The sequence below is a fragment of the Neomonachus schauinslandi genome, chromosome 8 (genome assembly GCF_002201575.2).
Source record: "Neomonachus schauinslandi chromosome 8, ASM220157v2, whole genome shotgun sequence".
Taxonomy (NCBI): Eukaryota; Metazoa; Chordata; class Mammalia; order Carnivora; family Phocidae; genus Neomonachus; species Neomonachus schauinslandi.
The window spans coordinates 36,386,928-36,518,854 of NC_058410.1; the positions used below are offsets into that span (position 1 = coordinate 36,386,928).

The 131,927-nt window shown below is 37.9% G+C and overlaps 1 protein-coding gene and 1 pseudogene across 1 annotated transcript; one reads left to right on the forward strand and one right to left on the reverse strand.

Annotated features, from left to right (window-relative positions):
- Positions 1 to 31,867: 31,867 nt before the first annotated feature.
- Positions 31,868 to 118,402, reverse strand: RSPO3 (R-spondin 3). Its single transcript, XM_021693499.1, has 5 exons — positions 118,085 to 118,402; positions 85,854 to 86,045; positions 84,159 to 84,305; positions 78,731 to 78,928; positions 31,868 to 33,104 (listed from the first exon to the last, which is right to left on the reverse strand). Exons 1-5 carry the CDS (start codon positions 118,179 to 118,181, stop codon positions 32,911 to 32,913), a joined length of 828 nt encoding a protein of 275 aa, XP_021549174.1. The 5' UTR covers positions 118,182 to 118,402; the 3' UTR covers positions 31,868 to 32,910.
- Positions 82,028 to 82,144, forward strand: LOC123325654 (annotated as a pseudogene).
- Positions 118,403 to 131,927: the final 13,525 nt, after the last annotated feature.

Below are 131,927 nucleotides of genomic sequence, written 5' to 3' on the forward strand. Positions count from 1 at the left end.
TTCTCCCTCTGACCCTCCTCCCTCTCATGCTCTCTCTCTCTCATTCTCTCTCTGTCAAATAATAAATAAAATCTTAAAAAAAAAAAATAATTGCAACATTTATATTCTGTGTTGCCCATTTATATATAATGGTTAAGATGATCAGTTCTGGAAACAGAAAGATCGTATATACATCTCTTTTCTGTGATACAATCACTGTTTATCTCTCTAATTGAATATTTCCTCAATGGTAAAATGAAAATGGGTGTGGAGTTTACTTTATAAGATTGTATTAAAATTAAATATTATATCATTATATGATTAATATATGTAAAGTGCATAACTATGATATTATATATAACCCTATAATATCTATCATCTATGTATCTGTATATGTAATATAGCACTTGGAAAATAGTGAACATTCAATACATGTTAGATCAAAAAAATGAAGAGAATTATCCCTAAAGTAGCATTCAAATACTAACAAATAAACTTAAAAACAAAAAAACAGGAAGCTAAACATATCCCAGTTTAATACCATTGAGTCTGTGACTCACATTGTTAGTGGAAATAAGTTAGGGCTTTTTAAATTTAGGCAGAGTACAATTCTATTAATAAATAACATTTGTTTTGTGGTTCAGTTTTTAAAATAATCTAAATTTTGAAAGTTCTGATTTAATTATGTAAGCATTAAAAATATATCTTTCAATTTTGAGCAGGATAATATTATGGTGAAGATAGCTGTAAAGAACAATCTATTCTGCACTGATGGGCAAGAGATCTGACATGGGGTCAAGAGTGGAGCCAGAAAGATCAGATAGAAGTTTATTTTAATCTAAAGATATATGATGGCAAGAGACCTGAGAGATAGAATTGAAAAAAATTAGGAAACTTTCCAGAGAATAACATACATCTTGGTGAAAATCAACAGTTTCCAGGGTTTCAAAGTAAGTCTTTAAAAACAAAGTCCTTCACACATCTATAAATTCTCAGAATTTTTAAAGGGGAAATTAGTTTCTACTTCTATTTGAAAAATAAATATTTTTTCCATTTTTGAGCACATCATTATTTGTTAAAAAATACACTTTAAAATTTTAGATGAGAACTTTCTCTTCTGGTTAAGATGAACTAATAGAGGTCAGATTTTACCCACATCCATTACCTTAAACAACTTTAAAAAGAGACACATAAGAAATGAAAGTTTTCAGATACTGGATAGCAAACAGCACAGAGTTGTGACCCCTGGGAGAAGAGAAGTAAATAGTATGAGCCCTATGATTTACTAGTAGCTTAGAGAGAGTTTTCATGCTGCAGTCAAGTTATAGGAACCCAAACAGAACCCAGGAGTTGCTAAGTTGGAGAGTAAAAAAATCAAAGATTAGGGAGGCTGAGTTGGCTAAAATTTGCTGGTGAGATCACTGGAGAGGAAACAACTGCACAGAAAAAGTTCCTGAGATTTTTAGAGGGATCTCATGTGTCTTTAGCTGAAAAGTTATCTACATATAGTAAGTAAAAGGTTTTGAAAACTACCTGAGGATCACATAAAGCACCACCGTGAAGGAGTAGAAGAATAATTCCTAGAAATCACGCAGGTTTGGGAATGGTTCATGCTCCTACCTGAAAATGTGTGAAGATCACATAATAAAAAGCTCATCTGATAGAATTCTCAAAAGAGTATTACCTTCATGGGACTACATTAGCCCCAGACTGAGGGCTGCTCTGGACACTGTTCTGATGAGCTCCTATTCACCGTGTTGGTGAAGGAGGGGTGAATAGTATAAGATTGTCAGACACATGGCACCTGACAATGGACAGAAGAGACTGGCAGCAGTTTATGGGCCACATATACTCACAGCTTAAGAGTGGACACCAAATTCTATGCAGGGCTACATGGGGTTGCCCTTGGGAGCAAATAACCCCAATGCAGCTATGGGAGGCAGGCTTTGTAGTTATAAGAGGTGTCCCATGGTTCTTATGGGATGTTGTGATTGGCTTGTGTGAATAATTTTGTGGCCTGGCAATGAGATGAGACATGTTAATTCAAGGACCAAGTACAGTGCAGCTGCTCCAGCTGATAGGGGAACTAGCCAGATGGACAGCCTTTCCCAATGGGTAAAGTGTATATCTGATGAGAGCAGGGGAACACATAGCTAGGCCTGTGGGGACCTATGAGGCTCAAAGGTAATGAGGCAGTATTTGAAATTTTAGTTTTTACACTACAGCCACACTATAAGAAAGTTAAAAAAAAAACCTCAGAATGATCTAACTGATTATAAGTAACTCTCCTGTGGTGTAACTTACCTATAGGTTACATGTTACAACATGCCAGAGCAAAACTTAACACAGTTTAAAGGCATATAACAAAATAGAGCAACTGATACTATAAAATCCACAATCAAAATCAAAATTAAAAGTTTTCTGCAAATGAGTAAAAAACTGTGACCCATAGCTATTAGAAAAATCAATCAATAGAAATTGATCCAGAAATAACAGAGATGTTGAAATTAGCAATGACATATAAATATCTCCTATAAATATGACCTACATGTTCAAGAAGGTAGAGCAAAACATGAAATGATGAGGAGAGAATCTTCTTTTAAATAGAAGCTATAAAAATGGCTGACATGGAACTTCTAGAGAGGAAAAATACAATATCAGAAAAGAATAGTGCACTGTGTGGAATTAAGAACAGTCTAGATACAGTAGAAGAAAAGATCAGTGAACTTGAAGACATGGCAATAGAAACTATCCATAATGAAGTACAGGGGGAAAAATAGATTGAAAAAACAAAGAATCAATGTCCAGTAGGACAATATCTAGCATTCTAATATATGTGTAATTGAAATCCCAGAGGAAAGGGATGGGGTGGGTGAGGGTGTCAGAAAAACATTTGAAGACATAATGGGTAAACATTTTCCAAATTTGATGAAAACTATAAACCCACTGATCTATAAAAATTACTCAGAAAACCATGTCAAATCACATCATAATCAAATTATAGAAAATCAGAAAAAACGAGAAAATCTAACAGCAGCCAGAGAAGAAGTCACATTACAATGGAACATATCTAAGAATAACAGCAGAAACAATGGAAGCCAGAAAACAGTGGAGGGAGTACCATCTTCAAAGCACTGAAAGACAACATGGTCAAACTAGAATTCTTTCGCTAGTGAAAATATGTTTAAAATTCAAAAGCAAAATAGAGGCACCTGAGTGACTCAGTTGGTTATGTGTCTGCCTTCAGTTCAGGTCATGACCTTGGGGTCCTGGGATGGAGGCTCACATCGAGCTCCCTGCTCAGCATGGAGTCTGCTTCCCCTCTTCCTCTGCCCCTCCTCCACCAATTGTGCCCCCCCAAATAAATAAATAAAAATCTTAAAAAAAAAAAAAAGCAAAATAAAACTTTATTTCAGACTAATAAAAGTTGAAAGAATTCATGCCACCAGATATGTACCACAAGAAATGTTAAACAAAACAAAACAAAACTCTTTGGGCAGATGGAAAGTAATATCAGAATTCAATTTGGATATAAGTTAAAGGATGAAAAGCACCTGAAATAATAAATCGAAGATGAATATTTTATTCTTAACTCATTTCTTAATCTTCTTAATATGTAATGACTGTTTAAAGCAAAAATAGTAACAATGTGCTAAGCAGTTTAAAGCATTCATAGAATAAAATGTATGACAAAATAGCACAAAGGATAAGGGGGAAATGGAAGTAGACAATTTTATGGTTCGTATACACGAGTTAAAAAAAAGTTACCTGAAGGTGGACTATAATGTTGATGTATATTGTAAAGCCTAAAGTCATCCCTAAACAATTAAATAAAAAGGAGGAGGTAATAAGTTAGTAGTAGGAATAAATTAGAATAAAAAATAATACACAATCCAAAACAAGGCAGGAAAAACGGATCAAACTGCAGATGGGAAACTAAGAAAACAATTAGAGAGATAATAGATTTAAATCCATTAGTATCAATAATTGTATTTAATGTGAATGGCCTAATATACCAGTTAAAATGCAGAGATAGACTGGATTTTTTTTTTAAAAGAAAGACCCAACTATATGCTGTCTACAAGACATGGAATTTAAATTAAAAAGAGCAGATAGGGGGCGCCTGGGTGGCTCAGATGGTTAAGCATCTGCCTTCAGCTCAGGTCATGATCTCCAGGTCCTGGAATCGAGCCCCCACATCCAGCTCCCAGCTCAGCGGGGACTCTGCTTCTCCTCCTTCTGCCTCTCCACCTCCTTATGCTCTCTCCATCTCTCTCTCAAATAAATAAATAAAATCTTAAAAAAAGAAAAGAGCAAATAAGTTAAAAGTAAAAGCGTGGCAAAAGATAGACCATGCATGGAAAAATAAATACCATGCAAAGGCTAATCAAAAGAATGGTGGAGGACTTTCACTTCTGGCCGTGGTGAAGAAACAGGGATGGAGTTTACCTACACATAAGGAAGTGTATAAGTAATATGAAACAATAATTTCAAAACACTGCACATACAGTTACAAGGAGAGTGATTTCTGACAGATGGGAAACAAATGAGGTGAGTACTAAGATATCCTTACTACAGTGCTTTGAGAGAGTTTCCAGGTCAAGAGGAGGGAGGAAATTGTCAAATTCCTTGAAAGACATTAATTACTGAAGCTCATTCATGAACAAATAAATAATCTAACTACTCCTATATCTGTTAAAGAGATTGAAATTGTAGTTATAAAACTTCCCACAAAGAAAACTCCAGGCTCAGATTGCTTACCTAGTGAACTCTAACAAAAATCTAAGGGAAAAACAATATTAATTCCATGCACACTGTTCCAAAAATTAATGAGTAAGGAATACTTCCCAACTTGTTCTATGAAGCTACTGTTAAACCGATTCCAAAACCAGGCAAAGGCATTCCCAGAAACATAACAAAACAAACAAATAAGAAAAATTACTGATCAATATTCCTCATAAGTATCTTTAGAAAAGTTCCAAACAAAATTTTAGCAAATTGAGCCCCCAAATATATTAAATGGATAATTCATCATAACCAAATGGGCTTTATCCCAGGAACATAAGGCTGGTTTAACAGAAAATATATCAATGTGTTCCCTGTATTAGAAGCTAAAAAGGAAAAGTCATATTGAAAACTTATCTCAACAAACACAGAGAAAAAACACTTAACAAAATTCTACATCTATTCCTCATAAAATACTCAGCAAAGAAAGAACACAAGAATACTCCCTCACCTTGAAAAAGGAAATCTATAAAAACCCACCGTTAACATAATACTTAATGGTAAAAGAACAAATGTTTGCCCTCTAACTACGTCAGGAACAAGACATAGATGTCTGATCTTCCTAAATGCGTCATTGGAGGAGGAATGGCTTCATTGTGATGGTGTTGCATATCTGGAGTGAAATTTCCTGTGTATAACTGTGTGTACATGTACAAGAGCCTCTGTGGTTATTGCTCAGTGACAGGATGAATAGAAAGGTCATAGACTGCATGATGCCTTCCCAGCAGCCAAGAGAATGCAACTTTTCCATGCTTCTTTTTATATAATAACTTTTGGCCAATTGAACAATTTGTAACAAGTGACTATAGTTTGGATCCCAAATTCCACCCAGCATTCATTCAAACTCCACCTAGTATTAATTCAAAACCATTTTGTTTTAAGAGAAAATAACATTTTTAGGGGGGTTAGAGAACACTGACAAGAACACTGGTCTGGAATCAAAGATTCTGGTTGTGATCCTGGTTCTGCTGTTTAATCAAGTACCATATCCCTTCTTGGCCTCCATTTCTCATCCAGTAGGTAACGAGCTGGACCGAAAGTCCCCCTAATTCTCTCTAGCTTGCAATTTAATGAATGTTTAGAATAGTATCTCTCAAACTTTAGCATGCTTCAAAGTCCCACAGGAAGTTTGTTAAGACACAGATTTCTGATTCCTGCATCCAGAGATTCTGACTCAGCAGATGGGGTGCAGCCAGATAATTCGCATTTCTGACAAGTTCCAAGGTCTAGCTGCTGCCGCGGTCCCTCAGGCTACACTCGGAGTAGCCCGGGCCAACAATCCAGAGATTACACTAGTTGTAGTTCTGTCTCAAGATACAAGATGATGTATTCTTGGAATAAATTAGCCATAAATACTCCAGTGAGGCTGTATGTTATTTAAATAGCCCGTCATAAAAAATACTTATGTTGCTGTCAAAAGCTAGTATTGATTGTTTTATGGTACCGTCAGTTTTTGGTTGGTTAATGAAGCACATGATTGGTTTATGTGTGGGCATTAGCAGATTTAATCCCTCTTATTGAATATCTTTTACATACACAGTGTTTTGATTTGCATTTTGGTTTGTATTTTGAACATGGGTTTAGGGTCTTCTGCCTTCAGGAGCTTGTAATCAAGTGGAAGAGACGGGCATAAACACAAACAATTCTTCAATAAAGCATCAAGTAAACATGTTAAAATTATTTTTTTTTAAAATACACGATATGCCCCTTAAAAACAAAGGTGTATGTGGGAGAGATTAATTCTCATTGGAGGTTACAGAGAAGATGGAAGAGATAACATGTGATGACCTGGAGATTAGACTCTGGTAATGGACAGGAAATGCCACACTAAGGGGATGCGAGGGTCTATTTTAAATACTCTTCTATATTCAAAGACAACTAGCCTACTGGGAACTTTCTTTTGAGGTACTATATACATTTTTCAAGTGAATTACTTTTAAGTACACTTAGAATAATCAAGAAATCATTGTTCTCTAAAGAATATGCTAAGAGAAAGAATGTCACTTTTAATCCACTGCTTTCCATTAACAACAGTATCTTCTCAATTTTTATGCTCGTGAAGAATGGATGAGCAAACATATCAGAAATCAGACATTGGTCAAATCAAATTTGAAATAGAATGAATTCGGAAAAGAAATTTTGGCGAAACCCGTAATGTAACATGTATTTTCTGATTGGATGACAATACATAAATATGAGTTACACTGATAAACTATATATGCATAATATAGGTGTAATTATATAAGTTGCAGATATAAAATAATTAAAATATTTAGAAATTAAAGTGCTAGAGGCACAAAGGTTTAACCTGATCCATGGGCTGCACCTCTGGATTTTATTCTTTTATTCTAGTTTCCTACTGCATTATGATATTAGAGTTGACATAATATTCATAATGATTGCTACTATTTATTGAATGACTATTCTGTGCTATCCACACAATATACATTTTCTTGGATAATCCCAATAATCCTAGAAAATAAGTAGTGCTAAGTTCACATTAAATGTGGCTTAAACAAGTCATCTATCTTGCAAATGGTATGGTAGATTTCTACTTGACTCCAGAGCTTGTGTGAACACCACCTATTTTGCCTTGAACTATTATTCTATTTTGACCTGAGGACAAAAAGAAAATCCTGCTAATATAATTACATAATTGTCAGTGCTGTTACTATTCATGTCTCCACTCCTACCTCTGTGTATGTCTCTTGATTAACAAATAGAACAGGACAGTCATCCTGACTGGGGCTGTGTACTATTAATGAATCATATATACCCCAATATATTTACAGATGGAAGGTACTTCAGAAACATAAAGGACAATGAAAATTATTAGAACTTAGGATCTTGGGCGCCTGGGTGGCTCAGTTGGTTAAGCGTCTGCCTTCGGCTCAGGTCATGATTCCGGAGTCCTGGGATCGAGTCCCGTGTCGGGCTCCCGGCTCAGCGGGGAGCCTGCTTCTCCCTCTGACCTCTCCCTCGCTTGCTCTCTAATAGACAAATAAATAAAATCTTTCAAAAAAAAAAAAAAAAGAACTTAGGATCTTAAAAACATGGCTGTAGGGTCTGAACAAGAAAGTCACTAGGCAGTTAAGACAATATGTACAATGGGATGCGTAAGAACATGCAGACAATCTTTGCGGCCAAGTAATTGTAGCATGTTTAGCTAGTTCTAAACAAAGTGTGTGGCTCTAACCACAAGTCTGTCCTCTTATTTCTTTCCTTTTCCATGATTATCCAACCCTCAGATTCACTAGTTACCTCAGAGACATTTTCTGCTCTTCAAGTTAGCTTCCCATGGCACTTCCTTCTGGAAAGTGTCCAAGGTTTGAATCCCTGCTGGCTTCTCAGACATTTATGCGTTACTGACCTGTCTCTGCTTGAATGGTATGGCGGATGAAGGATAGCCTCAGATTCCTTGACACTCCTTTTATCAGGAGACAGGGTCTATTTGTCCTCTTCTTGAATCGGGACTGGCATGAGGCTATTTTGACTAATAGAGACTATGTGAAAGAGACTATGGAAATTCTATACCTTGTTTTTTGAGGGTAGCAGCTTCTGCTTTGGGCTCCTAAAGCCCCAAGACACAAAATAAGAAGTCAGACTACCCTGCTGGAGAGACCACATGGAAAGCCTGAGAATACATGAAGAGACAGAGAGAGAGATCGATCTCGTTGAGCCCATCCTTCTAGTTGACTGTGGCAAGGTACCATGTATAAGAGGGAAGCTTACCTTAGATCTTCCCACCCAGCGCAGCCACCAGCTGAAAATTGGTGAGTCAGCCCTGTAAACAAAACCCTCGCCCAGGTAAGTATGCCCAAATTCCTGACTCACAAAATAATGACATATAATAAAATGGTTATTGTTTTAAGCCATTAAGTTGGGAGTCATTTTTACACAGCCGTAGATCATGAAAATAAGTGGATATTCTGAATCTTGGACTTAACTTCCCTTATGGGATAGTTCACGTCAGTTTCTCTCTTCTCTCTATCTCTGAAGATAGATAGTTCCCTTCAAATCACACCAACAAAGCCATTCCTGCAATAGTTAAAGACGTGTCCGCCTGAATTCTGGTTCCCCGAATCCTTTAGTTGGCACATCCCATTCTTCTTGAGTCTTGATTATTTATATGTACATCCTCTCCTGCCTTGGTTTGTCTATCAGTCTGTCTTTATAAAGTGTGCATGCCTTATTTTTATGTATGGATATCTCTCTGTGATTGTGTTACAATATGAGTTTTTATATCAATATTACATTGCCTCTGTGGGATGTGTGTGTGTTTCTCTCTGTTGATACCTTTCTGCCCGAGCCTTAATCTTTATGTATGGGTCAGTTTTTACATGTTTAATTACCTTTCCATTTTTCCTTCTCAGTCTCTCTCTTTCTACTTATTTCTCTCACTCTCTCCCAGGACAGGCAGCAGAGTGAAGTGGATTAGAGTATCGACACTGGAGTCAGATTGCTGGGACCTAGACCTCAGCTCTTCCACATACTGTGTGATGACCTTGGGACAAACTTAACATCTCAGTGTTGCAGCCTTCCCATCTGAAATATGAAGATTATAATGGTCCCCAACTCATAGAACTGTAGGTGGATACATAAATACGCACACACGTATATCTCTATGTGGATGTGTGTACAGTTGACCCTTGACTAACACAGGAGTTAGGGGCACCCCCCATGGAGTTGATAATCCACAGAAGTTTTGACTCCCCCAAAACCTAACTCCTAATAGCTTACTGTTGGCTGGAAGCCTTACTAATAACATAAATGGTTGACTAACACATATTCTGTATGTTATATGTATTGTATACTATACACTATCCAATAAGGTAAGCTAGAGAAAAGAAAATGTTATTAAGAAAATCATAAGGAAAATACACTTATAGTACTATATTGTAAAAAAAATTGCTTATAAGTGGGCCCACACAGTTTAAACTCATCTGAAATATGATAATAATAATAGTCCCCAATTCGTAGGGTGGTGGGTGGATAAACACATACCTCCAGACACATGTGTATCTAAATGTACATGTGTATATGTATATGTGCATATATGTGTGTGTATTCAGATGATACTTGGCCCAAAATCAACACTAAGCATTAGACATGATTGCAAATTTGATTTTCACTGTGTCTCCTTGTCTCCATTCTGTGTCCCCTGCTCTTTTCCTCCTTTTCTTCACCTTTCTCTAGAAAGTAACTGAAATGGACATTTTATAATTTTTTGGAGTAAATCCATAGAATTCTACATTCCCATTAATAATTTAAAAAATGAATAGATTCTGATTCATTTCTCTCTCTTAAAAAATTCCACCTTTGGTCAACTGTACTTCAATAATAAATAAAAATCCCACAATTAGATATAAGAATCTTTAAACTTGTAGGAACACTCGCTCATTTTTTTTTCTCTCTCTCCTTTGGTACAAAGATTGACTATATAAAAAGATTCTTCATCCAGGCTTAGTTTTGGGAGGATTTCAACACTGTATTTTTGTGGTGATGTCTGACAGATGACATTCCTTTGAGGGACAGTTCTGTGCCTTTTCTGATAAACCATGTCCAAGTTTATCATTTTCTCTTCTATTCAGGACAGCATATTGTTTTAGGCCAGGTTTCTCAGAAGCATACCAACCCCCAGACACATGAGTTGTAAAGGAAGTGCTCATGGGAGACACCAGGAAGGGAGTAGGGCTAGCAGGACAGGGAAGCAAAGGAAGCCAGGGAGGAGCCTTAGCTTGCTTCCCAGAGAATGTCAAGTCCTCTGAAAGGTAAAGTTCACCTCAGAATTTGTCCCGATTGGAGGGGAAAGAGCCGGGCATTCATATTTTTGTGTCAGTAAGTAATTGGCCAAGGGCTGCGGGGATGGGAGGTGCAGAGGTTCACAGGCACCTTCAGCTCCTTGGCTCGAAGTCTGTGGGCAAAACAGCTCCAGCAGCCCTCAGGCAGGTTTACAAAAGTGTCTCAGGCACAGGAAACTGGCAGAGGGCCACTCAGGAATGGTCAAGGGCATCCAAGGAGGTCTATATGGAACACTAAGTGTCTCCAGCCCTACACATATCAAAATGCAAAAACGAGAGTGCCAAGTTTTATTAGGAATAAAATTTGGATCAGTTCAGCTTTACTCTTAAATTTCAGTTACTCGTAGGTATTGGTGCTTTAACACTTAGCAGGTGGCGTCCTCCACATCTGGTTGCCATACCGTTGAGTCACGACAACACAGCTTATATCTAACTAGATTAGACACTAATTCCATTCTTTCTTAAGAATAGTAACTACAATCTATCTGTGCCTTAATTCAAACTTATTTTCCTTCCATTGTAATTGTACGTAAAAGCTGGCACAAGTAATAATGATACAAGAAAGAGAAGAGGAGTCATTCCAAGGTTAACCTACATCACAGGTTCATTAACATTTTCAGGTCAAGAGGACTTCTAAATGAGATGGCAAGAGCTAACTTCCGACTGTGTTGAGCTATCTGACATGACTCAGGCCACCAAGAAACGATAGGAGTCAAGAGAGGGGCCCTCTCTTTCCAGTTCCCTGACTTCCGAGGTGCCACATGGGCCATTAAACCCACCCCCAGGCTTTTCAAAGCCTCTTCCTGACTCATTCTAAGGCACAGAAAAAGCTGAGCAGTGAGGTAGTGAAGTTTTTATTTGGCAGCCCGAGTCTCTGTCTTCTGATCCTCTTTTTGGCCCCTCTGGGACACCTGTAAATCTATTGCCTTTGTGGTTATGCTCCTACCAAAAGAGAAGGAAACTGAATTTTAACTATGTTTAACCTCTATGGTTTTATGGGTGAAATTGTTAAATAGATACTTTCTCAACTGTTGTAGTCAGTGTTGACCTAGACCATGTCATGCATCATATTCATGTTTTAGTCAATATGAAAGTTATTAACCCAGCTAGAGATAACTCCTCTTGCCCATGTTTGTGGAATATAATACCAGTGCTCTCTGAGAGCTGTCTCTTTTCCTTTCTTTTTTTCTTTTCTTTTCTTTTTTCTTTCCTTTCCTTTCCTTTCTTTTCTCGTCTTTCTTCCTTTCTCTTCTTTCTTTTTTCTCCTCTTTCTCTCCCTCTTTCCCTTCCTTCCTATCCATCCATCATCTATCCAAGAAAGAGACCAGGAAGAGAGAGAGAGAAGAGAGATCATGTCAAGGTTAAGAAGTAAAGCAGGCTGAAAGTATTTTATAGAACAAATTAGAGGAGTCAATTCTCTATAGAAATCAACTGATTGTGAAATTTGAGCATGTAGATATAAAAGAAAAAGATTACTCTGAAAATAGTAATGAGGGCTTTTAAATAAGACATAAATCCCAACGTAGGTGGCCTGCTAAAAACTATCACAGTCATATAAGAGGATTCCAGATTGAAGCAGTACAGATACTGTATATCCTCATTTACACCGACTGAGGGGGTCTCATAAACTCCTTAGTAAGAAAGGAATTAAAAGCCAATTTTAGAACTCCACTATACTAGGATATCAGAACCCCACATACACATGTATTTAGTTGTAATAAAGTATATGAGTGTGTGAGTGTGTGTGTGTGTGTGTATATGTATATATATATGAACTGCAAAAGATTTTTATGGGAAGAGATATGGCTAGCCATGGCTAGGACACAGCATCGTAAGAACCTTAATTTTATTCTTAACAGATACCCATACCCACAAATAAAACAAAAACGAAAACCATGCACTGAAATAAAAACCAAAGAACACCTTATTACTATGTGGTGTTGGCTTCAAACTCCTTTGGAGAGCTCCGGTGGTTGGGCTAGCCTTGACCATACATTGATTCTTTCGATTTGACTAATTGGGCCTAAGTAGCCTAGGATCAAACTCTTGTGGAAGACTTACTTGCTTTCTTTGCCTCTGCTTCAAAGTTTAAATCTGAATTCAGAATGTCAGCACTCTTTGAGTCAAGGAAAGTACACCGTCTAGCAACAAACAGTGGAAGAAAGCAGAGAAAACCAAGAAAGTGTTTGGCCCAGGCATAGGGCAGAACTGGTCGGATTCCCTTCCTCTGTGTTTTTTGGGTTGGCTGTGAGAGGAACTCAAGGGAGCTCCGTTGGCTCTTCTTACACAGCTGGGTGGAAGAACTAGCCAGGGTTATGCAATATCCATCAGATAAAAGCCCAGCTCAGTTATATGAGGCCAGAAATATAATGCGTCTGCAAACTGTTTTCTTTCCATAAAACCAAAAAATTGGGTTTCTTCTCTTAGTCAAGAACATCCTTTGTTCCTACAGAGAAATGAAAAATTCCTTAGATAAATGTTACTCTCACATTATTCCCAAGGAAATATTAAAATTCTAAAATATACACAGAAACCTTTATTCTCTTTTTGCTTCTCATTCTGCTATTGGAATGGATGTTCAGGACTTCTAAGGCTTTAGTATGTCAGCTCCAAGTCTAGCAGACCACTGTTGAGTTTATTTGCTCAGTAGCTTTCCTCCTTCCTCATGTACAGCGCCTATGCATTCCTGTTTTCATCCACCTGGCTCACTTGGGGACTGATGGTGATTGGTCCATGGATGGAAATATTCCCGAAACTGGGCAAATCAGATCCCTTTCCAGGAATTGAATCTCTTTCTATCTCTTCTCTGGTCAGGAATGGTTAGGCGTGATTGGATAGCTGGGAGGCATTCCACAGATTCACCATAATGAGAAATCCAAGAAAATAAAGCTGACTTCCCCACCCCCCTGAAATAGAAGTGCGAAGTATGGAGAAAGTCCTGAGAATATCACTATAAATAGAAGATCCTTTCAGTGCCTGGTTTATCCCTTTCAGAGGCTAGTTCAACACCTGTTCTTCCGAAGTCTTGGTTGTTTGGTATTTTTCTAAGTTCTGAGCATGAAAGGAATATTTTTCCAATAAAACTTCTCCTTTTGCTTAGCCTAGGTCAATGTGGGTTTCTGTCACATATATCTGATACATCAAGATTTTCATTTGTTCTATTTTTTTTTTTTTTGCATAAAAAACTGCTATACCAGTTCTAACCGGAGCTCCAATTTCAGATTCTATACTAGGAACTCTAGTTGATGAGGCCAGCACACATAAAGGACCCCTTTTGTCTAGACTGGGTTAGCCTGAGTAGCCTAGAACAAAACTGACCCAAAGTTGCAGACTTTGCCTACTTCACTCAAATTCGTTTCCTGGCTTTTACCACATGACAGAGACTGTTGGTCGCCTACTCCAGTTTCCATTTTCCTTTTCTTCTTTATAATGGAAACTCTGAATTTTAGTTGGAAATAAGCTGCCTGCAAAAAAAAAGTCTTCATTTTCTAATTCTCCTTGCAGCTAGGCATAGCATGCAGTCGAGGTGAATGAGAAGTCAGGAGAAGGTTTTTTTGGTTTGTTTGTTCGTTTTTGCTTTTACAGATCCTGAAAACTCTTCTTAAGGGGCCACTGACATATGCTCTTGGCCCCTTTCTTTTTCAGGTCTCCTTCCTTTCAGCTCGTTGTTAAATAGTTCAGCTGGAACTTGAGCAGTTCCCGTGGACCATGCGGTAGAAGGCACGAGTGGAGGTTCATGGAACCTAGGTTTTTGGCATCACGGAGCCCCTACCAGCCCTGGAACACATATCTTCAGGCTTTTTTTTTTTTTTTTCTTTTTACATGCCACAGAAATAAACGATCTTGTTTTAAGTCACTATTATTTTTTTATACGCAGCCAAACTAATTCTAAGTGATGAGCCATTCCAGTTGGAGAAAATTCCAGTGAGATCACATCTACTAGCAAGAAGGTCCCCTAAAGAGAAGGGACCTCAGTGACCAGACTGTTGCAGATGCATCTTTATTGCACCCACTAGGACTGTGGCCCAATATAGTGCTCTGAGTCCTGAACAAAATTAGACTAGGGTTCTTCTTCACTGTAAGTAGAATTTAAGGTAGGCTGATGAAAGATGTTTGAGTTTTCCCTAAAACCAACATATTTATGTTTATGTGTGGTAAAGAGTACCAACTACTCAATTTCATAAATGGGTCTAGTCATTCTCAAAAAACATTAATTTCTTAATAATGTTCAGGGTCATGTTCTAAAATTGCCATCTGAATACTATCACCACCCTGCTAAATGTCCTTCAATGACTGACAGCTCTGATCATATTTAGCAAAGATTGTATCCATTTGTTTCCTTACTTGCTTGGGGTTTTTGTTTGTTTTATTCTTCCTGTACTAACTACAAGCTCTGTGAAGGCTGAAACCACGCCTATTTTATTGTCAGCTGAGCCCAGCACTGTGCAGCCTGCAGTAGATGGTTAATGAAGATTAACGGAGATGGAAGAAGGAAGCAAAAGTTTATGAAATTGAGAAATCCTTGAGGTAACATTTTCCTATAACGGCACCTGGACTGAACTGATGATTCAACATAGTCAAGATTCAGGTGTGTCAAAAATATTAAATCAGACAGCACTTTTGAGAAAATCTTTTAAGTGTCCTTTTTGTAGGAAGTGGGCGTCACGATAGGTTACCTTCAACAGACAGAATTTTAAGAGACCCCCAATGACCCATACATAACCTTGTATAACCTGCACCCTATGAGTGGGTGAAACTGTGACTATAATGGAATTTCACTCTTATGATTAGGTGACTGACCAGTTGACTGATAAATCTCAAAATGGACATTATCCTCAGTGAGCTTGACCTAATGGAATGAACTCTTGAAAGAGATAAAAAAAAACATCAGCATATTCACTCCAACTGGCCCGGAAGAAAGCAAAATCGGTGTTGTGGACTGACTATGGGAGCTACATGGCAAAGAACTGCAGGTCGCCCCTGGTCACCCACCAACAGGCGGAAAAACAGTGGGCACCTCAGTCTTACACCTGTAAAGAGCAGACTTCTTCCAACAATCTGGATAAGCTTGGAAGAGAACGCTGAGCTCCGAATGATAACGGCATCATGGCTAGCACCTTGAATGCAAGTTCATGAGGTTCTGAGCAGAGGATCCAGCTAAGCCACGCGCAGACTCCTGGCCATGGAGAATGCGAGATAATAAGTTTGTTGCCCCTAAGGTTGTGGCAATATTGCCATACAGCAATGGAAAATCGGTACAAACCCTTTCACATATATTATTTTATTCTTAGAGCAATACACAGATTTATGTTTCTCTCAGTGTCTGCAAATAGTGAAACTGATTTCAGAGAGTTTAAACACCCTGCCAGCATTTATCCACCGAGGAAGTGCATAGAATAGGGAGTTTGAAGAAGGCCGTAATGGAAATGGAATGGAAGTATCTGTCCCGTGTGTTCAAGTGATAGAGCTGACCGGGAAATGATAGGTGTAAACCCCGCCACAAGGGGGCGTGTTTGCTCCTAGCCGACTGACGGCGTTGATTGAATCTCTTCATTCCAATCAAAGTATAATAACCTAAGCTAAATCTTTTTAACTTTTAATTGCTTAGAGATCAACTATCAGAGCTCTGTCGGTGCTTTTAGGCTGACAGATTTGTATTTATTTGTACTTTTGTCTTTTTACTCCTATTCTCATTTTCCCATTATTTTATTGGAAGTGGTTTTTTTGTTTTGTTTTGTTTTCTTTTGAAATCTCTCCCAGTCCTGTACAGCATGAGATTTAACAGGCAGAAAGGAAGCAGACAAGGAAGGAAAAAGGAAGAAAGGAAGGAAGGAGGGGCACCTGGGTAGCTCAGTCAGTTGAGCGTCTCTGGTGGTCAGACCAGCCCTGCATTGGGCTCCCTGCTCAGGCGTGGAGTCTGCTTGTCCCTCTCCCCCTTCCTCTGCTCCTCCCCCTACTCTCTCTCTCTCAAATAATGAATAAATAAAATCTTAAAAAAAAAGGAAGGAAGGAAAGGAAAGGAGGAAGGAAGAAAAAGAGAGAGTGAAGATGAGGTGGGAAGACAGAATGAAAGAAAGTATAGATGAGAGGAAGAAAGAGTAAGATAAGCAGGAAGAAAAAGAGAAAGTACAGAGTTATGCCTTGCAACTGGGGAAACTCTGACTCAGAGAGCTTAAATGACTTGCCTAAAGTCAGTTTCCAAGATAGAACGCCAAGTTCCCAAGTCTCCTGGCTTTAAAATTTATGCATTGTTTTTCTCAGGCTGACATAAATATTTGATTCTCTTCATCCTAGGACTTTGCTATTTTTAAAGCAGTGTGTATACTTTCCTTGGGCAAATCATGAGTCAAGTACCTATTCCACCTACTCTCAATGAAAGAGTCACTAGCACCCCCTCTGTTACCAATTAGGCTTTGTAGTAGGTTTGGCTCTTTTTGCTTTGCTAATAGGAGGCCGATTAAGATAAAACACGATGGATTTGGATGAGTTTTAATCCACATATGCTCCGGAAATCACATTGTAACTTCAGGATAAAACCAATGCCAAGAAAAAAATACAATTTTAGAAAGGAGAAAAGAAGAACAAATTAGAAGGTAATAGAAGAGAGGTGGAAGGTTATAAAACAAAGTAAAGAAAAATAGGTTCTTTTTTTCACAGTAAATCTTAAAATCCATTTGTATTTATACTGTATTTTTCTAAGTCCTAAACAGTTCCTGCCTGTGACTCATTTATTATGGATGCAGTTTGATTTGTACTATGCTGTAGACCATACGGGCTATCAGAGTATCTAGAACACACTGATCCATCCAACTTGTCATTATTTTATTGTACATTTAGAGATGGGATTGCTTGGTTCATATTATATTTTCTCCAGGGATCAAGATTTTTTTTTCTTCAAAGCTTTGATATACAATAACACTTACAGTTCATTGAGGAGAAAGGTTTCGCTTGGAGAGAGAATAAATGCTAAGACCTTACCCATAGTAAGTAAGTAAGTAAGACCTTACCCATAGTGCTCCCCACTGCAATCAGTTGCCATGCAGTTCCTTCAGTTGCTCTCATCAAAAAATACTGGAGTCATCCTTAACTCCTTTGTTTCCTCCACACCCCACTTACAGCCTATAACCTAGGAACAAATCTAGTAGCTCCGTTTTCAAAATAATTCCGGGATCTGACCTTCTACACTAGCTCTGCTGCTACCACTCTATTCTAAGACACCATCTTTTCTTAGCTGCTTCCTTTCTTCCTTTTCCCCTAACATTCATTCCCAGCCTAGAAGCCAGGTTGATTCTGTTGAAATATTAGTCAGATCAGGATACTTCTCGGCTCCCCATTTATCTCAGAGCAAAATCCCCAAACTCAAGTGTCACTTCCCTAAAATCTTCTCAGTCCGTTCTATTTAAATTTGCCAACTGCCACCCCATTCCCCTCCAGAGTGAAACTTCAAGTCTAGCTCTAACTATACTTACATTCCTTACTTACATTTGTTCGTGTTGTACGAAGAGACAGTAAGTGGAGAATGTTCTTGTGTGATGGTCTCTCTTTTCTTACTAAAGTACAGTTCATTTGCTGAGTGTGATGGAGAAAATCAGACTGAATGTTTGAAAATATTATTGTGGGGCATGAGAGAAGAAGTGGATCAAAAGTTTTACTGTGTAGTGTTAATAGCTCAACTGGTGGGGCAGACCTTCAGTTGGCAGTGGCCTCAGGCCTTGTGGTTGTGGCATTTGTTCTCAGGAGTGCTTGGCAGTCAGATATGAAACTGGAAAAGGAGTAACTGGTTGATCCAGGGCCAGAGTTTTACTAATTAGATGCAGAAGAAGAGTAAAGGGCAACGACACTGAGAGTAATGGCAAGAGAGTTTCTTAAGTAATAAACCCCAAGCTTTAGGTGGACCAGCATTGATAGTGATCATTTAATGCCTACTCTTAGCAAGGAGAAATGTGGTGTGTTTTATATAACTTATTACTTAATCCTCAGGTCAATTATGTGACATGACTATGGCTACTGTCATTTATAAAGGAGAAAAATGAAGCTGAGCTGAATAAGTGAATGAAATCAGAAGGAGGATGAGAAATTAAGATAAATTAAAGGACCAAGGATGATAGTCCTTAGTGAGATTGAAGAATATTGCCTGTAGACCAACATGTTGAGGGAGCAGAAAATTTAGGACATTGTGGACAGAGAGTGGCAATCCAGAAATTATAAATCCAAAGCTGGGAAAGTTTTGAATGTGGTATGGTCCAGGGTGTCCATATAGAGGGACATAGACAATGAGGTTGGAGTGCTGGAGATATTACCTTCACAGAAAAGACAGTCATCCAAGATGCAGTAGAAAGAGGGGTGAAAAGTTGAGCTGATGACTGGTCTGGTTCAGGATTCTGCTGGATGTCCTGAGTTTCAATGAGAAGTTAAACTTTAAAAGCAACAACAGGAAATTTCATTCTTCTGGCTCTTCTTCCTCCATGCACACCTCCCCCCACCCTGATCTCCCATCACCCACCAAAATTTGTTCCTTTCCCTCTTTAATCTGTGTTGCTTCAAGTCTGAATTGAATTTCCTCCACTCCTCCCTTTCATCTCTCCCAACCCCATACCTAGAACCCAACACATTGCCAAACTCTTTGTAAATTGAGCCCTCCATTTCCTTGCTCTAGCTGAAGTTTGAATGATTCTTTCAAGACAGGGGTGGACAGGAGAGAGGAGCTGGTGATTAATTAGGCAAACCTGAATCCTCTCCCCTCCTGTGAAAAATCCCACCTCATTGTGCTGGGATTTCCTGGCCTCACATTTCCCAAGAAAGCTCAGGGTTGAACTTGAACAGGCAGTGGCTTGAGGATGCAAGTAAATTGTGACTTTTCAAGATTCCAAACTAACTGTTAAAAGGGATTTTATTATGGGCCTCTGAGAAAATGCCCAGACACTCAGATTAGCTCCTTCCCAGGATCTGAGCCTAAGGTGAAAATAGCATCCCTGATGGACAGCAAGCTGTCCACGGCACCTCAGCCTCACTACCTCCTTTAAGCACCTCATCAGATGCTCAGCTTCTATTCAGCTTGTGATCAAGTGAAACTTTTAGGGCTTGATTTTTTTCCCCCTATGCCAATAGCCATTAATTCCTTTGTTCCTGTGTAGTTCCTGGAACTTTAATGTGGACTGATGCTTTCTTTTCTTATTGATTCTATCATTTAGGTCCCAGTCTATCATTCTAGACTATTTGGCTCTTTTCCATTTTTAATTTTCTCATCCAAAGTATCAGTTATTTCTCTCAGTACTGTCTTTTTTTTTTTTTAAGATTTTATTTATTCATTTGATGCAGAGAGAGAGAGACAGAGAGAGAGAGGGGGAGAGAGGGCATAAGCAGGGGGGAAGGGCAGAAGGACAAACAGACTCCCTGCTGAGTATAAAGCCCCGTGGGGCTGGATCACAGGACCTGGAGATAATGACCTGAGCCCAAGACAAATGCTTAACCTTCTGAGTCACCCAGGCACCCCATCACTGTTATTTTTTTCAAATTTAGGTAAGCATGCTTTCTTTAGCTTCATCTAAGCTACTGAGATGAAGTAACAGTAAAGAATAAAGGACAAAAACTTTGGTGCACCATTATAGAACCTGCAGGTTGACACAGGTAATTTGATCACTATTCCTTACACAGAGTTGCTCAGCCAGATATGGAGCCATCTAACTGTAGCTGCTTTTGTAAATCTTATTCATAAAAATATTCAGAGAAACCCTGTCAAATCCTTTGTTAAATTCAAGATGTGGTCTATGAAATTTCCCTAATTTATTACTTTAAAAACTCTTAAAAAAAAAAACAAAAACCCTCCCAAACCAACCAACCAACCAAATGAATAAACATGACAGGAAAGTGCAATTTTTAAGGCAGAGCTTGATGTCTGAGACCTGTGGAGATTCCAGGTGGCCTATATAGTTTCCTTTGACTGTAAAGTCTGGTCTTGCGACTAGATCAAAGCTTAATATTAGCTTTAGAATTTTGTCAGATATAAACGCACAGCTTTAGCGTAGTCTTCAGAATCTACCTTCGTTTCCCAGGGTAAGCCCTGTTATTTAGGCAAAAAAAAAAAAAAATTGTTTTGAAAATAAGGGAATTAAAAAAAATGAGCAGTTTTGAGATGGTGATAAAAGGTAATTCATTGTTTTAAAAAACGTACAATAAATATGAGAAAATTGCTTGATTTTCTGATCCTTGTATACCTGATCTTATGATTTAGGACTTGAAAGCAAGCATTTCTCTCTTTTTTATTTAGGAGGAACTGTGAAGATAGGACATTTTTACTAGTTATCTGAGCTTCTATTGGGCAGAAAACTAAAATTCTATATTTATCATTGGATCTATACTATAAGCATTACGTTAAGTTTCTGTTTGTAGACATTAAATAAGTTAACGGAGACATTTTAGCCCTATTTTTGCTGAATATGCTAAGAACAAGATGCTTCCTGTCAGCAACTAAACACATTAATAAAACATCTAATTTTTAATAGCAGAGCTGAAAGTGTGCCAATAGGTCAAAGACGGTGTTATAAACTGCAACAAAACATAACTGATTTCATTAAATAAGGTTGCATATAAGGGGGCTGCCACTGCATGTATCTGAAAAAAGAAAAGCAAATATAAAAAAAAACAAATATAAAAAAAGAAAAAATTATGCTTAATATGAAATAATACTTAATAGATCTTAATTTTTCTACTAGGTCGTCATAAATTGCCATAAAAAGTTTTCCTTCTTGTCAATGATTTGTATGCATGATTCAAACACTAGCTTACAACTTGATTGAGGAGGAGATAAGGCATCCTTAAATTGATATTAGTAATATTATTAGACTTTATATTTTTATATTAAATATGTATTTGGTGTATTTTATTGTACTTTGTATTTTACATTTTAAAAGGACTACTACACCCATTTTTATTTTATCTGCAATTTATTTCTAAAGTAACATATACAAAAGTGGAAATTCATAAAGTATATGTAAGTTCTGGGCAAAAAGTTGAGTAGGCAATATTGCCGAAAAGTTGAGAAAGTTAACCTAGGTGTTAAGGAGGGCAGTAATATAGATTAGTCTCAGATAGGAAGGCCAGTTATGGTGAATCCGCATTACTGAATGCTTTTTAAAAGAAAAGGAGACAGTGAAATAAAGGAAAAGGTTAAAAAAAATTATCTTGTTGAGAATTATGAAGTGATACAGGCATTTGAGAGAGAACTGGAAGATGTATTGGGAGAAACAGGTTAGAATGGCAATTCTGTTTTAATCGATACTTGTCCACCTGCTTAATACAGTATTTTTAGTTGCCCTTTTAGTTTATTACAGGTTTACACGAGTCTACGCCTGACAAGCTAGGAAATTCTTTTTTCTCCTCTGCTGTAGTGGGTAGTCTGATTTTTTGTTTCGTAAAGCAGACCCACGTCAATCATGCCTTGACTCCGCCCCGCTCTGGGCGCCCCACCTCCTGCACCACCAGAATGGCTCCTCCCTTGCAGGCTGCACGTTTCACATCCGCAGCTCCCAGCCTCCCGCTCTGTTCTCGGGGCGCTGAGGTCTGAATGCTGTACTTTCTTGAAACAAGTTCTGAAAGATGACCAGATGGTAAATCCCGGGCACACAGCGTTTTTAGGATCGATTGATTTTGTTGTGGCATTTGGTATAATCACACATTTTAATTCCCAACTCCAGCATTTGCGTGTTCTCACTTTCTGTGTTCTTTATTTACCTCCCAGTCTGTCTCAGTTTCCTTCATCACTTCCTTGTCCTCTGCTCTCTGGTTAGATGGTGTCAATTGTGTTCAATCTCTTCTCTCACCCCTGCCCTCAGATTTATTTGCTAGATGATTATTCTTCAATCGATAACTCCACGATTCATACATTTTAATCAAGAACAGACCTATATTTCAGACTCCCTTGAGTTCATCTCCACTGAATGTCTCACACGTCTCAAAAAGAACAAAGCAAACAAGCTATCCTCCTCTTGCCAGTGGTGGATTCTCTGGGTAGTGACCCTGTCCTCCTCAGACCCGCCAAGAGAAAAAACATGGGATTCACTTCACTCACCTGCTTCCTCCTACTGGCCACCATGTTTTGTGCCTACCGCCTCCAAATGACGTCTATCCCCTCCTCTCCTTCACCTCTTTCTCTGACTTAATTCATGCTCTATTTATTTTGAAGTTGAATAATACAATTTTATACCCATATACTTAAAAGGGCTGCTCATCTGAATCCTCTTTTCTTTATTATTTTAAAAATTCGATCCTTTCATTGCCACCAAAGCCATCTGTGTAAGGCAAAAAGAATCGTTTCATGGCCCTTCTTAACACCCTTACCAGACTTGTCACTGTTTTCAAGATAAAGTCCCAAGTCTTGTACATGGCATAGACAGCCATTTGTCATCTGTGCCCAGCCCACACGCCTCCCAAGTCTCTTGCCAGAGAACACAAAAGCTACTTAGAGTTCCCCAAACAGTGTATGCTCTTTCCACATCAGACTCTTCTCATGGCCTGTGATGCCATGAATCCTCTCCTACCTTGTTTCACTGGCAAAGAACTACTCATATTTGAGCAATTAGGTTATATAGCCTGTAATAATATATTCATTTTATAAAAGAGGATACCAGGATTCAAAGAACTTAAATTAGTTTTCTAAGGTCGCACAGTTAGTCTATGGGAGGAAGGATTTATTTTTATTTTTATTTTTGAGGGGTCTGGTGGTCTTATGTCTTCCATATGTTTGGAATTTTCTGAAATAAAGTTTTTCTTTTTAAAGGCTCCCCCATCCTACCCCTGGCTGCTGGATGCATGCTGCAGCCATGGGACAGGAGCTGAAGCCAGAAACACTGAACATTATCTGGGAGGGAGAGGACGGTGGGGCGCGAAGGAACAACAAATGTCCCCGCTTCCCTCTGGAGGGTGCTAGGACTGGGCTGTGCTTCCCAGGTTTGGAAGATGGGAAGGACCCCTACTAGATCCCATCAGGTGCCCAAGCGGAGAAAGCCAAACACATGGGTCAGTTTATGGTTCAAATCCTGGCTCTGCACATGGCAGCTGAGTGTAGCTTTGGGCTAGCCTCTCCAGCCACAATTTTGGGCCTCAACTGTCTCCTCTGGAAAATGGGAGCACCTGGTAGGTTGCAGGGAGGGGAGAATACAGAACTCACTGTGTATAGCACACCAAATGAGCCACATGCTTCCTGTCATCACATCATCATCGGGAACACTGGGGGGTGGGAAACACCTGCAAGGGGGCTACCTTGTTACCCCATTTTACAGAATGACATCTTTTTTTGTGTGGTCACTGTGAGGAACCAGGGAAGTATCCCCCAGCAGAGTGGCCCATGCGGGGACAGCGAGGAAGGGGCTTCAGGCGCCAAGCCTCAGGGATCCTACTCACCCTCCAGCAGCTCTTTGTGGCCCCGGTCCTTTGGTGGTCTTGCTCTCAGGGGCTAGCAAATGAGCTCCTTCTGTGGCCCCAGACACCACCCAGGGCCCCTTCCTCCGCCAAGAGGCGGGAGTAGCCAGCTGGCTATGGGACCCTCCAGACCAATCCGTTGGGGACCCAGCAAAGAGCCAATGCTGACCCGCCTTGCCACCAATCTGTGGTGGGAGGACTTAAATGTAAGTCTTCTGGGGCACCTGGGTGGCTCAGCCGTTTGAGCGTCTGCCTTTGGCTCAGGTCATGATCCCGGATCCCTGTGATGGAGCCCCATGTTGGGCTCAGTGGGGAGCCTGCTTCTCCCTCTCCCTCTGCCCCTCCCCCCTGCTTGTTCTCTCTCTCTCTCTCTCTCTCAAATAAATAAATAAAATCTTAAAAAAAAAAATGTAAGTCTTCCTATCTCCAAAGCCTGGGCTCTTTTCACTACCTTTCATTCAATAAGGCAACCCCAGACCTATTTCCTGGTGTTCTCAGTGACTCCATTTATTCAACATGTTACAACTTGTAGCCTGGGTAAATTTGACCTACCTCCAACCTTTGCAAAACTGTATCTGATAAAAGACAGATTAGAATTTAGAACATCCTTTAACAACTGGTGTCTGAGTTAATCAAAAAAATAAAGAAAAAAATATGTAATGAAACACCTGCTATTTTCAAAAGATAATTTTTTAAAAGGAAAACAGAGTTCTCCATTTTGCTGGTATATTGTAGGTCATATGTAAGAAACGCAATAAATATGTGTCATAGGGAGCAGTCTCGGACCATGTCTCATTTTCCTCTGCAAACACTACTGCTTATGGAAAGAAAATAAGTACACTTTTTAAAACTACTTATAAGAGATTAAATATTCTTACATACTTACTTGACTAAATGTGAAATATTTATTATCCCACTAGTTATTAACAGGTTTGTTTCATTTGTTAAAAATCACGATTTATAAACTGGTAACAAGAAATAACAGAGTATATAAGTTAGGAATAATTTAGCTGATTATTATTATTATTATTTACTATAAATTAGGCATAAAGATTTTTTAGGAGGCATTACAATTTACTCACAAATTACATAAGTTTTTAATGCTTTTTTTTTTTTAAAGATTTTTTTATTTATTTGAGAGAGAGAAAGCACAAGCAGAGGGAAGAAGCAGAGGGAGAGGGAGAAACAGGCTCCCCACTGAGCAGGGAGCCCGACATGGAGCTTGGTCCCAGGAGCCCGGGATCGTGACCTGAGCTGAAGGCAGACGCTTAATTGACTGAGCCACCCAGGCACCCCTTTAATGCTTTTGTTTCTTTGGTATTGGACATACAATGCTTATGATGTCACCTACAAAAATTTTATCAGAGCATTACAGAAAATAAGCCAAGTGACTCCTAGGCAAGTACCTAACAATCCTTAAATTTACTAGGAGAAACTCAAGCATTCTATGTAATTATTTTGCACAGGAAGAGAGCCTGACTGGTTGCTGTAGGGTCTCTATAAACAATTGAATGGGATCACCACACCAAGTCGGATTTATATGAGAAGCACATAAAACATGGTCTTTTTGCTTATCATTGCAATGAATAACAATTAAACGTAACAATTACTACATATTCTCTTACAATAGAAGTGTTCCGTTTTCCTACTATATTACATTGGAGGTTTTGGGTTCCCAAGGCAAAAAGTGATAGTTTCTTATTTACCAGTACCAATAATAATTAGAGCTAAAAATAAATCATTTTCATATTTAAATGTACTGGCTCAGTAACTGAGCACTTACTATCTTAGTCTCAAATAGAAAACAAAAGAATTAAAACATCGCTAAGATTAGCCCAACCTGTGAAAAGATGTTACGGACAGACAGTATCAAATTCTTTGGGATTTCAAATTAAAATCAGTACGTCCTTGGTTTGTATTTGGTTAATAATGGAAAGCATCTCCTAATTTAAAGAAAAATGAAATCTATACTTCATTATCAGAACTAAGAAAAATTAGCACTCTGTCTCATTCCACCCCATCCAAAGCTTTGGGTCCGGATGTTATTTTGTATTTATTTTGTAATGTTTATTATGGCAGTCCAAGACCTCTATGTTTTCAAGATACATTGGTCAGTTTATTTATAGGCAGCTTCTTGAAGTGAAGACAATTTACTTTGGGTGTGGGTTAAGCTACATAGCACTAGAAAGAATGCGTGTGGCTGGGTTTCTGTAGTGTGTTCTATATTATTCCTTTTATTTCCTTTCGTTATAAGGACTTCCTTTTATTTTTCCTTTAATCTTATAAGGTTTTGCATGATTTACCCTGTGAGAAAGAGTTGAGTTCCTGGAGGTATTCTTCGACACAGGAAATGAAAGAAACACAAGGGGGAGTGGGTGGCTGGGCCTCCAGTACATTTGCTTACGAATCTGGCTCCTGTCAAAGGTGAAACTGGAGATTGTCCCAAGGTTCCCAGGATACAGAGAAGTTAGTTGACTTTTGATAGAATCACGGGTGCATCTTAAACCAGGCTGAGGACTGGCTACTGGGCAAGGGGAGGGCAGGGCACTAGGTGTCTGTGTTTGTTCAGTAAAGCTCTGTCAAGGTTGTGGAGGCCCCCTGCTGAAAGATTCTGTTATCCTTTTCCTTTGTGTTGCAAAATAAAACAATATTAAACTGTAACACCAGTATGAGAAAGTTCAACAAAGTTCTCATTTTTCCCATTGTGACTAGTTCAATACCACTTTGGTAATATTGAATAGCATTTTTTTTTTCAAAAATTGTTTTGTAATATAAAACAGCAATTTTTCCCCCCCGAAATTGTTTTCCTTACCTCTGCTTTGTGGAGTCCCTCAGAGTGTGCTTAGTCTTCCTATTGGGAAATCCAGCACTGAGTTTGTGGTAGTCCAGGCTGGGGGCATTGCAAAACAGAAGCTGGGAATGTGGTATCTAGTGAAGGCTGGGGAAGCACTGAAGGCAGTTTGGGATTAGGGCTTGTGTGGCATCTTTAGAACCAGACGTGCTGCACTTGGCAGTAAGATTGAAGCTCATCTTGTAAATTAAAACATATAAGTGGGGGCACCTGGGTGGCTCAGTCGGTTAAGCATCTGTCTTTGCTCAGGTCATGATCCCAGGGTCCTGGGATCCAGCCCTGCTGTGCGCTCCCTGCTCAGCAGGGAAGCTGCTTCTCCTTCTCCCTTTTCTCTACCCCACTCCTCATGTTCTCTCTCTTTCAAATAAATAAATAAAATCTTAAAAAAATATATAGGGGATTCCACTTTTAATTTTCTTCTCCTTTAGTATTATTTTTCTTTCTACATTTTAAGAAGTGATTTGGGAATGAATTTGTTTTCTGAAGCATTCTTCTCAATTCACCTTTAACTTAGTGATTAAATTTTGTATAGTTTTGCTGGGTAGTGCTGTGGTTCAGTCATGATTGCCTTTATAGATAAAGGTGTTTTCCTTCAAACTGATAATTAAATCACTTTATCTCTGTAAAGTTAGACTTCTGTGTTTTCACATTTTCTGATTATTTTTGGCCTCAAAACTAATAAAGTTCCATAACTACAAAAGCAATACTATGTCTTCTTATAATTTGTACAGACTGGAAGACATTAATATTTACTATGGATGCAAAGGTTGGTAAAACAATTATTACAAAATAACACAAGGCCTTTAACTTCTACCTACAGACCTGCTAGAAAATTTTAGGAAAATATCTGTGGAGCCTATACATATGAAAATACTAAGTCTAACTGGGTGGCTCTGTTGCTAGTTAGCTATACAATAAGGATGGCAGAATCTATACTTTGATTATTTATTTATTTAAATGATGCCTCATTAATGGATGGTGCTATGGTCTAAATTTCAAATTGCTTTGGATTGCAGGAATGTTTATGACCAAGCAATCTATTTTCATGATTGCAGAAAGGATAATTTTCATAATAAATTTGGAAATCTGGAGACCTAGAACAGCACTTTCTAATGATCTCTTCTTTTCTATAAATAATACCGTTTCAAATTTGATCAGATCATATGGATATACAAATTAAACTCTATTCTCTTGGCCCTTTCCCATGTTGTATATTAAGCTATACTTTAAATATTCCACAATCAACAACTGGAAATCTTGGTTTACCCCAATAATTCATTTTTCCCCTCCCATTCTAAAAACTCCAACATTTAAAAGGAGACTAGGATGGCAATCGAGAAAGTTAGAATTCATTTGCATGAAAATGACTCCCTTTCCTAAGTGGATTCTTCTTGTCTATGTCTTTTTGGAATCATAAATTATTCTTACTGCTGGTTTGGATAAAACTAAAATCTATTTTCCTGTAGTATTTGGCGTGTTCCCAAAGTGAGTCATAACCATTTTTTTTTTTTTTTTTTTTTTTTTTTACTATGAGAGAAAGATCAGAAGGAGCAAACTTAGTGATAAACAAGATCTGCTTCTAAGAAGTTATCACAGGAGGAAAATTCCTTGGATGTTAAATAATGTCAGCTCACAGCTGTGTAGATGCAGATACAGGCCCCCACACACATTTACACACACATTCCGAGTTGACTCTTATCCTGGGTTAAGGCCTCTACGATTGGACTTCTTAGCTTCTTTTCCATGAGGTGCTAATTCAGATCACAGAAAAATACTTCCATAATGTGTGTCATGGACATTCTTGGAAATAATAATAAATATGATTTTAATGGGATATGATGTAGGGGAGAGAGCATGGGCTTTGGAGTCAGCAGGAGCTGAGAGGGACCTCCAGCCTTACTTGTTGCTACTTGTGTGACATTGGGCACTCCCCTGTGCCCCAGTTTCCTCATTTTTAAAATAAGGAGATCAGTAATTCTCTCATACTGCTTTTGGGACAATTACATAATATAACTTAGCCAAAGGGTGAGTGGCGAGCACGAAGGAGGTTCACTTTTCTTTTGTCTTCTTTCTTTCTTTTTTCCTAATTTAGAAATAGAGTAAAAAGTAGTACATCTAACTTGGTGAGATGAAGTGTTATGATTGCAGTGGGAAAAGTCTCAACTCAGCTTTATTTAATTTTATTCTTTCAGTGAAGGATAGATTTGGCTTCCAGATGAACTCTGAAGTAACAAATCAGCCTTAGAAAGAGGACTTTCTCTCCTAATTTGCGGAGAATAGTTGCCATTGTTTTGAGAAAGAGTCTAGTCAGTTCCTCTTTTATTAAAATATCCATGGGAAAGATGGAGTGTTTTTATTTAGGTTCACTGATAAAATGCATATGCATACTTTAAGGAATGAGTAATATCTCAATTTTAAGAGGTTTTAAGACAAAACTGGTATTTACATCTTAATTACTATTACTGATTTCATTTTGGTGATTCTCACATATATACCTTGAAATTATTACATGTGTACATTTACATGGATATAATCACTTATTATTACTCAAGAAATAAAACTGACTTATATGTGTGACTTGTGAAATGAGTCATTACTTTTTAGTGATACTTATTTGTATACAGAATAGTTTACTCCTATATTGAGTGATGAGCCTTTCAATTCTCCTAACAACTTTCCAAGGTAGGCGTTGCCATTTCCATTTTGCAGATGAGGAATGGAGGCTCTGAGAGCCCACACAACTGACTCAAGGTCACATAGTTTATGACAATTAAGTAGCACAACTGGGATGTTAACCCAGACTGCCTAACTTCAGCTATAGAGAACCTCCCATTTTCTTTGAGATCTCCCTTTGTGAGGATATTTTGAAAGCTTTCTGGTGTAAGTTGTATTTATATATTCCTTTTTTTCCTTCTCAGTGTTATTCATTTCAATATTTTAATACCCACTAATGTGAACAACTTTTAATTCAATAACATCAGAGTTCAATCTGTATCCTTTATGAGCCTAAACATTTTCACGTTTGGGAAAAAGCAGGGTTGAGGAACCCAGAGGACACTGCCACTGATAAGGACTCCTTAGGGGCATCACCCTGAGCTAACAGAGAGGTCACATGCTCCCCTGCCAGTAATCATCTTCAGCCCACCTCTCTCAGGTTGCACTTAAGAAAACGGGAACCCATGGGGCGCGTGGGTGCATTAGCTTTCGGCTCAGGTCATGATCCCAGGGTCCTGGGATCCAGGGTCTTAGGGCTGAGTCCCACATTGGGCTCCTTGCTCAGAGAGGAGTCTGCTTCTCCCTCTTGCTCTGCCTCTTCCCCAGGTTGTTTGCGCACTCTCTCTCTCTCAAATAAATAAAATCTTAAAAAAAAAGAAAATGGGAACCCAAAACACTTAGGTGATTTGCTAATGGCTAATATCTGGGACTAGAACCTTACTTTGACTATAGAAGACATACCTCCCCTCAGTTATAAAGCAAAATTTGGAGACCAGGAGTGTGGATCAGACATAGCCAGATTTATGTTGCTGCACTCTTTCGATTCTCTTTGAATCAAGAATTTACCAGCCATCCATTACCATCAACGGTTCACCAGATCCTAGAGACATAATCAGAGCAGAGAGTTAATGCTATCTGTGACTAGTGTGGGAAATTTACCAGAAGTTGATCATGAGTTTTTGCTCAAAGTTGAGTAGGCTGCCAGTTTGAAGATCATAATGTTTCCATGTGGCTCGAGATCTATTACAGGTACATTTAAAATTGATGTTATCTTTGCCTTCATTTATATTTCCCCAAAAGTATGAATATTAGTGCTACTTTTTATTTCTTTCCTTTGCAATAATTCTACTTTTATTTAAGTGCTGCATCAAGGATTTAGATTGTCTGCTGTTTTCTGGAGGATTTCAGAAAAGTCTTAAGTCAAAACACATAGGAAGACATGATAGTCATTGCCACAACTGTTGTGTGTGTCATTGCCACAACTGTTGTGTCCTGGTTGATTTAACTCTTTTCCAGCACTGCATTTGCATGCCTAGACCTTGCCAGTAATTGCTTTTTGAAAGAATGGAGACAATGATTAACATAGAAAGAGACAAATAATTTGGCCGCTTATGCTTGACTAGATAAGATTGAGGACAAAGATGAAGTCTGAAGCCATCCAAAAGTTCTAGAACATGGGAATATACTTCCATATAATATAGTTTTGTAGGAAAAGGCTTATTTCTCCTTGGTGATATAAGCTGTAGTTGAAAATAGAATTATTTTTGTACATTGGGAATAGATCTAGTTAGTTGAAACACTTATCTCATGCACACTAGGAAAGAAAACACCAAAGTGAGAAACAGAAATGCATCATTCAAAAATTTTATATCTTGGAAGACAACAAGATAAGTGAAAAATGAATTAAGCCAAGCAGTCCACATGAACAGTACAGTTGGTGGAAAAAGAGTGACCAGAGATAGGCAGCCAGAAGCCAGATTCCATTGCCAGTTCTTCAGAAAGCATTGATCTTTAGAGGGCTAGGAAGTATGGTGGGCAGAGCAGCTGTGCGTCCTTCCACTACAAGAGGAAGGTTAAGGTGGGCCACGAGATTCGGTGCTGCTTGCTCAGAGATGTCTCCTCCTGCCCTGGGCTGGCTGTGTCTTCTGTGAAACACTGGTGAGGGCTTCAGCTAGGGTGACTTCAATCCCCAAAAGAGATCCACAGACTGAGAAAATATGGAGAAGAAAAGGCCAAATGTTCAAGATGCAGGAGGAACTGACATACAAGGAAAGATGCTAATTTCTAAGCAATGAAGGGGGAGCAGTGAAATCATTTCGGGAGGCCTATGCACCTAGAATTAGAATTTTGTTGATTAAGGGAAAAGTTGAATAAATATCTCCTAATATCCTATAAGTAAATCTCTATCTACTTACAAAAGGTGGATTCCAAAAGCAAGCATTGAGAAATGTAATATGTTCAGATTACATAGGATACAGAATTCCCTTTCCTAATTCATGAGTTCGTAAGCGTAACAATTTTCCAATAAAACAAACAATAAAACAAAATGAACAAAACTTTAAAAACTATCAACAAATATATTTATTGTGGTGGCTTTCCCCCCTACTAGATACACCTTGTTAGAAAGAAGTATCCCTTTTAGTTCCAGGTGGACCATTAAGCAGGTAATAAAACTGTTTTTCACTCAGAACACACATGACTTTGCAAACATGTTCTATTCTCCTTGCTCTAGTTTTTGTTTTTCTATGAAATCAGAATTTTCTTCTAATAAGTATGATTTTGCTTTTGGAAGTTACAGGTCCATGTTTACAGACTTCTATAACCCGAGGGGTAGCAGAGGCTGAACCACACAGTGCTGACATCGATTGGAGACCTGTTCCAGGTAATCACGACCCTTCACAGTTTTGTAAAGCACAGAAGTCATCTCCAACGCTATGGTTTCTTCCACATTTTGCCCTTCTCCAATCCCATACATAATGCTTAACTCTGGTGTACACTCTCCTGTTTCTTGCAGAAGGACATGGTGAGAGCAATAGAACCGATCTGAAAACAGTCGTTTCTGTGGGGATAATTCCTATGATCCCAAATGCCAGGCCCTAATATTTAAGCACTCTCTAGATCTCCTGGACAAAACAACACCATACTTTGAAAGATGCTTCTCTTCCCTGATCTCTTATTTACTTTGAAGGGATACTGCATCTCTGAATTTGCAGAACTATCTTTCGTTTCTTAAAGCAATAGCTTGAAAATGATTTTTAGAGGGAAAAAATGTTGCTTCTCCAGATGTCATCATTATGTTGTTACATCTTATAGCCTATTGATAATTATGTACAAAATTTCTTGTCTCTTAGAAATGCACAGAAGCCTGTAAGATAACCATTTGAAAACATCCCTTCTTTGAACTTTTGGCTCTTTGTTGTTAACTATGCTTGTATGAAGACTATAGCAACTATTTGGAATGTTGTTGAGACTGAGCAGTAACTGACACGTTGTCCATTTGTGGTCCTAATGGCTAGAGCACCTGTCCTGGGCATCTGGTTGAGATAGCAGCATCATGAGTTTACAACGATCTCATGGGACCCTCTAATGTACAGTGCTGACCGATACCGATTTCTGTTGTTTATCTTGGACCTTTCGCTTCTTCTGCTGCTGTTTGTCTTTGTTTTCTCGTTGTTCTGGAGTTTCTCTGCTGGGTTCCAGACCTTTGTTATCAGGTATTGCGTCCTTACTTTCTTCTTTATTAGGTTTTTTTCTTTTCCTCTCCCTTCCTTTTTTCCCTGAAATGAAAGAATACACCTTTTAAAAATACATTCAATCATGTTCTATTTGGTTATTCTAAGTTTTAAAAAACGAGTTAAATTTCTCTTAGGTTGGATATCATACCCATAGATACCAAGTATCTAACATTTAGATCCTTCACTCAGCTACTTTTGTTGAAATCTGTACCATATTTCAAGAAATGTGAACATGGATCACAAAATATAATGAAACAGTTAATATATGATAGTTTTGGACAGTAGAAGTTTCTATAGTTATAAGTTTGATCATTATTTTACATGGTAGTTACTTATGAATATTTAATATAAAGTTTTGAATAGATTTCTTGCCATATAAGAAATTTTTAATGTGTATATGTTATCTGACTCCTATTTAAGGCACTACTTTGTATTCAAATTTTTCCAAGGAGCAGTTACATATTTGCAATCTGCTGATATAACTGCATGCCATCTACTAAAGGAGAATTGCTTTACATAACAAATATGCAAATACCAGGATAACTGTACTTTATTTCAACGCAAATGTTTATATGTTGAAATTAATTTCCTTTGCAATTACATGCAGAGTGCTAACTATAACTTATCAATAACCCTACGGTATCAGCTATGCAGGCAGGAACATTGTGTCTCTCTCACTCAAATGAGCAAATATTTATTGGATATACACTAGATTCCATGGAGATCCCTGATCTTGAACTGGGTTTGAAGTGTAGATTTAGTTCAGATTCACAGTATGGGGCATTTTAAAAAGTGGAATCAACATGACCTTAAAGGTTTTGGTGTGGAAAGGCATACTGCAAGGTAGACTGGAGGCAGGGAGAAGAACTGAGTTTCATTCTGTTGGCATTGGAAAATTGCTAAGAGTTTTAGGGGAAGAGAGTAATTTGAGCAAAGTGCATGAGACTTGCATCAAATTGGATGGACTGTTTTCATTTATTTCTTTTTTTGTTTTGTTTCTTATTTTCATTTATTTCTAGACAGTGAATTAACTAAGCATTTTATTATCATTTAAACATTATATGTATATATATATATATTTAGTCTACAGTGCAAAATAATTTTTGAGGGCATGGTTTTAGTAGCATCCATCACTATATATATGTATATATATCCCAATGAGAAATTACTGAATTAAGTCAGTATCATAGGAAATGAAAACTAGGAACCAACCACTCCTTGATGTGGGACAAATTCTGATAATGTGCATCCCCACAGACTGAGCCATGTAAAATTTGAAATTAGTATCTGTCTGCAAAAAATCATTTTAGACAAAGTATTTTGGAGAATTTATTTGTATGAGAGAACCAAAATATTTTCATGTCCTGAAATAGGCTGGAAATATTGAATACAGTGGTTTGGCTTTCTTCTTCTTGAGCTCTGGTTACAGAATCCTAGGGAGCAATATTATTAATACCGCATATGTATCCCGGGCCAACAAAATCTCCTTGGATTAATGATTTTATGCCACAGCGAGCTTTGTCTGAGACTATATTTATAAAATCTTCCAACTACTTTATGAAAACTTGCCTTGTTGGGCTAAACATAATGCACCTCCAAATTCTGGACTCTAAAAAGACATTATGCCTCGAGCTTAACTAGTTGTACACTGATTGACCAATGCCATTATTCTTTTCACTTGAAAGAATTTGCTGGATTGATAAAATTTCTGAGGAAGGAATCTAGTTTCTTTTTCTCATTCTGGCTTTAATTATTACACATTTGAGGTGCTGATGACTTGAACTTGGTAATTAAACAGAGAAAACTGAAGAGTAAATTTACCTTCCTGAGTATGCAGCATAATTTAATTTTCATGAAACTGTACAAAGTGAAAGAGAGAAAGGCTGGTTTTCATGATATGTGCTTGGTTTTCAGAAGGACCTGGTCACAAAAGTTAGATTACATAGTATTTCCATTTTGAGGAGCATTTTGGAGGTGTTCAAGTTCAACTCTAAAAAAAATTGTCAGTGAAAATTATTCCAAAGTTCCATAAAAACTACTGACCCCAAACAAAATGTTATTTTTATGGAAATTATCCAAAAGCTCAGTGTTTGACATTGTTCTCTTGATGATGGTCCAATGTCTTACAGCTGTGATCTTAACCATAATATTCTGAACGGATAAGAAATATATTGTTTCTTTCTTGGCCACAGATTGATTTATATGTTTTTTAGCCACATGTGACAACATATTCAACTTACAGTGCATTTCTGCTTGTTAGCAAACTGATACGACTATTTTTAAGACAGGCAGAAACATTTTTGGAAGTAGCATGAAACTCAGTATTATAGTTTTATTAGCCAAGGAATAACTATTTAGTCTGGGCAGTGAGTGTAAAGGGAGGCTCTAGTAAAGTAACAGGAAACTAGCACATTGTACATGATTGTTGCCCAACAGAGGGCTATTGCACAATAGAAAAACGGGATTATTATTTTTTACACACCATGTGTTAGTGGTTGTAAACACTAACTACCCTTTTGCATAAATAATATATTTTCCTCTTGTCCAAGAAATAAAATAGAAATGCAGGAGAGTGGCTGCAATCCACTAAAAATTACGTGCAATTTGGGAAATTTTGTAAGGTTTTCATTAAAGTGGACTTCTTTTTCTATTCTGATGACTTTTTATTGATGTGGTCAATAGTTGTTTTATACTTGTTTTGGTAAGTTTGCAAACTAAGAAAACTTATCACTATCTTATATACGTGTTTGCGTTTCAAATCAATCAATCAATATCACTGATATTCAATCAATATCACTGATTATGCATGTGTACACAGAATTGGGTTGTAGAGTGTTCTAATGATCATCATCCCTCGATGTTCCAGGTATGAGGTTGATGTCGGATAGAGACCATCCAAGAGAAATTGCTATTAGCAATCAAGTGCGACCTGAGCCTTTATGGTGCAACATTTGTTTAAGACTGCTGTTTTTATAGTCAGAAAAGCACGGTGCTCAGGTTCTAGGTCTGCCACCAACTAGTTGTGTGACTTTTGGCAATTTGTTGGTATCTCTCAGGATTAGCTGATATTTAACCTGTGGATAATCATTACTACTTCCTAAATGTTGTAAAGTTTACACGAGATGCTTGTAAAGCACTTAGCATAGGGCCTGGCACACATTAATCATGGAAAAATGAAAGCTGATGTTATTAACTCATTACAAAAATATGAATTAAGCTTCTACTCCATGCCAAAACGTGTGCTACAACTTGGGGATACAAATGAGACATGGAGATAGGCACAATAATTGTAGTTACAAACTAATGGTAAAATAGAGAGAGGCGTGTGCAAGCTCCTAATGGGAGCACAGCAAGGAAAGCATTGACCTCTGCCAACGGAGATCGAGAAAGACTCCCCAGATGGGGTGATGTTTTTGAGCCTTACAGAATGAGTGAGCGTTTGCCAGGCCGAAGAGGGCAAAAGGGGATGTCGGGCAGTGAACAGTATGTCAATGAAGGCATGCAAGGACACGGTGAATCCGGGGAACTGAAAAAGTAGACTTCCGTGGTTTGATCAGAGTCTAAATATAGGACATTACTCAGAGAAGCTGGAACGATGTACAGGACTCATTTGCCATGTTGGGAGTTTGTCCTGAGTATCAGTGATACTGAAAATGGGAAAAGGGCAAGTATCAGAATCTGAGAGTAGGGCAGAGTTTGGATGTTTCTGTGACTAGTTTAGAAAAGGCCAATAGGATATCCTGACATGTGACCTTATTTCCTATTTCAGGGGCACTTTTGTAATTAGAATCCATAAAGGGTGTGTACACAGTGACAGGTATCTATTTTTGGGCCTTAACTTTTTAAAAAAAATTTAAATTCAATTAACATATAATGTATTATTGGTTTCAGAGGTAGAGGTCAGTGATTCATCAGTCTTATATAATACCCAGTGTTGAGCCTTAACTTTTAAAAGAGTAGCTAAAATCTCTGTGCAGATCCGTCTAGCCACATATTATTTAAGATTTCATTGCAGATCAGTATCACATGATTGAATAGGTGATATTTTTGAGATACTGAAATTATTTCCTATTAGGACAGAAATACATAGTCATTTATCTAAGCACCTCCTAGGGCCTTCTGCAGGCCAGGTTTCCCAGCATAGATGACTTTGAGAAATACATATTCCTAGGCCCCACCCCTGGAGCTTACGATTCAGTAGGTCTTATGAGGGGCCCAGGAACCTGTAGTTAACAAATTCACCCTGAGTTTATTCTGGTAAAGAATAAGACCCATAGCTGTAAACCAATAGAAGGTGCAAGTTCTTTAAATGTATACTCTCAAAGTTTATTTCACATCATATGGTTTCTCATTTAATTTCTTTATATATATAAAGTATGTTTTTTGACGTACTGTAGCTACTAATTTTTTTTTTTTAAGATTTTATTTATTTATTTGACAGAGAGAGAGCGAGAGCAGGAACACAAGCAGGGGGAGTGGGAGAGGGAGAAGCAGGCTTCCCGCTGAGCAGGGAGCCCGATGTGGGACTCGATCCCAGGACCCTGGGATCATGACCTGAGCCGAAGGCAGACGCTTAACGACTGAGCCACCCAGGCGCCCTGTAGCTACTAATTTTAAGGCAAGTTTTCTGACTAGGTGCATTTGGAACAGACACTTAGATACAAAATGAAAATTAGTTGCAGGTTGTCTTTTAAAAACCTGTTCAAATACAAATATGAACTAAAAGGAATAAACATGTAAAAAAGAACAAAGAGAGAAGGAAACAGTCCTGAATTATTCTTCCTAAATTATGTATTATTTAAGTTCCAAGTGAAAAATGAAAACTACAAAAAATGCTAAATTACCTTTTAAAATGTAATAGGGTTATAAAAATTTGCTTCCACAGAATCACAGATAGAATTTATTTGTTGGAAATTACTCAAATTGTGAATATCAGTTCACAATTTTCTGAATGTTTAGAAATGTGCGCAGAGGTCTTTAGGAGACTTCTTGGTGAATTTCTTGCATGACACCACTAAGGGGAGCTATTGAGCTTTCAATAGCTCCACTTCCAAGACAAGCTGTATTGTTTTTCTCAAAAAGCTGAAGTGTATCTCACATTCTTGACGGAGGACTAAATATTATTGAATCTATAACTAAAACCAATTAAATAAATAGCCCATTAAAATATAATGTATTGCTAGATGTTTTCTCTTTATTGGTTGTGGAATGAGGTTCAATTGGAAACGCATGGTTTTATACCTTCAAAAAAGCACAAATTGTGCGAAAATGGGGTTAATCTAATGATTTTTAATCTAGAATTGACCTGAATTTTATGTATAGAGGATGAAAATTCCAAATTTTATTCCTTTAAGTTAATATGTCACTGGGGAAATTTTGCAGAGGAGGGGAAATTGCTATAGTCTAACTTCTTCAGCAATTACGATCTGGTACGTAGTTACATATAATATATAAAGGCTTTTGAATTGTGGACTATACAAACACAGAACAGCCTGACCCAGTGGTAAAGAACACAGTTGAAAGTCAGAAAGGCCAAATTCCTTTTCAGCTGTATTATTACCCAGTAGAATTTGCTTCAGGAATGCGTTCAAACCTTTTGTTTGTTTGTTTGTTTTTTAAAAATAAAATAGAAATAGGGGAGCCTGGGTGGCTCAGTCGGTTAAGTGTCTGCCTTCGGCTCAGGTCATGATCCCCGGGTCCTGGAATCGAGCCCCGCGTCGGGCTCCCTGCTCAGCGGGAAGCCTGCTTCTCCCTCTCCCCCTCTCCCCGCTTGTGTTCCCTCTCTCGTGTTCTCTCTCTCTGTCAAATACATAAGTCTTTAAAAAAAATAGAAATACTTATTTCCTTGATATTATTTCCTTGACATTACTCTAACCTAGGAATTTATAGCAAATATATTGAAAATATGAAGGAATGGATTTGTAAATAGACACTTAATTTCTCCAAATTGAAGTTTAAAAGCTACTTGAATTATTTTTTCTGTAGTTTAATACCTGACTTAATTTAATTGCATTTCTATTTAACTTCCAAGATCTTCTGATTAATTATTCACAGAAAAATAATTTGGCATAGAATTACATAGTCTACCGAATGCTGTTAATTTGGGAAATTACCCTGAACCATTTTTGCAAAGCTAGCTCTGATCATTTAAAATATATTACGATCGAAATAGCATTTTCCCAACAGGTGAAAAAGACTAATACAAGAGATGCAATCCATTTGTGTCACAATTCTTTTAGGAATTCAGAAACAAGAGTGTCCTGACTGTAAAACACCGAGTGTAAATTTTAGGAGGTGAAAGGGGATAAACCCAGCTGTCTTAACATGGCACTCAGGGTCCTGGTCCTCTGTCCTGGCCCCTGCTCACTTTGTCACTCCCTTCAGTGGCCTCATACTTCTCTTCTTAGTCACCCCTGCACTTCACTCACCACAACCCACTATGTTTACTGATCCCCTGTGTTGGATACATTCACTAGAATGCATTCTCTAGCATCCCTTGCTCTAACACAGACTTTGTGTTTAATTCTCTGCCACATGTCACTCCTTCAGGGGGACCTTCCTCTCTCACTCACCTTTTCCTAGATTAGGTTACTGATATTTCTACCCTCTTTGCTCAGTAAGCTCCCAATTAGTAGCCTGTTGCAGTAAGCACAGTGAAAATGACTAGGGTGGTCTGTTTCTAGAAACAGTAAAAGTAATGGTAATTAAAGTTTAATGGACACTTATATGTATCAGGCATATTTCTTCTTCTTCTTCTTCTTCTTCTTTTTTTAAGATTTATTTATTTGAGAGAGAGAGCTCAAGTGAGCAGGTGTGGGGAGGGGCAGGGGCAGAGGGAGAGTGAAAGAATCTCAAGGCGACTCCCTGCTGAGCACATAGTCCCATGCGGGGCTTGATCTCACAACCCTGAAATCACGACCTGAGCTGAAAATGGAGAGTCACCAGGCAGGCGCCCCTGTAGCAGGCATGCTTCTAAGTGAGAGCACCATGTCTACAAGCTCTACTATAACTATCTCCACCTAACACTGAGGAAAATGAGGCTCTTAACCACACAGTGCCCTTCTGCCTCGTGGCACATCTCAACAGAGCACCGTGTGGTATGGCATCTTGTTTTATTTCATGCGTAAGCTACTCAGTCAAAAAAGGGGGGCAAGGAAAGTGTGTGGACTAACCTAATACAACAGAGAGTTTTATAAAAATTATGGCTTAGGATATACTTTTTTAACCTCTTGGAATTTGAATTCTGAGCAGCAATTTGCTCACCAGATCCTAACAACATTTTGAAAGAGATGTTCTATGTCAGCACCAGCCAGTCATCTCATTCTCTCCTCTCTTCTTATTGCTACAGTCTATGTATTTTTCAGTATTTCCATCCCCTTCCCAGTCGTAAAGAGGTAGGATGTAGTATATGTGAATTTTGGAAATTATTTACCTATTATGTCATTTATATATAACTTAGAAACTTTATTTTACCTTTAAACTACCACTGCTACATTTCTGAAATCCTCATAAAATTATCAGAGATTTTTATATTTTGTTACACTTAACAACAAAAGAGAGAAAGAAAAACTGTACTTAGATTTAAAAATCCTAGTGAGTCATGAATGCAGTCCTATTATAAATCATTTCATTTTATAGCAAATGTCATAAACATCAACGGTGACAAATTTTTAGAACTTCTATTTTCATAATCTGCTTTTGCATAATAAACTTTCTTTTGTCAAGTTGAATACTTTCCTTATGAACTGATTACTTTTAGTTCACCTTGACAGATTTTTTTCCTGTTGTTCAAATAATTTCATCACTCACTGAAGATTCAGGATCTGAAATTTTGAATTTTAGCTCTGTGCTGACAGAAATTTCCATGGCCCTTTCACCCAAGGTAACTCTATTCCATCTCATTGCTTCTGCTGCCCAGAACCCTAGCCTGGACTCCTTGCACTCAAGAGGGACATTAGTTAGAGTCCAAAAGAAACTGTTAAAGATACTGGATATTGCATACTAGGCATACCAGGACGTCTTCCTGTTGTAAATCATCAGTGTTAAAAGAATAGTTAAAAGCACAAAGGAGAAAGTGCCCAGAGATTTTTTACTATTTGCAATATTTACAACCTACGCATTATAAAAGTAAAGGGTATCCTGTATTTTATTTTATAATATTTTAAAAACATAGGAGGGCATGAAATTTAAGAAAAGAGGTGAACATAGGGGAAGGGAAAGAAAAATAAAATAAGATGAAAACAGAGAGGGAGGTAAACCATAAGAGACTTCTAACTATAAGAAACAAACTGAGGGTTGCTGGGGGGGACGTGGGTAGGGGGATAGGGTAATAAGGTGATGGGCATTAAGGGGGGCACTTGATGTAATGAGCACTGGGTGTTATATGCAACTGATAAATCACTAAATTCTACCCCTGAATCTAATAACACACTATATGTTAACTAAATTGGACTTAAACAGAAAATTAAAGAAAAATCTATTATAGCAATTTAAATATTTTAAAAAGCCAGTAAAATAGTCTCTTTGAAAATTCCTGTCATATGAATGCATAAAAAGATGTGGCATATATATATATATATATAATATATATATTTATATATAATGGAATATTATGCAGCCATCAAAAAATGAAATCTTGCCATTTGCAACGACGTGGATGGAACTAGAGGGTAGTATGCTAAGTGAAATAAGTCAATCAGAGAAAGACAATTATCATATGATCTCACTGATATGTGGAATTTGAGAAACAAGGCAGAGGATCATAGGGGAAGAGAGGAAAAAATGAAACAAGATGAAACCAGAGAGGGAAGACAAACCATAAGAGACTCTTAATCTCAGGAAACAAACTGAGGGTTGCTGGAGTGGAGGGGGGTGGGAGGGATGGGGTGGCTGGGTGATGGAATTGGGCAGGGTATGTGCTATGGTGAGCACTGTGAATTGTGTAAGACTGATGAATCACAGACCTGTACCCCTGAAACAAATAATACATTGTATGTTAATAAAAATAAATAAATAAATAAGAAAATGCCTATCATACACATATTGCCAGACTCAAAGTACATAAATAGTATCATGAATAGGTTTTCTCATAAAATTATTTTAAAGCAAAATACGTAATTGTCATTCCAGACTACTTATTGATTCCCTTAAGAAGTCTGAAAACATTATTTCTTTAGTATTACATTATAATTCCTTTTTAAAACTTTTCATGTTCTTGTGATAAATCAGGCTTTCTAATTCTGTGTCAATTTAAATTTTAAATGTGTATTTAACATATCACTAATCAGCAATTAAGTTGAAAGTACTGCCTAAAGTGTAGGTTAGTTTGAAAATCTGAGTCTTAAATATTTTTTTTCCTGGTTAATTTTATTTTCTTGCTCTAAATCTTTCTGAGTTGATAATCATGCTATCCCTGTCCTCAAAACACATTTTAAAGTAACACAATAAAGCATGCTTAAATTTGTGACTTACTCAATTCATTTACCTTAGAAAACCAAAAACCTCAGTTGTATCAATATTTGATTCTGAATGTTAATGTTTTTCAAATCTTTTTCCATCCTTACATATTCCTCTCAGGAGGGAGCACAGTATAATAGCGAGTTTTCATGCAGAGCTTAGAATAACATTGGTATTTGAATTTTCCCCATTTTTCTTTAGTTTGGTATATAGGCTCACAGTTCAGTCCTTCACATTTGAAATGCATATTCTGGAGTTTGTTAAGGGTATATATCCACCAAATGCCTTTTTTTTCTTTTTTAAAGAGAATAACTAAGCCAAGAGCACTGTCTTCATCTTTGATGAAATATAGCTTTCCAATTAACAGGAAAGTCCTTCATTTCAAAAGGCTGAACAAAATGCTACTTGAAAATTCATTCCAGCTGGTTAAGTCGAAGAACTGAAAGAATTCCAAAGAAAGAATATTCTCTTGGCATTTATCATTTGACTTCATTTGGATAAATTTCTGTTTGTTCCAAGAACTTTCCTCAGAATTTTGCTCTTCTGAGACAGAAAGAGAAGTGTTGATAGCCATGTTTGACTGGACTCTACTTCCTCCCTTACTCAAATTGTCTACTCGGTTGTATTGACAGAAAGGGATGGTCTCATACTTGCTGACATATTTGCAGTGATTGATGATACCAGAAATGTTGATATTATTCTAATCTCTTTCATCATTTTATGCCCTAGTTGATTCTGATGTCTAATTCTTGTTCTACCACAGCCTACTCTTCCTTTCTTTGAAACTTTTTATTGTTCTATGGGGGAAAAAATGAAACTCGAATCTGGAATTACATCACAGAGGGAAAAACAACTACCAAGTCTCCTATTTAGCGTGTGCTACTCCAGGATATTTTTAGTAGAGATGTCACACACATTTATAGCTATAATTTAATATTTTCAGCTATTTATTGATTACCTATGTGAAGTTCACTTTTTTTTAATGTACCTTCAGTACATTCTCAAATGTTTTCACCTTACTTTAGTATTTAAAACATTTTTTGAGTTACAGACTCTATCTCAAACTATTGATTTCTTAAGCTAGGATGGAAAACAGAAAAATCTCATTTAGCCTCTATTGACATTTGTAATAAATAAATTTTATTCATAATGTAAATAAGATCATAAGCAGCATATTTCACCTGTGGCAGATGATGCAAACTGTTTTAGGTACTTTTTATCCTGCTCTCTTGGTGCAAATATCTGTTTGTTTTTTTTTTAAAGATTTTTATTTATTTATTTGAGAGCGAGAATGAGAGAGAGAGAGCATGAGAGGGGGGAGGGTCAGAGGGAGAAGCAGACTCCCTGCTGAGCAGGGAGCCTGATGCGGGACTTGATCCCGGGACTCCAGGATCATGACCTGAGCCGAAGAGAGTCGCTTAACCAACTGAGCCACCCGGGCGCCCCAAATATCTGTTCTTAATTAGAAATACTTTCCACATGCACTTCCCAAAACCAGCAAGATAGTTCCTTGCAATTGTGTCGTCAATACTGGTTGCCTACACTTGAGTGGAATACAACTGGTTTAACTTCTCTAAGGTATTTTGGGAATTGAATGTTTGCTAACCTAGAAATATTGGCCTTATAATTAAGTGAGATTAGTAAGATTTTACCGTATCTCATTTTATGGCTTTCACTGTCCTTCTGTCATGGCACTAATGTGCATTAGGGTGGGAGAGGAGAGTCAGGAGGGTAGGCACATGTGTAGCCAGTGTGTGTGCATGCTTGTGTATTACATATAACTATATACGTACATATTTCTTTATAGGTTCCTTCCCACCATAAATGGAAGAGTTCTATTTTTCTGGTGAATTTAAAATACCAGCTCAAAGACAGAAAGCTTGTTTCCCCATTTAATTTTCAACCAGTCTAACAAGAAGATTCATCCTATTATGAGTGTTCTTCAGAAACTTGATCCTTTAAAATTAACAGGCTCTGCCAGGCTACATGACTTGTAACTTTTTCTCATGAAACGTTACTTCCTATATGTCAAATTAACACTTGCATCTTCTTTTTTCTTGACGAACTTTCAAAATGTTGTGAGGAAAACAAAATATAGGTCCTCTAATAGGCATCTGATTAATGCAGAAGAAATTAAAGAATTATTTTCATTTTTCAAATACACAGCCTTCTGTATGTGGACTTTCTCTCCCAACACTGCCATGATCATTAGAAGCACAATTTCCCACCTCTTTGCTACTAATGAGTTAGTAGCACACTAGTTCGTTTCCTAACTAGTTCATTTCTTTCTGCTGTTTTGGCTGGGTCCCTAAATGTATCATGATGTATTATCTACTGAATTTTTATCTATATTCCTAGCATTTTTGTAATATGTCAAGGTGATACTGAACTACACTATTTTTTGTAATATTAGGAAGAACATGTAGTAATAATTGCAAAAATGATCAACTTATTTTAGTAGGAACCCAACCTTAATTTTGATTCCCTATAAAAATATTTCAGAAGGAAACACAGTTCACAGAACAGGTTACTTTGGTGGTAGGTAGATAATATTGGGGCTTCTAGCAGAGGGTTTCTGATTCATTTGCATATTTTTGTACACGGAAAACCTTGAGACCTTGAGGTGTATGAGGCCCACATACTAGGTAAACAGGTAAACAATGTTACCGTTGCTCCAACGAGTGTGGTAGCTTCTCCCCCCCCCCCACTCTTTTTTTTGGCAAGAACCTGTATGCAGTAGCTACTCAATAAGTATTTGTTGAAAAACTTAAATGAAAGATAAGTAATACTCTCTTTCCCTGATTTCATGCCCATCATTTTATTCGAGGGAAGGTTGGAGAAGGACAGGTATACAGAAAGATGCTTCTGATGTTATTCTCACATACGCAAGCAAGCATGCCATGATTGCTCAGTATTTCAATCAAACAACTTGTCTTTTTTTTTTTTTTTCCTTAGAGAGAGAGATGGAGGGGGTGGGGAGAGGGGTGGAAGGAGAGAGAGAGAGAAAGAGAATCCCAAGAAAGCTCCAAGCGCAGTGCAGAGTCCAACATGGGGCTTGGGGTCACGACCCTGAGATCATGAACAAAGTCAAAATCAAGAGTTGGACGCTTAACCAACTGAACCACCCAGGTGCCCCCCAAACAACTTGTGTTAATGAGTGCCATTTATTATTACAGAGTCCTCAGCCAGTAAGCCACTTCTGTTCCAATATCGGCTTTAAGAGGCAACAGCCCACTCCAGAGAGCTACATCATGGTCTCAAGGAAATAATTTTGACTTACCATGCTCTAGAAGCTCATCTTTAGGACCAAACCAAAGATGAATAACTAGAATGTCCCTAAGGCTGCTTCAAGAAGAGACCTTAGAAATTCAAATTGCAACAGAGAGGTATCCTACTCTTCTTCTATTCTGAAAAGGAATTTAAATCCTAGAACACTTTCAGGGATTTGAAGTTTCTAAAGTTTCCCTGAGGTGGGGAATGTGGACCATCTCCCAGCCCCAAAAGGGGAAACAGTGGCCTAACAAAAAGTTTCTGAGACTGGAGAATAAGTAGTCAGAGGGAGGGAAAGGGGAAGTGGAAGAAGAGAGGAAGGGACTTTGGATGATTGTGAGAAGTTGAAAGATGGCAAAAATAGCCTTTTCTTCCTTAAATTATCTTCTATAGCAGGCATAAATGATGCTTTATTTGGTGGAGTTGGGAATGTAGTCTTCTTTTAAAATAATGAAATATGATCCTGGCTCATCTTGACCCAATCTTGGGGCTTTTGAAGTGGCACTACACAGTCTCAGAAGCCGGATTTTCCCCTTGCTTTTGAATGACTGTGGCTTTTGTTGTAATCTATTGAATTTTGCTGTCAGTGGAATTCCACCCAAATAGAGGGCCATTGGGTAGTATGATGAAACTTCCAATTTAAGAGGTGTAGCAAGGGCAGCAAATGGTATGTGTAATGCACTTAATGAGGAGAGAAAGTCCTAAGAGAGACTTAAACAAATGAGCTAAAAATTACAGAAACTGTGACAATTCCTGAAGGAATAAACTCTGTCTTACTCAATCTCCCTGGAAAATGAATATTTGTTTGAATATTTAAGAATCAAATAATATGATCTTTGAAATAAAAAGGCCAACTGATAAAAAAATTTTAAAGGGGGGAACCTGGGTTGCTCAGTGGGTTAAGCGTCTGCCTTCGGCTCAGGTCATGATCCCAGGGTCCTGGGATCGAGCCCCACATCGGGCTCCCTGCTCAGCGGGGAGCCTGCTTCTCCCTCTCCCTCTGCCTCTCCCCCAGCTCGTGCTCTCTCTGTCTCTCTCTTAAATAAATAAACAAAATCTTAAAAAAAAAGTTAAAAAAAGTTTTAAAGGGATAAAGAATTTTTGATAGCCCATGTTTTTGGTGTTTCTTTTCTGAGCAAAGTAAACAGTCTTCCTGTGTGCCAGAAGACCATATTGAGGTAGAAAGGGAACACGTGATCAATGATTGTATATAAATCCTTCCCTTATCTTCAGGGAATTTTTAAGAAAAGGGGTAGTAGTCAGGACGTGATTAAAAATACTGAGAAGTAAAAATACTTAAGGAAGGCAGAAGTAAGATTGGCAGATTTGTCTTTCTGCTGTTCTGGGGCTTAGGAGGGTGGTGGATAAGAGGGAGAATCTTCTCCCTTACACCTGGGTCACCCTCAAATCAAATGCATTTTGGGGCCCTGCAAACTCTGTTGGTACTTTTTGGCTGTAGCAGAACCTTGAGGAGTTAAGCCAAAAAGTCTCCTGGACAGCCTTCCTTGACTATGAACACGTCTGGGTATGGGTTTGCAATTCTGTCCAAAAAGAAAATGATACCTGTGATTTCTAAAAATCATCAAGTATTTCCGAGATCACTTAGATCATAGATGATTTTCACTATCGCTTACAACACATGGTAAGCAGTTGCATTCTTTATGCATGTGTATTTGAGATTTTTGATTCATATGTGGATTAATACATTAACCCATTGCACTGTACTTGTTAAGTGTTTTGAAAATCACTCTTTGCCTATATACATCCTTAAAGATACATTTTAAAGTTTGCTTTCTCCATGAAGTCTTCCCCAATAATTTTCCAGCAGGTAAGCAGGGAAGCAGGAAACCATAGCTTCTGTGACCTTGGACTCTGAAGTTAGGTCTGAGTCTGATTCTCTGTCAAACCATTTAGCCATTGTCTATTCTTGACTGATGTTACTTAAACCCCAAGACCCTATTTTTTAAAAAATGTGTGCTTAAAAATATGGGTGGCATAAAATTAAATGTAAAAAATTTGAAATGAGTATCAGAAAATGTGCATTTTAGAGAGAATTGGCTATATTACTTATCAGCTATGTCACCTTAAATTAAGTACTTTTTAAAAAAATTTTATTTATATATTTGAGAGAGAGAGAGAGCACAAGCAGGATGGAGGGACAGAGGGAGAGGAAGAAGCTCCTCAGCGGGGAGCCAGGTGCTGGGCTCCATCCAGGAATTCTGGGATCATGACCTGAGCTGAAGGCAGATGCTTAACTGAATGAGCCACGCAGGTGCCTCAAAGTACTTTTTGTGCTTCAGTTGCCTCTAATTTACAAGTTAGAGTGGATCATTCTTACTATTCTCACTATTTGGTGTAGGCGTGAGGAATAAATGATATATAAGTACTTAGAAAGTGGAAAGAACTATGAAATTATAACTCCTAAAATAATGATGATGATGATGATGGTGATGATGATGATTTCTGTGAAAATATGAAACATTTGAGTGAATCAAGTCACCTTCGAAAATAAAACCGCCTTAATTTGACTAAGGTTAAACCTCAGGGGAATTTAATTCTTTTTTAAGACTTTTGGTGGAAGTCCTTAACCCACTCAAATCCATCTGCTTTAGTAAAATTGTGAAAATTTTATCTCTCACATCTCTCTCAAAGGTGCTATTCTCTCTTTATTCTCATTTAGTTCTAGCCTCTTATCATCTCAAGAATGTATTTTTGCAAAACTGGGGACATTGCTGTTCTTTGCTTCCAGTTATTTTCATCTTGCTGACAGGCTATCTTCTTATACCACACGGTGCTGGTCTGTTGTTCCTGTTAGTCTCTTGTTTTTAAATTTCCCTAGCGCCTGTACTCCCAAATTTTATAGAGCATTATTTCTTTCCCTAATTTGCCTCTGCTTCAGCCACACTACATATCTCATGATTAGTTGGTCACATCATGCTCTTTCTTGCTTTTGTGCCTTAATGCTGCTCCTCAATGGAGAGCTTCTTGAGCTGGAAAAATTCTAATTGTTCTATAAGAGCCAATAACAATTTACCTCCTTTGTTTCCAGAACATCATACCCATCTATCTATTTTGCCATTGTTTGCTTACAATCAACTCTCCCATTAAATTATGAACTCTCAAATGAGTCTCATATATATTTGTGTATCTTCCCTATCATTTTTATTTCTAGCATCTAGCACAGGCCCTGGCATATAGTAATTACCAAATACATAAAATCAAATGAAAGGATGAATAGACAGAATGCTCAGAGCCAGAATCACGCAAAGCAAGATAAGTGGTGACACCACAAGGCTTAAACTGAAGAGTTTAATGACCATTTTATTCACAAACACTAATTTTCTAGTAGGACAAGGTACTTTATTAGATCTACTTTTCCTCTGTCACAATTACATTGCTTTGTCAGTTTCTTTATGCTATTTTCATTAAAGAAATCTTTTCTTTCTGGTGATCTAATAAATAAAATTGTTCTATATGAGGCATGGTGTCATTGCATCACCCCAGCTGGGAGCAGTGAGGATACAAGACTTACTCATGGTACCACTGCAGGCAGCTTCCAAATTCTAGGCTCCAATTTGTCCTCTGATTAATATACACAACGCATGCATGCTGAGCACGGGGTGATAGATTTAGTCATATTTTTCTTCAGTCTGTTTATGAGAAGGATTAACTTTCCTCTTTAAATCAGTGGAAGATAGAGGGGACACAGAAAGAATAATGAAAGAACTGGGCAGACTTAGCTGAATCAGTCAACAATTTCTCGTGAAGGAAATCATCACCATTGAGTGTTCACTTCATAAAAATGAGCAATGCCAGTTAATGTTTGTCCTTGGCTTGTTGACCACTTACCAAGGGTCCATTAAGAGAGTATTATGTAAATTGGGGGCCCTTCAGATTTCCAAGAAGTATGGCCTGTTTTACTGGAACAACTCTGTGGTATTATTCTGTAGGCAGAATAAGAGCTTTGCAAAGATGCCCATGTCCTAATCCTGGGAGCTGTGAATATGTCACTTTACATGGCAAAAGGGAATTAAGATTGCAGATGGAATTAAGGTTTGCTAATGACTTTGAGATGGAGAGATTATCTGGGATCACTCAGGTGGGTGCAGTCTAATTTTGAGTCCTTAAAAGTGGAAGAAGAGGCAAAAGGGGGGTCGGAGAGATGTTATGTGAGAAGGACTTAATCTGCTAGTTTTGACTTTGAAGATGGAGGAAGGGGCCTTGAGTAAAGAAACGTGGGCAGCCTTTACAAACTGGAAAAGGCAAGGAAATGGATTCTCACCTAGAGGCTCCAGAAAAAAAACACAGTCCTGTGATCACCTTGATTTAGCCTTATTAAGCCTATGTTAGAACTATAGTTCTGAACTATGGAACTGTAAGATGATAAATTTGTGGTGTTTAAGACTCTAAATATTTGGTAACTTATGGCAGCAAGAGAAAACTAATACAGGCCTAAACTTTGTAATGGTTTTCTTATATTTGGTTCATAAAAATATGCCAAAGACTTTTTTGAAGACTGCTATCCGACTATTCAAATGCTCTAGGTTACCTGAATGGATCATCTTAGTTATGAACAGCACCTAACTTGTCTACACAGACCATTAGAAAGCATAAGTACCTTAAATTCCTTTCTGGAAACTCTAATCTAGGAAATTTGGAGAAATTGAATTTATTGATAACAGACACAAAATAATAAATCGGTCAAAGGCAGCCAAGTGTCAAAAAGAAACACATACTAATTTTTTTAAAGTTCATACCTCCTCTCTTTATCCAACCCTTATGAAAACCAAAAGTGTGCTTTTTCTAAAAATTATCTGATAAATTATAAGCCAAACTGTGAAACAAGAGGGGTCCTCACCATTTTATTTTTTACATATATGGTGAATGTATTTTCAGTGTCAATTTGTGAACAAGAGTTCCTATTAAGCAGAAATTCATCTGGACTATATCATCTGCATGATCAGCTTTAACAGAAATGAAAGAATGTGAAAACCGGGAGATTCTTTAAGAGTGAAATTATGCCTTCCTCCGTGCACCCACACCAATGTGGTTACAGAACTTTGGGGAATTTATTCCAATGTTTTCCGTACTCTTGGTGTTCATTGCTTCAGTTTTTCCTATCAGAACCTCCTGAGGTCAAAAAGTTTTGCCCTTTTTCAGAGACTTTTTTTTAGCCGGTGAAGGCTTCTGAGCTCACCAGAAATCAAAATGGGATGCTGCACTATGTCAGAACTGCATGTTTAGTCTGCCTTCCTAGAAAATAATCAAGAAAAGTTATATGTGAAAAGACACAGATGCTCCTTTCTCAGCAATATTTTCATACTTTTGAAGTAGAATGTGAAAAAATCTAGTTGAAATCTAGAACAATATGTATTTTGTTTATCCACTTATTTTATTAATTTCATTATAGAAGTGCACAAAATATAAACGTCCTTTGGAAATGCCTAAAATTTTATATAATGTAATATAACATAATGTTATATTATATGTAATGTGTAATAGAAAGCAATAAATGTCATACCATGTGGATGTTGATTCTTAGCCCAGCATATTTTTCTTTGAAAATTCTTAAGAAACTGATACTCTACACTATTAATTCTGACTTATAACTGCACATACTTACAACATGTTTTTATTTAGCAGGCTTCCAATCATTTTAGGGAACTCTTTGAAGGGATACCTAAAACTAAGTTGCTCCCAATTTAGTCATATTACTTATCTTTTATTTTTACGATGATGTGAAAAAATAGTGCGCAAATTAAAACTGCTTTAAGACATACATTTTGTTATGAGTTTAGTAATAAAGAAGCTTGTGTGTATATTTCAGGAAAATTCAAGGAGTTGTCTCTAACATTTATAGTTGTTGTTCAGCCCAAACTCTACAAAATGTCTCTATTTGTCAACTATAATATATAATCTAGTGTTTAAAAATCTATATAGTGAAATAGAATTAGTTAGCATTTTGAAATTTGGATTTAAGGTAACTATAAACATTGTCTCATAGGATGAGCAGTCCTGGAAGAGCAGCTAAGTAAATATTTATTAATATTAAATGAATATCAGGTTTATGTCACACTTCATTGCTATTTCAGAAATGAGTCAAAGAAGGACTGTATCCCACAGATTATGAGACTGATACTAGTGTAATCAAATTTATTATTTTATTCCATTGTTGAAACAAACAAACAACAACAGAACCCCAATAACAAAAACAAAAGAACATTGGCTCTCTCTGACTCCTTTCTCTGGACAGCCATTAAATAATTGGCTTTTGAGGAAAAAACAAACCCATCTGTAACAAGTTTGGCTTCTTGTGAGTCTGTTCTCCCTTTGTTTTTCATCTCCTTTACTCAAGTTATAAAAAGAGAGAAAGTAGATGCAAATCTTGTCAATTTACAATTCTAAAACTTTTCAGTTTTTGTTTCATCATTTCAGTTTTTCACCCAGCTCTTATTATTCATTCCTAGAGTTTGTTATGTACTATATTCACACCTTATCAATAATTCTAATGGAATACAGAGTTAAGTTCTTGGGACAAGCACTTATTACTGTCATGGAACGTTTGATGTCAACCTCAAATCAATTCTAGATTACATCGGTATCCACATCCTCTTTTTGACAGGGTATTGCTCTCTGCGGTCTTGAGACAAATATGTGGCTCCTGCCTGCTGTATGGCCAACTGGGTTTAAGGAGGTGGCAGAACCTCATAGCTGACAGCTACCAGATGAATGTGCCCCTTCTGTACAGCTGAGATATGAAATTGCCATTGGTGAGCATTTAGGACAATCTGGTAGCTGGAAGGCTGAGAATTCACATTTGTGATATTTAAGAAGATTCTAGTCTCATTGGCTCAGTCCCAAGAATTGGGTAACATGTTATAGTTTTTGATGATTTGTTGGTTATTTGTTATTCTTTTAAATTCCCAAGAAATGAGCAAAATATCCAGTGGGAACACTGACGTGAGCAATAGACTTAGCAGTCACTTTTCATGAGCTATCGGCCATGGCACATCACATAAAACCCCCAAAGCCAGGGCAATTTTGGGTCAGGGTTCTCCCCAGTTGGAGAAAAGATCTACCATTAAGGAAGGACCAAGTTCAAAAGAAGTCTTGGCTTATAATGTAAGGTTTGAGAGAAGTTGTAGATTGGTGGTGGTGGGGGGGGGGGGACAAGAAGTGTTTTCTGAAAATAAAAATTTGCTGCCCCTGGGAATCATTGGGATTATCAAGAGTATAGTAATTTGTCTACAAGGAATTCATATTTTGCAAAAGGTGTCACCTGAGCTAATTTAAGATGAACTTTTACTTTTATTTGAAATTAAATAAATATTTAAACCCTGGAGTAGAATATTTCTTCTTTAAATTGTGTCTTGAGCTTTCTTATTGTCCAAACCCTGGATTATCATAAATTTATCCTAAAATACTTACTGGTGACTCCTGAGATAAAGTGCCTTTTTTTCTTCCTTGACAGTAAAACATATTGTGCTCTTTTAAATAAAGCTTGTTTTTTCCACCTGTTTGACCATATCAGTTATGGTCATGAAAAATAGCTAACCTAAACAAGTGGGATTTTAGGATCCAAAGAAGCTGATAGGAAGGAATCAGTATTTTAGGTCTATTCACAAAAAAGGAAATAAGTTTCTTGATACTGGAGCTCCCACCCCTTTTGTTAACAGGCTTGTACCTCAGCTTCCTTTTCTGCTTAGTCATCGCTTTAACTCCCACTCTGAGATTAATTGCATGACTCTTAGAGATGAATGATCTTCCACTTAATCTTAGCCAGTGCAGTCTGGACAACCTCAGGATTGGTAAGTCTCCTCTTGGGTGGTTTTCATTTGTTTTAAGAACATTAAAGTATCTCATAAATCTATATTTATTATATTGGTGAGTAATCTACTATAATTAAATATGAAATGCTCAAGACAATGTTAAGGTAACATCGGGGTCACAAACCTTTCTTTTTTTTAATGGTGGTTTCATGGCTGCAAACATACTCTGGAATTTGCTTTTGTCTTTATGTCTGCATCTGTTTAACGTTACAAAGAATCCAAGAGCATATCATCTTCAGATAGGTCCTTTATAAGTGTTTTAAAATAATAGTGATGAACTTTGATGATAAATACACAATATTTATAAGGAAACAATTTAAGATGAATTTTGGAAAGAATATGGTTAACAATACCCTCATTCAATGTAACGTGTCCTCACTTACCATTATTAGCCAATTTGGTGAGCCAGTCTTTTTTTTTTTTTTTTAAAGATTTTATTTATTTATTTGAGACAGAGAGAATGAGAGAGACAGAGAGCACATGAGAGGGGGGAGGGTCAGAGGGAGAAGCAGGCTCCCTGCCGAGCAGGGAGCCCGATGCGGGACTCAATCCCGGGACTCCAGGATCATGACCTGAGCCGAAGGCAGTTGCTTAACCAACTGAGCCACCCAGGCGCCCTCGGTGAGCCAGTCTTAAAGAATATAGTCTTTAAGAATATCCAGATTTGATACTAGACCTATTCTTAGTAGTTTTCAGACTGAGACTAATATGGAAATGCAGAAATCAGCTTAAGTTCATGAATTTGGAGCCTATGATCTAGAATAGACTGTGATGTGTGCTGAAGTTAACCTTTGCAATACTGTCAGGGACCCTGAAGAAGGGTTTGTTAAGCAATTCAATATTGAACCAAATGGCTGTTTAAATTATCAGAAAGTATAAAGTCTTCCAGCACTTTGTACTCATTTACAAAAATAATCAGTGTTGTCCAGGAAGTATTATTTGATAACTGAAGCAGTCATCTAACCAAGTTCCAATTGGCAGCAACAGATTAACCATACGCAATTTAAGAAAGTAACACAGCTGAATGTCTTTCAAACATATTCTTTAATTCTCATGAGCAAAGCTCTTACTTCTTTGGATTTCTGGAGTTTTCAATATTCAGCAAAATACATATCTTCCCTTGCCCCCCAAAAAACTAAATAATGTGCTTTGGGACTGTGAAAAAGTTCTTCCAATAAAGGGCTTCTATTTTCTAAGTTAGACAAATAAATAAAACAAATGGGAATAGTTGAAGATAAGAAACACAAATATAGGGTTAAAACCACAAATCAATAAATGACCACAGATCAATAAATAACTCTTATACTTGGAAAATGTATGTATTAAAGGATAAATAAATTATAGAATATAAAGAGAGTGAGGTCAGCATTGATTGCTTTCAATAAGCTGGGGAAATCACTTCTTTTCACGTTGAAATGAGCACTAAAAAGTTTTAAGATTGAATGAATTTTCATGCATCTGTGATTAAAGTCAGGAATATTAATGAATGAAGTCTAGGAGTTCCTTACTCATATGATGTCATGGCTAGTTTAAAGAGTAAGATAAAGCTGCCCAAAGATAGAAAGCTTCTCCATAAATCTAAACATTATTTCTGTCAGACTTCCTTGCAAACTGGCCTAAAACAATTTTACTGAATACCTAAAATGGAAATCTATCATATGGGTGAGAATAAATACAAATAGATCATAAAATGGGCTTTGTTTAAGAAATGTGTTGGTGACTATGTTTCCAGTTCTCTGACTCCATACATATTATTGTAAATTACTGTGCAGCACACACATATTTAAACTTTGAGAAAAATGAAGACTAGTTCCATTCTAATGGTTCTAGAGAATATGATGGCAGTGTGGTCAACCTGAAAAGCCATAGGACATCTTCCCATAAGGACAACAGCAACAAAACAAAATCCAGCATAGAAGCAGTTTCATATGTATCTATTGCCCTCATTTCTTAACATTTCATGTTTCTTTTGCCCTCTTCACACCTCTTGGTCTTTTCCTGATGGAAGCATATCCACTATGCTAACACTAGGCTAAATGAAGTGTTAAGAAGACATCCAAATGGCTAACAGGCACATGAAAAAGTGCTCAACATCACTCGGCATCAGGGAAATACAAATCAAAACCTCAATGAGATACCACCTCACACCAGTCAGAATGGCTAAAATTAACAAGTCAGGAAATGACAGGTGTTGGCAAGGATGCGGAGAAAGGGGAACCCTCCTACACTGTTACTGGGAATGCACGCTGGTGCAGCCACTATGGAAAACAGTATGGAGGTTCCTCAAAAAATTGAAAATAGAGCTACCCTACAACCCAGCAATTGCACTATTGGTATTTAACCCAAAGATACAAATGTAGTGATCCAAAGGGGCACATGCACCCCAATGTTTATAGCAGCAATGTCCACAATAGCCAAACTATGGAAAGAGCCTAGATGTTCATCAACAGATGAATGGATAAAGAAGATGTGGTATATATATACAATGGAATATTATGCAGCCATCAGAAAAAATGAAATCTTGCCATTTGCAATGATGTGGATGGAACTAGAGGGTATTATGCTAAGCGAAATAAGTCAATCAGAGAAAGACAAGTATCATATGATCTCACTGATATGAGGAATTTGAGAATCAAGACAGAGGATCATAGGGCAAGGGACAAAACTGGAGAGGGAGACAAACCATATGAGACTCTTAATCTCAGGAAACAAACTGAGGGTTGCTGGAGTGGAGGGGTGCGGGAGGGATGGGGTGGCTGGGTGATGGAATTGGGCAGGGTATGTGCTATGGTGAGCACTGTGAATTGTGTAAGACTGATGAATCACAGACCTGTACCCCTGAAACAAATAATACGTTATGTTAATTAAAAAAAAAAATACACGAGCAATGCCAAAATGGCAACCACCAATTTGTTCTTATTTCCATTAGGACATCCTTGAATTTGAAAATCTCTAATTCTGTTTCCAGTGCTTTAGATGGCTTAATAGACCACTAGTAGGTTTTACCACATCTTAATTCAAAAAATCTGTATATAATTTAAAGGAAATATATCCATGTGTTTCTAACTTGCCATTAAGCTTATTTTGTGAGTTCAATTTCATGTCTAAGCAATAATTAAAGGCCTCTTTAAATTTTTAAGCCTTTGCAAAAGCAAGGTATCACAAACACTCACACCATTAGAAATGGGCTGTTCTTTGACAGCCCAAACTAAAGGCTGTAAATAGATATAAATAATACTACTGGAGGAAATAAGTGCTCCCATCTTTTTACAAACAAATAGCTTACTGTGCTCTGTTTGCCTGCATGGGTGAGCATGCTGTACATTTATAATGCAAGGGAGAAATTCTCATTCTATAACAACCAGTTTCCAAAATTAAGTTACTATATTCTAGCAAAAATCTTGCACCATTTCCCGAGCCTCAATCTCACGTGTTTTCAGCAGATGTCTACTGCAAGTGAGAGCAGCATGTGATTTTTCCATACAGTCGTGAGTTCTCAAAGAACAAACCGAAATCTACTTTATTCAAACATGCACAGCGTGTTCTATCTTGGAACTCTATCCACTTAGATCTTGCTTCAGGCTTGGAAGCCTCCTGGGGTGGGAACTTTTGCTCCCTGTCTGGCATACCCACTAATTCACACAACACTTGGGAGACCATACACACTTTGTAAATTGAGTCAAAAATTTGAACCTTTGAAATACATTTTTTAGTGAATTTCATTTCATGTTTTCAATGCTATTTTAGTGTATTTGAATGGGGTATTGATTTTCATAACCTTTTAAAAAGCCAAATGAGGATCTTTATTAGGATCCATATTTAAACACAACCCTGTGAAAACTGCACAAAGCTCTTAGAGCCTGAATGTTACTGACACTATTGACTGACAGCGTCTTTGTTTAGACAACATGATGCTGCTCACATAAGCTTTATTGCATTTGAATATGATGTTGACAGTTTGTGAAAACCATTTGGCTTTAAAGCATTAGTGCGATTTGAAGCAAAAGGGGAATCATTGGCCAATTTCTTCATTAAGTTCAAGCTTGCTCTTTGAACAACAGAATGTTTGTAAAACAGAAAGCATTAGCAAATTTGGTGGTAGAAATAGAACATTCTCAATTTTATCAGCAACAAAATGACAATAATAAGAAATAATGGCTAATGCCAACCACATGTGTGGTGGGTATAATTAGAAAAGGTCAGACAGAAATAAATGATCATCTTGAACATGTGGCAGGAGTGTTGGAAAGGGACAGCATGGAACGAAGGTTGGATTAATAGACAAAAGATCCATGTCCTAATCCTGATTCACTTATTTACTAGCTAACACTCTTAAAGTAGTTATCAACAGTTTTCACCTCAGTAGCTTGAAATCTCACTGGACTTGGCATCAGGTCTGGGTTTGAGTCATGTGTGTGCCACTAACTATGTGTGATTTTAAGTCAACTACTCACACTCAGAGACTCAACTTCCTCATTTAAAAGATGGAGTTGATAACAACTATGCAGAGATGCCTAGAGTATTTAAAGGACTACGTGAGCTAATTACGTAAAACTGACAAGGCTTAGACAAATCATTACTAAATACAGCCCAGTTGAAAAGAATCTATGTCAATGGATTTGGTTATTGCATTTGAGTAAGGAATACAATTTAAGCAAATTATTTTCCTGTCTTTTGCCTTATTGTAACATGATTTTTGGTCCATTGTAATTCCCCTGGAAAGCCATTTTTACTTCTTCAAACTAGAAGTCTCATCTCTATTTTAATCATCTTATCAAGTTCCCAGAATAATATAACTAGATAACTGAACTACTGTGTCCTAACTCTTTAGCATCCAGAGGTGAATAAATTCTCTTCCAGTTATTATATTATTTAATGAGGCTCCATGGAATAAAAGGATTTAAACTAACTCAGAATTTTGGTATTGCTTTTTTAAAACTTCTGATTTAAGAGCTCTACATGTTAAACAATTTGGTTTTAGGTTGGGAGATTGATAGTTAAGAACATATTAATGATTCATAAGCCTCCTTCCCAAAGAAATGCTTGTGAAACAGGCATTTAAATGTAAAGGAATAGAGTTCCATGGCAATCCAATGCTTAATATGATGAATTAAAAATATTTTTATGTTTCCTATGGAACTTTGGGTGTTTGTAGTTAGAGGATTCTGGATCACATATTGGTAGTTTTATTCTTTTCATTATTCTAAAAAAATATGTATATACATACATATGTATATATATATTCAAGTCCTTTGGGTCTTAAACTAACTTATTTTTTAAAAGTTGAGTATTGCACACACAATTTTAGTTAAGCAATAAACATCTGTCATCTGCCATTTATTAATATTAATTATAAATGGTCAGTGGCTCATGGGATCCAAGTACAGCAGCTGAGATTTTTCTAAATTTGACCTCCTTAGAGTTTATATAAAAAGTGTTCCTAAGCTCCTAAGCTCCTAGCCAAGTTTAGGCTGATTTGCAACCTAGTATTTTAGATTATGCATTTAGCAATCAAAAAAGGAGAGATAAATGACAGAAATCCTGAAAAAAGCATTGTGCCAGGGGATTGGGTGGGACCAATAATAAGGAAAGATGTCCAAAATGATCCAGTGCCACACATTTATTACAAGTTAAAGGTTATATGTACAAGTGTATGTGTTAGGGATGTCTCTTCTTCCATAGTTTTGCTGTTTCAGATGGAAGCTATACATCTAGATGGAATATGGAAGCTAGACTTCTATAAATTAGTAAAAGTGAATACAAATTTGAGGAAAAACCAAGAAACAGATAAATACAAAACCCATCATGTTAGTATTTCCTGAAAGAGCTAGTGTTAATAGCTACTTATTTCTTGTCACCCTACAACATCTTACTGCTACAGCATAATACATATTACGATGTCTGACATAACCTCTGCATGACGCACACTGGGGGGCACACTGACATATTTTTCCCTTCTGAGATTCAAGCAATTTTCCTAAGAAAAAATACTGTGCTTTACTCTAGTAAAGTGTCCATAGCAATGTCAAGTTCAGATTTTACCTGAATCTAATTGCAAAAAAAGTTCAGATTTTACCTGAATCTAATTGCATAAACCATCTTGTTTAATGACTTCCTATAGAGTACTCTAGCACATGGCTATTGGTTAGTTAGTCCTACTTCAATACAAGCACTTCTGTATTTTTTAATTATCTCACATTGCAGTAAAATGCACATAACATAAAATTTACGTTCTTAATCATGTTTAAGTGCATAGATTAGTGGCATTACGTACATTCACATTGTTGTGCAACCATCACCACCATCCATTTCCAGAAATCTTTTTGCCTTGAAAAACTGAAATTCTGAACCCATTAAATAACAATTCCCCATTCTCCACCACCCCAAATCCCTGGCTACCACCATTCTACTTCCTGTCTCAATGAATTTGACTACTCTAGGTACCTCGTATAAGTGGACTCATACAGTATTTGTCTTTTTGTGACTCACTTATTTCACTTGGCATTGGGTCCTCAAGGTTCATCTATGTTGTAGAATGTGACAATTTCCTTCCTTTAAAAATTTTTTAATTGAGGTATAATTGCCACATAACATTATATTGGTTTCAGGTGTACAACACAACAACTTGATATTTGTATACATTGTGAAATGATCATCACAACAAGCCTAGCTACCATCTGTCACCATACAAAGTTAACTTTTTGGATTTACTCTCTTGGCAACTTTCAAGTATGCTCTCAAATATTACTGAAGTAACCATGCTGTACATTACATCTTCATGACTTTTTTATTTTATAACTGGAATTTTGTACCTCTTAATCCCTTTCACCTGTTTCGCCCATTTCGAACAGACATTCTGTTCTCTGTTATCTATGATTTTTGTTGTTTGGTTTGGTTAGTTGCTTTTTAGATTCCACATGTAAATGAAATCATATGGTATTATTTGTCTTTCTCTGACTTATTTCACTTAGTATAGTTCCCTCAAGTTCCATCCATCATCCATGTTGTTGCAAATGACAAGATTTCATTCTTTTCTTATGGCTGAGTAGTATTCCACCGTGTGTATGTGTGTGTGTGTGTTGTAAATAATGCTGCAATAAACATGGGGGTGCATATATCTTTTCATGTTAGTGTTTTCATTTTCTTCAGATAAATACCCAGAAGTGGAACTGCTGCATCATATGACAGTTCTATTTTTAATTTTTTTGAAGAACCTTCATACTGTTTTCCATAGTGGCTATACCAATTTACATTCCCACCAACAGTGCATGAGGGTCCCCTTTTCTCCACATCCTTGCCAATACTTGTTATTTCCTGTTATTTTGATAGCCATTCTAATAGTGATGTTGAGCATCTTTTCATGTGCCTCTTGACCATCTGTATATCTTCTTTGGAAGAATGTCTATTCAGATTCCCCGAATAGGGTTGTATGAGCTCTTTATATATTGAGTTGTATGAGATCCTTATACATTTTAGATATGAATCCCTTATCAGATATATGATTTGAAAATATTTTCTCCCATTCAGTAGATTGCCTTTTAGATTGATGGTTTCTGTTGTTGTGCAGAAGCTTTTTAGTTTGATGTAATCCCACTTGTTTATTTTTGCTTTTGTTGTCTTTGCTTTTGGAGTCAGATACAAAAATTTATTGCCAAGACTGATGTCAAGTAGCTTACCAACTATATTTTCTTCTAGGGGTGTCAGGTGTTAAATTCAAGTCTTTTATCCATTTTGAGTTAGTTTTTGTGTGTGGTATAAGATAGTTGTCTCATTTCATTCTTTTGCATGTGGCTGTCCAGTTTCCCCAACACCATTTAATTGACAAGACTGTCCTTTCCCCTCTCTATATTCTTGCATCCTTTGTTATAAATTAATTGATCACATATGTGTGTGGCTTTCCCCTCTCTATATTCTTGCATCCTTTATTATAAATTAATTGATCGCATATGTGTGTGGATTTATTTCTGGGTTCTCTATTCTGTTCCATTGATCTATGTGTCTGTTTTTATACCAATACCAGACTCTTTTGATTACTATAGTTTTGTAATATAGTTTGTAATCAGGGAGCATGATGGCCACATATTTGTTCTTTCTCAAGATTGCTTTGGCTAGTCAGGATCTTTCGTGGTTCCATACAAATTTTAGGATAGTTTGTTTTATATCTGTGAAAAACATCATTGGAATTTTGATAGGGATTGCATTGAATATAGGATTGCTTTTGGTAATATGGACATTTTAACAATATTAATTCTTCCAATCCATGAGCATGAAATATCTTTTCATTTCTCTGTCTTCTTCAATTTCTTTCATCAGTAACTTATAGTTTCAGTGTATAGGTTTTTCACCTCCTTGGTTAAATTTATTCCTAGGTATTTTATTCTTTTTGATGCAATTGTAAATGGATTATTTTTAAATTTCTTTTTCTGATAACTCATTGTCCGTGTATAGAGATGCAACCAAATTTTGTATACTGATTTTGTACTCTGCTACTTTATTGAATTCATTTATTAGTTCTAACAGTTTTTTTCTGGTATAGTCATTAAAATTTTCTATATGTAAAATCATCTTATCCACAAATAGTGACAGTTTTATTTCTTTCTATCCAATTTAGATGCCTTTTATGTCTTTTTATTGCCCAACTGCTCTGGCAAGAACTTCTAATACTATGACAAATAAAAGTGGGGAGAGTGGGCATCCTTGTCTTACTCCTGACCTTAGAGGAAAAGCTTTCAGCTTTTCACTGTTGAATTTGATTTTAGCTGTAGGCTTGTCATATATGGCCTTAATTATGTTGAGGTATACCCTCTATACCCACTTTGTTGAGAGGTTTTATCATAAATGGATGTTGAATTTTGTCAAATGCTTTTTGCATCTACTAAGATGATCATATGATTTTTTATCCTTCATTTTGTTAATGCTGTATAACACTTTAATTAATTTGCAGATATTGAACTACCTTTTCATTCCCTGGAGAATTTCTTCCCTTTTTAAAGATGAATAATATTCTATTGTATGTATATACACCACATTTTGTTTATCCATTCATCTGTTGATGGACACTTGGGTTGCTTCTACCTTTTGGCTATTGTGAATAATGCTGCTATAAACATGGGGGTACCAATATATCTTTGAGATCCTATTTTCAATTATTTTGGGTATATACCTAGATGTGGAGTTGGTGGATCATATAATAATTCTATTCTTGATTTCTGCAGAACCACCATGATGTTTTCCATAGTGACTCTACCATTTTACATTTTTACCAACAGTGCACAAAGGTTCCAGTTTCTCCATATCTTTACCAACAACAAGCACTTGTATTTTTCTCTATTTATTTATTGAAATGTGCATAAGATTTCATTAAAGCAGAAGGTTCTGTTACTAAAACCCATTTTAAAACTACTTTTCTAATCCAATCTTCTCATTTTGCAAGCATCTATAAATTGCCCAGCAATCTATTACCAGGAGCAAAACAAGACTCAGTAAAATGCGCATCAAAAAGGCCACTCTTCTCCCTATGAGATACCTATTAGAAGCTTCTTCATTACTTTTTTTTTTTTTGATCCCTTTTGGTGACCCTTTCCAGACCACATTTCAAAGGAGAACTCTTAGCTCAATGTTCAAATCTACTTTCCAAAATATCTGGCCTTAAGTCACCTCAGGCAATGAGAACAAACTCACTGGGAAAGACCTATTTCATTGAAGAGAGACTCTCTTTCCACTGTACCAACTAAGTAGGTGGCTTCTTTTGTTGTTTAAAAATAGGGCTGAAAAGAAGTGATTCAAACAAGGAGAAAGCAGGTAAGTTAGTGCAGTGATGCATTATTAAATATCTATATAGTTCCACAAAGGGAGTTAATAACATCAACACAGTTGTTAATGGAAAGTAATAAAAGAATACTACAGGAAAATATTGTGTTGATAAAGCAGCATGATATAGTGAAAAGTGCAATGTATTGGGATTCTCATTCCTCTTCTGTCATTACCAGCCTTATGATAGGGTCACTTGGGCAAAGCCACTTACTCTTTTTAGGTCCTGGTGTCATTTATTGCCAAAAAATGACTAACAAACCATTCATCTCTATGGTGTTTTTGATTCTCATTCTGATGTTTTGTATGATACTACCATTATACAAGGGGAATAAGATTATTCCTAATACACATGTCCTTTTAATAACATTGCCAGAGGCAAAAGTGAATTTATGAGGGACGTAGGGTGAGATAGCTTATATAAATGGATCACCATAGGTATACCTTAATACATTACACTAGTGTTTCTAGCACTATGTCTTGCACACAATTGCTGCCCAACAAATGTTTATTGAATAAATACCCACACATTTAAGATTACAGTATCTAACAAGTTTTTAAAAAATCAGCAACCCAGAAGGAAAAGTTGTAATTACTTAAAAGATAAGAAAACACACTCTAAACAGTCAAATAAGTAAAAGAATAAGAAAAATATTTGCTATCCACTTGACAAAAGATTAATATCTCTACTATACAAAGAGTTCCTACAACTGATTCAGAAATTACTCAATAGAAAAGTGGGTAAACATATAAATAGGTGCCCTATAGAAATCCAAATAACTAATAACCATGTGATTAGCCTTACTAGTAGTAAGGGTAAACAGGAACAAATTTTACTATCTATTACACCATTATGGTACATTGGTATATATGCCATTATTGTATGTATACATAATGTAGCATGTATATCATTATTGATATTAAAAAAATGCTTTTGTGAAAACTAAATGAAAACCCAAATAAACAGCAAGTCCAGAGTTGAACTGAGATGGTTCTGCCTTCCTGACTATTGCAGTACTTTTTTATTTCACCAAGCTGACACTGCAAATATTCAATATTATGTTTTGAATTCTGTGAACATGAAAAGAAATGATTCTTGGAAAATTGAGGAAGTCTGCAGGAAGGAAAGGATGATAAGGCAGGAGGAAGGATACTAAAGGCATCAAACATGGTAGGAAGCCAAAGGGCTAAGGGAGAGAAATTAAATATAAAAACTCCCTTTTCCTACCCAATTCAAAACAAAATTTGACAAATTGGACAAGTGTGAATCCACCAGAGGTTTGCCCATGAAATCCTTTAGTAAGCTGTGTCTTAGCTATTGAAACAAACAAAATTTGAAAAAAACAAATCCCTTTATGATTTTGGTGTTGGTTGGATATGATATGCATCATGTCAGATGTTCATAGTATGTATTTATTATTCTGAGTGATATTTCACTATCATATATACATATTCTGTAAAATAATTAGCTATCCAATTAACATTCTACTAATTGCATTATGGAAAACTAGGTTATTATTTCTGTCAATTAGGATAATAAGGTTGCAAAATTAATTAAATATTAACTATTGATCTTAAGTATGCATATATTTTATGTCTTATTTTTGGAATTATTCACAATTATTCATATTTCCCAAATGTGGGTTTAGTATGTTGATATTTTCTTGCCTAAAATGTGGTATTATTCAAAATATCAGTGAAAAGTAGTAGCTTTATGTTTCTAGACATTAAATTTCATATAATGCAAAAATAAAAGAATATCTTACTTAGAAATTTACATGTCTTGCATTGAGATATAAAATGTAACTGGACTCTGTTCAGAAACTTTCCTGAATTTGATCCTTTTCAAAAATAAGAAAAGCAGGCTTTTCCAGCAGAAACAACAAATAAACAAAACAACCATTTACAAGGCATATTTCTCAATTATGGCAGTCTGGGCTTACAGAGGCTAGAGTTATGACCGGGTGGTGTATACACAGTATAAACACAAGAGTTCAGTAATTAGGTTTGAGTTAATTTTAAAGTTCCAGTGACCTGGTGCATAATCAAGCCAAAGGTCATTACCCACACTGGTACATTTCACACAGAACACTCAGCAGCTAGAAATGGAAATGGACACGTCTTTACTTAAGCTTGCACAAATCAATCCCAGGAACCACGCATACGAGTTATAGCTTCTTTTTCTATTCATTTCAGAGCCACTTTACTCACATAAAACTGGAGAAATGGTTTCCAAAAAACCAGAGAAATCAGAAAAAAAAATTAGTTAAAATATTATTAGTATTATGCTGATCATGTTTCTCTAATCTAAAATAGAGGGAGAAGAACTAAAATAGAGGGAGAAGAACTTACTCTTCCTCACTTAAATTTCTGCCCCCATGAATAATATTGGGCAGGGATTACCCTATAAAAGAGTATAAACTTCTCAATTTTTAAAATTTTGAATTTATTTTTTGGAGGGAGGTAATCTGTATCTGTTGTTTTTGTCAGCCTAGCATCCTTATTTCTAGGTAGAACTATCCCTCAAAATGGCCCACATGTCCCTTGGCTTCCAGGGTGGTCATGCAACTCAGGCAGACCAATTGTAGGACTCCAGTTCCCTTGCCAGTGAATGGTTCAAAGGGATGGACATATGACCCTAGCAGGGTCAACTTGAGTCCCTTAATAAGAATGCATGAATGAACACCAAAAGGGAGAGCACACTATCCTTTTGGATTGAGAGCAATGTGGATAAAGAATTAGGACTGCCCAGAGCCAGCTTTCCCCTTGAGTAGACAGAAGTGCTGCAGCAGAGAAGAGCAAGGCCAATAAACAGAGAAAAACAGAAGCAGGATGAGTTGAAATGATGAGAAAGACTCAAATGATATTGAGCACTTAGAGCCAAATGTGCCTAAAGCCAATAGTTTTCTTTTTGCTTAAAGTAATTTGAAATCTGTCATTTTTAACTAAAATATCCTGATTAATACAGATGGGGTAACAGTGAGCTTGGTGAAAAAGGATTTATCAGTGGGGGACATATACTGATATATTGTTTTTCTGTTAGAGAAATAATCACCTATATTAGCAAACAATGTTTTTGAAGAAACTGAAAGAAAGAAAAAGTACAGAAAACGATTTTCAATGTAGGACATGAGAAATGGGGTACTTTACACAAAAAGTAAAAGGAAGTGAATTGAAGATTAAATGGAAAGAGAAATATACATGGAAGGGAGCAGAAACATAGTGGATTAAGATGTTTTGATGACTTTGCAATATACATCCATTTTGTACGTGTTAATAATAATAGCCCACTGGTGCCAGACACTGTGCTAGAAACTTTAGGCTTGGATTTGTCCATCATTAAAATTTATACCTCATACGATGAGGAAGGACACTATATCCTACTTAAAGGGTATCCAACAAGATCTTGTAAATATCTATGCCCCTAACATGGGAGCAGCCAATTATATAAGCCAATTAATAACAAAATCAAAGAAACACATTGACAACAATACAATAATAGTAGGGGACTTTAACACCCCCTCACTGAAATGAACAGATCATCTAAGCAAAAGATCAGCAAGGAAATAAAGGCTTTAAATGACACACTGGACCAAATGGACTTCACAGACATATTCAGAACATTCCATTCCAAAGCAACAGAATACACATTCTTCTCTAGTGCACATGGAACATTCTCCAGAATAGATCACATCCTAGGTCACAAACCAGGTCTCAACCGGTACCAAAAGATTGGGATCATTCCCTGCATATTTTTGGACCACAGTGCTTTGAAACTAGAACTCAATCACAAGAGGAAAGTCGGAAAGAACTCAAATACATGGAGGCTAAAGAGCATCCTACTAAAGAATGAATGGATCAACCAAGAAATTAAAGAAGAATTAAACAAAATTCATGGAAACAAATAAAAATGAAAACACAACTGTTCAGAATCTTTGGGATGCAGCAAAGGCGGTCCTAAGAGGAAAGTATATAGCAATACAAGCCTTTCTCAAGAAACAAGAAAGGTCTCAAATACACAACCTAACCCTACACCTAAAGGAGCTGGAGAAAGAACAGCAAATAAAGCCTAAACCCAGTAGAAGAAGAGAAATAATAAAGATCAGAGCAGAAATCAATGAAATAGAAACCAAAAGAACAGTAGAACAGATCAATGAAATTAGGAGCTGGTTCTTTGAAAGAATTAATAAGATTGATAAACCCCTGGCCACACTTATCAAAAAGAAAAGAAAAACGACCCAAATAAATAAAATCATGAATGAAAGAGGAGAGATCACAACCAACACCAAAGAAATACAAACAATTATAAGAACATATTATGAGCAACTATATGCCAACAAATTAGACAATCTGGAAGAAATCGATGCATTCCTAATGAAGTATAAACTACCAAAACTGAACCAGGAAGAAATAGAAAACCTAAACAGACCCATAACCACTAAGGAAATTAAAGCAATAATCAAAAATCTCCCAACAAACAAGAGCCCAGGGCCAGATGGCTTCCCAGGGGAATGCTACCAAACATTTAAAGAAGAATTAATACTTATTCTTCTGAAACTGTTCCAAAAAATAGAAACGAAAGGAAAACTTCCAAACTCATTTTATGAGGCCAGCATTACCTTGATCCCAAAATCAGACAAGGACCCCATCAAAAAGGAGAATTACAGACCAATATCCCTGATGAACATGGATGCAAAAATTCTTACCAAAATACTAGCCAATAGGTCCCAACAGTACATTAAAAGGATTATTCACCACGACCAAGTGGGATTTATTCCTGGGCTGCAAGGTTGGTTCAACATCCACAAATCAATCAATGTGATACAATACATTAATAAAAGAAAGAACAAGAACTGTATGATCCTCTCAATAGATGCAGAAAAAGCATTTGACAAAGTACAGCATCTTTTCTTGATTAAAACTCTTCAGAGTATAGGGATAGAGAGTACATTTCAGGGAAATACAAATCAAAACCTCAATGAGATACCACCTCACACCAGTCAGAATGGCAAAAATTAGTAAGTCAGGAAATGACAGATGTTGGCGAGGATGCAGAGAAAGGGGAACCCTTCTACACTGTTACTGGGAATGCACGCTGGTGCAGCCACTATGGAAAACAGTATGGAGGTTCCTCAAAAAATTGAAAATAGAGCTACCCTACGACCCAGCAATTGCACTACTGGGTATTTACCCAAAGATATAAATGTAGTGATCCAAAGGGGTATGTGCACCCTAATGTTTATAGCAGCAATGTCCACAATAGTCAAACTATGGAAAGAGCCTAGATGTCCATCAACAGATGAATGGATAAAGAAGATGTGGTATATATATACACACACAATGGAATATTATGCAGCCATCAAAAAATGAAATCTTGCCATTTGCAATTACGTGGATGGAACTAGAGGGTATTATGCTAAGCGAAGTAAGTCAATCAGAGAAAGGCAAGTATCATATGATCTTACTGATATGAGGAATTTAAGAAACAAGAGAGAGGAACATAGGGGAAGGGAGGAAAAAATGAAACAAGATGAAACCAGAGAGGGAGACAAACCGTAAGAGACTCAATCTCAGGAAACAAACTGAGGGTTGCTGGAGTGGTGGGGGGTGGGAAGGATGGGGTGGCTTGGTGATAGACAGTGGGGAGGGTATGTGTTATGGTGAGTGCTGTGAATTGTGTAAGACTGATGAATCACAGACCTGTACCTCTGAAACAAATAATACAATATACGTTAAAAAAAAAAAAAAAAAAAAGAAGATAGTAGGAAGGGAAAAATGAAGGGGAGGGAATTGGAGGGGGAGACGAACCATGAGAGACTATGGACTCTGAGAAACAAACTGAGGGTTCTAGAGGGGAGGGGGATGGGGGGATGGGTTAGCCCGGTGATGGGTATTAAACAGGGCACATACTGAATGGAGCACTGGGTGTTATATGCAAACAATGAATCATGGAACACTACATCAAAAACTAATGATGTAATGTATGGTGACTAACATAATAAAATAAAATAAAATAAATGAATAAAACATAAAGCTTTTTGAAAGATAAAAATATTAAAAAAATTAAAAATTATACCTCACCCTATTTGGGGTCTGGTTTGACAGTAATGTATAAAGATTAAACCATTTGAATGGTGAATTTCCATTCATGATGCTAAACATGATATGGTTCTAATGTAAACAAGTTTGAGAATGTTTCTGTTCCAGTGATGTCACAGAATTTAATTGTAATCTGGTTATATTTGCCTGATCACACCTCTTGGGAGGCCTGAGTCCTTTCTGCAAGGCTACAACAATCTACAAAGTTAGTCTGTAACGCTTCCATGAAGCAGTTGCTGGAGTAGATAAAACGAGGACAAGATAATGATCTAGGGAAAGAATAATTCTTTTGTGCCTTCAAATGTTGGGTGTCTTCTCTGCCAAAGAGGTTTCAGCAACACCAGCAGTTTCAAGGAGTGGCTGTATTAGGGAGGTGGGAGGGAGGACAGAAGCATGAAAGGAGGAAGTGTCTTTTTGCTGGAGAAATGTTTACTTTGTAATTAGCAAAGGACAAGAAAGCTCTTTTGGAAACTATACTTGGGGGTCCAGAATTTAAATTTATGCTGATGCTCTCCGAGTCTTTCTCTAGGGAACCCTCCTAATTGGCAGGGATTTCAGCTGGCTAGAACAGGCTGCAAATGAAGCCAAGGTCTTAGGGTCATTTCTCCAAGGGGCCCGTTAACTCCGCTCTGTTCCACAGCCACAATCTGTATCTTTAACCCTACTTAGCCATCTTACAAACACATATTAGCACATCAACACGGTGGTCACGGAAGAAAGACATATATTCTCCTTGAAACCAAAACAAAAGTAGGCAGAGATATTTCATTTTTGCCAGCATAAATGAATGTCTTTGTGACTGTCTTAGTCACTTAGTCACTTAGTCACTTAGAACTACAATTAAGACTGCAGTTACTGATGGAGCAAATCGCAAAGGTGAAAACAACACAGTTAAATGCTACAAGTGAGCTGATAATTGGTGGTTACTACCTTGTGGAATGACATATCATGATGCCAATAGCTAGAAGAAGAGATCCTCACAAAGAATCCTCACAAAGATCCTGCCATTGTAATGTCAATGTCAGAAAAATGTCAGAAAAAAACAGTGAAAAGGGTTGGGGCCTGTACAGCAGCTCAACTTTCATTGAGTTTGCAAACCGAGTTGATGCTTCAAGGATTCAATGGGAGTTGGTGGGAAAGAAAAAGGAATAAAAGTTAAGTAATATAGCTAAGAAGAAGGAAACATAATCAAATGAATTAAGGGAAGAGGCCATGAGTGACCATGACTGAAAAGAATCTGAAGATGAACTATGAATTTATGGGGGTCATGAGAGATTAATAGTAGTGCCTACAGTCTTCAAAAACAGTAGACACCCATACTATTTTTAAAAGCCTAACCTTAAAATAGGTTGAGGTATATACAAACTGTAATCTTTCAATCAGTAACAACCACACTCTGGAGCTGGTTCTAGTACTTAACAAAATTCAGAGAGATAAAATTTTGAAATATTAGGTTGAACCATATGAAACTGCTAATATTTGGCCCCATTTATGACCTAGAAAAGTGGCAATTTCATATGGTTCAACCTAATAGATAGGAGAGGGTTTGAAACAAGAGATGGCTATGTCCACATAATTGGTTTTGGTGAAAAGAAAGGTAAGTAGTGATTAAACAACTGCCAAGCTTCTCCATTGAGGACATTAAATGTTATATGCAAACAATGAATCAGGTAACACTACATCAAAAACTAATGATGTAATGTATGGTGATTAACATAACATAATAAAATAAAATAAAAAAAAAGAAAAATTTGGCTTAGCTTTTATTTTTTTTAATTTTTTTAAGATTTTATTTATTTATTTGACAGAGAGAGATAGCGAGAGTAGGAACACAAGCAGGGGGAGTGGGAGAGGGAGAAGCAGGCTTCCCGCTGAACAGGGAGCCCGATGTGGGACTCGATCCCAGGACCCTGGGATCATGACCTGAGCCAAAGGCAGACGCTTAACGACTGAGCCACCCAGGCGCCCTTGGCTTAGCTTTTAAGAGGAGGTATATACATTTATACTAATAAACATCTCTCTGAGAGTGAAGGGTGTTATTTACTGCAATAGACTACCTTTCTTGGAAGTTTTAAATATACCTGAATATTTTTGTGCTGCAATATTTTAAATTAAACTATTAATTTTTAATAAAGTTGATTATTCCCTTTATATTGGTGAGGAAGATTTCCCTCTTTGTTCCACCATCTTGTCCTTCTTACCAAGGATTCACACCTTTTGAGGATTTTCAATGGTGGCAACTGGCCTGCCCCAGAATTTGAACAAACAACCCATTTCAGTAGGGGCTGGGTCAGCCCCAACAAGGGATAACAGAGAGATACTGTTGAGTTTATGTCAGGGTTTCTCATGCTTGCACTATTAGCAGATAGTTTTTGTTGTATGCACCTGTCCTGTGCAGTGTAGTATATTTAGCAGAATACACCTCCTCTACCTAGATATCTGTAGTATTTCCCTCCCCCAAGCTGTGATAATCAGAAATGTCCCCTAGGCAGCAAAATCACACCTGGTTGAGAACAACCATCTCTAATGTCATTATTATTTCTGCTCTGTATTTTCTCAAATTTTCTCTGACCTATCTCAAAGGGCTAGTCTGTTAATTGGGTGTAGGGAAAGATCAGAAAGCTCCCATCCTCCAGTGCTTACACAGGATGAGTGTCTATAGGCCAGCTGGTCTTCCTCCATGAGGTGAAGGTGGCGAGAGGACATCTAAATACTCTAGCCAACTGGCATACTACAAATTTGAGCTAATGAGTCCATCTATTTGTATTTTGATGAACTGTTCTGGGAATCTTTGCTAAATGTCTTATTTTGAATTTGAATGAATATTTAATATAAATTCTTCCTGTAGAAAACTGGACTGTTCTTTACTGGAATAGTTGTTATAAAGATTTTAAGAAGTAAACTAAAAGAGAAGCAAGTCTAGGAACAAAGCAGACTCATCATTTTTTTATTTGCTTGATTTTTAAAAACTGATTTTGCTGTAATTTTAAATAGAGTGCTCATGATAAACATAATGCATATCTATAATACTGGTATTTGAAGAAATGATTAATAGTGATTATAAATTAACAGATAACACTTTCCTTATGTGAAACCAAGATGACTTTTACAACTTTGCTTTTAATTTGGGTTGGGTACATAAAGCGACCTATAATATATTCCAGTAATGCATAATTCCCATACTTATCTCTTCCCTGGAAATATCTCTGGACATTTTATTTACAAGCATACCTCATTTTATTGCACTTTGCCTTGTTGTGATTCACAGATAGTGTGTTTTTTCTTTTCTTTCTTTTTTTTTTTTTTTTTTACAAATTAAAGGTTTGTGGCAACCCTGCGTCCAACAAGTCTACTGACACCATTTTCCCAACAACATTTGCTCACTTTATGCCTCTCTATCATATTTATCCCTTCAGTATTTCAAATGTTGTCATTATTATTGTGTTTGTTATGGAGATTTGTGATCAGTGATCTTTGAGGTTACTACTGTAATTGTTTTGGGGCACCACAAACCACACCCACACAAGATGGTGAACTTAATCAATAAATATGTGTGTTCTCACTGCTCCACTGGCTGGTTGTTCCCCGATCCCTCTCTCTTCTTGGGCTTCTGTATACCCTGAGATACAACAGTATTGAAATTAGGCCAATCAATAGCCCTACAATGGCCTCTAAGCGTTCAGGTGAAAGGAAGAGTCGCACATCTCTCACTTTAAATAAAAAACCAGATATGATTAAGCTTAGTGAGGAAAGCATTTTGAAAGCCGAGATACACTGAAAGCTAGGCTTCTTGTGCCAGTTAGCCAAATTGTGAATGCAAAGGAAAAATTCTTGTTGGACATTAAAAGTACTACTTCACTGAACAAATGCATAATAAGAAAGCAAAACAGCCTTATTGCCGTTATAGAGAAAGTTTTATTGGTCTGGATAGAAAAACCAAAACAGCCCCAACATTCCCTAAAGCCAAAGCCTAACCTAGAGCGAGACCCTACCTTTATTCAGTTCTATGAAGGCTGAGAGAAGTAAAGAAGCTGCAGAAGAAAAGTTTGAAGCTCGCAGAGGTTAGTTCACGAGGTTTACGGAAAGAAGCCATCTCTTAACATAAGAGTGAAAGGTGAAGAAGCAGGGGCTGATGTAGAAGCTGCAGCAAGTTCTCCAGAAGATCTGGCTAAGATCAGTAAGGAAGATAACTACACTAAACCACAGATTTTCAATGCAGACCAAACAGCCTTATATTGGAGGATGGCGGCATAGAGCTTTCATAGCTAGAGATGAGAAGTGAAACCTGAAAATGTGACTGAATCGTTGCAATCTCATGATCAAACTTGAATGGATGAGTTGCTTCTTATGGATGATCAAAGAAAGTGGTGTTCTGAGAGGGACTCTACTTCTGATGAAGATGTTTGAAGATTATTGACATGACAGCAAAGGATTTAGATTATTATATAAACTTAGTTGATAAAACAGCAGCAGGGTTTGAGAGGATTGACTCCAATTTTGAAGGAACTCTAATGTGGGTAAAATGTTATCAAACAGCACTGCAAGCTACAGAGAAATCATTTGTGAAAGGAAGAGTCAATCGATGTGGCAAACTTCATTTTTGTCTTATTTTAAGAAATTGCCACAACTGCCCCAGCCTTCAGCAACCACCACCCTGCTCAGTAAGCAACCCATCAACATCAAGGCAAGACCCTCCACCAGCAAAAAGATAAGAACTGGCTCATGATGATTCATTAGCATTTTTTTAGCAATGAAGTAAGTATTTTAAAATTAAGGTATGTACATTATTTTTTCAGACATAATGCTGTTGCACACTTAATAGTCTACAGTATAGTGTAAACATAACTTGTACATGTCTGGGAAACCAAAAAATTAATTTGACTCATTTTATTGCAATATTTGCTTTATTATGGAGGTCTGGAACCAAACCCACAGTATCTCTGAGATATGCCTGTCTTTATATTCTTTTTTTTTTTTTAAGATTTTATTTATTTATTTGAGAGAGAGAATGAGATAGAGAGAGAGCATGAGAGGGGGGAGGGTCAGAAGGAGAAGCAGACTCCCTGCTGAGCAGGGAGCCTGATGCGGGACTCGATCCCGGGACTCCAGGATCATGACCTGAGCCGAAGGCAGTCGCTTAACCAACTGAGCCACCCAGGCGCCCGCCTGTCTTTATATTCTAATGGTTCCTTTTCTCTTTCTGCTTGGAGGGATGCTGTTTCTTCTTTAATCAAGAAAGTAGACCCTGCCCCATTTCTTCCATGACTCTGCTCTTCTTTCTCTTTTCTATCCCAAGATCATGCACTACATGTAATTAATTAGTATCTTCTTAATGCAATTGCTAAAGAACAAAATTTCTTTCATTCTTTGTGAAATTCCTCAAAACCCAGTATCTATAGGAAATTCTCTTCAGTTAAAGAAATGTACAAATGAATGAGAAATATGTTTAGTGGTCCTCCTTTCTCTGACACCTCCATACCTCTACACACATAGTATCACCCTTTTGCATCAAATACAGGCACATATATATTTCCTTGTCCCGTTTCACATCCCTTTATCTAAGATGGTGAGGTCCAGTATATCAAAAGAGTCAATAAATATAAGCTGACAATTGTTGAACATGCATTTTTTTCTCCTTGTTTACTTCCATTTCAACATTGTTTTAATGCACATGTGAGACTACTCTATATGTTAGCCTTACACTCTCTTAAAATATATGTTATATACTGGACATTTCAGATACATAGTTCCACTGAGATAGACTCAAGTTAGAAAATATTGCAATGGTACTAATTTCTTATTAAAGCTGGTAATTGAGGGAGTAGTTAAGACTGATTAAAAGGTAAGGGAAAAAATTCTAGAAGATGCAAACAAATAGTACATCAGATAAAAATTTAGGGGGCTACAAAAATTACATATATATCCTCATATTCATTTACTGTATTCTAAACATGAGAAGGATGTTAGAAAAAGTGTGTGTATAAGATTTTGCAACCAATTTTTCAACATATATATTAAAATACATCTCACAACTTGAAGAATTCATTCTGTTACTAAAAGCTACTTCCTTCAATTCAGCTTCTTCTTTGTGTACATTTTGGAAAGTCATTTCTGGATCTTATCATTCTTCCCTAGAGACCCTGCTTTTGGCAATTACAACTCAGCAGAAAAAAATCCTGAACACATGCTCCATACCTTTTCCAAATATGAGTTATCTACCTCTGTCTACTGTGAGCCTCTTAGACAGGGATGATATACTAAAGTTTAAATTCAAGATTTTCAGGCTAAATTTTATTTTAAAAACTTAATCTTTTAGCTTACTCATCTAGAAATGCTGAAACAATGAACCTAAAAGATTTTATTTTATTATAAGCATTTAGGAGCAACTTGGGTAACAGCTATTCTAGTGGTAGGAAAAATCAAGCCTTTATCACTTTATTGTATTATCTTCATATATCTTAATAAATATTTATAATATATATCTCAGAATCTAAATGAGAAGACTCCAAGTAACATTATTATTTTCATGTGATGTTTGATATGGTGGCCTGTCCAGAGTTCATTATTACTTTTCTGTTTGGTTTCTTTGTGTTCAGATAGAAAGTTTGGTAAGTTATCATCAAGAGAAGTTAAGAAAAATATCAAGTTAGAGAAGTAAGAAATGAAGGGAGAAGTGGTTTCCCTCTTATGTTAAATTTCTGGGCCACTTGAGAAAAATTTTTTGAGACATATACAAAGATGAATAAAGATTAAACAAAAGTGGAACTAAATCTGGGATTATAAATGTGATCTACCTAAATTTTTCTAGTTGGATGAAGTTCTCTTAGTAAATGTAAAATGTCACTGTATCCTATTCAGAGAGAAAGAAAAAAAAAGACCAGAAGAAACTTTTAAGTCAAGCTTATGTCACAGGTTATTATTTTAAACTTCTTGTGGCATTATTTATCTTATCTATAGCTGGTTTTAAAAACTGACATTTTCAATGTTACTATTTAAGTCAAGTCCTAGCAAAATATATTAGAAGACCACATTCTCAAATGAAAAACTAGTATCATAATTTAATTTTTCTATTGGATAAGGTTTTCTTCACTTACATTTTTAAAGTCAAGTATACTGAATGCTGATTAGTAATGTAGAATCTTTGTGAAAGAATAATATGAACAAGGACCACCTGTAAGTCATTAAATTTCAAGAAAATGTAGCAAATATAAGTAAATGTACAGCTATGGGAGTTTACCAACAAGTCGAGTGATGAAATATTGGATTTCCAAATCCAACTTTTAAAAGTTAAGATGTTTTAAATTAATTGGTAACGAATGCCAGAAAGACCTTTTTCACTAGCCAACTTTCATTCCTTAAACCTAATTTTAATCAAAACCTCTTACAAATTTACAAAAGCTTGAAGTTCCCTTTAAAATCATCCATGTCTTCAAAATTTTTATCACATTAACTGTTTGATTACTAATAGCAGCAGTAGGCTGGATACATTCTGATAATGGCCAATTCTTTTGGTATAGTGAAAGATATTTTGCAAAGTACCAGTGACCCAAGTTCTTTCTTAAATGATCAATGTTCGAGTTTGCACAACACTCTCCTCTCTGTTCCCACTGAATTTTGTTCATGTATCTATAATCTTCCTTTTGTATATGATATTGTGATCGTCTATTTAAAAATCTCAACCCTCCACTGGACCCTGATTATGCCTTCAGGATAGGGAGAGTACCCTATTCAGTTATGAATCCCCAAGACTTAGCACTGTGTGTGGCCACAAAGTAAAAATTCAATAAAACCATGTTGAATGAATGAATGAATGAATGAATGAATGAATGAATGAAATAAAGCAAAGGAAGTTCAACTACAGAGGCAGCCAAACTCCTTTCAAGCTGCAATTCATTGAGAGGATCATTTATTGGCTCAAGAGAACTACCAATAGGTACATAAAGCTACATAACTATCTTTGTAGGTAGTGGAATGAAGGACATTAGTGAGAAAGATGGAAGATTATATTTTAAAGGACCACAGCTGCAGATCTTCTAAATTGAAGCTTAATTACCCTAAAACATTATATTAAATGGTATATTTCTTCTTGGCAATCAAAAGACTTCAGAACAAGCTCTAACACAGAGTTATTATTATTTTTTTAAGATTTTACTTATTTGAGAGACAGAGAGAGCACAAGCAGGGGGAGCAGCAGAGGGAGAGGGAGAAGCAGGCTTCCCACGGAGCAGGGAGCCTGATGCGGGGCTCGATCCCAGGACCCCAGGATTATGACCTGAGCCGAATGCAGATGCTTAACTGACTGAGCCACCCAGGTGCCCCTCTAACACAGTTATTTACTATTGATCTAATAGGTTCTATAATCTGGTTTATAAAGTTAGTGTAACATGAAAATAATCTGGGGATCAAATGTCATTAATGCTTGTATTATATATGTAAAATATAGCCTTGGTGATTTATTTCAAATGTAAAGTCAGAATTAGAAACATATATTGGGGCGCCTGGGTGACTCAGTCAGTTAAGTGTCCAACTCTTGGTTTCAGCTCAGGTCATGATCTCGTGGTGATGGGATCAAGCCCTGCATTGGGCTCTGTGCTCAGCAGGGAGTCTGCTTCAGATTCTCTCCCCCTCTCCCTCCCACTAACTCTCTCTCTCAAATAAATAAGTACATCTATAAAAAAATACTGTAGAAACATATATCCATTTAAATATTTTTAAAAATGCTATGTAACCTTTAAAATATCTTTAGCTACAAAAGCTTACAAACGAATTGTACTACTTAGATTTGTAGGCAGTGGAAAAAAGAAGTAAGTTTATGGCTGGTGTCTCTTCACTATGGTCTTGTACCAAATGGTATGAGATCTTGCGTTTATGAAGCTTCTCAAAAGTTTTTTAGGTACTAAGAAGGATGATAAGAAAGATAATGACCCAAAAGACAAATATAGGCCTAAAAATCTATAACGCATCCCTTTTCATCATGATCTAATTAACACACATCTACAGTAGTTTATAGTTTTGATATCAGACTCTATTTTTAAAAATTGCACATCTATATTCTGTAATTTACAGCCAACATATGCTTTGGTTGGTATACATTTTGGGGTTTTAGACACAAGCAATAGCATTAAATGTTTCCTAAGAAATAAGTGAAATTTGCTTCAAATTCTGAGACTTCAAATAAGTACATTTTGCTAGTAATGATTGTACCTCGTTCTCCTTTCTGACACTTCTTTCTTTGCACTGTACACTTTCTTGTCTCGGTGGTGGGGGGACACAGGTTACCCTTTGCTGATGGATGCTGTGTTATCTCTCGGACCCGTGTTTCAGTCCCTCTTTTGAAACCACATGTTTTTCCTTTCTTCATGCATGGACTCCAAGGACTCCATTCACTTGCCTCACAGTGCACTGAAACAGAACAGCAGAAGCAGGCTCAGCGGGCTCAAAGATATTTTCACAATTGTTCAATAAACAAAAAGGTTTGCTTCTATGAATACTTGCTCAAATTCTGAGAAATCCTGTAGAACAAACTTGGGCAAGATGACTTAAAGAAAATGAAGAGAAAGGGAAAGGCAGGAATATAATGTTTTCATGTTTTTAGTGCTCATAATGTCAGGTAAACTCATCCTTGCATTAGGTTTACTTTTCACTGTAGATTTATAAACCCAGGCACTAATATAATTACTCACAATTGACCAATGTTTCATAATTCCTAGAGCACTGCTACAGTTATTGATTGATCCTGACCATAACTTGATAGACTAGTCATTATTATGTGCTACAGATCTGCTTCTCAATCTTCAGTGTGCAACAGAATCACCTGGAGGTCTTGCTGAGGCAGACTGCTGGATCCCACCCCTAGAGTTTCTGATTCAGTTGTCTGGGATGGGGCCTGAGAATTTTCATTTCTAACAATACATGTGGTGCTGATTTGCAGGTCCAAAGAACACACTTTGAGAACTTCAGTGCTAGAGAATGGTTAAGCAAAAAAGGCATCCAGGTTGTTGGCCTGGATTCACTGTCTTTCATGTGCAGTTGAATACTTAAATATTATCATTTATTAACAGGTATGGTTCAGGCATAGCAGCATCTATTTTAAGTGGATTCTGGGTCAATTTCAGCTGATAAACTGCTTCTAGAATTAACTTGAAGGAGTGATTTCTAAGATGAATGGATTAATTTTTCTAAAGCTTCTGTAGATTTTTTCCCCCTTTTTCTGTATGTTTTAATCTCTCCTTTTCAATCATGGCTTTCCAGAGTCTTGTAACAGATTTCTGCACTTCTTCTTCTTCTTTTTTTAAAATATTTTATTTATTTATTTGACAGAGAGAGACACAGTGAAAGAGGGAACACAAGCAAGGGGAGTGGGAGAAGGAGAAACAGGCTTCCCACTGAGCAGGGAGCCCGATCCCAGGACCCAGGACGACTGAGCCACCCAGGCGCCCCAGATTTCTGCACTTCTAACAAAAATAAGTATCTGCAAGATACTATCATTCTATTTATGTTCATACAACTTCCTAATTTGCAATAACTGAAACAGCTTTAGATGATATAGGATTCTTTCCACAAAACATGTTTCCATTAACTTTTCTTGCTGCCTTCTGATTTAAAGGGTCCTTATTTTAGAGCAGAATTCTGTCTTTCATGCAACCCCAAAAAATATAACCTAAATGTTTTAGAAACTTAAATTCTTTTGCCTTACATTTTTTCACATGCTTTTATAGTTGCCATCAGGTATCTGAAGGTAGCACAGAGTTAAATGTAAATGACTAAATAAGTGAATTTAAGTTTCTGTGAACTTAAATGAACTTTACTGAACCACTCTTAAGCTAGTTTTCATGTTCAGTTATAACATAATGATTTTAGTCAAAGAATAGAGCAATAGGGGCGCCTGGGTGGCTCAGTCAGTTAAGCGTCTGCCTTTGGCTCAGGTCCATGATCCCAGAGTCCTGGGATCAAGCCCCACATCGGGCTCCCTGCTCAGAGGGGAGTCTGCTTCTCTCTCTGCCCCTCACCCTGCTCTCATGCTCTCTCTCACACTCTCTCTCTCAAATAAATAAATAAAATCTTTTTTTAAAAAAGAATAGAGCAACAAAGTCACTTAATGATATTATATCTTTTACCAATTAAGGACATATCTACCAACCTGATATTAATGATGCAAAAGCAGTGGATTTTTAGCACAAACAAATAAAACCACCTCCAAGAGAGCAAATGGAAAAATAAAAATCAAAGTTTGTGAGCTGTCACTTTGTCTAGTATTCATTTATTGCCAGAACCAAGAGGACTAAATTAGAAAAAAAAAATTACATGATGTGAAAATGACCCGAGTATTAGTGCTTTTTCACAATTGCAAAGGTGGTCTAGGCAAATGCGTATTTAGACTTCAGAAAAAAAGATTTTTAAAATTATAGGTAGGAATCCTTAGTCAGATGATAAATGGTTCTAAAAATGAAATTCCTTTTTTTTTTTTTTTTTAAGTAGGCTCCACAGTCAGCATGGAGCCCAACATGGGGCTTGAACTCACAACCCTGAGATCAAGACTTGGGCTATGATCAAGAGTTGGATGCTTAACTGACTGAGCCACCCAGGTGCCCCTAAAATAATGAAATTCTAATGACAGTCTTAGATAATTCCATTGAGGAAGAAGGAGGGAAAATATTCAAAACTTATGAGTTCAGATATTAAAAAGTTCTAATAAAAAGGGATAGTTAAAAAGCCTTGAGAGGAAGAGAATTTTTCCTAGAGAAATACCGTATTATGAATCTATAATATTAGTTTCTAAAAATATTTCTCGAAAATTGGAAACTTTGGAAAACATGTAAAGATAACAAAAAGGGTTATTTAAGTTACATTCGGATCATTAAATGAATGGTACAGAACTGGGACATCATTGGTTAAGAGGTAATTAAAAAAAAATTACTCATTTTCTCTATTTCTTCTATTTTGTGTATTAAAAACAATATTAACACTGGAACTCTTTAACTACTCACTAATGAAGCAAGGGTCTCAAAAAAGTCATTAGCCTCCTGTCCCCGGAAGTGGTCACACTGTGGTAGTCTGGAATGCTCTAAGAGGGATTCTTGAATTGGGAGAAAAGCTGAACTGGATGTTTCACCAATAATGACCTTACAACACCATTACTCGTTTATCCTCATTTTTGTTGACCAGTTGCATGGTTCCACTGAGAACATAACAAGGTCACATTCCTGTTTACTCACTGTTTAAAGTTGGATATCTCCTTCTGTGAATACTTGAGTAAGGCCAACTCTCCAAGAGAAGAATAAGGATGACACAAAGACAGTGCAGAAAGGAAGCAAATATCTAGAGCATGAAGTAGAAGAACTATATTCTCCTATAAAATTGGGTTCAATGGACAATTTATGCCAAATTTGACAACAAACCATGAGGAGTGGATACGTTGAGATGTAAATCTTTCACCCTAGCTCTATATCAGAGTGGCATTTTCCCTGTTTATGAACCTTCCTCTTAATAATAATCTGGGTAATCACTTCTCAGCCTTTTGGCTAAGATCAAGTGTAGTATCTGTTCTTATCAGTTTAATCATAATCTGGGTAAGAAACAGGTCACACAATGTAGATTTCACAAAGGGAGGGACACATTCTTCAATATCTTCGGTGAGCACCAGAGAGCTAGAGTCAAGATACTAATAATAGCACTGACAATAACTCATACTGTGTCCTTGGAATCATTATTTCAAGTTCTTGGTCCTAGTTTCATATCTGTTAAAGGAATAAGCTTTAATGTTCCTTTGTGATAAGCAAGCAGGTCATCATTTCTCGTGAAATTCTGGGGCAAGCCCAGTCATGGCCTACCTACTGCTTGTTGGCTAGATGGCACATGATGGGAGGCATCCCTATGGCAAGCAACAAGAGATAGCTCTGAACAAAAGTTGTGGATTTGCGCTATTATCGGGTCCTAGGTCATTTATACCTAACTGTTCAATGAGCCAGATTCACTAAATAGCTTTTAGATTGCTAACCCCTATTCTTAAACATATAAATTTCTTAAATTTAATTGTGTTAAATAGTTTTTGTCTAAATAGTAATATAAAATACCAGTCAGCTTTACTAGTTAATCTAACAATGCCAGGTGCTAAATGCTCTCTATGATAGAAAAACATTAATACATTTAAGATAAACAGCCTTTCAAGGACTGAATGCTACACTTTCAACAACTAAGAAAATCTAAACATGCTCCCCTTTTCTTGGGTAGAGAAATACCACAAACTTTTTGCAACTTATCCGAATTTCTGTCTTTGAATACTACACAGAACTGTTTCCTATTTCTTCCACAGTTTGGAACTTATTACCTTTAATCATCAGCCCTCAGGACTTAAAAAGAGATGAACTTGAAGTGCTTTCTCATGTACGTTAAACTCTATTTCTAAGTTGTTTCTCTGCGTCTTTATTGACTAGAGGAAAAAAAAAAAGACTAAACCAAAATGGACCATGAACTGTTTCATGCTTGCTGTTTTCCAGATGCTTCTGAAATTATCTTTAAAATATCATCTATTCGTTTCGTTCTCCTACAAAGTTTGTTTAAAATAAGTGTTTCTTGTGGACCTGAAACAGTTAAACCACCACTTTAGAGTATTACTCGAGCACTTTTGATTCTAATGGATCTATCTGCGGGGACCCCAGGGGAGTCCTGGAGACGATCTTGTACTGAATCAGGAGGACATTTGTGTGCCAATATCATTGCAGCATCAAAGGTTCTTGTAGCTCTTGCCCAGGGGATTCTGAGATTTAGTATGCTGTTTTCCTATTTGGTTTAGCATCTGCTCCCCAACTGTTCATCAAACTCATAGCTGTAGTAGCTGTGCAACATTTAAAAGAGGGAAAATAGAGCCTGACAGTGATCTGTTATTTAGACAAACAACTGGTCTGAGGGACCTCCCCTCCAGAAAATTCAGCCTGCATTTAATCAGACCCTGTGACTTGTGTCCTTCTGTCAGTTTGAGTGAGTCCCAAATCCTCTCCTTGTTTCTAAATACCTGTGCAAGCAGGACATTTCAGCAAAGCAGTGCAAGAGAAAAAAGTCAGATTTTTAACTATATGAGGTCCAGTTCTGTAGATCTTTGGCTCATCTACTGAGTGTCAATGGGCTATATCCAGAGAATGCTTTCTCCCCTTGGAAAACAACATCGCTCACTGCTTGACATTAGACCTAGGTGTTTTGTGAAACTCTTGTCCTAATGTGGAAATTTATTTTAAGACCAAATATATACGTGTGTGTGTGTGTGTGTGTATATATATATATATCTCATATAATACATATGCAAGTATGTCTATAATAAATTACTGTAAGTAGAACTTCACTGTATCATAATGATACAAAATAAATATTTAACGATCAGAATAGCTGAAACAGTTACCAGCAGTCTCTAAGAAATAATGGAGCACCCATGGTGTGTAAATTGTATTGTGATACATGCTGGGTAAGGCTGTGGGAACTCTGCTAAGATGGTATCTTTGTAAGGAAGGATGAAGAAAGCGTCTTGGAAATAGTCCCTCAGGTAGTTGTGAAATAGGACTTTAAGCAGCACTTCCATGGAGACTGAAATTATCATCTGAGGTGTTTCTCTTCCCCTGTAAATCTTAGAGATCCTTCTCACCAATACTGACGCACTCCATGGTATGGTTGTTGGCTTCCAACCCTTCTGGGCAATTGTCAAGGCACTTTCCAAGGTGTAAGTAAAATCCACTTTTACACTTTGTGCAGAAATTTTTGTTGAAACAGGTATCACAGTCAGTTTTGCATTCTGAAAGAGAAAAAAGGAAAGAAATACGCTTTCATTATCTTCACTTACCTATTGCTGGTCCAGGTCTGTATGCTTACATCACAGGTACATGTGACTTTGGTGTCAAACACATTTAGGATTCAAAATTAATTTGCCAGACTGAATTACGGATTCCTTCACAGTCATTTAGTTGATGTACATCAGCCATTGATTTCAAAATTATTGTACTGATAGCCCTATGAAAAGTTTTTGGCAATATGTCTACTGCCAAAAATATTTATAAGAGCAAGTATCTATTTATATTAAATGACAGCAAAAAGTTTTTCATCAGAGCTTTAATGAAATATACTAGATATTGCTTTTCGGCTGTTTTGGGAGTCTATTCGTTCATTCAACAAATATCTGATTGTCCACTATGTGCCTAGTACTATTCTAGAGATTGCTTGACAGCAGTGCATACAAGAGATAAGGACTTCACAGAGCTTACATTTTAGGAGGGGCGACACAATAAACAATAACAACATTTGACCCTTACATGGTGATTACTATAAGTCAGATACTGCTGCAAGTATTTTATAATATTAAGCCACTTAAGAGGTTTAAGTTGTGGAGGTTATTGTGAGGACAATCACCCAGGGAGGTAGCCCCTATTATAACGTCCATTTTACAGATAAGGAAACTGAGGCTCAGAAAGATTATGTAACTAGCCCAGGACCATAGAGCAGAGTGGTTTTGGAAACCAAGCAGTCTAGTTCCAGAGTGATAAGTGCTCTGGAAAGAGTAATGACGACAATAAAAGGTAGGAGAAAGATATGGCAAATGACTGATAAGGGGAGAAGGTTGACTGTTGTGAGTAAGCTGGCCATGGAATGCCCCCGGAGGTGACATATGAACAGAATCTTGAATGAAAGAAAAGAGCCAACCAAGGAAAGATGCAGGCAAAGAGCTTTCCAAACTGGCAGAACAGTGAGTGTAGAACAGTAACTGCAAAGGCCTTGAGGTGGGAAGATCTTGCAAGAAGCCCGGTGAGGTCAGCGCAAAATGGCTGCAGTTCAGTCACAGGAGAGAAGTTTGAGAGGAATTTAGATTCTGAAAGGTTACTGGGTCTACGGTGGGGAGAGCAGACTTCCAGGGTCCAGAGGAGAGGAGATATGAGAGTGTTTTCAACATTTATTTCCAACAGATAGATAAATGTTTCATTTGCTATACTAGAATCCTTCTTGAAGCAAAAGTAGCTGAATTTATTCTTTAAGTCATTAAATACTTGGATGCTGTGATAGTAATGGGAACTCAGCTTAGAGTACTTTTCTATAGGTTCCATGAGGAATAACCAGGTTCCCAGTTTTTGCTTTTACAATGAAAAACAGCAAGAACACAAAACTCGAGTGCTTTTTATAAGAGGTGAAAAGTTTCCTGCTCTGAGAGTTAAGTCCAAGTATGGTTTAGCCTAATTATCAGGTAAATATCATTATTTCCTTAACGCTGAATATCACAAATATGCTAGAGGCCAGTTCAAATCTGGAAAGACCCCAAGGATGAGATAAAAACATAATGCCATGTAGCACTTACTTGTACACTTATTTATATCTGGATATCGAGTTCCATAATATCCACTTGGACATGAAGAGAGACACACTCCAATCTGCTTCATGCCAATTCTTTCCAGAACAAAAAATAGTCTGGGCTTACATGACAAACATCCATTGTAATCTGAACACGTTGCACAGCCTCCTTGGCAGCCTTGACTGACGTTAGGATGCACTGAAGGGACAAATGCAGAAAGACAAAAACAAATGTTAAATTATAAATATAGAAATCCAATGACATTCTCTAGGCAGGAGATACACTTCGTTTCATTAGCTTTCAGTTGGTGGCAATGGGTTAATGAGTTGGGATTTTCCCCTCTCTTTTCTGTAATCTAGTGTTTCCCTTTAATACATACATACATTGTTTTTAATTTAATTAGAATTTGGGAATTTGGAAACTAAGAATATACTGCCTCAAACTATTTATAGATCACACACACACACACACACACAGTGAAAATATTCTCATTGAACTAGAACCCTGGAAGATTGGAGACTGGGTAATTTTGCACTGAAATCAGTGCACATTAGTTTGCTTGTCATTTATGTGATGGATGAAAAGCATGCATCTAATTTCTTCAAGCAAGGATGACAACATAGACGAAAACTTAACTTGAGTAAGGACACTTCCTTTTAGGATATCTTTTTTCAACTGTGGTCTATTAGAGAACACAGTTTTACTTTTTGCTCCAATGTAAATTGATTCTGAAATTATGTAGTTCCTTGGAACCCTCCCATGCTTTCTTAAAATATTTCCTCTCACATGAGTTTTATATTTATCAGTTCAAATTGATACAATGATGAAAATGTGATATTTATCTTACTAGTATTTCCACATGATCATATGTGGTTGTTTATATTACTAATTATAATTTATGATATTTATAATGTTCAACATTCTATCTTTGGGGAGAAAATTCTTATAGTTCTTTTGTCTTCATCTTCCATCTACTCAAGTGAAATATTTGTTTGGTGAGGACATGACACTAAAGACTATTGCTATACATATTCATGTGTGTGATGAGCTTGTTCATTAGCAAGTCTGCATAAATATAAACAAATATGTGGAAGATTCATGTTTACTTAAGATCTTCACAACTTTAAATCTTCTTATGACTATTAACTGGTCATCAACACATACATTTGAGCTGAGGGGAAACTGCTGACTGATGTACATCTCTCACATATCTGGTATTTGGGATAATTTCTTCTCCTTGTGTATTCTGTGTTCAAATACAATATAAGTAGCTTTATTGTCCTTCTAGGAATCCAGAAGGGAAAAACTGTGACCATTATGAGAAACAAAGGTTGATGCACAGGAGTGCAAAGGCATCTCTGTGTATTCTGACTTCTTTTGTAGGTGGTGGTGGGGGTGGGTTGGGCTCTGATGGGCCTTGACATTGTCAGGTCTGACTTCAGAATGATGTTTGGTTCTTGCTAAGTTCTTTACCACAAAAAAAATCCCACCAGGCTTAGTTAGAAAGGGGTACCCATAAGCCCAATCAGCCTTACCACAGGGGTGCAAGGGTTAGCTACAGAGAGGTCATTTGGCTGATCAGCATCCTCTTCCTAGAGGAAACCATCCCTGAATCAGCCACAGGAACCACAAGCAGCTCATTCTCATTCCAGGACGTTTTGTAAATAAACTGAGGAAATGTGTGGGGGAAGGGAAGTCTGCTTTTCCTGTACATACTCCTCTATGGGGTGGGGCGGACATATAAAGTGGCACAGGAGGTTTAGACATTATAGGACCTAGGGGACTTGTAAGTGAAAACTGTTTTCCAAGTAACAGGATCATTTTTCATGCCAGTAAGTCAGCATTGGAGACTTACAGAAAATGTGTACATATTTTATGTAGGGAAAGACCCTAAAAAGAAAAGAGATGAAGAGAGCTTCCTGTGCTCAGAAGCTAGTTTGGTCCATTTTAAGATACGAGAGCTATAGGTAAAAACCTGTGAAAACTTCTCATAAGAAGTGCCTATAGAGAAGTGGACCTCACTTTGAAAGAAAATCACTCCAAGCCCAGGGCAGGAAGGGACTCTGAGTTTGAATGAAGATGGGTTTGACTGGTCCACAACAGCCTATCTCTATCTCTGAAATGCAGCTGCTCAAAGGAAACACAATTGTAATTTCAAGCACCTTGAAACTTTTGTCAATTACAATATAACTTGAAATCAGCTATGAAAATAAGCATGACTTATATGCGCAAAGCCTCAGAAACTGATAAAACTTAAAATACATTTCATTTAAAATTTTAGATTTTGGATGTTTGGAAACTTTTCCAGGAAAAGGCCCCATAAAAAGTCCCATGGTTGGTAACAGTTCCCACCAAAATTATGAGATGTGCCGAAGTACCTTGCTCAATTCTTTCTTTAAAACTTTCACTGATGAAATCTAACACAATCAACTCATAACACGTTGTGCTATATTCTTGTTTGTTTTTTTCATGTTTTGCCTTTTTAGACAAAAGTTTTTGGCAAAGTAGATTTTTGAAAAAGTAAAGAAGACATAATTGTCCTAATTGGGAAGGAAAATTTCTGTTTGTGTTTTATTAGGAAGTTTTGAATATGGGCAGGCACAAATGGTGGCAAACTTTATTTCTTCAGGAAGGTTTCAGTGTTATGCTGTGGGAAGTGGGAAAAGTTGAGACTATGAAGCTCAGATTCTATGATTCTAAATTTTTTTCTTTTACAGTTGAGTAGTGATTGTTTCTTAAATGCTGTACAAGGGTCACTCAAATTATACAGTCAGTATTACACAAGTAGGTACAAATTTCCCAAACTTCATCTGAAGGCAAGTTTTTACTTTTTACATAGAAACCACAGAAAGCTTTGGTCTGGATTGACTGTAACAACTCTTTCAGCCTTAAAATCTTAGGATTCTAAAGTCAGAAAATTAAATTCTACTTTTTCACACTTCTTCTTTTCCATTCTAATAATAACTTCATTTTGAATTTCTGAATCATCTTTTTTTTCAAACGATGTTTTTGGACTATTATTTCATATGAGCAATGGAGGTGTTAATGGTGATGAGGTTTCATAGAATATCTAACCTAATCTTAGAAAACAAGTTGAACAAAACTAAAAGGCAACCTATAGAATGGGAGAAGATATTTGCAAATGATATATCAGATAAGGGGCTACTATCTAAGATCTATAAAGAACTTATCAAACTCAACACCCAAAAAACAAACAATCCAATCAAGAAATGGGCAGAAGACATGAACAGACATTTCTCCAAAGAAGACATACAAATGGCCAACAGCCACAAGAAAAATTGCTTCACATCACTTGGCATCAGGGAACTACAAATCAAAACCACAATGAGATACCACCTCACACCAGTCAGAATGGCTAAAACGAACAAGTCAGGAAACAACAAATGTTGGTGAGGGTGTGGAGAAAGGGGAACCCTCTTACACTGTTGGTGGGAATGCAAGCTGGTGCAGCCACTTTGGAAAATAGTATGGAGGTTCCTCAAGAAGTTAAAAATAGAGCTACCCTGGGGCACCTGGGTGGCTCAGTCGTTAAGCGTCTGCCTTCACCTCAGGTCATGATCCCAGGGTCCTGGGATCGAGCCCCACATTGGGCTCCCTGCTCGGTGGGAAGCCTGCTTCTCCCTCTCCCACTCCCCCTGCTTGTGTTCCCTCTCTTGCTGTGTCTCTCTCTGTCAAATAAATAAATAAAATCTTAAAAAAAAAAAGAGCTACCCTATGACCCAGCAATTGCTCTACTAGGTATTTACCCCAAAGATACAAATGTATTGATCTGAAGGGGCACCTGCACGCCAATGTTTATAGCAGCAATGTCCACAATAGCCAAACTGTGGAAAGAGCTGAGATGTCCATCGACAGATGAATGGATAAAGAAGAAGTGATGTATATATATACAATGGCATATTACTCGGTTATTAGAAAGGATGAATACTTACCATTTACATTGACATGAATGGAACTGGAGGGTATTATGCTGAGTGAAATAAGTCAATCAGAGAAAGACAATTATCATTTGGTTTCACACATATGTGGAATATAAGAGACAGTGCATAGGATCATAGAGGAAAGGAGGGAAACTGAATGGGAAGTCATCAAAGAGGGAGAGAAACCATAAGAGACTCTTAACTGGGTGATGGGCATTAAGGAGGGCACGTGATGTGATGGGCACTGGGTGTTATACACAACTGATGAATTACTGAAATCTACATCTGAAATTAATGATGTACTATATGTTGCTCAATTGAATTTAAATAAAAAAAAGAAAATGAGTTGAAGTTATCACTATGTAAGTGGCCATGGTGGGGCTAGAGGAGGGAACACCCCAATTATCCACATCAAGAAGGAGACTGGCATGAGTTCAGTGCAACTGATCCCATGGCTTGGGATCATTGATTTTGCAGATTTTATGAAATATCCAGGAAGTGATGCTTAATAGATGGAACTTAATATTGTAATGGTTGCCAGAGATGTAAATGAGAGTCTCTAGCTGTAGCTACTTAATTAGAGAAGACATCTTGAAAGGGGAATTGAAGAATGCCAGAAGAAGGAAACATAGTCCAAAATAAGGGACATTTGGTAAGAGAAAAAGACATACTTTCAGCTGATTTTTAACAATACTTTGTATTTCTACACCACTTTTGCTTTCAAAGCATGCATCTCACAGGAAGCTAAATTAACTATGATAACTATTGTTAGTAAGGATAGAAGCCATCACAATTATTTATTTTGAAACCTCAAACTAGGACTCAAAGAAATGCTGAAACTGTAAGACAAATAGCAAGTTTATATCAAAGGTTAGAACCTAGATCTTTGATATCTGGTAACAATCTCTTTATGTATAAGTAAACTTTAGTTGTGTATGTAACAAGGTTAAATATGAATGGAAAAATGGGCAAAATTCATGGGAACTTTAAATTGGGACTTTCTTTTTACAAATGTGTCAAGTACATGGTAAAATTAGTGTATCTTTCCCTAAAATTGGGAAATAGGAAAGCATCTTTTCTTAACTGGTATACAAAGTTTAAGTATGAAAAGAATATGTATTAATGCATAACTTAAACCAATTTTCAGTGTCAGACTGTCGATACTCTCTGACTTCAATTTCTATAGTTGTTGAGCCTTCCTACTATTTCTCTATTTGATAATCTTGTGATGCATAACTGATGCAACAGTTCATAAAGGCTATTGTCATGAGAGTTAATCCAGCTTTTTAAAAAAGATTTATTTATTTTAGAGAGAGAAAGAGGGAGTGTCCGGGGGGTAGGGGCAGAGAGAAAGAGAGAGAGAGAGAATCTCAGACTCCCTGCTGAGTGCAGAGCTAAAGGGGGTAGGGGGATGGACACGGGGCTCCACTTGGGGCTTGACCTCATGACCCTGAGATCATGACCTGAGACAAAATCAAGACTTGGACACTTAACCGACTGAGCCACCCAGATGCCCCTCAACTTTTTTGATAAAACATCCAGAACATAGAGTTTTAAATGGTAGAGCATTTGTTAAATACATAATTTTGGGGGGCGCCTGGGTGGCTCAGTCAGTTAAGTGTCTGCCTTCGGCTCAGGTCATGATCCCAGGGTCCCGGGATCGAGCCTCACGTGTCAGGCTCCCTGCTCAGATGCTCCTTCCTGCTTGTGCTCTCTCACTAACTCTGTCACTGTCTCTCTCTCTTAAATAAATAAATAAAATCTTTTTAAAAAATACACAATCTTTGGCTAGTTCTCTTCAGTATTTATGATGTACCGAACCAACTGCAGCACTGACATCTAAGCTCTGTTTCTGTAAGAATTTAAGTGTAAGCCTCAAGGATTTGCCTTAGTTTAATCCCCTTCTAAAACCCAACTGCAAATGTACTCACATCTACAGTAAATTGCTATGTGGAAGAAATCCAATATTGCATGCTGCCAATTATCTCTGATGGTCATTTATTTGTGGCTAGAGAATTTCCAGAAGTACAAAATTTGGTAGACTTTAGGTTTATAAAAGCTTTGACTGAAGTTCACAGTAAGTGCTAAATACATGAAAGTAATGTAGTGATTTTATAATTCAGAGAATAAAAGATAAATTAACAAATTTGATAAAAGTTATTTTTTAATAATAATAATTTAAGGACCAGATTCTTTCTAAAGCATTCTTGTCTTCACAACAGTCACTGCCTGCTCTTCTCCCTGTAGTGACCTTAAGAGACAGGGTAGGGATAAGAGGTCAGTGGAATTCTATAATCAAAGCTAGTTTTACATCTGTCCTTTCTTCCATGTCCTCTCCTTTTATGAGGATGTTCACATTGATTGGAAGCTTCTTGAAAGTCGGTCCTGATAATGTCTTCATAATTTTCTTGATAATTCCCAGCTTCTACATAGGGCAGCTACTCATTAAATGGGTTCTCAACAAAGACTTTTGATTGTTGAACAGACGAAGGCAGTAAATATGAAAGATAAGCTATTTATTTGTGTTTTTAAAAATGATAAAGATGCCAGAGAGGTAAATACTTAATAGAAAAGTACAGTAACTATTTTAAGTCGGCTGTGCCCATGAATATCTGATAAAGGAATAAAGTTTCAAATCACATACAATGTGAGGATACTTAATTAGGAAATAAATCATTTGAAATAAAATAATAAAAGTTTTTCCAGGTGCCATTTACTTCAGCTATCTCTTCACCTAAAGGAAATGTAGACTTGTTTCTTGCCTAAGTAAGGGCAGCACATTTCTATCATACCTTGGGTCTTGATTGTAATGGAATCATTTTTAAGTTTAATATAGTGTTATGGTCATGGAAAGAGATGTTTCATGCGTCCTCTGGAATGTTTGACATTATTCACTTTAAGAAAACTCTAATGTTAAAAATTTGAATAACTTGGCAGTCTCTTTCAAATTCTATTGAATCAACCCCAGAAAATATTGAGAGTCAATGTCTCTTATTTATAGCAGCCAAGGCAGAACAGACAATGGCTAATTTCCACAACCATTTGTTAGGTATAGACAACAAAATATCAAAATCTGTTTGAATGAATATAATTACTTATTGGTATACAATACTCCTTTACATTCTCAAATGATGATATCTGGATGAATAGAGGCCTATCATAGTCCTCTACTATTATTTCTGACTAGTAATTTGTTGAGAGAACCACATGTTTATATATACAAACATACACAGATTTTGCTATTTTTGCAGTATCATCTGATGGTGTATACATATGTGTATATATTGTATATATGTATATATGTAATTAGACACATGATGCCCACATGCGTAATTAGACACATGAGACACACATTCTATTTGGTCCTTTACCAAAGTCAATAGCACAGACATTAACTGACCTGAAGCAGTTGGGATAATAGAGTCTGCCATATCTTTTGTCCCAGTGAATTAACCTTGAATATTCTGAAAGTTTGTGTCCACACCAATGGGTTCACCAAATTCCTAAAGTCTCAGAGAGGAATGTATTCACCAGCTGCTGAATACAGCCCAGTTAGGGCTCCACCATTATTATGTGGGGAAACATACTGTTTTTAATGGAAACTATTTCTTTGAGAACTTGGAAAATCTTTCTCTTTCTCTTAATGAATAATAATTTCCTGAAGGGAGTCTAATATTTATATTCTATAAATACTTTAAAATAAAACCACAGCAATAAAACAGACCTAACATTAAATAGCAATTAGCTAGACTTTCCACTAAAATCAAGCCAGCTCAAAATATTATGAAAATGGCTAGCAAATGATGACAGATATAGAATTCCTGAAATCTAAGCTATGATGAATATTTGGCAGCTAGATGCCAACTTGGTGGCCAATGGCTGTGCTCTGTCTCTCCACAGGCTACAGAATTAGGACTAGAAATGAAAGACAGATGAAAATGGGCTGCATTGTATATACATCGTGAAAACCATGATTAAGGTTTTCGACAAAAATTTCTGATAACTCACTATGTACCTAACCCTACACGTGATGTAGTAAATGTAGGAGTGAACAAGACATCTAGTTCCTGATCTTATGATGTTAATCAAGTGAACAATTAAATGCTTAAAGATTGTGATGGATGTTGTGAGTGAAATAAACAGGTGAATAAGACAGGGAATAACCGTGGGGAGCTACTTTAAATACAGTGGTCAAGGAAGGCACCTTTTAGAATGTCACCCTTTAGCTGAGACCTGGAGAATGAGAAGGAGTCAACTATGAAAAGCTAAGGGAGGGAGAGTATTCCAGGTGGAACATCAGCAAGTGCAAAGATTTTAAGTCTATGGGAAAAAAACAGGCATAAGGAACAGCACAAGGGAAACCAATGAGGCTGTAGCACTGTGAAGGGTGAGAGATGAGTTTAGAGAAGGAGGGTAGAGCCAGATCCTATAGAACCTTGTGGATCAAGGTAAATAGCTGGGATTATATACCAAGTGTATTATATACCAAGTGCATTGCTAAGTGAATAGCAGAACGAAAGGAAAGAACACATTTTGCCTGACATAATCATTCACTTTAATTTTTGTTAATTTTATGGATCATGAAACGGAACCAGCATCTTGTATTCCTCGAAAACATGTTGTTTTATCAATATTTATATTAGAGGAGCATGTTCTAGCTAGCCCGACAAGATAGAGATTTATATTCAGATTCTAATCTTTGAAGAGACTGTGCATCAATCTACATGTTCTTTGCTCTTGGAAACATTTCATTTCTCCTTTGTTTCTCCTATCTTTCTCGAGTAGTAATTTTAGTTTGCTTCAGAGTTTTACATTTTTGTTCTCTTTTCCTGGAGTGTATGTGTGGGGGATAGTGGTGGCGGTAAAGAGAAACAGGAAAATTATGAAATACATAAGAGGTCATAAGAACAAATAAAGAGAATAAAAAATAAAACATTTTGCAATCTTGCATATAATCTTTTCTGTATTTTTCTCAATTTTTACTATGAGTGATGCACATTGACAAAGTCTAGGTAATTTAGAGCAACAACATTATAGTTTTCACTTCTAATCTTCCTTTTAGAATCTCTATGTTATGTTCTTTTTTTCCATTAAATAAATTAATAACTTGTGGGCTAATTCCAAAGTTGATGCTTCAAAAGTAGTGAAAACCATATTAGTTTTCCTGTGACCTACCAGATAGCTATAGTTAATTCTGCTGTTGACACTGCAACAGAAAGCATTTTGTACAACCAAAAAATAGTGTTTTTTTCCTAACCACAAGTCGAAAATTTATCGTAAGGTTAATGCACCCTGCTACGGATATAAAATGTAAGGTACTGAATCAGCATGTACAGCTGTTGCTAAGGGAGGGAAAACTTCCCCTTTTCCAAGTGGCCATGTTCCCAAGTGGAGGTGAATAGAGGACAGGAGGGAGTGGATAGGGGTAATGGAGACCCAGATTCCATAGAGAGCCAGGACCTGTTGATGAGTTAGTGGGTGGTAATAACAGCATTTTTCGTGAGACAGATCCAACAGTGTTCATCCAACAGTGGGAATCATTATGTGCTCTGGTCTGGCTGAGAGAGCCATTCCTTTTTTTTTTTTTTTTTTTTAAAGGAGAGAATTAATTAGAAATCAACATAAACAGAAAATGTGATAGTTTAATGGTAATGAATCTGCATGGGTGTGATTCCATAACTACTAAGTTTGCATTCTTGAACGAAACAAACTTCAGTTTGTGTTAAAAACAAACTCTACTTTGTTATATTACGAATAAACTTGGATCTTCTTGCCACATAGCATGCTAAAGTAGCATATCTGATGGCTGAAGTCTTAGCATAAGCAAACAGCAGGCGAAAAACTTGCGGTATTTTAACAGGCACAAGAAGATGTGCAAATAGTGGGTATACCATTAAATAAATCCAGCTTTATGTGTCACATCCTGAGCAGAAAAAATAAGTGGATTTTTCTCCTAGATTCACAAAATTGCTGACAGAGCAGAAGGTGCTGACGCGCACCTTTGTGAGTTTGATGCATTTTTGTACTTCATGTGCATGGTTTACTGCATCACTACCTCATTCAGAAATGAGTCCTGCACTCTTCCCAGACGAGCACAGGGACTGGGGGATGGTGAACTGGCTTTGGACTCATACAGAGTTCTGACATTTGCTAGCTGAATAACCAAAATTTATCTGTTTATTCAGCTACTCATTTAGATAATTAAACTATCCAACATCCACGCACAGCTTGTGAATGAGCATCTAAAGACGAATAAAACCAATCATCTGTATCAAGGAGTTCACAGTCTGATTATTGAGACACAAGTTGCTCAACCTTTTTGAACCTAAGCTTTCTCATCTGTAACATGGGAATATCTACTTGACAGATACTGGGGCGATTAAATGAGATCATGTGTAAGCACCTAGCACTCTTACAGGCACTCATAACAAGTCACTATGTGGGGCGCCTGGGTGGCTCAGTTGGTTAGGCGACTGCCTTCGGCTCAGGTCATGATCCTGGAGTCTCTGGATCGAGTCCTGCATCGGGCTCCTTGCTTGGCAGGGAGTCTGCCTCTCCCTCTGACCCTCCCGACCCTCCCCCCTCTCATGTGCTCTCTCTCAAATAAATAAATAAAATCTTTAAAAAAAAAGTCACTATGTATACGGCATTTCATTTTACCCAAGAAGTACTAACTATAACCTTGTGCTATCTCCACTCTTATTCCAGGCAGCTGTGAAGCTTTAGTCAATAATGACTCTCAAAACCTCCAAGCAAGGAGGCTGTAGAGAGGGCAGATGCTGATGCTTCTTCTAACACAGGTGATTTGGGGAACTTTGGAGAGCCAGGGACTAACAGTCATAGAAAGAGGCTACTTTTTAAGGACCACAGATGCAGCATTTAGTGAGTATCAGATATGGTGGTCTCACACAACATTTTGAGCAGGAAGGCCTCTGGGACTCTAGCAACCCACTGAAGACAAGGACCTGCTCAAACAGATGGAAAGAGGTAAGGCATGCCATAGAAATGATACCAGAATGGTATAGAGAACCTGAAAGTCTTTGCCAGTAAGGCTCTAAAACTGAAAGTGTACTGTGTGTAAAACTGAGCTGGAGTACTTTTGAATAATACGAATACATAGGTTTCATTCCAAAAGATTCTGATTCAGGAATGAAGAGGGGGGTCCAGGTAGTGGCATCTCGGTGAAGCATTCCAGGTGAATGTGACACAGGTGATACCCTACTTTTAGTATCACATCATTGCCATTTTCACGAATAAGTATTTATTCGGTGATTACTCTTCTAGGGACTCAGAAACAAAACATGGTCTCTAACGCAAGAAGCCTACTATACAGTTAGTAAAACAGTCTTTTTATATTTTAGGGCCCATAAATACATAGACTAGAAATTTAGCACAGCAGAAATTCCAAGGCAGGGGCAGTTGCTGATGGCTGAGATATGTGAAGATGCCAGAGAGCAGTCAGGAACAGTTATGGGACTTGAAGGAAAAGAAGGCCTTAGGCAAATAAAAAGGAAGGAAGACAGTGTTATGCATGAGTACATAAAGAAGATTTGGGAGAATGGTGAACATAACGGTGGAATTTAAAAGGATTTTAGAGCTCTTCCTTCTCTCTTTAATTTCAGATGAGAACACTGTGGTCCACATAGTTAATTAGCTTCTAGCTGACAGAATCATAAACCTTTGGAAGTTTAGTGGGATTTGGTTCAAACAGCCTCTCCAGAACAGTCCATTTAATCATGTCTAGTAAAATAAATCCTATGTTTTGGGGGCATCCAGTATAATTATTTTATAGCATCTCTACATATTGAACATCTTAAAACATCTCCCCATTTTGAACGTAGACCTGCCTGTCTTTCAGGAAGTTCTAGTACTATAGAGCACACCCAATCCATTTTCTCCTTTTTCCTTAAGAGAATTTGTTAAACAGTGCTTGGTGCTTTGGATGGAAAGATGGATAAAACCTAGGAGTCTGAAGTATGGTGAGAGACCATAAACAAAGTAAAGCCAGTGCGGTAAATATTATGTACAAGGCCTTAGCAGAAAGGAGACTACTAACCATCCGGAACCATCTACTTGGGAATCCTGACATCTGAGCTGGATTTTGAGAAATATGGGGAAACTGGTGGGGGTTTGAATTTAATCTTTTATATAACTTGAAGGAACTGTTTATAGACAAATCAGTCACATGATTTAATTTGGTTTTAAGCAAATTCTCTGATGACAAAGAGAAGAATTTCTGGGGAGGAAAAGCTAAAAGTTGAGTTAATAGGATGTTATGTTATGTTTGATACCTGGCACTGCTGTTTGCTGAATTAGAATAGCATTAATGGGAGTAATGCAAAAAGAGGGCATGGATTTTAAAGTTATTTCCGAAGAAGAATGGGCAAGGTTGACAGGATTTGACAATCAATTTTAAACGGGTAAATGAAAAAAAACTAATAAATGGGTAAATGAAGGAATAATAAATGTTGATATGGGTGTTTCTAACTGGGGAGGTAAGGAAAAAATGATGTAATTAATTGAGATATAGGGATTCAGAGATATCCAACTAGAAGGGCAGGTGACTGAGGGAGGGAGAAAAGCAGGTAAAAGTGATTATATTGAGGTCCTGGGGGCTTGGAGTTGTCTTATTCTCCCTTTATATCCCAAAGAGATAGACCAGGACCAGGCATATTGATGGGTTCATAATAAACCATAAAGAACAAATAAATTCCTTCATTTTATAAAAAATAAAACCCTCTAAATCAAGAACTGAGACTTACGGAATTTTAGTGCCTTCACAAGGAAGCATCACCTAGCTTTAGTGTCACTCTTCAGGGGTTTTTTTGATTTCACTAAAACATAAAATTTATGGAGAGAAATAAAGGGGAGCAAAAGTTAAGACCAAACATAAGGAGCATGAATAGCAGGCTAAGGAGTTTAGTGAAGATAACAAGGAAACATTATGGTTTTGAAAGGTGATGGAATTTTAGGAAACGTTTATGTGTTATAGGAGTTCAGAAAACAAAGTTGGGGGGATTCTTCTAACCCAGCATTTCAACCATCACACCTGAGCATGCATGAATTTAGAGAGCTTTCCAAAGCCGAAGAGAGCCAAAATGCTGAAGCTAAGCTTAGTTTCTTACGGCATCAATATCCGATTACATTTTCCAGAGTTTGAGATCAGTTCCTGATGTTCAGTTCTGGTGATAGTCATTGTGGAGACAGGACCTGGAAAGTTAGTCATGAAAACTGCCCAGAGAAGGAGCAAAGACACCTGCTGGTTATTCCTCTGGTTTTCTGCCTTCCTCACGGGATAAAACACATTTTCCTGGGGTCCATTATAAATAATCACTCTACATTGAGACTACAGAGCCAAAACCTTTTGTTACAAAAAGAGACACATCATGGCTCATTTTGCCTCATCATACCCCCAACAGGCATGCTGGTTTGAACACTGTATCACCAGAAGGTGCACTGACCAATTTTTATGAGGGAGCTGATTTCAGAATCCTAATTCATTACTCTTTAACAAAAATACTAATTATAGACAGTGAAATAGTAAAATGGGAAAGGTCTTTTTTAAATCATTTAACAGAATATTATGGTCCACCCCCCCCCACCCGCCTTATCTGCGGTTTTGCTTTCCAGTTTGTTATCTGTGGAACCACATTTTGGGAGCAGGTGATCCTCCTTCTGACACAGTGTCAGAAGGTCAATAGTAGCCTAGTGTTTATGTTATTTGCCTCACTTCATTTAATCATGTAGGCATTTTGTCACCTCATATCATCACAAGAAGAAGGTGGGGGGAGCATAGTACAATAAGATATTTTGAGAGGGAAAGCACATTCACATTACCTTTATGACAGTGTGTTATAACTGTTCTATTTTATTATTAGTTATTATTGTTAACTTCTTTTTTTTTTTTTTTTTTAAAGATTTTATTTATTTATTTGAGACAGAGAGAATGAGAGAGACAGAGAGCACATGAGAGGGGGGAGGGTCCGAGGGAGAAGCAGACTCCCCGCTGAGCAGGGAGCCCGATGTGGGACTTGATCCCGGGACTCCAGGATCATGACCTGAGCCGAAAGCAGTCGCTTAACCAACTGAGCCACCCAGGCGCCCTATTGTTAACTTCTTACTGTGCCTAATTTATAAACTTTATCAGAGGCATGTATGTGTAGAGAAAAACAGTACATATAGGGTTTGGTACTATCCCTGGTTTCAGGCATCCACTTGGGGGGTCTTGAAATGTGTCCCCTGCAGATAAGGAGGAACAACTGTATATCACTACAAGTCTCTATTTTTAGTTTCTTTTAGTTTATAAGGACTATTAGGGGAGCTGTGGGCTTAGATTTTATTTTTAGATTTGAAAGCATTTTTGTTTAGTCTTTAAGGTGGCTTATTTACCAGTCTTTTCCCTCAGCGTGTGTGTCCCCCCTACCCCAAGGGCTCACACATGGGTATTTAAAGGCAAAGGACCTTAATGATCCACCAATTCACCTTGTCAGCCCGTAAGAATAATCTAATCCATAATAGAGATTTCCCCTAATTCACATGCTTTTACTGTGAAACACCAAAGAAATTATACTAATAGAAGGAACTTCACAGGAGATAAATGGGGATTGTGGTCATGCAGGAAAGGCCAAGGACTTGTAGTAAAACAAAACAAATATGCCCCTTTCAGAAATTTGAGATTGAGTTCTGCTCAAATTTACTAGCTTTGTGATACTATACAAATCACTTAACATCTTTAAGCTTGATCTGTAAAACGAGAATGGTAAAACCTGCCCTGCTCGTTTCGGGGCGCGGGTATTGAAAAACTCAAACAAGACAATGTTCATAAGCTGTACAAAATTATATTGATATGTTATAGTTAACAGTGGGCATAAATGATCCTTTACCAACTAAGGCCAGATCTGAATCTAACCATTCCCAAGAATAGAGTAAGAATACATTTGATGAGAAAACTGACAAGTGTATTTGATGAGAGTACGTGTAATTGGTTTGTTGTTTTAAAATTGTGCCCTATCATGAGTCATGTTAGACTAGGGTAACAGGTTATAGTAACTTTTTAGATTTGCATCTCTTGGAATAAGGAAATAAGGAGATTGTGAAATAAGTGTTGATCCAGTGAGCAGATAATTCTCTTTGAAATGACAATTAATTAAACAAATAAGAATCAAATTGCCAGAAGATCCACAGAACGCTTCTCTGGAAGGCCATTCCTCGAACCTATCTGCTGTTTGGCCTTTGTTGTTACAGAATGGCCACAGGAGTTGTTTCTACTCTAGGGTTTACTACAAAATGACTTCAGTCAGCTGGCCTACTTCCCTGGCTCTTTTTTCCCTCTTAAGTAATTTGAGGGGATTATGCCACATACACTACTCCCCCAAATCTTCCTACCTACTAAAACATGTTGTACACCTAATCCACACGTGCTCTTTCTCTAATATTTTCTATTGACATAAATGGCATCAATCTAGTTGCCAAAGCCAGGATTCTAGGAGCCCCACTCACCCTCATCTCCAACCACTCTTCCCTATGGAATCTACATCCTTAGCTAAGAGAGCTCACATCTTTCCATTTCCCACCACACTAGTGCTACCATTTAGCAATTAGAGTAATCTTTTAGGAACAATAGTTAAGATTTTATCAGGCCCCTGCTTTAAAAACAGCTTAAAGGCTTCTCACTGCTCTTCCCGAGTAACCACTTCGGTCAGTTAGCTCAGTCTACTCTCTCTCAACCTCATTTCTTGTCTAAGGAGCCATTCATAGTACCATCTCAGCTGTAGAGAGAACTCTCCCTCATTTAAACCTCCTCCGGCATTGTCTTCTTGATGAAAAGCAGAGTGTAATGAGAAAGCTGTGCTTTAAGTCAGAAAATCTGGGTATACTCTTACAACTACCATTCCTGGCTGTCACTTTGGTCAATCGCTTAATGGTTTTGAGCATCAGTTTCTTCATTTATAAAACAGTTAAAATATATTGTGAGTTGTTGTGAGGTTTACAAGAGATAATACATATAAGAGCACCTGATATTTACCTTTCTTTACTCAAAAGCTTTCACAAGTTAGTAAAACATACAGAAAAGAATTGGATCATGCTATTTTTAAGGCTCTGAATTCTGGCAACTGACATCTTTAAAGCTATCAATTGATGTTAAGAAAGGTCATCAACAGATTGACATAAGAAATCCAAATAACATGTTGATATGTGTTTGTCAAAGTGATGCTTTAAGTAGACTGGATGGTATGTTCCATGTAGTGGTCAAGGGGTTACCATAAACGGTTTGAAAAATGTCCCCATGAGATGGACAAAAATGTACTATTTTTAAACACACACTATTTTAATATTTGTTTGGTAAAAGTAATTCCAGTTAGTGAACTAGCATGAAAGTTCAACTATAGAAATTAGTCAATGTGCCGAAAAGGGAAATTTGCTCAGCCAAACTATGTCATTCCATTACAAGCTTTACCTAACAATGCCAACTACGTTTATAGTACGCATAGCATACTTCCTATGATTGTCACAGACGTCATGCTAAACGATGACTCTTATTCATTGGTCATAAATTTTCAGACAAGATAATACTGGGAGGCCCAATAAATTCCAGTGTTTTCTGTTGATCTTCCTTCCACCTTCCTGCCTCATCCTCACATGCTGTCTGGTATCCTTGTTTTCTAGAGAAAAATCTGGGTGTGCATTGGCTCATTTGTAAACCATCTCATTAATTTCCAATTCTGTTTAAACAAGCCTTAAAAAGAAATGTTATACAGCTTAGAAAAAGTACCTAACAGCTGATTTATCTTCAGCCAAATAATGTTTAATTCTAGGCTCATTTGTTCTTCCTTTAACCACTGTGACAAGCCACAAAAGTACATTTAATGTGTGCTTTGCTCACTTTTGTAATCTTAGCACAAACTAAATGTTCAATAAATCTTTGCTGAATGAACTGATGTTGTTTTAATTAGGACTAAGTTTAATTTCAATTTTTCCTCATATTTTTCTCCCAAAAGAATTTTTCACTTGTTAGCTTTAAAAAAAACATATGGTCTAAAAAACTCCATGAAAGTATAAAGAGAAACTCATGCTTTTGAATTGAAGCCCTAACTCCACATTCTTTAAGTTGTGACTGACAACTATCTAAGGGTACAGCATGCTACAAGAAGGAAAGGGAAGAACTTTTTGATTTTCCTGTTAGGGGTACTCTGAGATCAGTCTCTTGCTTTCAGATAAGTAAAAGATTATGAGTCCCATTTTATAGTAGGTGCAATGGAATCACAGACTAAATAAATGGTTTATCTAAATTATACCGCAGAAGGTTTTAGAAATCAATCCATCTGCCCCCTAACATGGGATTTCTTGAACTATAGTCCAAACTCCAGAAGATCTGGATCCAAAAAAGGCAATTAGAAAGATGTTATTCTTCTGTAACTAGTCTATGAAGTTTCCATTTCTTCTACCTTAAATTTCTTTTTATTATTTTCTTTGCTAAATTGTGGATAAATTTGGGATTCAAGTGGGATTCAAGTGAGGACTCAGCAGTGAATAATTGTAATTACACATTTGAAGCGAAACTAGGAAAAGTAAAATCCCATTGTAGATATTTTAATAACATTATGTACATAGCATCTTTTTTTCTAGAGTGCTTTTCTACAGGGGAAAAAAAATCCTATGTAAAAAAAAAAATCCTACTCCTATAAAGAAAGCAAACTGCGATTCTAATGAGAAATCTGAGATAGTGACACCAATAAAGGAAGTGAATTAAAATTCAAGGTTTTTTAGATTTTAGTGTAGGCCCTAAATCATCAAAGGCAGGGAGAAACAATGACTAGTCAAAAGATTATACACCTTTTCTAGTCAAGTATCATAGTAATCATTAATACTGTATAATTAAATTTAAATTCAGTCAATGAAGCCTCTGATGCTTTAAATTACTTAGCTGTGTTATCCCCTAGTACATATAAATACCTGAAAATTCCTTGAAAACAGGAAGGTGCAGAAGTGGAACATGGGGGAGCTTTGGCCCCTTGAGGCTAGGGTACCACCCTATTTTAACAAGTGATATTTGATATAAGCACCAGAGCCCAGCCATTATCCCTTTTATTAGTCTTTAAACAGTAATACAGAAACCACAGCTTATAAAAGATAGGATGTCAGATGTATTACTTTATTTTGGAGGGAACATGGAGAAATAGGTAAGAACTGCTTTTGAACATATTGATAAAGAGATCTGTAAACACTGCCACTCCATCTTTTTTAAACCGTTAGAACACCAGTAGCAAATTTTTATTATTTTCAATTTAAATGAACTCATTTCTCCTACATTCTGTGCAAATTAAACCATGTCTCCATAGCTATCATTTAAAATAAAATAATATTTTGCAGTTCACATTAGGTACAGTTACATGTAATTCCTGTCTTGATTCTTTTACCCTTAGTCTTTTCCAGTGTATTGGAATCTGTGCATCAGATAGCATAAGGCTTGCTGTTGCAAACATTAATAAGATCTATCATTTAGGAACAGTTACTTATACTTTGTTTAATCTCTAATGGAAAGGATTTCTCTAAATATTTACACCAGAACAGTTGTCAGAATGAATCCTGCAAAATTGCTGGCATACTCCCAAGAGCAGGGAACTGGCATGGGGGAGGGGAGATTCCTGGTCCCTGGTCCCATAATTTTAAGCAGCCCTAGAATTTCAGGGAGCCACTTGCTTGAATATGAAGGGTTTGTATTAACAAAAAGGTACTTCAGTGTGTAGACCAATTCAAGTAAAGTATCTCAACAGCCACTTTCATTTATTGCTCTTGTAAAAATGACCCTCCATTTGCTTCAGGTTTAAACTAAAGGGATTATTTAGGTTTCAGAGACCCAGTAAATAAATTGTGTATGAGAAAAGAAACTTGTACAAGAGGTGTGAAGAAACACCAAACTTACTCTGTTCAATGGTTCCCAAGGTGCTTAATATATAGAAATGACTTGTTGCTTCCATGAATTGCTGAGTGAGAGTTAGTATGCAAGACTTAGACAGGAGAGAATTGAAATCTGCCAAGATAAATGCAGCAGGGTTTTATAAATTAACTCAGCTGTCTGTGTGTTTATTTTTTCTTTGGAAGATTCCAAAATTAAGACTGTTCAACTCATCTTAGTATGGGTTTGGAATTTGGAGAGTATTTGAGGAAGTGCTTTGGGGCTAGGAAGGGTAGAGAAAATATCCTGCACTGGAAAATCTTGGCAAGTTTCATCTGAAATGTGTTCTTCCCTGAAGAACAGTAGCACTTTTGCCCCTCAGCCTGTTAATTAAGTGGTTTGGTTAAAAGCTATTATAAAAAGCTTTCTGGGATTATAAGCTCTCCATTTATAGTATGGGCAATATATTAAGTTCAGAGGTGGTTCTCAATGAATTTCTGAAATGTCAGTGAGATGTCCACATGGGTGCTGAAAATGGCAGTGGTAGCCTGAAGTGTTTGGGAGCTCCTTTTTCTGGAACTCTCCTTTCCTCTATTAGAAATTAAACTTTGAGGTATGGACACATAATGCTCACAAGTCTGAAAACACACATGAATCAGGGCTGGGTCCTGGAAGCGCAGTGCTGGGTGGAATGGACATGCTATTGATTATTGATACTAGGGTCAATTATGCATCAACATGATCCTGCAAGTGTAACTGGCTTCTAAGGGAATCCCACTGATTTTTGTTTACAGCTTGGATCTACATCAAGCTCTGGACAGAACTGGAAATCTGGGTGGATGTCTCGGAAATGTGCTATAGGAAAGAGAGATTGCCCTTTCTTTGTGGAAGGGGCTAAGAGTTACCTTGAGGATGGCATGAGGTGACCAGGTGAATGGAGGGCAGAGGGGCTGAGGATGCTACCTGTGGGCTTTTTCTCTTGTTACCAAACAGTAATGAAGGTCCTTTTGGACTTAGATCAACAAGTCGGTCATCAATTGGAAAAGCAAGACTGAATTCTGTAAGAAACAAATCTTCGGCAGCTCAATATGTGCTCATATAGTTTGTGGCCAAGCAGCATTTGTCTGTATCTTTTGTATTTCATGGCAGAAATGACATGCCATCAAAAAGTAGTGACACAAGTAAATACAGGTTACAGTCTTTTTTTAAAAGATTTTATTTATTTATTTGAGAGAGAGAGAGAAAGAGAATGGGCATGAGCGGGAAGGGGAAGGGCAGGGGGAGAAGCAGGCTCCTGCTGAGCAGGGAGCCCAATGCAAAGTGGGGCTTGATCCCAGGAACTTGGGATCATGACCTGAGCAGAAGGAAGACTCTTAACTGACTGAGCCACCCAGGCGCCCCTACAGGTTACAGTCTTGCTGCTAAGTTTTCAAAAATTAAATTCTTCTATTCTTAGATTGTCTCATGGTCAAATTCAACACCAAAGAAAATCAAATATATAGTGCCACTAAACTGGTAATATCATATTGACTGCAGGTCACTGTAACTCTTCAGTGTGCACAGCGCAAGAGGTCAGGGTTTATTTGCCAAATGTTACCTGGAGATTGCCAATTGCCAGAGAAGGCTGGTCAGAAAAAGAATCTGACTGCCTGCCTCTTTGTGGATTTACAAGAAGCAATATCAGCCATCCACATGTTTAAACAAAAAGAGCTAGTGATCCAGGCATAGGAATATTGAAACATACTGAAATTATTCTGAATTATAAAGGAATGTGAAACTTACCACATTTAAGGGCAGTGAATAGTGGCATCCTCACGTGAAGTAGACAGTCTGTCTTTTCTGGATAGTGAGGCAATGCCAATAGTTTCAAAGGCAGACTTTCACTTAGGTTATTAAGCACAGATATATTTGTGCTCCGTGAATATTTTCCTATAAAAAGGTTTAACAATATTCTAATTTCTAACATGTTGAAAGTTTAAAATTAGAGTGCCACTTATTGATAACTTCTCCTTAGCTCCTTACAGCATCACATTTCTAAATGGTATTCTTTTCAGCACAAGAAATCATAAGTGAGCTCTTGGCCCTTTTCTAGCTCTGGAGGTTTTAGAACCCCTGTCCTGGAAATGTACTACAATTTTCTTATTTCCAAATGTTACTTCAGTAATATTATATCTAAACTGACCTTAGGATGTTTCCCAGGATCTCTTCCCTTCCCATCCTAGCCAGACACCTCTTTTACAAAGCCTTAGACAAAACTCCTTGGGTTCTTTTTATCTACTAAGGAAGGGAGGAGGAGAACTTGCAAGTGGAGACAGCAGGAGTTCTGTATGTGTGCATTTGCACCCCGGCAGGCAGACAAAGTGGCTTATAAGATGATGGTGACGTGACCTGTATGTGTATACCAGTGGCGTATTTCCATCTCTTGCCTGCTTAGGGTGAATAATCTACCGAAGAAAAAAAATTGGTGGAAAAGCATTGTTTTCTAGTGGATTTCCTGCTCTCCATAACTCATGATTGCTCCCAATCCTTAGGGACAAGTAACTAGGTCTGACCACGGAGCAATGGCTCAAGTGTGCTGCGATGACCTTCCTCCCAAGGAGCCTGGCTTTCCTCAGTCTAATTACTTTTGGCAATTGTGGTTATTGGGATTTGGCCTAGTGACTCACTAGAACCCAAATTCTCCCAAGGAGCCCCCTTAACAAGCAGAATTAAGTCTGACAGGAAGCCCAGACTTCCACTTCACTTTTACATGGAGATTTCCCTGGTTTATGACAAGGTTTGGAAATCCTTCATGGACTAGAAAAGAATAATAAATGAGATGTAATGAAGACAACCACCCAAAGAAGAGCACATTAGGAGAGAAGTAAAAGCAGTAAGTTCATGAATAAACAACCTACCACAAAACTTAACCCACTAAGATGGAGTTCAAACTATGTTATTTATAGTAGTTTTACTGATCAACAGTAGTCAATCTGAAGTTAGTCAGGAACTGTAGAAACTATAAAAGAAAAGAATGTTTATTTCTTGTTAGGCAGTTTTCTAACCATTATGAGTTTTCTAAAAACAAAGAGTACTCTAGGGCACATTACCAATTATCTAGTAAGACATGAAAACAGTTGTTTATCATTAAGTAGCTTTGAAAAAATTTTGGTATGGCTGATATCCCATCTTCTATCCATTTACTGCCTCACTCAACCACGGAAGGGTTCAGCAACAAGCACACTCACTCTGTTTGCACCTCACCCAGCTGCAATGTTGTTGTCCTATGAAGTCAGTGTCTGTTAAACTCAGTATCATGTCTTACTGTGTGCACTTTGCTCTTTTTTCTTAGACTCTTTGGATGAGACAATTCTCTATCAGATAATCTTGTCTGCACTAGTCAGTGCCACAAGTTTAACAATACTCTATTCATAAACAATATGAGGCTATCGGACTACTTTATATTTTAAACTACTATCTGCTCAGATGACGTGTATCTCATCTCTTATCACACCCCACACAAGTCCATTTTGTCTGTCTAACTCCCATGAAACTGGCATTGTTTTTAACAGTTGCTCAGCTGTAATAGTTATTCTTGAATTAAGGGTCTAATAGTTCTCATTCTTGGGTGCAAAATCATCAGGACTACCTTGAAAATACAGTTGTCCAGGCCCCATCCCCAGAGATTGTTTCATTTGGTGAAGGGTGGAGTCTAGCTTTTTTTTTTTAAGATCCCCAGGTGATTCTAATTTGAATTCAGGGTTGAAAATCACTGTACCAAGGCCCATAAAGGAAGAATTTAGAGTGAAGGTTACTGTTAATACTCATGGTAAAAGTAATATAAATAGCAGATTTTATGAAGCACCATAAAGATAACTTTTCTGGAAAACAAAAACTAGCCAGTGAAATATCTATTGTCGTTGTAAATTACATAGAAGGATTTTGATATTTAACTGCAAAATTATAGACTTTGCCACATCCTCATGCCTAGGTTAATCTTCTCTTGGATGTGCACAGGGTAGATGAGAAGAATAATCTTAGAGTATTTCATATAAAATGTGCTGTTCTATTGCTCCTAAGGAAAAAAAAATCAGCAACTTCTTACGTTTAAAAACCATCAATAGGGAAGTTTAAGGAAAGAGAGCAAAGGGGTAGAAAAAAGAAAGAGAAGTGGGAGAAAGTATGAGAATACCAGAAGCAACCTCTATTGTAAATGTTTGGGAAACACTTGTGGTTTGTTAAATGATGAGGAAGAAAGAATGAGCAAAGAGAGAGTAAGGGAAAGAAAGGGTGAGGTGGGGTTTGAGAAAATGTACCTATGACTGCCTCATGTACTAATCCCAGTAGTTGAGGAGATGTGAAGAAATCAGGGAAGGACACCGGCTTTGGAGCCAAACCCGGACTGAAATCCCAGGTCTACCACATCTTTGTCGAGTGATCTCAGGTGACTAACATGGGGCTATTGGCACCTTCCTTACATGGTAACTGTGAGGACTAGATGAGATAACATTTGCACAAAAACATCAAATACAGGATCTAGCACTCACAGGTGATTAAAGCATGGCAACTATTTAAATAATGATCAGTATCTCAGCACTTACTTTAACAAATAAATATAAATGTGTAGTAAAATAACATATATATGAATATAACAGTGGCCCTCAGAACTATGAAACTATAGTTTGCTCAGAGGCACTTAGACGCATTTTGGTATAACATTTTTATCTCTTTCTTATCAGTAAAATGTAACTGATACTGCCTTTTCTTATATGACAGCCTTTGTCAAGATTACCGTGTTCATACCTATGAGGTCCCTTTGTATAAGAAAAGAACATAACAATGAGAAACTAGCTTCTCTTTTTCTTACCAACTTATCAAGCATATGTTAAAAAAACAGTATTCTAAAATAAGCATCTCACAAATTCTGTTATTTTATATTGTGTGGTGGTTGTTTGTATTATGTGGTTATAAAATGGGGGCTGCTTTACCACTTACTTCAGGAATGTGCTTTGTATTGGGGTATAATTATAAATATGCTTACCAGCTAGTTTTCTGAGGACAGTTTTTGGGAGTGAATATAGTGCACTGCATTATTGTGTATTCATTCTAGAAAGATGTTTTAAGGTAACTGAATCTAATCCCATGGCCATGCCAAGTGCTCAGAAGATAACGAGGAGAATAAACACACTAGAAAATATTACCTGCTTTTTTTTTTTTTAAGATTTATTTATTTGACAGAGACAGAGACAGCGAGAGCAGGAACACAAGCAGCGGGAGTGGGAGAGGGAGAAGCAGGCTTCCCCCCAAGGAGGGAGCCCGATGTGGGACTCGATCCCAGGACCCTGGGATCATGACCTGAGCCGAAGGCAGACGCTTAACGACTGAGCCACTCAGGCGCCCCAATATTACCTGCTTCTGATGCAGAAGGCCAATATTGAATTGGAGGAGAAAGAGGGCGTGGGGCCTAGCTGTTACTAGGGCTGGATAATTACTTAGTGGGGATGTTGCTGAGGTAATCCACCCACTGTACAGATGGACTGGATTCCTTCAAGTTCCATCCCATCCTCAGAACCTCTTTTTGTAAGAGAGCACAATTTGTAGAGAAATCGGCTTGAAAGGAGAATGACACTGTTATGAGTAGATGTTAGATCCAAATGGAATGATTTTAAAAAAGGGGGAATGTATCTCTCATTATAATAAAGTTTTTCAAGTCTCCTATGATCTGTGGCAAAGTAATATAGTTCCACAGGTGAGGAGATTTCTAAGTATGATCTTTAGTTGCATGATTTGGCACCTTAAAATTGAAGCTCAGTGACCATTCTCTTATATAATACAAAGAGTATTATAAAAATGAGAGGCTTCAGTTGAGAATGATATATATAGACAAAGTACCTTAATGTAATTAATCTTATTTTGATACTACCAGTAAGAGTCTCAATGTCAGCTATGCGAACACTTTTAATAACAATAAATATGGCACCGCTAGATTTTATCTCATGCATTCAACTATCCCCTTTATAGGACTCCAAAATACTTATCTTAAGCCCTGATACTCTTGAGACTTTGATCCTGAGTTACTAGATGCTCTACTGGCCCTCAAAGTAAAGACAGCTCAAAAGAAAAATAAGTTTCCTACCAAGTCTGCTTCTCTTACTTTCCCATCTTTTTGTTTATCTCCATTACTTTTCCGTTCACCTAGATCTGAGTCCTTACACTACAAAGTCTGGTGCCAAATATGTCTCTCCATCTCTTTTCCCTTCATATCCAGTTAGTTGCCAAGACCCATACATTTGATCCATATACATTATCTGCTCTATACACACCCTTGCTCAATCAGTCACTACTATCATAACACAGGGCCTTATTATCTTAAACTTGGGCCATCACAATTGCCGCTTCCATACTAGCACAGGCCAGTTCTGACAGCCTGCCATGGGTGTGGGGGGCGGGGGTGGGGAGTGATTCTGCAGCATCTCTCTAGCTGGATTCTGAACCAGCTCCCTGTGACTCCAAGCCCAAGGACAAGATGGACCTGCTGAAGACTGATTATGCTGATTGATGCTATGGCTGTGTTTTTTGGGCACTAGATATTGTGAAGAGTGAGAAATATCATAACTAATTCCATCTTTACTTTGATAAGGTGCTTATTAATTAATCTTTATATGCATTTCCTTATAATAAATGAATATTTATATTTGTTTGCCTTCTCAATCTTCATCCACTAAACTTGGTTGAAAAAGACAACTAAGTTTAGAAGAACTGTGTAACTATGACTATTTAAGTCATAGCCAGGACTTATGTTTTCAGACCAAAAGATGATAAGTTGAAGAGACTATAGGAATCACTTAGACATAAATTTTTGACCGACTACCTTATTTCGCAGATGAGGAATTGCAGCCTAGTGTGGTAAAGGCACTTGCCTGGATTATTCAAATATTAGTAGCCGTGCTGGATCTGGAACCCAGGTCTTCTACTTCTCAGTCTACTTTTTCCCAACAGACACTGGGGATTCTCCCTTAATGGCATCTTAGGTCTCAGTCTCTACCATGAACTTATGATGCTTGCTACTCATCAAATTCTTAAAGGTCAGATGGGACCCTAAAATAAGGTAGTGTTTTGAAGACTGGATTAGATTCTTGCATAAGACATAATGACAGTTAAAAGCTATTAAATATATATTTAATTGGGCAATCATATTCTTTAGTACCATTGAGTTTTCTCTATAAAACTTCCAGAAGAATTTTAGTGACAGCAGATGGTAACTAGGTCCCTTGCCAAAATTACAAATAAGGAAGAAATGCTCTTATCAGATAAGAGGCACCTGTAATCATATTTTTTAAATGAATTTTTGAAAATATTCAAACTTTTCAAATGTGAAAAAATGTAGGTATTTTGCTTAAAAGTTTCATGTTGTTGAAAACTCTTTGCAGCAGAAAATGGGATTTCATAGCACTCAATGGCATTTAAACAGTAAGCATTCTCAGCACCCCCACAATCCTTGAGAATGGAACATTCCATTCTTTTCAGTATTGCTGGATAAGTACTTTAAGCAGAATGCTAGTAATATTCCTGAATGGAAAGATCTGATGGGCAGGATTAAACAGAAAAAAAAATGGTTAGTAAATTTTTACAGGTGTATATTTTACACTTTATAAATTTTGTTAAGGTATAACTGCAAAGTATTTCAAACTTACTAGGTTGTCCAACAGACGATAAATTTAAGATAATCAAATCATTTTAAACCTGAAGAAAATATTCACAATTAAGAAAGTAACCCACATTTTTCCTCAAAATCAAAAGCAAGGTAAAAAAATCTATATAATTTACGATGCAACACTTCTCAAATGATCATTCTCAAAAGCATGCCAGTTTACCATGCGCTGTTCAGAGAAGAAATAGTTCTAACCAACTAAAACACGTAATTTCAACACACTGTCTTGCACGATCCTTACCATGCTCTCAGAACTGAATGATGTTTTCCTAATGGTAACCAAAGTTGATTCTTACATTTCATGAAATATAATACCCTCTCTGATGGCATTTCAAGAATTCACTACTTGGAAAAGGATTTTTTTTGGGGGTGGGATGAGTGGATAGCGGGGAAGTAGGAAGAAAGGTTAGGACAACATCCAAAATGAAACATTTAGATAAAGCAGGGAAAGATGATTTAAGACATCACTATATGCAGAATAGTCTTATTTTTTGATACGTCATTCTTATAATTGCAGAGGGACAATTTGGTCTTAACTCTGCTTAGGGTTCTGATAATTCCACATGATATACCACCAACATTACATAGAATTTAAAAGACTAACTGCATTAAAAAGAAGATTAACCATGTAATTAGAAAATATTTTTAGATATTTAATAGTAATCTGGAGATCTCTGTCCAGATTTAAATATTTTAAAGTGATCAGATGACTAATAAATTTGTTCTGTAGTATCGTGGTATGTATGGTTTCCCCATAATAACTTGAAAATCAAATGTAACTACATGTTGTAATTTCTATTCATTGCTTTCTGGGGACCTAATTTGTAGAATATTAAATTCTGGGTAAATATTTAATGGAGAAATGATTTAGCAAAATTTATCTACTTATAAGTTGAAATACTGTTCATTTTTCATGCTTAGAGGAAAAATATATCAATTTCACACTCATTCTTATATTCTCAATTACTTTACATGGAATAATTCAGGATTAAAAAGATAATATTTAAAAATTATCATCCTTAATGTTCTAAGTAAAATCCTTCTATTTAAGTAATAAACAAAGAATTAAAATAGTATAACAAAAGGATATTTTAAGAAATAACTCTGATAGTGTATTAGCGAATATATTAGAATTTACAAAAATAAATCTTTTGCTTGTATTTAGATATTGACATTACTGCCTAAGAGTTTAAATTTGTGACTTTAATTCATACAGATATCACATGATATGTTGCAGAATATGCTTTCAGTAGCAAATTTTACTCATGTCTCCTATCTATTAAACGTTTCTTTCTTTTTTTTTTTAAGATTTTATTTATTTATTTGACAGAGAGAGACAAAGCGAGAGAGGGAACACAAGCAGGGATAGTGGGAGAGGGAGAAGCAAGCTCTCCGCTGAGCAGAGAGCCCGATGTGGGGCTCGATGCCAGGACCCTGGGATCATACCCTGAGCTGAAGGCAGACGCTTAACGAACTGAGCCACCCAGACACCCCTAAACAATGTTTCTTTCAAAAACAAAGTAGACTGGTAACTAAAGTAGACAGGTGAGAAAATGCATTGTAGCCAATCTCCAAACCATACTTCCATTCAGAATTAATATTACAAAATGCATAGTAGAATGAAAGATTTTTCTACCCCATGGTTAACTTGTTATTTACCACAACTGGCAGTGTAATTACCAAGAGTGTATCAGAATCTCATAGAATGGCTCAATATCTGAAACAATGTCATGAGCAATGACCAGTATATTCCAATAAGATGATTTTATTTTATTACCATTATAATTATTTTCCTTGTATTCTTACTCCTTTATTTCAGACATATTTATGAACGATTTTTAAAAGTTTCACAGATTGTGCAATGGGAGCTTTGTAATTATTATACACACAATGGTTTTTTAAAACTTGTGTGTATCTAGAATCCAGACAATTAAAACCCAATTAATAGATGGCATCAAATAAAAAAGATACTACAAAGACATCTGATGTTTCTAACAATAATCTCCTGGAATGATATGATCCTACAATATCTTCTGAATAATCAAATAATGTTATTATATTTAGCAAGCTTCACTACTGCTATTCATTATTACTGTTATTACCAGATATTTAATTCTTTGACATTGGTTACTAATGTATAATAATATAAATATCAGTTCAAAAATTTCCAGTCAACCAGAACAGCTTATTCTCCAAACAAAGTGGATAAATGATGGTCTGGAGACCAACAGACTTATTACTTTCACATACCTGACATCTTCTCTGTGACCTGGATCAGCAGGGAGTGTAAATAGCAGGATACAAGCTCTACCTACTAGCTGTATAGCTTTGTATAAGTTACTTAGCCTCTGTTATTGAGATTCTTTCTCTGTAAAATGGGAATATTAATACCTGCACCTCAAGTTACTATTTAGGAGTCTGAGTATATAATTCAAGGGAAATGCAGTGCAATAGTAAGGTATTATATTTATTATCATTATGGCAAATATGATCTTTACTTTTATTAGCAGATAACCTGGAATTCAGAACCTAACTGTACTAGTTGCAAAGACTGAGCTGGAAACGAATTAAAAACTGGACTTGGGGTTCTTGATTCAACACTGTACTTAAAGTCCAAACCTTGCCTCTGAAAACATTGCTGGTTGGGGAATTTTGAATAAGGGCTGCATTTCATTTTTATCTCAAATAAATTCAACTTAGTCATCTCTAGGAGCTGTATATGAATCCAAATAGGTAAAAAAGTTATTATGTATTTACTCACCTGTAACTCCACAGGTATTTTTTAAGGTACAAAATTTATGATTAAAATGCTCTTTCTTTTATAAGATCACTAGTTTTCACAACGTACGGACAATTGGTATAGCAGTTGTTTCAGGAGAACAGGACAATACTACTGTGGCTTTATCTGCTACATCTGAGGATTAGCCATGATTCCTTAGACTTGACAATATTGAACACTACAAGCAAATGTCTTTTTTGGGGGGCAGGAAACTTTGCTACTAAAACATTCAAGAGACCACTTAAAAAAACTTTGAAAAAAGTTCTTACACCTTAATTTTCTACCTCTTGTATTTTAAAAGTTTAGGAAAGTGAAGATATTTAACTACAGGCCAAAAGGGATACTCTTAAATTTTCACGTTAGTTGTCTCTTTTAGGAAAAAGTAAAGACAGCTTTTTTCTAAAATACCTTATCTTTCATTAATTTTTTTTCCTAGACCGCATTGGAGGAAAAGTTCTTATACGTTTCTTTCAGAAATTTCCAAAAAAAATTATGTGCACATGCAATTTGGCCTTGAGTTTCTGGACATTTAACAAAGATCTCTCCACTCCTTCCCCATTCTCCAAAAACCATACTGCACCTGCCAAGAGCCTGAGTCTGTCTCCTCGGAGGACGCAAGGGGTCGCCCCTCTCCCAGGAGTGTACCAGCAAACCCAGCCACAAAGGCCAACTCAAGGGCGAAGCAGCAAGGAGCATCCCTTGCTACGGGAGCTCTCTCCCAGGCCCACTCCCACAGAATAATTGGAATTTTAACCCAATGCCACCCACTCCCTCTCTCACCCCCCGCTACACAACCAGAGGGCGCCTCTGACTTGGCCTTGAGACGATTAAGGCAGGTCGAAAAGCAGTTCGCCTTTTGACTGCGATTTCTCCGGAGTATGAACCTAGAGGTGCGCCATCCCGTTGGTCCCCGCAGCCTTGGGGCAGCATCACGGGGCAGCTTCCTGCACCGCTGTTCTCGGCGGTCAGCTGGGGGAGGTGGGAACCAGTGATGGCCAGGTTTCTTTCCCGTATCTTCCTTCAAAAACAGGGGCCCCCAAACTGCAATCGGAGGCACCTCTACACTGATACTCAGGACCCTGTCCCGCCCCAGCAGTTGTGTAGCTCCAGGCCCTGGGGTCCTCGGTGGGGTGAAGGAAGTAGTGGGTCAGAGCAATGTAAAGCAAGAGACTGCCCTTGGCCCCGGCATCCGTCTCCCCACCGACCTGAGATGAAGTGTCCGCGGACCGGCAAGGCGAGGAGACAGGGACCACCAGGGCGCAAGGGCAAGGCTCAAGCCCCAGGCCGCTCCTTCGGTGAGGCGGCCGCGCGGCTTGAGTGAAAGGGTGCATGGAGGAGTTCCGAAGAACACAAATCGTTCAGAGGCCAAGAATAGTAAATCGGATGCCCTGACGTGTTTAGCTTGGGCCCTCCTGCCCCTTGCTACGCGGTCCCAGAGGTGGTGAGACCTAGCCGGAGCCCCTGGCGCTTGGTCCCAGCTACGATTTTTAAAGGCAATTTTCAGGTGAATCAGACCTTGTCTGCCCGAGGCTAGTGGCACAAAGGGAGCTTTCAGGGGACCCTCACGTCCAGGGACAGGGCAGAGACAAACAGCGTCAGAGAAGCGATCACTAGATCTCCACCCCAAACAAGCCTGGGCTGTGTCCCCGCAGCTGGACCCGCGCCCGCCCCAGGGGCTTCACTGGCCGGCGCTCCGAGAGGGGGTCCGCGCGCGGGACCCGTCGCCGCCAAACGTCACTGGCTCCCCGGCGGCGGCGGTCTGAGGGGCCACGGCAGTAGCCTCGTTCTCTGCGCCCCGCGAGCTCCGGGAAGGGTTCTCCCTCCGTGACCCCACCAGCGTCCCCCGCGCCGGAGCCAGGGTCTCCTGCAGCCCTGCTATTCGCGAATGGACTCCCCAGGCGGGCACAGACGCCAGAGCGCCAGAGCGCCAGAGCGCCAGCGCGCCAGGCTACCCGGGAGCAGGGAGAGGTGCCATTCTCGTGCCTGTCTCCTCATCTCTGGAAGACGCCACCTTTCAGAAAGACCAACCCGGGTTGAGGGTGCCCTGGGGTACCCACCCGTTCAATCCCAGCGAGGGCACTGTTTTGAGACGACTTCACAAGCCATCCTTCCAAGTGACAGGAGACAGGATAAGGGGAAGTGAGATGGGGAGCCTGAGTCCTGAGGGAGAACCCCACCCTCAGTCTGTCTGCCCCAGGGAACCCCTGAAAGAGCCTGAAACGGTACAAGCGCTCACGCGTGACAGGCAAGATCGTAACTGGAAACGCGGCATCTCAGGCTCCCAGCGGCGGGCTCGGCAGTCCTTAGACCCTCCCCGGAGTGGGATCGCGAGCGTCTCTGCAAGCGCGTAGACACGCGAACCCTGAGCGCCCCGCGTGCCTTTCTGCTCCATTCGTGCGTGGTTGCGGGGAGCGGCCGCGCAGGCGCTCGCTCCCTGGTTCCCCGGCTGGCCCTCGAGCAATTCGCAACCCGAGCGAGGTGAATCGGCACCGCCGCCGCTGCCGCCCCCCCCCCCACCTCCCCGCCCCGGCGCTTACTCAGTGGTCAGAGACATCTCGAGGGCTGGGTGTCTAGGATGCCAGGGGTTCCAGGCCCCCGTCCTAGTCACGGAAGGAAAGCACAAATACCTAGAGCTTGTCTAACGAAAACCCAAACTCTTCCTCGAACCTGAAGTAACATGGGGGCGGGAGCCACGTTAACGCCCAGTCCTCCCGCTTTGGCACCCGCGAGGATGCGGAGGAAGAAAGGGGCGCGTAGAGGAAGGCGTGAAAGACGCCGTCAATACCGGAGCCTGAACTATTACCTCCCCTCGCAGGCGTAGGGTGCAGGGCGGGAGGACCGCTGACGCTGGGAACCGACTCCGGACAAGCAAAGAGACCGGACAGGTGAACGCGGCGGAGGGAGCAAACGTGTAAAAAACCCTGCACTTACTTCTTCGCTGGCGCCTTCCCCGGGAGGCGTTTTGGCTGCCGATGTATTCCATAAAGTTCAAAATGATAAAAAACCAAGAAATCAGTCGCAAGTGCATAGTAACCCAGTAATGTTTCCCTTCCTTTTCTCCTTTTTCTTTTGTCAATTATATTAAATGTTTTAGAAGTATAGGTAGGTGTTAGGCGTATAGGGAGGGAGACCCCAAGCAGCGGACAACTTCTCCACTCAGATCCGATAGGCGTGCTGGGATGGCAAACGAAGCGGGTCGGGTGCAGGGAAACCAACTATTGTACTTTCAAATTGTCCGAGCCCTGAACCGCGGCGGCTCCGCAAGGGTGGCTGTCAACACCGCAAGCGAGGGTTCCACGAGCAGCGAGCGGCCTCGCCGGGGCGGCCGCAGGTAGCATGGTGAGGGGCGGCGGCGGGCGGGATCCGGGCGGGCGGGTAACGGCGGCGGCGGCTCCTGGGGCTCAGAGATTGCGGCGGCTGCGGCGACAGCGGCGGGGGCCCGGGGATCGTAGGGGAGCGGGCGCCGTCGGCACCGCGGCCATGGCCAAGGGGCGGCGGAGAGACCCCGAGCTGCTTCTGCTGTTCGCGAGTAGGAGCCGCTCCAGTGGTGGAGGGAGGGAGGGAAGGAGGGAGGGAAGGACGGGACGAGGGAGGGGGAAGGGGGGGATGGCTGCGGGGGGCGGGGGAGCTCGGGGGCGGGGAAGGAAACTGCTGGAGCACAACCCTGAGCGACCTCAATAACTTTCAATTTCAAGAGGGAAAGAGGGAGCTGGAAAAGTACAGGCGTTGCGATTTGGCAGAGGGACGGGAAGAGGCGCCTAAGGGGTCCCGGGTCTGCAACGGAGCATCTCTGGACACTGCAAAGAAGGCGGAGAACGCGAGCCGGGGGGAGTGGGGGAGGCACAGCGCGGCGAGAAGAGCCCCTCAGAAGGGAGCTCTCGCGGGGAGAGGTGGGCGCGCTCGCGCGGGGAGTGTTGAGGCAGAAGGTCCCGGCGGGCGCGAGACCCCCGCCCCCCACGTCTGAGCCCGGCTGGTCTCCACCGCCTCAGGCTGGGCGCACCAGGCTCTCCCGGCGGAGCACCCCTGCTACCTCGAGCCTCCACCCCCCGCGCCGGCGCGCAACGGCTGGCCCCAGGGCAGCTCGCCCCTCGCCACCTAGGCAGATCGCTGGAGGGTTTCTGTCTGCGGACTCCTTTCCAGTTTTCTTGAGCACCCCTCCATTGCTTTGCTCCCTTTCTTTCTTCCTTTCAATAAAGGTAGCTGCAGTTGGGTGCCGGGCGGCTGGTCCGGAGGAGCTCAGTGGGCGCTGACGGTCACTTCGCCCGCGGGTTACCTGCCCCGAGTGGGAAGGACCCAGCGGTGTGTGCGTTCAGGACCGTCCGTTTGGAAATGCAGTTGTGCTGCCGCTTTCTTCCAAACTGAGCCTTTGCTGCGGCTCCGGGAGATCCCTCCACCCCTCAGGCAGTTCTCTCCTTAGTCTGATTGCCCTCGCTTGGCGCGCGCGCTCTCTCACCCCCTGTCTCCCAATCTTGAGAAGATCTGTTGTGCAATTTGGTTTCTCGTCTAGGGAAGAGGAAATGATATTCAGAAAGATCTTTCCCAGTCTTAGGGGAGGAGGGGAGGGTCCACTACTTCCTCTGTTCCCAGCGCAGGTAAGGGCCCCATGGCAGAGGAAAATAAAGTCCGTTGGTCCACCCAGGGGTGGGAGAACCCAGGGCCGGCATTTCTGAGCGGTGTACACCCTGGCTGTTACTAGTCAACGGTTCCCACCTCTTTTCTCCAGTAGCACAAGTCGATGAGCTTCCAGAAGTTACTGAAGAAGTATTATTTGAGTCACAAGCCCCCAAAGTGATTTTAATATAAACTAATAGGTAGTTGTATTTAACAATATCCGAAGGACTATACATTATAGCATTACAGTTTTACACAGCCCCCGAGAGGTCACTTTGAAAAAGTCCCTGATTCAGAAACACCTTGCTAATTCTTTTGCTCAAATAATTTAGGTTTAGAAGATAGCCAAAGCCTTGCTGGAAATCAAGTAAGATTTGTATTTCTTTTTCCTTCATTTATAATCCCTAAACTGGATTGCCTTCTATTTATGTGTTTATAAGTGAGGGGGATAAAAGGTCACCGCTCCTACCCATCCCATTTTGTAAGTTTGTAATTGTTGTATTTCTCTGAAGTCTTCAATGGTGTAGTTGTTATACAGCCCACAAGAGAGGATTGAGGAGATGAAATGGCCTGGAAGCAAAAGGAAAGGAACATGAAATATACATTCTTGTTAAAGTGCTAAAAATTAGAGAATCTGAGAGTCTGGTCTTTCCATGATAATTCCTTAATTAAATTATTAATTACTTTGCTTACCTGTATTGGAATTTTGAAGGTAAGAGTAGTTTTCTTTAGATTTTATATTATGGGAAAGACAACAACCCCATTAAGGTTATGATTTTTGGCTTATCTTTAAGAATTCCCATTTGCAATTCTTTCTCTGTGAGGAATGGTATTTTCTGTACATTGCAGGCACACGCACACATACACACCACACACAAACACACTCCCCGTCTTTATCTGTTGCATAATGTCCAGTTGCAAATGACTGGGTTTTTCCGTTTGAACCAGAGAAGTTAGAGATAACAGGACGATTCCAATAATGATTATCCAAAAAAGGAGCTACTCTATTTTTCTATGCCCATCCCAGTCAGCTTTGCTTTCCTTCTTACTTAATACCTCAGATCCTGAATATTTGCACCATAAAATGTGGGGGATTTAAAGGCTGTGGGAGGCTCCCTTTGAAAAGGACTCCAGAGACTGCCTTTCTAATCCGGGATACTTGAGCCGGATGGGATGAGATTGCAAAAAGGATGTAAAAAAAGCAATTTAGTGAACAACTTCAGGGAAATAAACATGAAGACAGACATTTACTTTTCACTCTGTATTGTGCAGACATATGTTAGTTTGGATGAGAATAGGAATGACAGTGTAAATAAATAAACAAGCAGAGTGAGAAGCTGCAGCTCTTGAGCCATCCCAGGAAAGAAGTACTAGATGCAGTATGCAGGAAAAGCTTGTCAAGGAATAAGCACTGTTCTGAGGAAACATAAGGAAAACATTAAATAAATGGAGAGTGTATTCTTTCTCTCTTGACGCTATGCTTTAGAATAACTTTTTCCTGATCCATGTTGCCATACTATTAAATGTGTGTTTACTTGCCTGGCTGAGTCGTCCATTCCCTCAGCTGTTCTAGCAGCTTATGGAAAGCATGCCATGGCCTATTTTTGTGCAACATAGTACCTTTTTAAATTTTTAATCAATAAAACAACACTCATAGAAGCCTGTGGCTGCCTATGGTTTCCAGGGCCCAAGCCTAAAGCAAGTTAAAAACCATAGGCTCAGCATACAAGTCAACATTTGCTTGTTGTTTTTCTCCAGAAAACATTAAAATACTAGGGAGTTTGAATAACCAGGAATTTAAGAAAGTTGGGCCAGGAGAATAGAATAGTTTTGGATAAAGATGGGGGCTTAAACACATTCAGACTAGTTACTACAACTTCTCATCTCCCCTTTACCACCTCCCCCCACCAGGCAGTGACAACAGTAACAAGTTATTTTTGTCCATTGCAGGAATGGCACTTTAAGGAAAGAAAATGATTGTCATATTGTTGAATCCATACTCAAATATGTGAAAGGGGGTGTGCTCCAGAAAGAGAGAGCAAGCCCAATCGTTTGGAATGGGATATAACTAGTAGTGATGAGAGATATTTGGCAAAGTTCAGGCTGACATCAGTCATTATACCACAGAGCTAACATGCAGATCCTGAAAATGCTCAACTCTCTAGTTACTCAGATCTGGAGGCATCTGAGTAAGTCAAACAGGGTATTGCCGGCGGGGTCTGTGTAACTGATGCAGCTAGATGTCATCCTTGAAATATAGAGCAGACAGCAATATTTAAAAGCCATTGAAATTAGCAGATGAAGGACAGCTACTATTTTTAGAGTGAGAAATAAAGGAGACAGAATTATTATAGCAATTTTAAAAAAATGATTAAATGGTTATATAGCATTAAGAAAATGAGAAAGTCAAGACCCATGATGGATTACTTTCTGTCAACAAGAAAGAATGTTCTTCCTCCCAGATGAAATTATGGGACACTTATAAAATTGTGGTGAGCACTGTCTGGTGTGCCTATTTTTAAAAACTTTTCTCTTTCACAAATAAGCTAATTGCAGGGCTCATTAAAAGTGAATATCTGGTAGTATTTAATCTAAAGAATTTAATACGTCAGAAATTTTTGATTATAGAGCTTTAATATAAAGAGGTTAAGTGTTGCAGTAAGAAGATTGACTAGTAACCTAGGGACCAAGGTGAAGTTCTTGTTCTGTATTTGTCATTGTGTTTCAGATTTCTTCATCTGAAAAATGAGAAAATTGAACTAGATGATCTCCAGAGTGCCTTTTAGCTCTGAAAATAATGGCAACATATCCAAAAAAGAAAAGCAGACTTGTAATTGCAAATGTCAATGCTATTTCTAGTTATGTAACAACACAGCTTTCACTTACAGAATTGTGTTTAATTGAATAGGCCCAGATTTAGAAATCTTTTCACAAACTTGTTGATTTTCCGGAAATGCCTAATCCATTAGAATCCTAGATGACTCTGGCCTAGCACAATATGTCCAGAACAGTTTAATCTCTCTAGATGTCTCTAGACTTTGGGATAAGGAAGAACAGATTTTAAACCTCAGATTGTGGGCGGACATCTGGGGTGGGTAGGAAAAAAGACTTATGAACTTCCTGCAGATACCACTCAGTCTCAGTTCCTGTTTTCAGGAATCCTAGGTGAGAAAGGAACAGGGATTTCATTGAATGAGGACTTTCCTTTTTATTTTGTGTTATTTCTTTCCTTTTCTATCCATATCTTCGGATGAGGGTTTATATCCATGCCTCTTTCGTCTCAGGAAACCTCAGAAAGTCAACAGTGAGGTTTAAGTGGCTGTGGTCACAGCTTTAGGTGGAGGGGTTACTGTCAAAGACATAAAAGTACTATAAGATGGAGCATGCAAGACTAGGTGAAGGATAATTTTAATGAGCATTCTTTTATAGTTGTTTTTGCATGTATTATCTCAAAACAGCCTCAAAACACTTGTTTCATAGAGGAGACAACTAAAGCCAGCGAGGTAAAGTCACTTACCTAAACTTATATAGAAACTATTCTTGTGATTTTATATTACCCCAACATCTATTTTCTCTGTCTTCCCTGACCCCAGGATGTTGACTTCTATGGACCAGTCATCTGGTCACGGTCTGGTTAGGTTCAGTCAATGGGGACAGCAATGGGAGCATTCAGGGAAGAGTGATTCTGCTCCCTCACTGCTTTGTCATCATTCTGGAAATTGATGTATTCCTCAGGGTGACTATAGCTTTGTTAAGCAGCCCTATTTCCTGGCTCTAGCTCTCAACCAGGTTTTGATAACACCATCTACTCACCCTGCCTCTTTAGGCCTACGAGTAGAAATGCTGGTGCCTGGGTTCCTCAACATCTCCTGTTGCACCCCTTAACTCTGCACTATTATAAATAGTCCTTTTGTAAAAGTACCTTCCAAAAATTCTTGCTGGGTCTTTAAGTGACACACAAGTATCAGAGCTGGGGCTTGAAAGCTGATTAAAATCCAGTGATTTTTTTCATGTTATCTGGCTTTTCCAGAGGATGCACCTTGATTAAAACTGAGTTGGGTGAAGGGGAGGTTGATCAGGGAAGGCTGGAGGGTTACAGCCAGGAATGCTTATCAAGTAAGGAAGATGGCATAAAACAGACATCTGAGTAAGGTCATGGGCTAAACCAGAGTGAATAACTAGAATCAGAATGGCAAGGAGCAGAGCAAAGCTCATGTTCAAAATTGTAGCCAGGCATTAGAAATAAGGTGAGAAACAGGAAAGGAAGGAGCAAGGCAGGACACAGCATCAGCAAAAGATGAATGACATTGATTGTAAGGCTGTTTTGATTAAGTTGCTTTTTATTTATTTATTTTTTTCCTGCTAGATCTAAAACCAGTCTTGAACACTCCATAGGTAAGTAAGGGTACCTTACTGGAAAGGGTAGTAAAGGGTAACAGCTAGTGTAAATCAGTCGTCCATTCATCCCACAAATATTTGTTGATGCTGCCTGCTATGTGTCTCCAGGCTAGACAAAGAAGCAGAGTTTTATTTATGGTCCTTAAGACAAGAATACTGAAGAGATGACTTTATAGTTTGTGTTGGTGTTCTGGTTAAAAGCAGTGTTACAGTTTATGACAGAGATAAAATGGCATGTAGAGCCATTATGGGCATATTCAACAACAGACTTTAGGAAACATCTCTTTAAAGCATCTATGTTAAAAAATAAAATGCTTTTCTCCATCCCTATAACTACCTATCATTTATGGTTTACATTTGTTACTACTGATGTGTAGTAACAACTACACGAGTAGTCACTTTTGGTCAGTTGATTACTCTTACTTCAGCATTTACTGACCGTGTAGCAAACACCATGTAGCTTCTAGAGATACAAAACTATGAAGACTAGGGCCTTGCCCTCAAGGAGAACACCCTCAGTGAGGAGACAGGCACAGAAAGCATTGACACTTAAATGAAATAAATGCTATGTGATAAAGACTATGCGGTATGTTGTGGGAAGAGGAAAGAGAAACAAAGCTTGGGGTGGGAGGTAGAGAGAAACTCTGTGTCTAAGACGTACAGCATTTAAAGGACTTGATGGTGAGTCTTAATGTGGATAAGGAAGGATTCCTTCCTTTGCTTTAGGTCGGTACTGATTCAGAGGTGGAGGTATAAGCTCTTTTGTCTTATTTTCTGGAGGTCAGTGGTCACAGTCGGCTGCCTGCTTGCTAGGGAGGCAGCCATACCCCGGGAGTGGTATCAGGCCTCCTCCTCCCCCAGCAATTCAATGTGGCTCAGTATTGACCATGTGGGAGTGTTGTTAATGGCTGATACATGTGCGGGGGTCTATGTAGGTTAATGATTTGACTAGTTTATTTTAGATACACTGTGGGTAGATTCTTCTCATGTGAGAAAAATGACACTTCATTTCTCCTATTTTCTACAAGTGTCTGAATGTATTTAGAGTAACAAAGAGGGTTCAGCGTTGCTCTCGTTCTCCGACTCCAGCCCCATGCTTCACCATTCCCCACACATTCTACAATTCCTTTGCAACTTGTTCTCCCCAGTTTTTTATGACCCCAACCTCACCCAGAAGTCTCTTGCTGAGCCTCATCCGTTTGGCTGTCTATCCCTCTCCACATTAGAAGATCCCTGCTCTGAAACCTAGCCTTAGCTTACATAGTACTGATAAAGGGCTGGCCTACCTCTGCCCTTCTCTCTTTCTTCTTTTCTTCCATATAATTCTTTCTTTCTAGAAACATATTTTGATTTCATAGTGGCCTGTGGGGTATGCCATAGATGTAGGGAGTTATAACCGTTATGAGGAATAGAAGGGGTTCTCATTGGCTGGTGCTTCTGACATTTGCATGCTAACCATCCTGCCATGCTTTCCAATTGCCTCAGTGAGAAATATTCTGCAAGAAAATGAAGAAGAACAAAGGACTTTCCTCCCAGGGAGATGGTATTCTGTTACATATTGCTGTAACCACCCCTAAAACTTAGTGCCTGAAATTATTGACTATTCATGGCTTCTCACAATTTTGTTAGTTGACTGGTTCTCCTGCTGGTCTCCCTGAAGTGCTCAGACACTTCATTCATATACTGAATTCAGCTGTCAGTCACTGAACTTGGGCTCATCTGAGATGCTAGGGAAGGTAAGCCTCTCTCCTCCTGTGGTTTTTCATCCTCTGAGCATGGAGCTCTTTGGGTTCTAGATGCATAAAAAGGGGAAACTGCAAGGCCCTTTGAAAGTCTTCCAGTGTCATTTCCACTACATTTTGTTGGTTAAAGCAAGTTACATGGCTACCTCAGATTCCATGGTTTACCCAATAGACTCCATCTTCAATATGAGAATTATTGGCTGTTTTTAACCCATCAAGAGCTGGTGAATGGGTTACTGATCTTTGTATAAAGTCAAGCTTTCAAACCCCTTGGCAGGTCAGAAAACTGACACTGAGTTTAAATAAGAAAGCAAAATTAGGTTTACCATATATTCTATCTGTAAAGACTGTTCTGGTTCTAGATTAGTTCTTTCTCTGGATTAAGTTTAAATTCTGGTCGGGACACCTCAGACTATTAAATCAGTACAAAGTTCCAGACTACTTTTATGATAAAGTTTTGGCCTTGAGTCTATTAGTAGAGAGCTGTTATGGTTTGGAACTCATAGAAAAAAATTGCTGGGGCATTCTGATTGTGGGGAAGTCATAACGGCTTCCTTTATGTAGAGGTAACTTTATTTTCCTTCTTTTCTTTCTTGTCTCAAGAGCTAAGATAGCATTACTTAAGATTTGTGAATACAACATAGAAGTCTCCTCATTAAAAGAGCCACTGTGTAAATGCTTTCTTGCTGGGAGGTCTTTCTTTGGTCTACTAAAATTGACTGAAAGACTTATAATTTTAGTGCATATGAACATGAAGTCACTATCATTACATTCCATAATTCTAAGATTTAATGAAATAGATACACTCATTTTGCCCTACCAAATAGATAAACCTTCAGGGTTTAGGAAAAGAGGCAAGTAAACTAATGGATTTACTCCTTCACTGTTAATTGATTCTCTAACTTACTTAGGAATGATACATTGATTTTGCATGACTTTAAGGTGAATTTTCATTATTTGTAATCATAAGAATCAATGCTTTTTTAGTAACATTATAAATTACATAAAATATGGTCTTTCACATTTTTGTTAAAGATCATACTATAAGAGTTAGAAATCAGGCCAGCCTAACTTCTAATAGGTAAGTAATAACTTGAGGGTATTTGCCCCAAATAATGATACTTAACATGTATAGCTTGCTTTCCTCTGTGTATATGAATGTGTATATGTATTTTTCATCTATTAGTTCTCATTGGTGAAATTATGCACATCCTTATGTACACTGCTTGAAATTATCACAATTAGAAATTTATTTTAAGTGCAAATATTCTCAAGGAAGTTCAGAACTAGTGAATTATTTTAATTAGATCGTTTTCTTTGTAACAGATCTCTGACATTTGGCAAGGGGAGAAGGTCTGACCTGTGTAGGGCATTATGAAATGTGAGTATTTGGGAGTTTTGTATCTAATAAGGATGCTTAGCGATTATGAGCGGTGAAAAGTGAGGGCAGAAACAGAAACTGCAAGAAAAAGCAGCAATACAAGGGAGCTGGAGTGTTTCAAGGATGAACTTATTTTTATATGAATGGCGCAATAATGCATTAATAAAAATTTAGATTAGACACTTCATTGCAGTCTCCTTAATGTAGGAGGAGATTGTGTTAGAATATAAAATGGATTGCTCTAAAGAAAATTTAAATTCCCTGATGCAGATTCACCTGAGTAGGGATGTCCTATGACACAGGAAAATTATCCAGAATATACACTGAAGATTAAAAGTAGATGAGTACAGATGCATATCAGAACCATAATGAGTTATCACCTCCCAATAGTCAGAAAGACTAGTAGCAATAACAAGTGTTTGCAAGGATGTGGAGAAGAGGGAACCCTTGTATACTGTTGGTGGCAATGTAAATTAGTGCACTATGAAAAATAGGAGGTTCCTCAAAAGTTAAAAATGGAAATACCATATGATCCAGTAATTCCACTACTGGGTATTTACCCAAAGGAAATGAAAATACTAATTTGAAAATATATATGTACCCTTATATATACTGCAGTATTATTTACAATAGCCAAGATATAGGAGCAACACAAATATGTCCATTGATAGATGAATGGATAAAGAAGACATGAGATATTTATATATATCACATATATATATAATAGATACTCAGCTTTAAGAGAAGAATGAAATCTTACATTTGTGAGAATGTGAATGGACCCAGAGGGTATTATGTTAAGTGAAATAAGTCATACCAAGAAAGACAAATACCATATGATTTCATTTATATGTGAAATCTAAGAAACAAAACAAATGAACAGACAAAAAACCAGACTCTTAAATACAGAGAACAAACTGGTGGTTGCTAAAGGGGAGGTGGGGGAGGGATGGGTGAAATAGGCCAAGACGATGAAGAGGTACAAACTTTCAGTTACAAAATAAGTAAGTCATGGAGATGGAAAGTACAGCATAGGGAATATAGCCAACAATATTGTAATACGTTTGTATGGAGGTCTAAATATAGAGTTTCACTGAAAGCCATAGTAAGAAATCAGTACTTAAAAGATTTCCTTATCAGAAGGAAGTGGGAGTGGAGAACATTTCTGGAACTGAAAGAGAGAAGGAGGGAGAATGGGACAAAGAAATCACAATCCAGTCTCTTACTGACAGTCAATCATTCATGTTCCTTTTCATATAGTAGGGGTAGAACTGTTGTGGATACATAAGACCTTGTGCAAAATGTCCATAAGGAACTTATAATCAAAGGTCAGAGGAGGAACAAAATTCCTCCCCATGCTGGTGAGACCTAATATAATAGTTCAAGAACAGATTTACTTGGAGGCCAAAGACATCTCATACAGCACTCAAATATGGGTGAAAAATAACCAAAAGAGCTTCCTCTATAATGCTGGCCCTGACATGGCCTTGTGGTGTAGCCATGAGGCTGTTCAGCAAAGTTAGGCATAGAATGTATACATGGAAAGAAATGAGAGCAGAAGTGATACTAAGTCACTTGAAGATAAAAATTTTAAGAGTCAGGGTGCCAGGGTGGCTCAGTCGGTTAAGCATCTGCCTTCAGCTCAGGTCACGATTCCAGGGTGCTGGGTTCAGGCCGTGTCGGGCTCCCTGCTCACTTGGGATTCTGCTTCTCCCTCTCCTCTCTGCTCATGCTCTCTCTCACTATCTCTGTTTCTGTCTCTCAAATAAATAAAATCTTAAAAAAAATTTTAAGAGTCAGGGTCAGGTTTACCACATTCTCTTTCTAATGCTGTGACAATCATGGAAGCATGGACAAAATTAAGCCTTCATCAGTTTTGGTCACTGTGGGACTACAGTGAACAGCCCTCTCACTCCCTAGACCCTCCTGACTATGCTGGACATATTACATGAGTGAGAAACACACTTTGTAGTTATTGGGCTTCTGAGGTTACCCTTAAGTCAGATTCTGATTCTTTCCATCAGCATAGGACCTAGTGTAAGTAAACCAAAATGAGTATGCAGAAGGTGAGTAAATAAGGGAATTAAAGTAGACAATTTGCATTGAGATAACAAAGAGGGAAGTAATGAATAATTTACAGGATAAGATTCAATGGGTCTGTACAGATAATGGGCAAGATTGACTGAAAGATGGAACATCCGAATCCCCTGGAATAAAATATATTTTCTGTTGTTGAATTAATTGGTATTTAAAAGTTAAATACAAGAATGGCTTCTTTTATTTTATGTACATTGTTAAAGATGATTACCTTTAATACCAAGTTGAAATACATGTATTTTAGAGAACTTGAAGGGTTTGGGAGTTAATTTAATCCTTCACGCTTGGCAAATGTTTCATTCTGGTACCACAATTCCTTCCCTCTGAAGTGCACAGCTCTGATGTGATCGTGGTACTCTGAATCACCAAGTGCTAAGGGGCTTTAGGATCCTTTACATACAGGGCTCTGTGCTGCGACCATCAATCAATGGGAGCTGGAGTACAATAGGGAAACCTGTTTGCCACTTAAACTTGAGGTAGGAGAACTTTTTTTTTTTTTTTAAAGCATCTTTGAGAGAGGAAAGTGTCTACAGTTTTTAAAGACTTTGGGAGAGGGAGTTTCCAATATTCTTTGCAGGCTTTTAGAATTGCAGAACAAATTTTATTTCCCACTAATACAAGCTATGCCAGCATAAAGTTTCTGTACTGCACTGGAATTTCTCTTTTCAAAAAGATTTATTTATTTTTTAGAGAGAGAGAGCACGTGCCAGAGTGAGGGTGGGGAGGGATAGAGGGAGAGAGGAAAGAATCTCAAGCTGACTCCCGCTGAGCTGGAGGCTGAGGTGGGGCTCATCTCATGACCCTGAGATGAGCTGAGATCTAGAGTCCTACGCTCAATCAACTGAGCCACCCAGGCACCCCCTGAGTTGAAATTTCAAAAGCAAACTAGAATCTTTGCCTAGAAACTGGTAAAACTTCAATTGTTAATGGAAGTTTCAGTTTAATTTGGCTTGTAAAATTTGTAGAATTCTAGAACTGTAAGGACTCTAAGAGATCATCTAGTATATATTATTTTATTTTGTATGTGAGGAAACTGAGACCTGAAAGCTTAAATGGCTTGCCCAAGGCCATACTGCAGAGCTGAGAATAAAACACACTCCTTTTCATTAGCAGGATACTTTTGCCCACACCAGGATTCTGAACACGGTTTCATCACTCATGCTATACTATTTTAAAAATTCATATCCTTTTGTTTCATATCAGTGGAGTTTCAGGACAGCTCATTCATTCACTAGTTCATTTATTCACTCACTCACATTTATTCAGTATTCCTTTAGTACCGTCTTTGGGCATTGACCTGGATCATCATTACCATTTTCCAATGAAGAACTCTTCATAGAGTTTAAAATAATGATGAATTTATTCATATTCTTGGGTTAAACCTTTTAATTTTTGTTCTTTGAATAATTCTTCATTGATATCGATATACTTGCATTTGTAAAGTCTAGGGTCAGGTGAATTCTGAATATAATAGAGGGAAGTTCTAATATTTCTTCATTTGCTTTTGGAACTGAAGCCCCCATATTTGTTTTTAGAATAGAGAACACCAACCTGAATTTGCTATGCAAGTGGCCCTGTTTTTATTTTTTCAGTCATACTTAAGGAAAAAAATTATAACCTGCTCAAATAAATAAGGCAATGTGTTTATTCCATGTATTAAGCTAACTTGTACCGTTAAAATTTATTCATTTATTTTCACATTACTGCAATGTATAAAAGTCACTTGGACTCCGCTTCCACACTGCCAATTAGCGAAAGTGCTGAGTGTCTACTGTGTGGGCATAAATTTATTAAATGTTGTGAGAGTAACCCCGAAGAAATGAAGGGCATAGGCCTCCAGGAGCTCACAACTTAGTCAAGAGGAAGATACAAAGAAATATATGAAAAATGAAGATTTTATGTTATATATACTTTCTTATCCCCAGAAAAAGATAACTCTTTAGCCTACAGATAAATGAGCAGTTCAGTCAAGGTGCCAGTCTTTGAAGACTTGAGTGAAAGCCAGACTTTGAAGCAAATCTGAGGGAGATATAGGGAAAGGGCAGTTCAGGTGTTAAAGTTATTACTGTTCAAAGGAAAGATTTAGGCTCAAATTTTTCCCTCTTTCTTGAGACCAGTTGAATGACCCACTCTGTGCATATGGCCCCTCACAACGTTCAGATTCCTATTCACAGGCAATTTCTGAGAGCTCACATTCCAGGCCCTACGTCAGGCACTAGGGCCTGTTGTCACATTCATTCACTTAATAGTTCCCCCATCTGGGCAGGATGGCAGGTTACTCTCAATCTTCTCTTCCATGCTATTCACTTCACTCACTACTGGAATCTAGAATATAGAAATAATGTGTGGGAGAGAGCGAGGGAAAGGGAAGGTGAGTGAGCGAGCACTAGCTCTAGTTCTAGTTCTGGCTTCAGTCCCAAAGATACCAATTAATGGTCCTGGCTACTCCCATGTGGTCCACAGACTAGCACCACAGACATGTTTCAATGTAATTAAATTAAAATCTCTGGTGATTGGGGCATCTGTATGATTTAAATACTTCCCA

Coding starts and splice junctions, on each gene's coding strand:
- RSPO3 (XM_021693499.1), bottom strand. CDS start 118,181: ATGCACTTGCGACTGATTTCTTGGTTTTTTATCATTTTGAACTTTATG. Junction 86,046..118,084: donor GGGAAGGCGCCAGCGAAGAA/GTAAGTGCAGGG, acceptor TTGTCCCTTCAG/TGCATCCTAACGTCAGTCAA. Junction 33,105..78,730: donor GTGTCAGAAAGGAGAACGAG/GTACAATCATTA, acceptor CTTTCATTTCAG/GGAAAAAAGGAAGGGAGAGG.